General features: G+C 43.6%; 15 protein-coding genes and 2 long non-coding RNA genes across 25 annotated transcripts; 8 read left to right on the top strand and 9 right to left on the bottom strand.

Moving 5' to 3' along the window:
- Positions 1–2,095: 2,095 nt before the first annotated feature.
- Positions 2,096–10,031, top strand: LOC140992367 (uncharacterized). 2 transcript variants are annotated; one of them, XM_073462682.1, is made up of 3 exons: positions 2,096–2,216; positions 7,034–7,813; positions 8,669–10,031. In XM_073462682.1, exons 2-3 carry the CDS (start codon positions 7,042–7,044, stop codon positions 9,076–9,078), a joined length of 1,182 nt encoding a protein of 393 aa, XP_073318783.1. In that variant the 5' UTR covers positions 2,096–2,216; positions 7,034–7,041; the 3' UTR covers positions 9,079–10,031. The 2 variants fall into 2 exon arrangements, with proteins under 2 accessions (XP_073318783.1, XP_073318782.1); XM_073462681.1 differs by lacking the exon at positions 2,096–2,216 and having other exon boundaries at positions 6,859–7,813.
- A 378-nt stretch (positions 10,032–10,409) lies between these two features.
- fbxo3 (F-box protein 3) lies at positions 10,410–16,232 on the bottom strand. Of its 3 annotated transcripts, none has more exons than XM_073462678.1 (12): positions 15,657–16,232; positions 14,530–14,619; positions 14,064–14,227; positions 13,866–13,980; positions 13,576–13,780; positions 13,251–13,296; positions 12,860–12,944; positions 12,648–12,770; positions 12,410–12,525; positions 12,207–12,314; positions 12,002–12,084; positions 10,410–11,830 (listed from the first exon to the last, which is right to left on the bottom strand). In XM_073462678.1, exons 1-12 carry the CDS (start codon positions 15,746–15,748, stop codon positions 11,684–11,686), a joined length of 1,374 nt encoding a protein of 457 aa, XP_073318779.1. In that variant the 5' UTR covers positions 15,749–16,232; the 3' UTR covers positions 10,410–11,683. The 3 variants fall into 3 exon arrangements, with proteins under 3 accessions (XP_073318779.1, XP_073318780.1, XP_073318781.1); XM_073462679.1 differs by having other exon boundaries at positions 10,410–11,827; positions 15,657–15,825; XM_073462680.1 differs by having other exon boundaries at positions 15,495–15,767.
- Positions 16,233–16,705: 473 nt separating this feature from the next.
- Positions 16,706–25,314, top strand: f2 (coagulation factor II (thrombin)). The gene is made up of 16 exons (XM_073462677.1): positions 16,706–16,726; positions 18,012–18,164; positions 19,267–19,347; positions 19,872–19,951; positions 20,093–20,117; positions 20,311–20,376; positions 20,526–20,634; positions 21,608–21,744; positions 21,841–22,134; positions 23,417–23,530; positions 23,616–23,742; positions 23,856–24,023; positions 24,108–24,281; positions 24,380–24,558; positions 24,694–24,764; positions 25,095–25,314. Exons 2-16 carry the CDS (start codon positions 18,092–18,094, stop codon positions 25,251–25,253), a joined length of 1,857 nt encoding a protein of 618 aa, XP_073318778.1. The 5' UTR covers positions 16,706–16,726; positions 18,012–18,091; the 3' UTR covers positions 25,254–25,314.
- Positions 22,062–22,404, bottom strand: LOC140992368 (uncharacterized). The gene is made up of 3 exons (XR_012178031.1): positions 22,346–22,404; positions 22,190–22,290; positions 22,062–22,158 (listed from the first exon to the last, which is right to left on the bottom strand). It is a non-coding gene; the product is annotated as an uncharacterized lncRNA (long non-coding RNA).
- On the bottom strand, positions 22,675–23,119 carry LOC140992369 (uncharacterized). Of its 2 annotated transcripts, XR_012178033.1 has the most exons (4): positions 23,030–23,119; positions 22,895–22,998; positions 22,800–22,830; positions 22,675–22,702 (listed from the first exon to the last, which is right to left on the bottom strand). It is a non-coding gene; the product is annotated as an uncharacterized lncRNA (long non-coding RNA). The 2 variants fall into 2 exon arrangements; XR_012178032.1 differs by lacking the exon at positions 22,675–22,702 and having other exon boundaries at positions 22,758–22,830.
- A 553-nt stretch (positions 25,315–25,867) lies between the features above and the next one.
- LOC140992370 (uncharacterized) lies at positions 25,868–32,811 on the bottom strand. Of its 2 annotated transcripts, none has more exons than XM_073462684.1 (12): positions 32,722–32,811; positions 31,416–31,618; positions 31,265–31,339; positions 30,492–30,584; positions 30,315–30,413; positions 29,640–29,763; positions 29,231–29,546; positions 29,103–29,149; positions 28,901–29,025; positions 28,114–28,636; positions 26,933–27,388; positions 25,868–26,457 (listed from the first exon to the last, which is right to left on the bottom strand). In XM_073462684.1, exons 1-12 carry the CDS (start codon positions 32,726–32,728, stop codon positions 26,240–26,242), a joined length of 2,286 nt encoding a protein of 761 aa, XP_073318785.1. In that variant the 5' UTR covers positions 32,729–32,811; the 3' UTR covers positions 25,868–26,239. The 2 variants fall into 2 exon arrangements, with proteins under 2 accessions (XP_073318785.1, XP_073318784.1); XM_073462683.1 differs by having other exon boundaries at positions 26,138–26,457; positions 30,492–30,587.
- A 2,985-nt stretch (positions 32,812–35,796) lies between these two features.
- LOC141020383 (uncharacterized) lies at positions 35,797–37,434 on the top strand. The gene is made up of 4 exons (XM_073495438.1): positions 35,797–35,868; positions 36,691–36,915; positions 37,066–37,164; positions 37,238–37,434. The coding sequence occupies exons 1-4, from the start codon at positions 35,833–35,835 to the stop codon at positions 37,343–37,345; spliced, it is 468 nt and encodes a 155-aa protein (XP_073351539.1). The 5' UTR covers positions 35,797–35,832; the 3' UTR covers positions 37,346–37,434.
- Positions 37,435–39,197: 1,763 nt separating this feature from the next.
- LOC140992279 (vesicle transport protein SFT2B-like) lies at positions 39,198–46,603 on the top strand. The gene is made up of 8 exons (XM_073462581.1): positions 39,198–39,392; positions 43,651–43,740; positions 43,839–43,924; positions 44,231–44,312; positions 44,388–44,423; positions 44,579–44,637; positions 44,743–44,772; positions 44,923–46,603. Exons 1-8 carry the CDS (start codon positions 39,324–39,326, stop codon positions 44,957–44,959), a joined length of 489 nt encoding a protein of 162 aa, XP_073318682.1. The 5' UTR covers positions 39,198–39,323; the 3' UTR covers positions 44,960–46,603.
- Positions 46,604–51,257: 4,654 nt separating this feature from the next.
- On the top strand, positions 51,258–62,465 carry tbx19 (T-box transcription factor 19). The gene is made up of 8 exons (XM_073462529.1): positions 51,258–51,546; positions 55,458–55,734; positions 58,139–58,273; positions 58,415–58,476; positions 59,253–59,311; positions 60,067–60,225; positions 61,150–61,306; positions 61,395–62,465. Exons 1-8 carry the CDS (start codon positions 51,266–51,268, stop codon positions 61,558–61,560), a joined length of 1,296 nt encoding a protein of 431 aa, XP_073318630.1. The 5' UTR covers positions 51,258–51,265; the 3' UTR covers positions 61,561–62,465.
- Positions 62,466–62,917: 452 nt separating this feature from the next.
- On the top strand, positions 62,918–67,388 carry pcid2 (PCI domain containing 2). 2 transcript variants are annotated; one of them, XM_073495491.1, is made up of 15 exons: positions 62,918–62,999; positions 63,919–63,984; positions 64,089–64,178; positions 64,281–64,354; positions 64,457–64,522; positions 64,707–64,748; positions 65,019–65,073; positions 65,193–65,296; positions 65,410–65,485; positions 65,573–65,714; positions 66,370–66,470; positions 66,568–66,641; positions 66,726–66,851; positions 66,962–67,085; positions 67,173–67,388. In XM_073495491.1, the coding sequence occupies exons 2-15, from the start codon at positions 63,949–63,951 to the stop codon at positions 67,260–67,262; spliced, it is 1,200 nt and encodes a 399-aa protein (XP_073351592.1). In that variant the 5' UTR covers positions 62,918–62,999; positions 63,919–63,948; the 3' UTR covers positions 67,263–67,388. The 2 variants fall into 2 exon arrangements, with proteins under 2 accessions (XP_073351592.1, XP_073351593.1); XM_073495492.1 differs by having other exon boundaries at positions 62,925–62,999; positions 63,934–63,984.
- A 650-nt stretch (positions 67,389–68,038) lies between these two features.
- Positions 68,039–72,063, bottom strand: prozb (protein Z, vitamin K-dependent plasma glycoprotein b). The gene is made up of 8 exons (XM_073495490.1): positions 71,955–72,063; positions 70,267–70,427; positions 70,107–70,131; positions 69,749–69,922; positions 69,458–69,580; positions 69,294–69,373; positions 68,973–69,111; positions 68,039–68,886 (listed from the first exon to the last, which is right to left on the bottom strand). Exons 1-8 carry the CDS (start codon positions 72,046–72,048, stop codon positions 68,123–68,125), a joined length of 1,560 nt encoding a protein of 519 aa, XP_073351591.1. The 5' UTR covers positions 72,049–72,063; the 3' UTR covers positions 68,039–68,122.
- Positions 72,064–73,606: 1,543 nt separating this feature from the next.
- On the bottom strand, positions 73,607–85,136 carry LOC141020462 (uncharacterized). Its single transcript, XM_073495549.1, has 18 exons — positions 85,037–85,136; positions 84,675–84,838; positions 84,197–84,221; positions 83,306–83,416; positions 82,182–82,319; positions 81,576–81,688; positions 81,239–81,362; positions 80,532–81,119; positions 79,285–79,433; positions 78,846–79,107; positions 78,039–78,199; positions 77,644–77,668; positions 77,022–77,135; positions 76,424–76,555; positions 76,061–76,335; positions 75,691–75,808; positions 75,135–75,322; positions 73,607–74,695 (listed from the first exon to the last, which is right to left on the bottom strand). The coding sequence occupies exons 1-18, from the start codon at positions 85,095–85,097 to the stop codon at positions 74,276–74,278; spliced, it is 3,168 nt and encodes a 1,055-aa protein (XP_073351650.1). The 5' UTR covers positions 85,098–85,136; the 3' UTR covers positions 73,607–74,275.
- Positions 85,137–85,675: 539 nt separating this feature from the next.
- Positions 85,676–90,781, bottom strand: f7 (coagulation factor VII). Its single transcript, XM_073495384.1, has 8 exons — positions 90,628–90,781; positions 89,393–89,556; positions 89,282–89,306; positions 88,553–88,666; positions 87,869–88,015; positions 87,298–87,416; positions 86,843–86,963; positions 85,676–86,623 (listed from the first exon to the last, which is right to left on the bottom strand). Exons 1-8 carry the CDS (start codon positions 90,764–90,766, stop codon positions 86,031–86,033), a joined length of 1,422 nt encoding a protein of 473 aa, XP_073351485.1. The 5' UTR covers positions 90,767–90,781; the 3' UTR covers positions 85,676–86,030.
- Positions 90,782–91,623: 842 nt separating this feature from the next.
- Positions 91,624–95,905, bottom strand: f7l (coagulation factor VII, like). The gene is made up of 8 exons (XM_073495385.1): positions 95,800–95,905; positions 94,624–94,787; positions 94,516–94,540; positions 94,264–94,377; positions 94,024–94,164; positions 93,778–93,866; positions 93,577–93,694; positions 91,624–92,837 (listed from the first exon to the last, which is right to left on the bottom strand). The coding sequence occupies exons 1-8, from the start codon at positions 95,885–95,887 to the stop codon at positions 92,290–92,292; spliced, it is 1,287 nt and encodes a 428-aa protein (XP_073351486.1). The 5' UTR covers positions 95,888–95,905; the 3' UTR covers positions 91,624–92,289.
- A 109-nt stretch (positions 95,906–96,014) lies between these two features.
- LOC141020344 (uncharacterized) lies at positions 96,015–99,672 on the bottom strand. 3 transcript variants are annotated; one of them, XM_073495387.1, is made up of 9 exons: positions 99,555–99,672; positions 98,510–98,701; positions 98,294–98,413; positions 97,691–97,923; positions 97,474–97,611; positions 97,180–97,367; positions 96,977–97,056; positions 96,801–96,884; positions 96,015–96,504 (listed from the first exon to the last, which is right to left on the bottom strand). In XM_073495387.1, exons 1-9 carry the CDS (start codon positions 99,616–99,618, stop codon positions 96,359–96,361), a joined length of 1,245 nt encoding a protein of 414 aa, XP_073351488.1. In that variant the 5' UTR covers positions 99,619–99,672; the 3' UTR covers positions 96,015–96,358. The 3 variants fall into 3 exon arrangements, with proteins under 3 accessions (XP_073351488.1, XP_073351487.1, XP_073351489.1); XM_073495386.1 differs by having other exon boundaries at positions 98,294–98,416; XM_073495388.1 differs by lacking the exon at positions 99,555–99,672 and adding an exon at positions 99,283–99,547 and having other exon boundaries at positions 98,294–98,416.
- A 239-nt stretch (positions 99,673–99,911) lies between these two features.
- On the top strand, positions 99,912–104,676 carry setdb2 (SET domain bifurcated histone lysine methyltransferase 2). The gene is made up of 11 exons (XM_073495383.1): positions 99,912–100,108; positions 100,477–100,590; positions 100,681–100,776; positions 100,902–101,050; positions 101,145–101,414; positions 101,537–101,865; positions 101,945–102,114; positions 102,195–102,427; positions 103,037–103,273; positions 104,201–104,289; positions 104,375–104,676. The coding sequence occupies exons 1-11, from the start codon at positions 100,066–100,068 to the stop codon at positions 104,532–104,534; spliced, it is 1,890 nt and encodes a 629-aa protein (XP_073351484.1). The 5' UTR covers positions 99,912–100,065; the 3' UTR covers positions 104,535–104,676.
- Positions 104,677–105,243: 567 nt separating this feature from the next.
- On the top strand, positions 105,244–110,182 carry creg1 (cellular repressor of E1A-stimulated genes 1). Its single transcript, XM_073462395.1, has 4 exons — positions 105,244–105,598; positions 107,862–107,981; positions 108,115–108,228; positions 108,493–110,182. The coding sequence occupies exons 1-4, from the start codon at positions 105,317–105,319 to the stop codon at positions 108,577–108,579; spliced, it is 603 nt and encodes a 200-aa protein (XP_073318496.1). The 5' UTR covers positions 105,244–105,316; the 3' UTR covers positions 108,580–110,182.
- The last annotated feature ends 5,098 nt before the right edge of the window (positions 110,183–115,280 follow it).

A 115,280-nucleotide genomic window follows, 5' to 3' on the forward strand; every position in this document is an offset into this window, starting at 1 on the left:
TGTGTGTGTCCTGATACTGTGAGTGTTCACCCAACAGACAGAAGGACAGGAGGACGTTTGACATCGAGTCGGAGGAGCAGGACTGATGTTCCTCCTACGACATGGAGCACATCTACACGTCCTGACACTGGGCAGCACAGAGGAGGCACTGAACAGAACCTGCCTCAGAAAACTCACATTTCTAAGTCTCCTTCAGTCGCACAGTGATGCAGTGACACACGTCTGTGCATCCATGAGCTCGCTGCTAACAGGATGTGCTAACAGCTGATCCAGCTGACTTTATAATACTTTCCACCAGCTCCTCTGTGAACTCCTCCTTTAATTAACGGGGACATTAAAGGTGCAGTCCGTGTGTTTCTTCTGCCGACGTCGGCGACTTTAAAGCTGCAGGTCGACATTCAGCGTGTGTGTGTGTGTGTTCTAGAGAAAAACAGCTGTGTTTTGGAAGCTGAATGGGATGTTTCAGCCTGCCCCGACAGGCCGGCAGTGATCACACACACACACACACACACACACACACAGTTGCACGTGTCAAACCTCAGCGTGCCTCCTGACCCAAAACTTCCACTTTTGCCACAAAGACTCAGCTTCAGCCCGGAGTGTCTGCGGAGCGCCGCCTCCAGTACTACAAGTAGAAGTACTAGTACACGCAGTAACCATGGCAACGGGAAGAAAGGAAGGAAGGAGGCCACTTTAATCTGAAAAATACTCAATCTGGTCAACACCTCTGTTAATCTCTCTCTCTCTCTCTGTGCTCAAAGTAAAGCTCGCTCGACCATCTTTCTTTAGACACACACACACACACACACACACACACACACACACACAGAAGAAAAGGTTAGGGAGATAACAGCGTGTGTGTGTGTGTGTGTGTGTGTGTGTGTTAACAGAGTCCTGACAGCTAGCGGACAATATGACCTACATCTGAGCGCACACACACACACACACACACACACACAAACACACGCACACACGCACACACACACACACACACAAACACACACACACACACACACACACTTTTCTCTGCAGCATTTCTACATTTTAAAACTTCTCCATTCATCCTCGTCCTCCCTCTCTCTCGACCACTCTCTCTCTCACTCGCTCACCTTTAGCGCAGAGCATGTCGTCCTCGCTCGCCCGATGTCGCTCGACGTGTCTGTGTGTGTGTGTGTGAAAGTGAATCTCAGCAGCAAAGACTGAAAGTTCACACACAGATCTCTCTCTCTCTCCCTCTGCCTCGCTCTACCACAATAAAAGCCCCCTCCCTCCTCTCTCTCTCTCCTATCAAACCAAAGCTCGCTCGACCCTGACTCCCTCTCCCTTCAGTGGAAGAAGTAATCGAATACTTCAGTAAAAGTAGCAAAACTACACTCACTGCAAGTATTCTCACTAGTAACTAAAGTAATCAAATAAATGTAGTGGAGTAGAAGTGTAAAGTAACATAAAATGGAAGTACTCGAGTAAGGCACCTTGAATTTGTACTGTTACAGTACTTGATTAAAAGTACTTAGTTACTTTACAGATTACATGCTGCCTGAGAGCCAAAGCAACATAGTTTTAAATGAATTCATGGTCATCTCCCCCAGCAGCCAATTAGAGGGCTGCATGATTAAAGTCAAACACACCTGGACGATGATGTCACGCCGAAATGGCTGATGGGGGATGTAGTCATCTCTTCCCTCCACAGCAGGTGTGTGCTTCAGACAGAAATAGCTTCATTAATCACCTTAGAGTGGCCTGGATACACACACACACACACACACACACACACACACACACACACACACACACACACAGTTTAACCCAGTTACTCAGCAGCACATGATTCATCTATAAAACAAACTACAGATTTCATTTGTAGTTCTTCAGGTATCTGGTTCAGAAACAAACCAACAGCAGCTTTAAAATCTCTAAATGTTGTATTAATTTTACATATGAGTCATAACATAAACTGTGTGTGACGTGTATTAGTCACATCGGGTCATTTATTGTATTAATACTGACGCTGTAGATGAATTTATCTCCATTTAATCTGAGAAATCACTGAATTTGTTGCAGAGCTAAGATCTCGCGGTAGTTGAGATTGGGACGAGAGCTTGGTTAGCGGAATTGTTGTGATTGGTCAGGCGCCAGGCGGCTGAAGCGAGCGGGTTGGCTGTGCCGGAGGTAAACAGGAAGTGAGCGTCGGTGGCCGAGCGGGCCGGAGCTGGTCGGTGAGTTCCGTTCAAACGCGATGATTTAATAAAGTTTAAATTCATCTGCGGAGTTTTTGACCCGCCTGTTCAGGCTGAGGAGCCTTAAAACACATAAACACCCCCGGCTGCGGAGGCAGGTTCGCTGACTTTACACCATTTAATTGTGTTTTAAGCGCGTTAGCCTGTGAGTTAGCGTGTTAGCTTCGATCCGCTCGTCCCTTGTTTCAAAGCGCGGGTCGCAGCCGGGCGTCTGAACTGGTATTACATTACTGCGATAGCAGAACAATCAGTTATACGGTGGACTTTATGTAGAGATGAGTCTCCGCTCTGAACGAGTCCTAAAGTCTTCACTATTTAATTGTGTTCGTTAAAATTGCGGAAATATAAATGGAGTCTGGTGTAACGTTTTTTCTTGGATTAACAGAAGCTGAAAATAAAGCTTACGTAAGAAATAAAGTTCAGGTAACAGTCTCAATATCCAAAGAAGGGCTGTTACTAACAAAGACTATCATTATATTTTATTTTTCAAACAACCACTTAGTCTATAAAATATCTGAAAGTAGAGATAAATGCTCGCACCACTCTTCATGGCCAGAAATACTGTTTTAGTGATACTGTATTTTCTTGAATAAACTCAAAGATTCAAGGATCTTTATTTGTCACATGAACAGAATTACACAGTTAATGTGCAGGAGTAAATATTAAGAATAAAAACAAAACATAGATAAGATGGAACAAACTAAAGCACCAGTCTCCAGAATCCACCAGTATTTAAAAGTGACCTTGTGCAGTTTATTCCCAGAGTGTCTGAGTTTAATGTACATTTCCACACAATGTACAATTGACTAAATGTTGTTTTCCACTGTGTTGTTCTGGGTTTCTCATCCAAAGTGTTATTGTCCTTTTTCAGTCACGGCGGCTGCCACGACATAGCGATAGCCACATTTGAAGCAGCATACGCGAGCGTGCAAGTCTCTGAATTTTCCTGCTCACAGTTGAAGGTGAACTCGAGGATCATGGCACCCAGGCGGAAATTTGATTTTGAGTTCAAAGAGAGAGTTTTGCAGTACGCGGAGCAAAACTCCGGAGAGAAAACAGCGAGGCACTTTAACATCGACTCCAAAAGAATCCGATACTGGAGGAAACAGAAGGAGGAGCTGCTGCTGGCGGACAGAGGGAGAGCGAGGCTCACCGGAGGAGGGAGGAAGAAAGTCAGCGTGGAGCTGGAGAGGAAGCTCTCGGAGTGGATCAACTCAATGCGGCAAAAACAGAACAGAGTGTCACGAAACATGATCAAGAAGAAAGCGCTGGAGCTCTACCCTTCAGTGAGCGACGGGGGCAAGACGTTTGTGGCGAGCACCGGCTGGCTACAAAGATTCCTCCAGCGTAACCCGCTCACTCAGAGAGATCCCGCCCCCTCGACCCAGAAACAGCCCGATCAGCTCACAAACAAACTCGTTAACTTTGTTGCCGACGTCGGGAAGACCATCAGTGCCAAAAGGATCCGAGAGAAAAACATCATCGCGATGGACGAGACTGCAGTTTGGTTCGACATCGTGACGCCAGGTGACACGGCAGGTGAGAAAAGTGACGCTCCGAAGGGGGAGGGACCCAAGCAGAGCCACTTCACCGCCGTCCTCGCCGCCAAGGCCGACGGCACCAAACTGGAGCCCTTCATCGTCTTCAGAGGAGCAGCTGATGAGGTGAAGACGCTGCAGCAGCGGACGTCCGACGCCGTCATCGTCTCATCTGTGAACGGTTTGATGAACGATGTTCTCACCGGTGATTGGCTGCAGTACGTGGTGGGAAAAACAAAGTCACCGCAGCTCCTGGTGTGGGACTTGTACCGCAGCCACATCAGCGACGCCACCAAAGCTGAACTGAAACGTGGCTACAACATCACAGCAGCGCTGATCCCAGGGGGCTGCCCCAGATACATCCAGGCTGCTGACGTGATGTGGAACCAGCCTTTCAAGCAGAGCCTGCAGGACGCCTACGATCAGTGGGTGGCGGGGGACGCCGATAAGGAATACACAGCCAGAGGATACTTAAAGGTCCCCGCCCACCGCCTGCTGGTGGACTGGGTGGTCGCGGCCTGGGACAAACTGGATGTGGAACTAATCAGAAAATCTTTTAAAGTCTGTGGACTGTCGGTGAAACCTGACGGCAGCGAAGACGACCTCATCGGCTGCTTCAGGGAGGGACAACCCTGCGCCGCCGGGCGGAAGGCGCTCGCCAAACTCCGAGAGGAGTCAGGACGACAGAGACGAAGCAGCCAAAGAGGAGGAAGACGATTAAGACAATAAACTTGTTCTTGATGATGAGGAGGAGGCTGAATCAGGAACAGTTCACCATCATCTCCTCCTGACTTTATATCATCAGGAGGAGACGATGACTGAGCCTGACTTTATATCATCAGGAGGAGATGATGGCTGAGCCTGACTTTATATCATCAGGAGGAGATGATGGCTGAGCCTGACTTTATATCATCAGGAGGAGATGATGGCTGAGCCTGACTTTATATCATCAGGAGGAGATGATGGCTGAGCCTGACTTTATATCATCAGGAGGAGATGATGGCTGAGCCTGACTTTATATCATCAGGAGGAGATGATGACTGAGCCTGACTTTATATCATCAGGAGGAGATGATGACTGAGCCTGATGATGAGTGGAGAACCAGACGACTTCCTGGTTTAAACATTTAAGATTAACTGTAATTATCTGTGTTTATTATGTTCATTATGTCAAAGTCGTCTGTTAGCATGCTAACCAGTTAGCTCTGGCCTGTGCTGTCTTGTAACACCACTCTAAGCTCCCAGTCTGGATTGCTAACTGCACAGCTAACTAGCTAATGGCAGCTGCAGTTAGCGGTTACTCTGCTGCGTCCTCTGGACAGTCCCTGCATGTTGCACTTTGAACACCAGAGATGAGGCCTCGAGTCGACTGCAGTCACCGTGTTGAAGACTTGAGACTCGTATGTTTATTTTTGTAGTCTGTCGATGTTTCACTGAGGAGGAAATGAATTTTACTCAGAAGAAATTAAGAAATAAATCAGCTTTTATAAAGTTATTTCTTTTTTGTTTGATGGCTTTTCACAGAATATCAATATTGAAAACACAATTCATGGTCAAACTTTTTAAACAGGCTAGAAAAATCAGCCAATGACATCGTTAGACAGCTACTGATGTCTCGTCTCTGCTCAGGACTTGAAGAAGACGAAATGAGTTTGGACTTTTGTCAGACTTGGATCAGATGACTTGAGTCACGTTTCTGCTCAACACTAATAAACCTGATTGTATTTGTGGATTTAGTTTAAAATGATACGATATCCACAGTCGATAGTGTCGAAACAACAGATGTTGAATCATGTTTTTAACGTCACAGATGTTTATTTATCACATCTTCAGTTTTCTGTACCAACACAAATAAAAAGAGAAAGCGTTTGACTTTCTCTCTTTGCTGTGTTATCAAAAGAAGAACAGACTTTTTCTTTATCACCATCAGAAGATCCAAGTCAGTCGCTGGTTCTGTTTTCTCGCTGTAATGATGTTTTATGACAATCTGCTTCAATAAATGTATTTTCACAGACAAACGGACTCATTAGTGATGTTTAAACTTCATTCTGAAACTCATTTCTACTGCAAATGTTTCACAGTAAAAGAATCGAATAATAATAATAATAATAGCAACAAATAAATAAAAGTATGAAGCTTGTATTGATGCTTCAAATGTCCGTCATTGTATATTTATGGATAAATAGAGAATCAAGTGTATTCAGATACATTAGATGATCTGGTATCTGAAAAAACTTCAGAAACAGTCAGTCAGCGTCACGTTCGCACGAGGCATCGACACGTTTGTCCTTTCATAAAGGTTGTTGCCCACATCTGTGAGCTCCGTCATCATTTCCTGGAACAACTTTGTCATAATAGCGACTGACACTTGTTGTTATTGTGGTTATATAAACATTTACAAAGTGTTTGAGAGGCTGAACACGAGTTTATTGATATGCTGACGTCAACATATCGGCCGATGAACACATTCTTCTTTAATGATCCATCAAATGTTTTCATCAAACAGTAATAACAAAGATAATTAGTAAACTTCACTGAGAACGTAATAATTATAAATTACTAATACAATGTTTTCATATTGTTGCATATCAGGCGACATAGACGTCGTTACGGGTCTGTGATGGACCAACGTCAGGCGGAAATATCGTCCAGCAGGTTTGTTGGTCGTCTCCTTTAAAATGCCAACAAAAGCAGATTGTTTCATCAGATAAACTCAGGCTGTGAATTTGGGAAACGATTACATTGTTTTTTTATATGTATATAAAATTTGACCACACTGATCTTCCTCGAGTTACTGGCCGTGTTTAGATCGGACTGGAATGAGCAGACATGCCGTTGTGAATCGAGCTTCAAGTCCAAAATTAAATATGTAATGATGCATTTTTAAGGCCATAAAGATGCAGCACGTGTTAATAATCAAACGGTTGTACAAAGACATCCAGTAGTTGTCTCAGAGCCGTCTCTCTCACCCCAGCCGGTCGAGGCAGACGCCACTGAGTCCGGTTCTGCTCCAGGTTTCTTCCTGTTAATGGCAGTTTTTTCTCTCCACTGTCACCAGGCGCTGCTCACGTTGGGTCTCTGTAAGTTAATGAATCAAGCAGTTTGTTTCAGACCTGCTCGGTCTGTAAAGTGTCCTGAGACGACTCGTGTTGTGAATTGGCGCTGTACAAATAAAGATCGATGTACAGGCGTATGAAAACAGATGTTTGTTGTTTTTTGAATGCGTTTAACTTTCTCCGTCTCTGTCCCGCCTCTGCAGAAGCAGCCATGTCCGTCCTCATCCAGACTCGTGGTGAAGCGGGTGGTGGCGTGGCGGCTCACCTTCAGTGCCCTCTCTGCGGCCATTACTCCAAGAGTCACGCCCACCAGCTGTCCCACATGGCGGCCTCTCACCCTACCTGCCTGGACGCCGTGGCGGTCGGTCGCCTCGGCAACATCGTGATGTACCAGAGCACGGCCCGGCTGTTCCACTGCTCCGACTGCTTCTACACCAGCCGAGACTTCACCAAACTGTACAAACACATCATCTCCAGACACTGCACCGACGAGAGGGAGGGCGGGGGAGGAGCCGACGACGGCAGCGAGAAGGGGGAGGAGGAGGAGGAGGAGAAAGACGCTCGGAAAAGAAAGAGGAGCAGCGAGGCCGAGGAGGAGGAGGAAGCGGAGGTACACGAGGAAGACGGCGCCCCCCAGAGGCCGGAGTCAGTCAAAGGAGACGTCGAAGGCGATGAGAGCGTGCTGATGTTCGATGGCGCCGGGTACCACTGTCTGATCTGCGGCTGGAAGAACAAGCTGAAAGGTCTGGGCATCAACCACGTGGTGCGGAAACACGACATCCCCAAAGCGTACGCCGCACAGGCCATCAAACGGGACGCCGCCGCCGCCAAGCAGACGGCGAGCAGCGGGGCGGAGGAGGAGGAGGTGGCCGGGCTGAGCGCCGAGCTGCTGAAGGAGGAAATGGAGGCCACGGCCAAGGTGGTCCGCTTCATCTCCAACCGCTTCGTTTGTCTGATCTGTGGCTGGAAGACCAAACTCAAAGGTACCGAGTCACTAAGTTTCACTGGCGATGAACCGATGAGTTGTTTGGTTCAGAAAATGATGACGAATGTCTTGTTGGTTGTTTGTTTACAACCTAATTACAAACCTGTTCTTGTGTGTTACTATTGATATTAAGTTTAAACTCTTTTTGTCGGTTTAACAAACTATAAAGTTGCCAACAACCCAAAATACAAAATACTATATATATAGTATATATATATTTATACACATATATACACACACATATATAAATAAATCCCTCGTAATGTAAGCCAGCAGGTTGTTTTGTTGGTTGGTTGTTTTGTTGGTTGTTTGTTTTGTTGGTTGTTTTGTTGGTTGTTTTATTGGTTGTTTGTCTTGTTGGTTGTTTTGTTGGTTGTTTTGTTGGTTGTTTGTCTTGTTGGTTGTTTTGTTGGTTGGTTGTTTTGTTGGTTGTTTTGTTGTTTGAACACAGTTCTGTTTTTCAGGCCTGGAAATGTTGCATTAATAAATAACTCGTCACACATTGTAATGGGGCTTTAAGTAAATACGAAACAAGAAGCAGATCTTCATATTTTTAAAGTTACAACCTAATTACAAACCTGTTCTTGTGTGTTACTATTGATATTAAGTTTAAACTTTTTTTGTCAGTTTAACAAAGTATAAAGTTGCCAACAACCCAAAATACAAAATACTATATATTTAGTATATATATATTTATACACATATATACACACATGTACATATATAAATAAATCCCTCGTGCTGTAAGCCAGCAGGTTTATCTACATGCTTCTGTCCGACTCGTCTTCCTGCTGCCTATAAGTCACTGGAGTTGTACCTGTGGGTTAACGCCTCCCTGTGTGCGTCCTTGCAGGTTTTGCCATCAGTCACGTGGTGCGTTGCCACGACGTGGAGCGTCCGTACAGCTGTAAGGACTGCAAACGCTCCTTCTTCCTCCCCAGCCGGCTGCAGCAGCACGTCAGCGCCGCCCACCGGCCCGGACGCTACGCCTGCCCCTTCTGCTGCTTCAGGTCGCACTTCCTGGGAGGCTTCAGGAGGCACTGCAGCCGCTGCAACGCCCGGGAGGAGGAGGAGGGGGGAGAGGGAGGAGCACGAGGAGCAGGAGGTGGAGGAGGAGGAGGTGGTGGTGGTGGTGGAGGAGGAGTAGGGGAGGGAGAGGAGGAGGAGGAGAACGAGGAGGAGGGAGAGGAGAGGAGAGTGGGGAGGAAGAGGAGGAGAGCATCGGTGGTGATAAAGGAGGAGGATGAAGAGGATGATGACTGACGAAGACTCCGTCTGTTTCCACGTTACTGTGATTTATGATGAAAACCAGTTTACAGTTAAAATGTTACAGTTGTTGAACAGCAGCGACTCGACAGTGAATAAAGCTCTTTTTTAATACTCTGAATGTTTGATTGTTTCGAAGATGCTTTTATTGTGTTAAATGTCTTGAGAACTTCCTCCCGTGACTGACGCTTCCTCTCAAACTCTTCACACGTTACAAACACAGGACTTCTCATCCCTGAACTTTACGAGCGATTGCTGCTTTCTGTAGTCGTACGTATGTTGCAGGTTATTAAAGTTTTCAGGTGTTTTTAAAATATTGAGCGTGTTCATTTCTTCAGGTGATCACTGGAGACACCTGCAGGCCAGAAGGTTTTCAGGCAGAAAAGTCAAATACAACAGAACAACTGTAGGAGAACAAATGTTATGAAACATGCAAAAGTTTTAAAAGGCAGAAAACATTGATTATTACTGATCAACTTGTTTTAACGAGTGTCCACTGAGAAGTGACGCTCACGAGGAGAAAGTCTCGTTCCTTTTTTAATCTGCTTCCATGAGAGAGTATTTTTATCTCTTAACTCGTCTGCCTTAAAGTTTGGGATCGAGTTTGCTGCACATGCCGAGGAGGAGAAGAAGGAGGAGGAGGAGAAGGAGGAGGATCAGGATCATCTGTCGCTGTGAACACAATGTGATGAGGGAGAAAACCCCAGAAGAAGCAGCAGCGTCCAGTGAGGATCCACGACCACGTCTGCTCACACTTTTCATAACAAAATCTAAAAAGACGACAGTTGGATGATGAAGTTCTGACTTCATCCAGAGTCCAGTTGCCTTCGATACAGAACTTGTAATAAACCAGCTAATGTTAACGTTTGATGTCAGGACAATGAGACGAACTTATCTTGTAGCTGGTGTTCTGTTGGGCCTCAGTTAACCAACATAATGTTTACAGTACAAGCAGGTTATGTTGTTTGTTGTTTGTTTGTTTGTTGGTCTGTAGGATCACACAAACACCACTGAACAGTTAAATAATGTCGTTCTAACTAAAAATGGAGTTTTTATTAAACAGGTTCTGGTTTTATTTGTATTGGTTTTTCAAATGGGTCATTTCTTATCTGAGTTCTTGTATCTGCACTTTGTTTACTGTTGTGAAATGAACAGAACAGGACGACTGCACACATTAGTGCCAACTCACTCTGAAGTGCAGATAAAACAACATCACACACACTTCACATCAGTAAAGAGTGTGTGTGTGTGTGTGTGTGTGTGTGTGTGTACCTGCCTCCTGCAGTGAAGATGACATCATCAGCCCGATCACGTGACAGTAAACAGTCTCTGTGTTTGTTGTTTATTTAGCCAAAACATACAAAACAAACCCACCAGTCACATCAGAGAGCGACACAAGTTTCAGAAAACAAAGTGAAGCACGACACACTCTCCCGCTTCCTCCCGCCAAAATAAAAGCCCAGTTTGTTCTAGACAAATCACACTCTGCCTGCCGTTCAACAAAAAGCTCTGCGCGATTAAAGACTTGACATGATTTATAAATCAGAAGAAAACTCAGCTGTTCAACTCTTTTCCACTGCAGGAAGTTAAAGTAACGACGCGTCTCTGAAGCTGCTGTCACCAACATGACAATCACAAACACTATCCCAGTCTGACATCTTCATTTAACATGCTGGCATGCTAACTGCTAATTAGCTGTCAGAGTCATCAGTTTTGCAGGAACTCTGTCATAAACACAAGAATTGGACAGATCAACACTTTGACCTGATGATGGCGCTACATGAAAGATTCATGAACGTCTTCACACAATTTGATCTGAAATATTTTGAAACTTGTTGAAATGTTTCCGTCCACGTTAGCCGCTCTCACGTTAGCCGCTCTCACGTTAGCCATTAGCACGACTAAACACCTGGATCACATGATTGTGTTTAATTTAAAGTACTCTGAGCAGCGAGCGTCTGCTGTCGTCTCAGGCTGCAGATGGCCAACACAAGCTTGACTGCCTGTAGTCTGCAGGAGAAGACTCAACATGGAGGACGACACCAGCAAACAGCCTGTAAGTTCTGCAGAGTTCAGGCTGCGTGAGGCTTGTTTGGTTCCTGCAGTAGAAAAGATATATAAGATCGTTTAAAGAACCCAGAACCTTCTGACGGAGAGACCCGGCTCTGAGAGACCCACTGCAAGTCTTAACCTCTACCAGAAAATACCCATGTTTTCATGAGGACCGCTCCCGATTGGCCCACGAGTCGACTCAACTCGGCTTTCTCTACATCTACACTGAAAGTCGCAGCAACGCAGTATCGATAATCCTTTCAGCCGAGGAGACGACGTCGCCGTCGCTGTCCGAGCTCATCCAACAGTTTCATATCGTAACAAGAGAAGTTTAAACAAACAAAAAATATTTTCTATAAAACTTCGTTCACATTTTTCTTTCGTTTGACTGACGGCTGGAAGTCGACGCGATTCTGTCCCGTGTGGCTCCGGTTGGTACTACCTGCCCCAGAACCCCCACGCTGTCCGTCAATCATCGATCAGACCTGGATAACTGACAGTCCGTCTGGTTTCCTTGACGACGCTGCAGTGGGGGTGTCGGGGTCGGAGGTCAGATGTGTCGAGGGCACCACGCTCCCTCCAAGGCAGCCATGTTGATTCCTCTCAGGTCGCCGAAGTCGTCGCCGTCTCCGTCGCAGTACTCGCCGTCATCGTCGTGGTCGTCAAAGCGAGTGGTGTAACTGGTCGATGCCTTCTGCTGTAGAGACACCAGACATCGTTTCATCACCTCTCTTCATGCAGGAACAGAAATACACAATCTGGTTTTCATTGTTCGATGAAAGGACCGATTCATTTAGGAAACAACATCTGCAGAAGTTAAACACATGAAGCAGCAACAGTCGTGTCGTAGTGTAACTGTGGTCTTTACCGTCCGGACCACCGGCTCTCTGAAGGGAGGACACACCATGTGGAAGCGAGGGATCGCCACGTGGAAAACTTCCTCTTTATTGGCTACAAGAGACACGACGACATGAGACTGAGCGTCACCGAGCTGAACCTCTGCACAGCTTTTATTAAAGACTCATCGTGACTGTACATATTAATCTGAACATTACATCATCAAGGCTGCTCACCCAGTCTGTGGAAGGTGTAGTGGCCCTCCATGTACTCTGACGGGGTGGAGAAGGTGGTGCAGCTGGCGTACTCGTGCACTTTTCCAGGCGTCATGACCGGAAACTCTCCTGCACACACACACACACACAGATTGAGCAGGTGGTATCAGCCGACCTCAGTGGATCTGTTCAGGTGGTCATGTGATGCGATGCGAGCAGCGTACCGACCACGCCCGGACCCTGAACTTCCTCCACGTTGCCGTCGGAGGTGGTGATTTTCCAGTAGCGGCTGTCGAGCTGACAGGCAGCTTCAGGCGAGGCGCCGCTCGACATCTCTATCCTGAAAACACACGAGGAGCCTCACTGTGAGACGCATATAAAGATGGACGACGGGTCCCAACTTCCTCCCGCGGAACAAAAATGAGGTGGATGTTATTTGAAGAGCGCGTCGCCCGGCCGTACCTGATGCGGTAGGTGAAGAAGAAGTGCGGTGGATGGACGGAGGACAGCTCTGGCAGGAAGGAGGTAGAAACGGAGACGGTGATGTCACCGGTGGTCGCCACGCAACCTTTATCGTGCACATACCTGCAGACAGTCATGAACATGTCGGCCGTTAGACGATCGTTTACAAGGCACAGACTAAAGAGCTGGTACCTGTTCACATGCATTTCTACCTGAAGATCTGGTCTCTGATGATGGGATACTCTCCTGTGACGACGTTGTGGACGTACGTCGTGAACCACTCTAAGAAACAGGAACCTGAACGCACACAGGAAACTTATTATCCTTCACCGTCCTTCTGTCTGACGGATGTAAACAGGAAGTGTGATGTTGTTGTGGAGTCACGCAGCTACAACTTGAGATGGTTTTTAGTCAGAATTTGTTCACATGTTGTCAGATAGCCAAATCAGCTGTTAGCAGTGAGCTCGTGGGTGTACAGACAACTATCACTGGATCACTGTGAGACTGAAGGAAACTTCAGGTCTGCTCTCATATTTATGGAAGTTTAATCTTCAGGAAGTTAAAATCTAAATCTAAAAACATCTGAATGATGACTGAACGGACCTGTGATGAACATGTCGATAGCTGAAGGATCCTGAGCCGTCTGATCCTGAAACACAAAGACAGTCATATGTTTTAATGCACTCCACTTATATTTATTATATTTATTTCATATTCTGCCACAAAACTTCTTTGTCGTTTGAGTCTCTTGTTGTTAAACCATTTGTCCACTGAGCTGCTGCAGAGACGTTGTTCGACTGAAACCTTTCTTTTTTACTTCTTCTCTGAGGGAAATTCATCACTAATTAGTTGGTCTAAATTTTTCAACATGTTTTTCTCTCAGCACTCTTTGTGAGGTTTATTTTGAAAGAACAGGAAGTTTACGTACGGGGCAGGGGTAGAAGCTCTCGAACATCCGGCGCCCCTCCGCCGGCTCCAGAGCCATGTACTGGCTGAGCCCGGTGTGGAAGCAGAAGGTGAGCGGGAGGCAGCGTCTCATCCCCTTCCTCTGCTGGAAACCTCCAGCCGCCGTCTCCACGTCCAGCAGCACCTCCGACCGGTAGTGGTTCGACAGGGACATGCTGCCCATCAGCCTGCCGACAGACAGACAGACAGACAGACAGTTAGACCGAGAGACAGACAGACAGACTGGAGGAGACTCATCGGACTGGTACCGACCCGGGGATCACCAGTTTCTGTCCGTTGTGGATGCGGTACGAGCAGCGGTAGTCGTCTGGAAGTCTGCAGCCGATCTGAGCCTCGATGTCATTCAGCTCCACCTCTGTGGCGCCCTCTGATGAGGAACACAAACATTACAGTGAAGACGCAGGACTCAACAGCTGGAGGACGTCTGTGGTCACTGCCGAGTGACGTCACCTTTGAGCGAGGCGATCATGCGAGGACACCTCTGCTGCAGGAAGCTCTTCAGCTGCTCCCAGGCTCTCTTCAGCACCGGGTAGTACTGCATGTAGCGGCCCAGGTCTCTGTAGTACTGTTTGAACAGACAGTACCAGGACACACCGCTCTGCAGCCGGTCCGCACTGAACACACACACACACACACACACACACACACACACACACACAGGTAAAGCTAATTCACCGGTCACACAACAAGATGACTTTGTCATTCAAAGGTCAAACGATGGAAACGTGATGAAATCAGACATTTTGTAGTCGTCTTGTGTCTCTTTATAGTCTTGTTGATCAAACAGCCTTCAGTCTTCATGCTAAGCTAAGCTAAATTCATCCTGACTCCAGCTCGGAGAGTTTCAAAGAGAAGAAGTGTGTTCTTCACAATGTTGAACTGTCCCTTTAGTCAAAGCACAGTGAACAGTACTCACTCTGTGAGCAGCCAGTGTTTGGAGCAGAGTGTTTTCCACAGCGGGTTGTGTTTGGACAACTCGTTCAACCTCCGGCTCACAAAACTACAACTGGAGAGAGACGGACGTTAATCAGCACATGTGACGACAGACGCACTGACACATCACAAACATCCTCAGCCTGTTTCTGATCCGAACAAACTCAAGACTTTGGACGAAACAGTCCTCGTTCACTAAACCTGACAGATAAACATGAAACTCGACTGATTAGCTGATCAACAGGAAAGTGATCAGCAGATATTTTGATTATTAAATAATCATTCAAAGCCAAACATTTATATTTTATACATTATATATGTATATAAATAATATTGTGCTTTCCTCTGTTCCACATCATTGTAAAACAATAATAATCATATGATGTAATAATGATAATAATAATAATAATAATCTGGTATGTTCTCTTTTATCACTAAAACTATTAATCAGTACATTTACTCAAGTACTTCTATATAACTGCATGTTTGTAGTACTTCAGTACTTGTTTTACTTCACATGATGTGAAAACTTCCTCATCAGTGATTAAAGTCCAGTCTGATGTAACGTTACTTGATGAAATGTAACGATGTTCATGTCCACCGCGCGCTAACAAACGTAAACAAACAGTTAGCAGCTGTTAGCATGATGCTAACTGCACTGCAGCTGTGTGTGACCTCCGTGTTAGCTCGATGCTACATGACAGCTGCTGTGTGTTTGAGCCTGTTCCTGTCCGGAAACATCACCAGCGTCTCTTTCTGCCTCTCTGGTCGGAACTGGCACTAAACAGACAGCTAGCTGAGATGCTAGGCTAACGAGCTGCTAGCTTGTGACGGAGTGAACGTCCCGTTAGCCGACAGACGCTAGCGTGCCAACACTACACTGACAGTAACTTCATCACGTCCCGGATCATTACCGGGACCGGTCCCTGCTGCCTGTCTGTCGCTCACTTTCACTGCTGCCGTTTGTTCGTGTTGTTGTTAGCCGCCTGTTAGCTTAGCAGCAGCCGCTAGCCCGCTGCAGCGTGTTTACTCCCGCTCTTTAACAAACAGACGCTGTTTCCTGTCGGTGTGAGCTCGGTGCTGAGGGCGGACCGGCTCTCAGATACATACTGGATCAGGTCCCTGAAGCCCAGGAAGGATAAGACGTGCAGCAGCGGGTCTGAGGGGAGCTGGTCCATCCGCAACTCCGTGGCAGCTGCCATTGTTAGCGCCGCGTCTTCTTCTGCGGCTTTTAATGGCGTCTGCTAAACAACGCGAGAGCGGAGCAGCGCCCCCTGCGGTGCGCGGGGCGGCGAGCAGCAGCAACACACTGACAAATACACTCTCAGCACCAGGCTCACTGCGCCCTCTGCAGGCTGCCAGGGGACCAGACTGCACAACTACAAGGTCAACATCTCAGACGTGACAGGATGTGCAATTCAAAATAAATATTATATTTATATATTTGTGTCTCTGTGGTTGTTTTGTGAAGATTTCAAAGACCCGTCTCACTGTACGACTGCAGCGTTTTATAAAATTCCCGACACAAACACCATTTTGTTTTGTTTCGGCGGCTCTTGAGCGTCTCGGCCTGTCAGCTGTGAGGTAACGTCTTGTTCCAGGCCGAACCTGAGCGCGAAGAAACCTTTGTGTTCTCATCAGGGAGTCGAACCCTCTCACTGTGAGAGGTCGGCTCACTTCTGTCTTCATGTAAAACTTCTTCCACTACAGGCAGCGTGTTTGTGTCTCGTACCTGATCGAACCCTGCCGACAGACTTTCACCTCCGTATCTGAGAGCAAATATTTGCTCTGCGCTGTGCTGAGTCAGACAGAATCAGTGGAGACTCAAAGGGACTTCAGCGGGTGTTTAACTGCAGTTTACCTTTTACTTTATTTGATTCACTTCATGTTGTTTGAACAGTTTTCCAGGTGTGGGCGGAGGAGAGGGGACAAGATCTGAACCCTGATGTTAACCCGACCTTTGACCCCAGCAGCTGGTCGTTTACACAGCTGACGTCTTTACAAACAGCTGAAGAACAAAAGTTCATACGGTCACTGCCGATCAGTCACAGAGATGCTCTGACTGTCACATTTCTTCAGTGTTATTGTGAGGCCACAAAACAGGAAACAGACCCATTGTCATTCCCTCTGGCGCCACCATCAGGTACAACCAGGAAGGAGCAGAGTATCAACATCTAAAGGCAGATATTAGATATTATAGGCAGCTTAGGCACTTCTCTGTCTATATATGTAGAGATGTGTTGTTGACTTTATTGTGCATTTATTATATTATTGTCTTTTGTATAAGTGTATTCACCTTGTTTGTTTTTATCAGTGAAGACAACTACTAATACAATATCATTAATAAAACACTGAAAAGTACCAAGCAGCCAAAGGCCTAAGGGACAGCTAGATTATCAATACGTTGATCGGAGCTGGGTACAAGCCCCAATCCCAAGATGTATCGCTGATTTAGAGGAACGTGACAAAGAGCAAGAACATCCAGGGGACATGCCGGACCAAGTCTGAACAATAGAGGTCCCCCTGTGTCTGGAGTTGGCTCTGACCCATCGAGGTACGAACTCACGTCTTGTGAGATGGAGCCAAAGACCAGAGGTGCCAAGGCATCAACCTGGGCTTTGAATTCCCCAATCCCAATCAAGCAAGCGTCCATGGGTGATCCAGATCCGATCCATGGAGGTTCACCATGGATCAGACTGGCCTCTGGCTGTCCTGTGGTGTCTGGCATCAGGGCGTTGCCCGTGGATCCTTGAGTCCCATGGGTTGCAATATCTGGCCTCCGTGGACTGGATTTGTTCCAGCTCGTCGTACAGATGCTTGATCACATCGGGATCTGGGGAATTCAGAGGCCAGATCAACACTTTGGCCTCACCTCGGACACCTCCAGATGTCCTGTTTCCATGCCTCGACAGGCCAGAGCCAAGTCCGATCCATGATGGGGACTCCCATGATGCTTGATCAGATTAGGATCTGGGGAAATCAGAGACCAGGTCTTTGTCTTTGGCCCATCTTGCAACCCACAAATCGATCCAGTGGTGCCAGTCACAACAGGACATCTCTAGAGGTCCTATACCATACCCCGACAGATCAGAGCTAAGATCAATCCACACTGGGGCCTCCGTGGATTGGACTTGTTCTGGTGAGTCCCACTGATGCTTGATTGGAGAAATTTGGAGGTCAGGTTTTGCGGTTTGGCAGGGAGCGTTGTTCTGCTGGGGGCACTACTGTCGTCAGGTAATGCCATTGCCATGAGGGAGCGTACTTGGACTGTACTGGTGTTTCGGTGGGCTGGTGTTTCAGAGTACACAATAGCAGTACATGTTGTGTACGTGTACTTGTCCTACATCAGAGAGCTGCAGGCTGTTGGCTGAGTCAAAGTAAACATGTGGAGGATTCACATTAAACATGTCCGACTCATCAGGCCGACTCATACTTTGACCCTTTGGTCAATAATCCCCTGCACAGACAAAGAGAGACAGACTGAGGCAGACTGAAGAGAGGCTCTGCTAGATCTGGTTCTGAGGATCTGCTTGGAGGTCTGGATCATGGTGGAACCATTATTTAAACCAGCCGCTGTTCTACTGCTGTTTCTGCTGCACGGCTGCCTGGCACAACATGGTACCTCCACCTTACTACATGCTTCTTTTTACTGGTGTCGTCGAAGTAGAAGTAGTCTAAAGTACTTCCTACCAGGAGGGAGTTGGACGATAGTTTTGATTGGTCGTATAAAGTGTTAATAATGTACTTAAAAATGATATACATTGTGTACAAATATATGCAGCTCAAAGTATTTTACAGCCACCGTACACAGAATCAAATTAAATCAGTCAAAAGAAGTTTAAGATGTAGAAATATATAAAAGTATTTGTTGGTAAATGTGTAGTACTTTGTGCATCAGTGTTACTGCAGCTTCGTCTCTTTTCTTAAAACATCAGAAAAAACCTTAAAACCACTGATGGAATGTAACTAAGTACATTTACTCAAGTAAAACTTAGAGGTACTTGTACTTGAGTATTAACATTTTCTGCTACTTTATACTTCCAGGGATGGATCAGTTACTTTACTGATACTTTTGATACTTGAGTACATTTAACATCAGATACGTTAAGACTTTTACTTGAGTATGACTTCTGGGTACTTTTTACAACACTGTCAGTTCATCACAAACATTCAACATCAACACATCTGGATATACGTTGTTTTCACTGGACAGGAAGGTAATCTGAAAAGTAACTAGTAACTAAAGCTGTCAGACAAATGTAGTGGAGTAAAATAATCAGCTAATAATAATCAGCTGACTCACAGTATACAGTATATGTACGTTACTTTACTGATACTTTTAATACTTGAGTACATTTAACATCAGATACTTTAAGACTTTTACTCGAGTACTGTTCATATGGATGACTTCACTTTTACCAAAGTAACATTTAACAACATTTTGCTGATGATGCTGTACTTTTTCTATGCAGGACTTTTACTTGTACAGTAATAGAGTATTTTTAAATAGCAATATTACTGCTGTTACTGACAGGTAACTTCATTGTTCCTTCATGACGGTTTTAATGTTCCGTTCTTGTTTAAAATAATCAGAGAGGTGATTGTAATATTTAGCCGGCCCTCGCTGACTTGAACAGAATAATAGAAACGCGCTGTTAAAAGACCGTAAAACGTCTTTGAAACCTGCAGGAAACGGTGATCTAGATGTTTCTGTCTGTAGTTTTCCTCAACAGCCACGTGGCCTCGCAGGTGCTGGTCAGGAACCGTCGAGCCAATCAGCTGTTTGAGGAGGTGAAACCAGGTGACTTATCTCTGACGCTCTTCTTTACTCAGCGTTGTGTTATTTGTACTTTGTGTTACTTTTTCGGCTTCTGGCCTCTAAAATGAAGCAATTTTTGACAAAAAGTTTGACAAAACAATGATTATTTGAGTCTTTGAAGTCCCCTTCAATATATCATGTGACACTGACAGTTGTCGACACTCTTTTATTAAAATCCTTCACTTTTAAGTACAATTTTGAGGTTCTTGTACTTTACTTTGGTATTTCATATGTTTCAGGGGTAAAGATTGTGTTTTTTATTTTGCTAAATTTCTTTTAAAGCTTCAGTTACTTTGTAGATTTTCATTATTAATACAAAATTAATTAAAAATGTATGTAACTTATAAATGATGCATAATTACATCTAGCTAGTTGTATGTAAAGTAATAAGTGATGAGTACTGAAGAGTAATTCCTCCCTCTAAGTCAAATATAAGTGTGTTTAATTCATGTGATTAATGATTGTGTATTATTATCATGATTATTAATATTATTATTAATGTGCAGGGAACCTGGAGCGAGAGTGTGTGGAAGAAATCTGTGACCATGAAGAAGCCAGAGAGGTGTTTGAACAGACGGACAAAACAGTACGACTCAGTTCTGATTTCATTCACTCTACTGTCCAATAATCTGAGTACAAGTACTGCAGTAGTAGAAGTACAAGTTACTGCAGTAGTAGAAGTAGAAGTACTGCAATCTAACCAGGAAACTCTCTCTCCTCTCTACAGGAGACCTTCTGGAACAAATACCTGGGTGAGTACGACTGCAGAGAAGATCAGGTTCATCCTCCCTGTTTTCTGTGAAGTCAAGTTTGATCAGATGTTTGCTGCAAACATGGACAAAGTCCACACACACACACACACACACACACACACACACACACACACACACACACAATCCTGAGTACACAAACATCTATTGACCCGTCTGTCTGTCTGTCTCTCAGACTGTAAAGGAACTCAGATGACTAGAACTCAAGATAACATCGCCATCATCAGACAGTGTTTAGAAGGTAAACATGAACAGAACAATGTGAAAAAGTTCATCTTATAAGAAACACATGTCCACTGACACAGTGTGAGTGTGTGTGTGTGTGTGTGTGTGAGTGTGTGTGTGTGTGTGTGTGTGTGTGTGTGTGTGTGCGTGTGTGTGTGTGTGCAGGTCAGTGTATTGCTGGTACAGGAGTAAACTATGCAGGAAACGTCAACATCACAGAATCAGGCATCCAGTGTCAATACTGGAGCAGCAGCTTCCCACATCCCATAATAAGGTAACTACCCAACTAACTGTATTCACTAACTAACATCTTAACTAGCTAACTATGTTAACTATACTAACTCTGCTCACCTGTCTGCTCACCTGTCTGTCTGCTCACCTGTCTCTGCTCACCTGTCTGTCTGTTCACCTGTCTCTGCTCACCTGTCTGTCTGTTCACCTGTCTGTCTGCACACCTGTCTGTCTGTTCACCTGTCTGTCTGCTCACCTGTCTGTCTTCACACCTGTCTGTGTGCTCACCTGTCTGTCTTCTCACCTGTCTGTCTGCACACCTGTCTGTGTGCTCACCTGCCTGTCTGTTCACCTGTCTGTCTGCTCACCTGTCTGTCTGCACACCTGTCTGCTCACCTGTCTGCTCACCTGTCTGCTCACCTGTCTGTCTGCACACCTGTCTGCTCACCTGTCTGTCTGCTCACCTGTCTGTCTGCACACCTGTCTGCTCACCTGTCTGTCTGCTCACCTGTCTGTCTGCTCACCTGTCTGCTCACCTGTCTGTCTGCTCACCTGTCTCTGCTCACCTGTCTGTCTGCTCACCTGTCTGTCTTCTCACCTGTCTGTCTGCTCACCTGTCTCTGCTCACCTGTCTCTGCTCACCTGTCTGTCTGTTCACCTGTCTGTCTTCTCACCTGTCTGTCTGTTCACCTGTCTGTCTTCTCACCTGTCTGTCTGCTCACCTGTCTGTCTGCTCACCTGTCTGTCTGTTCACCTGTCTGACTGCACACCTGTCTGCTCACCTGTCTGTCTGCTCACCTGTCTCTGCTCACCTGTCTCTGCTCACCTGTCTGTCTGCTCACCTGTCTGTCTGCACACCTGTCTGCTCACCTGTCTGTCTGCTCACCTGTCTGCTCACCTGTCTGCTCACCTGTCTGTCTGCACACCTGTCTGCTCACCTGTCTGTCTGCTCACCTGTCTGCTCACCTGTCTGTCTGCTCACCTGTCTGTCTGCCCACCTGTCTGTCTGTCTGCAGGGAGTTTAACGCGTCAGAACCGAACAGCATCCTGCACGAGAACTTCTGTCGTAACCCTGACAACCATGCGGACGGACCCTGGTGTTACACCAAAAACCCGGTGATTGCGAAGCAGAAATGCAGCGTCCCCAAATGTGGTGAGTATCTGCGAGTACTACTAACGTCATACTGAAGTACTACAACTACACGACATATTGTAAATATACACGTACAAAACCCGCCCACTTTCTCAGGTGAGCCTTTCGTCCCGACCACCGTGGCCCCCGAACCAGTCAGAACCGGCGAGTGTTTACCAAACTACGGTATAGACTACGTCGGCGACCTGGCCGTGACCCTGGGAGGTCACACCTGTCTGCTGTGGTCATCACCGGCGGCAACGGCCCTCAGTCGAGGCAAAGAGTTCATCCCCGAGGTCAGCCTGCCCGGCAACAAGTGCCGTAACCCTGACAACGACCCCGAAGGCCCCTGGTGCTACGTGGAGGTTAACGGAAACGTGACCGTCGACTACTGTGACCTCCAGCTGTGTGGTGAATATACCTGTCTGTCTGCACCTGTCTGTCTGCACCTGTGTGGTGAATATACCTGTCTGTCTGCACCTGTCTGTCTGCAGCTGTCTGTCTGCACCTGTCTGTCTGCAGCTGTGTGGTGAATATACCTGTCTGTCTGCACCTGTCTGTCTGCACCTGTGTGGTGGATATACAGAACACCTGTCTGTCTGCACCTGTGTGGTGACTATACCTGTCTGTCTGCACCTGTCTGTCTGCACCTGTGTGGTGAATATACCTGTCTGTCTGCACCTGTCTGTCTGCACCTGTGTGGTGAATATACCTGTCTGTCTGCACCTGTCTGTCTGCACCTGTCTGTCTGCAGCTGTGTGGTGAATATACCTGTCTGTCTGCACCTGTCTGTCTGCACCTGTGTGGTGAATATACCTGTCTGTCTGCACCTGTCTGTCTGCACCTGTCTGTCTGCAGCTGTGTGGTGAATATACCTGTCTGTCTGCACCTGTCTGTCTGCACCTGTGTGGTGAATATACCTGTCTGTCTGCACCTGTCTGTCTGCACCTGTCTGTCTGCAGCTGTGTGGTGAATATACCTGTCTGTCTGCACCTGTCTGTCTGCACCTGTGTGGTGAATTTACCTGTCTGTCTGCACCTGTCTGTCTGCACCTGTGTGGTGAATATACAGAACACCTGTCTGTCTGCACCTGTGTGGTGAATATACCTGTCTCTCTCCACCTGTCTGTCTGAACCTGTCTGTCTCTCTCCACCTGTCTCTCTCTCTCCACCTGTCTGTCTGCACCTGTCTGTCTGCACCTGTGTGGTGAATATACCTGTCTGTCTACACCTGTCTGTCTGCACCTGTGTGGTGAATATACCTGTCTGTCTACACCTGTCTGTCTGCACCTGTGTGGTGAATATACCTGTCTGTCTGCACCTGTCTGTCTCTGCATCTGTCCGTCTCTCTCCACCTGTCTCTCTTTCTCTACCTGTCTGTCTGAACCTGTCTCTCTCTCTCCACCTGTCCATCTCTCTCCACCTGTCTGTCTGAACCTGTCCATCTCTCTACACCTGTCTGTCTGCACCTGTGTGGTGAATATACCTGTCTGTCTACACCTGTCTGTCTGCACCTGTGTGGTGAATATACCTGTCTGTCTGCACCTGTCTGTCTCTGCATCTGTCCGTCTCTCTCCACCTGTCTCTCTTTCTCTACCTGTCTGTCTGAACCTGTCTCTCTCTCTCCACCTGTCCATCTCTCTCCACCTGTCTGTGTGAACCTGTCCATCTCTCTCCACCTGTCTGTCCCTCAGAGGACTCGTTGGTTGATGACATGACCACAGAGACTGAAGGCAGGGAGCGCTCCGTCTTGGGGCCGACCAAGAAAATATTTTTCAATCCTCGCACATTTGGACAGGGAGAGGCGGGTGAGTAGTCCTTCAGCAGGTGATCCAGCGCCGACCGGTGCATCGACCCGTTTATCGACTCATTAACTGGCTGCTTGTGTCGCAGAGTGTGGACAGCGGCCCTTGTTTGAAAAGCTGAGCAAAACGGACAGGAAGGAGGAGGAGCTGCTGGAGTCGTATAGAGAAGGTCGTATCGTTGGGGGCGACGACGCCGAGGTGGCCTCTGCACCATGGTAACCACAAAGAAAACAATAACCTGTAACCATGGTAACCATATTATACAAACAAGAGCATCAGTAGAATGATAGAAAGTTGCTGTATGAAGTGAAGATGTTTGTGTTTGCAGGCAGGTGATGCTCTACAAGCGCTCCCCTCAGGAGCTGCTGTGTGGAGCCAGTCTGATCAGTGATCAATGGATCCTCACTGCAGCTCACTGCATCCTCTACCCGCCCTGGAACAAGAACTTCACCACCAGCGACATCCTGGTCCGTCTGGGAAAACACGACAGGGCCCAGTAAGATTTCCTGAATGCATGTGTGAACAGACTAAAGTCGTTTCTTAGAACAGGACTGATGAGAATATTGACGACACTGTCCAGGTTTGAGCGTGGCATCGAGAAGATCGTCGCAATCGATGAAATCATCGTCCACCCAAAGTACAACTGGAAGGAAAATCTGAACCGTGACATCGCTCTGCTGCACATGAGACGGCCGGTCACATTCACAAATGAGATCTTTCCCGTCTGCCTGCCCAGCAAGAAGATCGCCAGGACGTAAGACGAACACAAACATCTTCTGAGTCAGCTGTTGATAAACCTTGTAGTTCCTGAATGTGCTCTGTGAGTGGTCTGAAGGAGGTTTTCTCCCACAGCATGCTGACTGAAGGCTTTAAGGGTCGAGTGACCGGCTGGGGGAACCTGAAGGAAACCTGGAACCCAGCAGCAAGAAATTTACCCAAAGTCCTCCAGCAAATCCATCTACCAATCGTGGATGAGCAAATCTGCCGCAGCTCCACAGCAGTCAGGATCACAGACAACATGTTCTGCGCTGGTAACATTTTCATTTCTATTTACTTAAGAGAAAACAAGTAAACCAGACGGCTTTGTGGTTGTTCTGAGTTGTAATTTCATGGTCAGCATGACGGTAAACTCTTGTTAATGAGTCTCCAAACTGTGTTCGTCACAGGTTATAAACCAGAAGATGCCAAACGTGGCGACGCCTGCGAAGGAGACAGCGGCGGACCATTTGTGATGAAGGTCAGAATCACTGATCACAGTCAGTGAACAAACGTGTAATAACTGGTGATGTCGCTGTTTAATTAAACTGTTCATTAATGTATTTGTTAACGAGTTCAACTCCTCATGTGGGCAAACATAAGCAGAGGCTCCTCTTCTGCTTGTCCGGGGTCAGGTCATGGTGGGAGCAGGCTAAGCAGGGTCAGACCTGTCTCCCCAGCAAGAAGTGAGTTCTGGGTCAACCCGGGTTCTCCTCCCAGCTGGTTGTGCCCAGAAACCCTCCAAACGGAGGCTGTGAAGTCTGACAGAAGAACTTCTTCATAATGTGTGTTGTAAATGTTGTCTGTGCAGTACCCAGCAGAGAATCGCTGGTATCAGCTGGGGATCGTGTCGTGGGGTGAAGGCTGCGACCGGGATGGAAAGTACGGCTTCTACACTCACGTGTTCAGGATGAGCAGGTGGATGAGGAAAGTTATCGCAAACGCAGGAAAAGACGATGGCGACGACTAAACACACTTCCTGTTCTGCCTGTCAAGCAAGATGTTGCTAATAAAGTTTGTTCACGTCCTAACAGGCTGTTTTGTTGTGTGTGACAAATAAACCCAGTTGTGATCATTGACTATAAACAAAACCCGTGCAGAAGTTCCTTTAACCTGCATTCCATCTGAAGCAAACCAAGTGCTGGTTCTGGGCCGGTGCCAGTGCTGGTTCAGAGTTGGTTCAACTTGTGAACCTTTAAAACCTGTTTAGTTGGTCCTTCGTCATGATAACCCCGGCCCAGCCACTGACATAAGCGGTTCTTTGTTCTAGACCAGCAAAGTGTCGGCGGAGAGATACAAACTGGTTCCAGATTAGGCACTGGCTCTGAACCAGCACCTGAACCATAAGGTTGAACCAACTCTGTGCCAGCACTTGGTTTGCATTGATCAAAAAAAGGGGAAATTTAGGGTGTCCTGTCCAGCTCCACCCTCGAGTCCAAATATGGTCACGTCTGGTTCAAAACAACAACATGGCGTCAGCTGTAACGCCGAACTTGAGGGTTCAACAATCCACCAGCCACTGGGCGACGCCACAGAGGCTTTACACTTGATTGTGATAAGTAAAGTATAAATCGAGTCAGAATATTAAACACAACAGTTTTTATATATGCAAAGCACAGATACAAAATCTCCATGGCAACACAAACACAAGTTTCCATTAGACGCTCAGGTAGTAATCAGTTTACCGCTCGTAGTGGAGCTGATTTCATCGACAAACACAAGAAAATAGCAGTTATTCTTTACGTTTGTTTGTTTATGAAGCAGTAAATACATGCAGAATGACACATACATGACATCATCGATGACATCATTAAATCACAGCTCATTCCTGCCACGTGAGCAGAATCACCAGTTTTTGAAATGTAAATAGTGTTAAGAGTTGAAAACCAAACAAATATCTACGCCGATCCAACAGAATCAAACTCCTGTCGTCACAGTCATCGTATCTCTGTTGGGTCAGTCTGTGGCGTCGGCGGCGGACTCCACCACCACCTCGCTGTCAGCAGTCCTGTGTGTCAGCAGGTGTCTGTTCAGGTGAGTTTTGCGGGTGTAGCTCTTGGGACAGTAAACGCAGGCGTACGGACGAACGCTGCTGTGAGACAACATGTGTTTCTTCAGATCGAACTTCCTCCTCAAACATTTACCGCATTCTGGACACGAGAAGGGCTTCTCTCCTGCACAGACAGACGACATCATCACATTATTTTACTGAGTGAAGATCCCGAAACTACAAATAATCCCAGAAAACGACAGAAAGGTTTTAACTAACAAACAAACAATCTGTTGGGTCACAAAATGTGTTTATTGCTCCGGACGATGATCAGATCCAATGTATTCAATAATCACTTTTTTCGGGGATTGTGGGTAAAACAAACAAACAAACAAACAAAAAGCAGCATGTAATCTGTAACTAGTAACTAAAGTAATCCCATAAATGTAGTGGAGTGGAAGTATAAAGTTACAGAAAATGTAAATAGTCAAGTAAAGTACAAGTACCTCAGTATAGTACTTGAGTAAATATACTTAGTTACATTCCATCAGTGAAACAGTTCTTTGTGTAACTGAGATGATTACAAACACTTCTCCAGCTCTCCTGTATAGTATGACATCATCACACCTGTACCTGAGGCGCCCCCTGCTGGCTCTCACCTGTGTGTATCCTCCGGTGCTCGGTCAGGTGACAGGAGATGGAGAAGGCCTTCCCGCAGTCCTGACAGACGTACGGCCGTTCACCTGTGTGAGTCCTCATGTGTTTCTGCAGGTCTCCTCCAGACGGCCAGCCCTTCCCGCACACCGTGCACACGTACGGGCGCTCCCCGGTGTGCCGCCGCACATGCACGTTGAGGCCGGCGAGCGCGGTGAAGTCTTTGGGGCAGTATGGGCAGCGGTAGGGCCGCTCGCCGGTGTGCGTCCTCAGGTGGCCCTCCAGGCCGTCGCGTGTCTTGAAGCGCTTGCCGCACTGCGGACACAGGAAGCGGCTCTCGGTGGTGTGGCTCGCCCGGTGCGAGTGGAGGCCGGTCAGAGAGCCGTACGTCTTGTTGCACTGGTCACACTGGTACGAGCGGAAGGTGTGTGTGCGCTGGTGGATACGAAGCTGGGTCACTCCTGAAGAACACGGGTAAATACCACAATTTATTCATGAGGGTTGGTGAGACACAAAAAACATCTCAAGATCTCAGGAGCTTTCAGCTGTATCGCAAAGACGTTATTAAGGCCCTGTGCTCCCACTCCAGACGGGGTGCACGCTAACGCTTTTATCTCAGCAGCTACAGTGAAAATTTGATCTTAAAAAGGGTGTAAAGAACATCTTTTCAGGTCAGCTTTGGATCTCAGGGCTGCTGTAGACTTGGATTACACTGGACGGATATGGATTTGAAAAGAAGAAGTTTTTTACACCCACAGTCAAGTGCAGAGTCATACCTGGAGGAATAAACACCCGGAGTCACGTAGGAATCTACTGGATGAGCTGTATGGAGCAGTTTTCAGTTTTTTAAAGAGATGTAAACACTGACAACACTCAGCAGAATCTGATGTGACTCCGGGTGTTTACTCCTCCAGGTCTGGCTCTGCACCTGACTCCGGGTATAAATACCGTCTTTTCAAATCCGCTTGGGATCTCGGCTACTGGAGACTTTACCAGACAAGCTGTAAGGATTTGAAAAGGTGTTTTTTACACCCACAGTCAAGGGCAGAGCCAAACCTGGAGGAATAAACACCTGGAGACACATGTCAGGTGAGATTTCAGAAAGTTGAAAATGAACTCAGCACGGTGAGTCAGGACTGAATGATTGCCGTCAGATTCAGTGTTATTTCCACCTGTCGGCCGTTACCTGAAAAGGTCTGGTCACAGAAGCGGCAGTTGTAGCAGGGCTCCGCCCCCTCCACTGAGTGCGACTGCAGGTGTCGCAGCAGCTGCGTCTGAGAGCTGAACGTCTGATCGCACACTGTGCATGTGAGGTCCGGCAGCCGGTGCTGCAGCCGGTGGGCGTCTCTCTCCTTGGCCGACTCGAACACCTTATCACACCTGCTGCAGGTGAAACCTCCTTTGTCCATGTGGGTCTGCTTGTGATTGGACAGACTGGACAGGTGGCGGAACTCCTTGTCGCACTGGCCGCACTGGTAGACGGGGCGGGCGCGGTGGCTGCGCTGGTGCGACAGCAGCTCGGCTTTGGTTCTGAAGGTGGCGTTGCACTGGAAACAGGTGTGGGTCTTGAAGGGGCGGGGCCCTGGGGGGCGGGGCTCCGGGGGGCGGGGCTCTTCCTCAGGGTCACCTGGTAGAATCTGCAGGTTGATAGCTCCAGTCGCTGTTAAGGCCGAGCCACAGGACTTGTTGGTACGCAGGTGACGGATCACCTGAGGACAGCAGCGGTGGAACAAGTACTCATGAAAATACTCTGTTATAAGTTACAAGTACTCAGACTCTTACATTAGGCTCATTCCAGACCATTTAAAACAAGTTTCTACATGATGTTCAGGACAACAAGGAAGTAAAAGTACAACAGTGATATTAGATGATAATCATTGATGTTTTCATGTGTTCGTATCATAGTTGAGTAGAATATAAAACTACAGTACAAGTACCTGAGTAAATGTACTTAGTTACTTCCCAGCACTGACCTGAGAGCGGTAGATGAAACATTTGCCACACTGAGGACACTTGTGAGCCACCCGCTGAGAATTGTGGGAAATGCTGTACAGTGCGTTGGCTGTGACCTCAGAGCAGGACTGATCTGATTGGTCGACTGTGAAGAGAGGCGGAGTCAGAAAAGACGTTCGGCCTTTGGTTCACTTGATCAGTGTGTGTTTGTGTGTGTGTTACCTGTGTCTTCTGATTGGTTGACAAAGTTTCCAGGTGAGTCCTTCAACCTGACAGGAGAGAAGGTGATTGGTGGACTGATCAAAGGAGGCGGGACACAGCTGAAATCTGAGCCAATCAGGAGGACTCACCTGTCCACCTCCAGAATCACAGGCGGTGTGGCACATTCGTCTCCACCCTCCACTGAGCTCTGATTGGACGCCTCCTGCTCCTCCGGTGACATGGTCTCACCAATCACAGTCTCCTCCACCTCCTCCTGCTCGTCCTCCGCCATCACCACCACCTCCACCTTCACCAGCTCCACGTCGAGCTGGATGGGACCGTCCATGGCAGAGAGAGGGTCTGACTGGACCTCTGTGTCGACGGGAGGAGGGTCAGGATTGGTCGGTTTGGTGAAGAGGGGGTGGGACCAGGCTGAGAGGAGGATCTTCTCTGTGTCGTGACTCACTGAGAAAAAATACGAGAGAGGTAATCGATAAACAACAACAACAACAACAGAAATTGTGTTTATATTTGACGAAGCTTTTTGTAATTTCGTACCCATGGTGGTCGTTTGTCCCAGCAGACAGCTCTGATTGGTCAGCAGCTCCCTCAGATCCTCCCTGTCCGCTTCCTGCAGACAGTCCTCCACACCACCAGGGGCAGCATCGAGCCAGGAAGACACCTGACAGACACGCCACATTAAGTTCAGTTGACTTATGTGCAGAGCTCCACTGAGAAACATCATGTTTTTGAGTTTTCTTCAGTATCAAAGTAATCCAGTGATAGTTGTCTGCACATGAGTACACTGCTAACAGGACGTGCTAACAGCTGACTCAGCATATTTTTAAAAGGTAACATCATACTTCCTGTTTACACCCTCCAAAGCGTAGCTCAGTGTCGCACTTTGACAACTCTTTATACTTTATACACTTTATAATTCACATGTGGGGTATTAACTGACATATTTTATGTCGTAGCATAAAACATGTTAATCTCTTGAGCTTGTGTTAATCACAGACCCTATTTCAAACATCTAACCAAACTCCATTCAAAAAACATTGACTTAAAGAGGAGGGAACTAATGACATTCACATCAGCCTCTGCTGTGCTTTGAGGGTGCTGCTAGTAAGATACTGTTAGCACGCTAAACTGAGATAGTCCACACACTACACCAGACATCCTACAGCTGAAACACGTTGACGTTGTGTGTGTGGAGGACGAGTCACTGAGGACCTGTTTGAAGTCGGGCACGGGGAACAGCTGCTCGATCCTGGACAGGAAGTCAGATACGAGAGACTGGAGGGCGGAGTCGAAACTCTGGTTGAAAACCTCCTGAAACAAACATGAACAGGACTGTTGGCACCGAACAGAGACCTCTGTGCTGCTGTATCATGCAGAGGCAGCACCGACCTGCAGGAGGCGCTGTCTGTCAGCTGGACTCTCCGTCAGCGTATCAGTCAGAGTCACCAGAGCAGAACAACATTCATCGAGCTCTTCATCAGCCTGCTGACAAACACACAAACAGTCGACACTGAGCGGAACAGAAAATAAAACATTCACCTTCAAAGTAAAATCGACAGTTTTTTACATGGAGTTTGGAAACTTATCAGCGTAATTATTTTAATTTCTGTCCGGCCGATTTGCAAACTTTTGGGGCTTTTATGTAACTAAGTTATTTTACTTTTTAGTTTTTTTAAAATCAAATTTTCTGATGTACAACAATAATGGCAGGATTTTCTATTATACATATTTACCTTCACGAAGTCAGAGAATATTAAAATCGACAGTTTTTTGCATGGAGTTTGGAGCGTTTCAGTTAAACTATTTTTGTTTTTATGGAAATTTCTTTATCTGGTAGAATTGCAAACTTTATGTAGCTGCATGTTATTCTACATTTTTGTTATTTTAAGTTGTATCACACTTTCTGAGCTAAAACAAATATTTTTAAATGGCTTTTTAAAACCCAAATTGTGGGACTGGTCTTCAGTATTTCTCCTTGTTGATGTTTTCCTTTTCTTTGTTTTGTTCTGACTCGCTGTAAACGAAGGTCACCCGTCAATGATCTCTGGAGCATAAATAAAGGTTGATTGATTGACTGACAGGATAATAATAATTTAATGTGTTTGTCCATAATAAAAGAAAATAGTGAGAGGAGGAGGTCAGAGACGCAGCCGGAGTCTCACCGCTGCCTCGGAGACGGAGTGGATTTTGTCCAGGCAGGTGTGGACGGCTTCAGGGTCCGGCTCACAGAGGGTCACCTGAAGCAAGAGTACTTGAGTAAGTGTACTTAGTTACATTACATCATCGTCTGGGTCGTGAGTCATCGTCAGTCACCTTGGCTCTGAGCGCCAGCAGCAGCAGACTCCTCTGTCTGTCCGTCAGCAGCTGTGGGACGGCCTCGGTTACCAGGGAAACGAAGTCCTCCAACATCCCATAATGCTTCACGCTCTGCTGGCGTGCGACCTGCCACATGGCTGCCGTCAGCAGGCGGAGAGGAGGGACGAGGAGGCGCAGGGAGGACAGGGGGGGAGTGGAGGCTGCGGAGGCAGAGGAGGACATGACAACATGAAAGATGGCGGCTGATGTCTCTGAGTCCTGGTGCTGCTCAGGCTCAGATATCACACAGGTGAAACTGTTACTTCTGATCCGGTCCCAGAAGTAATAATGAGCAGACTTCAGCAGGGACTTTGGTTTGCTCCCGCTCAAAGCCAAACTCCATTAAAAAATGTAATAACTCTTCATTAAAACTTTATTAGACTGGATTTCACACAGTGAACAGAGGTGTTACTTCAGTCATGGCTCATGTAGTGTGTCAGTGCCACCACACCTGAAGACAGGTAAACACGGATACTAATGTACCATCAGTGAAGTGTTTCTGTCAGCTCAGCTGTGACTTCTGCTGATCTGACCACAGGAGTCAGAAGTGTCAGACTTCAGCAGGGACTTTGACTTGCTTCCATTCCCAACAAAACTCCATTAAAAAAACAATAGATTTAAGGATTTGTTGATTAGCGACATAGTAAAACTCACATAAACGGGATTTATTCACGTTGCCTAAATAAAGACAACATTCTCCACAATTCGTCGTTAAAGTCTAACACAGGAGATGGATCTCTTTTCTTTTTTGACGCTTTTTACAGTGTCAGCAGTTGCCACAGCAACATGTAGTGCGTGTGTTATAGTTCATTATTTGAGGATGTGGATGATGATGAATGAGGACATGTGATAAATAAATATGTAACACAAAGACGGTGTGTGGTTTTACAGGAGGCACACAGAGAGGCTAGCCCCGGAAGGCTAGCTAGTTGGCTAAAACGATAATACATTTTATCCGTCTTAAAACGCTTTTCTTCACTAAAATATTCGCTATTTTATGTGTTGCACACATGCCGAATTAAACTACAACTACAGACGAGTCGTAATGGCAATTGTGAGATTTTCTTTTACATTTATTACCTTTCCATGGGTCAAACAATGTTAAAATCGTCAGTTTTTTGCACGGAGTTTGGAGCGTATCCGTCCAACTATCAACAACACAACTTTGGCTAGCTGGCTAACGTTTGCTCCTTCATTAGGCCGAAGAATGAGACACTTGTGATGAAACACAGTAAACTGGTTATCAAACGTCATCAACACTCACCCATCATACTTCTACTGTCGCACACCTCCTGTTCACGTTACAACACTGCACTGAAACCAGGTTAGCACGGCGAGCTAACAGCTAACCAGTGTTTACAGTCCAGCTAACTGCAGCCCCGCCCCTCACACCGGAAACACACCGATCACTTCCGGTTGTGAGTGAGGTCATTGTGGCCTCTGCAGGTAGATGATGATGATGTTATTGTATTGTTAAAGGACTGTGACCACGCTGAGCAGGACCTTTTATACTGTAAACATAACTGAAGTATCACAGATAGTTTGGCATCTCTGTTCTGCCATTTCATTTTAATTATTGCCCAAACATGTGAGTTTATTCATAAAAACTGAGCTAATATCAGATAAAACTGATATCTGACAGACTGTAGCTGATGAGAACAACAGCAGACACATATAAGTGAAGGAAATTAACATATTAATGGATCAAGTTTATTTTATTTATTCAAATAAGTGAAAACGTATCAAAAAACAACACAAGAGTAGTTTTATAATGTTTACAACCTAAAGTATGGAGGACTAAACCGAAAATAAATAAGTATTCATTCATTTATAACATTTGACATGAATAGATATCTCTGCTCTAATCAGCCTCTGAATGTATCCACCTTTGTATAAATTCAAATATTTATTTATTTATTATTTAATTTATTTAATTTACTTCTGTCTTTATCTCCATTTGCATGTGAAGACGGCAGCGATGAACAATTATTTTCTCTTTTGATGAATCTGTTCAGTCTTTAATGAATCTGAAATAACTTTAAAAGGATCTTAATTAAAGTGAAGTTCATTTTATCACCACATGACACCGACACTAAATATCAGTCATTTAAAATAAAAAGTGAGCAACATAACCGTCATTGTGAGATTTATCGGATCAATGAAACCATTAATCAGTTACTCACCAGTGAAACGACAGTGATTGGCTCCTCTCTCACCTCTCACCTGACACATAATCCAGGTGTAATCCCTCCGTCCCCCTGTGCTTCAGTAACTGGATTAACAGACTTCAGTTGACAGCAGCCCAGAAAGCAAACGAGACAAACCGCAAGAAAGACACGAGAAAAACCACCAACACGGAGGAGAGAGGCAGCGGGACCGGGCCTGTGGAAGAACCGGCGGCCATTTTGTTGGATGGCTGTTGTTTTTTGTATGCGTCTGGATCAGAGCGGAGCAGATCGGAATCAACAGTCAGGACTGGATCTGTGGATCTGATGCTTCGTCATCCTCTCCTTCCTCCTGTGCTCCTCTCAAACGGTCTACCGGCCAACTGCTAACTGCACTTAGCTTCAACTAGCCGCTGATACAATTAAATTCAGTGTTAACTCCTTTAGCTTCTATATTTCAGCCTGTGACTCCAGCTGCCTTTGCATTAGCTGTAAATTTAGCCTGATTGTTACTTAACCCAGCAGGTTTTCATTTAACGTAGCTGTTAGCCTGGTTGTAATTAACCTAACTAGCTTGACTGTAATTTAGTTTTGTTAAAATTTAGCCTTGTTGTTCGATAGCCTGGCTGCAATTTAACCTAAATTTAGCCAAGCTTGAATAAAGCCTGCCTGTAAAATGTTAGCGTTTTTTTGTTTTAGCTAGGTATTAATCAGACCCAGTATCTTTGGTTGTAGTTATTTTAGCCTAGCTAACAAAACGTGGCTGTTAATTACTTGAACTGTACACTAAGCTGAACTGGTGCTAATTTAGCCACTTTGTAAATTAACCCTGCTGCAGTTTAACCTATGTTTAATCTAGCTGGCTATAATTTAGCCTAGCTTCAAAATCCAGCTTTGCCTAGCTTTCAAGTTAGCATGGCAGTAACAAAGCCATAGTGTAATTTAGCCCTAAAAACCCTTAGCCTTTTTGTAATTTAGCGAGGTCATACTGGGCCACCGTATCTGTTTATAAATAGCGCCTAGCTAACAAAGCCTGGCTATTAATTACTTTAGCTTATTCAGCTTCGTTTTAAGTTAGCCCGGCTGCAATTTAACCAAAGTCAGGTTTAATTGAGCCCGACTGTATCTGACGTCAGGTTTAGTTGAGCCCGACTGTATCTGACGTCAGGTTTAATTGAGCCCGACTGTATCTGAAGTCAGGTTTAATTTAGCCCGACTGTATCTGAAGTCAGGTTTAATTGAGCCCGACTGTATCTGAAGTCAGGTTTAATTTAGCCCGACTGTATCTGAAGTCAGGTTTAATTGAGCCCGACTGTATCTGAAGTCAGGTTTAATTTAGCCCGACTGTATCTGAAGTCAGGTTTAATTGAGCCCGACTGTATCTGAAGTCAGGTTTAATTTAGCCCGACTGTATCTGAAGTCAGGTTTAGTTGAGCCCGACTGTATCTGACGTCAGGTTTAATTTAGCCCGACTGTATCTGAAGTCAGGTTTAATTGAGCCCGACTGTATCTGAAGTCAGGTTTAGTTGAGCCCGACTGTATCTGACGTCAGGTTTAATTTAGCCCGACTGTATCTGAAGTCAGGTTTAGTTGAGCCCGACTGTATCTGACGTCAGGTTTAATTTAGCCCGACTGTATCTGAAGTCAGGTTTAATTGAGCCCGACTGTATCTGAAGTCAGGTTTAGTTGAGCCCGACTGTATCTGAAGTCAGGTTTAGTTGAGCCCGACTGTATCTGAAGTCAGGTTTAGTTGAGTCCGACTGTATCTGAAGTCAGGTTTAGTTTAGCCCGACTGTATCTGAAGTCAGGTTTAGCTGAGCCCGACTGTATCTGACGTCACGTTTAGTTGAGCCCGACTGTATCTGAAGTCAGTTTGTTTGTTACTAAAGCATAGTTAGCTGTATCTGTTAGCGCCAACACATAAACGAATCCTTGCGATGAATCCAGACAGAGAAGAAGCTGACGTGTTCTCGGACACAGAAGAGCCGGAGCCTCTGAGAGCAGGAGAGGAGGAGGAAGAGGAGGAGGGGGGGGAGGAGGAAGAGGAGGGGGAGGAGGAGGATGAGGAGGAAGATGCGAGGATCTTCAATGCCTGGATGCATCGGTACAGAGGAGGCGAACGGCAGGAGAAAATCGGAGAAGAGGAGGGTGAAGAGGCGCCAGAGGGGGGAAGACCTGAGAGCAGATGCAGCATCGAGCCACCGGTCCGGATGAGGGCCGACCGCCGGGCCTCGCTGCCGTGCCCGGTAAGAGAACCAGCAACTCTTCTGCACAGCTCAAAGCCTCTGGTGAGGCTAAAATAAACCTTCATAACTGGAGGACTTTGTCCAGGTTTAGTCCAGTTTTGTCTTTGACTTGAGTGGTTGTAGATCTAAATTAAATCTAGATGCAGCAGATGTTAATGTGTTTTACTTGATGTTGGATTGGGCTTGTTTGAGTTGAAGGGGACTGTCGGGCCCTGGCGGAGGTATGCACTCTTGTGATTGGCGTTCTAGTTGTCAATGTAAAAACCCGGACATGATCGTCTCAGCAGTCATCTTGAGGCGTCAGGTGAATGCTGGCTTCTTGTCAACATGGGACCTTCGTCATCACGTCCATGTTTGTGTGCTCGCCTGCAGCAGTTAACTCAGGTGACTCACCTGGAGGTACATTTACTGCAAGCTCCTTATTGTCAGGAGTAAGTGAGCAGCCGGACCAGTCGGATCACTTCATCCCAGTTTATTTAATCAGCTCAGAGAAACCCTGAGGCTGGAGAACATCAGCGAGGTGCAACTGGTCCAGGAGGTCTCGTTAGCTGTTCACCTCAGAGCCTCTCAGGATCCATTTTTAGCTGCATTAGCATGAGCGTTCTGCTGTAACGAGGGCGGCTCAGTGGACTCTGAGCTCTTTGGTCCAGTTGGGTGTTAAAGAGAAGCCACTAATCAGGCTTTTGGACTCGTGGTCTTGTTTATTTTTGCTTGTTTAAGTGGATCAGTGAGTCAGAAGAAGATAAAGATAAAATGTTGTGACTGGTGTTGAATCTGGGGGACCAGTTAAACCAGATAACGTCTCTGTCTCTGTCTGTCCAGGCTACTCTGTCGTCCATGCAGCTGTCTCGGCTGCACTCGTCCACTCAGGCTCCGGTGACGGCGAGGGTCCTCCTGCGCCGCTCCTCCTCCCGCCGCCTCCTGCCGTCGCCGCAGGAAGCGATAGCGCCCACCCCCGAGCGAAGACCCTCCCTCATTCCTCCTATCCCAGAGGCCACAGTGCCCGAGAAGAGGGGCACGTTCAGGAGACGCAACGTCATGTCGCTGGTGGGTAGACGGACGAGAAGAGATTCATGTTGCAAGATTTAAACTTTATTATGGTGATTGCAACAGATTGATGTACAAGTACCTCGGGCGTGTACTTCAGTCAGTATTACGAGGTGTTCTGAGGATGTTTGTGACGTGTTTGTGCTGCAGAGCGACGCCTACAGTGTGTGTCTCATCTGTCACAACGACCTGAGCCAGGGCAGCGGCGGCACCAGAGAGCTGCAGTGCACACACACCTTCCACAAAGAGGTAACACACACACACACACACACACACACACAGGTTGTGAAACGGTCTCAGCTCTGGTCTCCTGTCTGTTCAGTGTATAGAGGAGTGGCTGTGGAGGAAACAGTCCTGTCCCACCTGTCACGTCCAGGTGTCCGTCCCACAGCCCGTCTACTGGAACTCCACCAGGGTCAAAGTCCCCTAACTCCACCAGGAGGAGACAGTGACATCATCAGCCTTCGCCAAAACCTGAGGAGGGGACTGTGACATCACCAGAGTCCTTTAAAACGTTTAGCAGTCGACAATGACATCGTCAAAGTCTCCTAATATTCCAGTAGTGGACTGTGACATCATCAGAGTGTTTTAGTGTTGGATGGTGACGTCACTTAAGTCCTCGGGAACGTCCACCAGTCAACTGTGACATCATCACAGTGCCCCAAAACGTTTAGCAGATAACTATGACATCATTCATTCAAGAGGACAGTGACGTCAGAGTCCTGGAAAACATCATTAGGAGAGGATGATGACATCATCAAGGTAGTCTCAAATCATAAGCAGTGGACTCTTACGTCACTGAATCACACGAGACGTCCAGTGGTTAACTGTGACATCATCAGGGCCCCATAAAACGTCCATTCATAGGGTGTGACATCATCACAGTCTTTAGGATCTAAAATGGTGGACTGTGACATCGTCATAGTCCCCCTATCAGAGGACTGTGACGTCATGACATCATCCAAACACATGACAACATGGAGCTAGACGACGATGTCACCATAAACATGCAGTGATGACCTCATGACAGAGTTTAGCAGGTAGAGTGAACTGAATGAATGAAACCACAGTGACCTCACTCTGTGTGTGTGCACGTGTGTGTGTGCGTGTGCGTGTGCGTGTGTGTGTGTGTGTGCGTGTGTGTGTCTGTGTGTGTGTGTGTGTGTGTGTGTGTGTGTGCGTGTGTGTGTGTGTGTCTGTGTGTGTGTGCGTGTGTGCGTGTGTGTGCGTGTGTGCGTGTGTGTGTGTGTGTCTGTGTGTGTGTGCGTGTGTGTGTGTGTGTGCGTGTGTGTCTGTGTGTGTGTGTGTGTGTGTGTGTGTGCGTGTGTGTGTGTGTGTGTGTGTGCGTGTGTGTGCGTGTGTGTGTGTGTGTGCGTGTGTGTGTGTGTGTCTGTGTGTGTGTGCGTGTGTGTGTGTGTGTGCGTGTGTGTGTGTGTCTGTGTGTGTGTGTGTGTGTGTGTGTGCGTGTGTGTGTGTGTGTGTGTGTGTGCGTGTGTGTTAGTGATATTTTTACATTTGTAGCTGCGTCGTTCAGATTTTTGAATAAAGTTTGATTGAACGAAGACGTGTTGTGTGTCCTGATGTTTGTAAGATAAAGTGTCAGGTACCAGTACAAAGTAAAAGTACTCATACCTCACAGTGGAAATACTCCACTACAAGTACAAGTACTGCATTCAAAACCTTAAAAGTACTGTCAGCAAAATGAACTACAAGTGTTTACTATTAAATCTGACTGATCTAAATCTAAACTGTAATCTGAAAAGTAACTAGTAACTAAAGCTGTCAGATGTAGTGAGTACAAGTGTAAAGGTGTATAAAATGGGAATACTCGAGTAAATCACCTCGACTTTGTTCTGTTACAGTACTTGAGTAAAAGTACTTAGTTACTTTCCAGGTTACACACGCTGATAAATGATAATGTAGTGAAGTGTTTTGTAATCATCTCAGTTACACAAAGAACTGTTTCCACTGATGGGATGTAACTAAGTACTTTTACTCAAGTACTGGACTTAAATACATCTTTGAGGTACTTCCACTCCACTACATGTTGTGGTGTCGACCTGTAGTATAAAGTATATACATGTAAATATATGTATCATTCAGTTGTACTTGTACTTTTCATACTTAAGTACATTTAACATCAGATACTTTAAGACTTTTACTCGAGTACTGTCCACACGGGGACGTCCCTGTTCAGATGGAGGAAACAGCGCCCCCTCTGCTCCGCTGCGGTCTCGCGGTGGCCGGAGGCGGTACTGCAGGCGGAAGTGCTGCACCTGTTGCAGCGGTGACGCCTCTCGTCAGTAACTTCTCCACCCAGCGACCTGCTGCACCTGAAGCCCATCACCTGCGGAGCTCGTGGACAGGGCCGCAGTGTTTTGCCGCCGTGAGGAGCAGAGCAGGACTTCATGGACAAACTGAAGAAGGTGCTGAGCGGCCAGGATGACGCGAGCGCGGACGGAGGAGGGATACTGGAGGTAACGCAGCTAACTGTTGTTAGCATGTTAGCTTCTGTCTGTCGCTGCTTCATGAGCTCAGCTGTTTAAAACAACAACCGGCACAAACTGTGACTTCACACGTCGTGTTGTTCAGTTACTGCAGGAAAAGTACTCACACAGCACTTTAAGTACTCCGTTACAAGTAAATATCCTGCAGACTACTTCTCAGTGAGAGTACTGTTACACCTGGGCTGACTGCAGCCTCACTTTATATCACTACTGTAACATGGAGCTCACTGTTGTTTCATGTCAGTCAGTCATCAGTTCACTGCTGTCACATCCTGGAGTCTGAGCGAAACCTGGCAGGTCAATATTTCTTTTAGCCTGAAGCATCCGGCTGCTCAGCCGCTCACAGCGATGGGACGCTTGCATTAGTTATTATTATTAAATTATGAGACAAGAAGTCAAGTTATGAGACAAGAAGTCAAGTTATGAGACAAAAAGTCAAAATTATGAGACAAAAAGTCAGAATTATGGGACAAAAAGTCAAATTATGAGACAAAAAGTCAAGTTATGGGACAAAAAGTCAAGTTATGAGACAAAAAGTCAAGTTATGGGACAAAAAGTCAAATTATGAGACAAAAAGTCAAAATTATGAGACAAAAAGTCAAGTTATGGGACAAAAAGTCAAGTTATGAGACAAAAAGTCAAGTTATGGGACAAAAAGTCAAATTATGAGACAAAAAGTCAAAATTATGAGACAAAAAGTCAAGTTATGGGACAAAAAGTCAGAATTATGAGACAAAAAGTCAAATTATGAGACAAAAAGTCAAGTTATGGGACAAAAAGTCAAGTTATGAGACAAAAAGTCAAGTTATGGGACAAAAAGTCAAATTATGAGACAAAAAGTCAAAATTATGAGACAAAAAGTCAAGTTATGGGACAAAAAGTCAGAATTATGAGACAAAAAGTCAAAGTTATGAGACAAGAAGTCAAGTTATGAGACAAAAAGTCAAGTTATGAGACAAAAAGTCAAAGTTATGAGACAAAAAGTCAAGTTATGAGACAAAAAGTCAGAATTATGAGACAAAAAGTCAAGTTATGGGACAAAAAGTCAAGTTATGAGACAAAAAGTCAAGTTATGGGACAAAAAGTCAAATTATGAGACAAAAAGTCAAGTTATGAGACAAAAAGTCAAATTATGAGACAAAAAGTCAGAATTATGAGACAAAAAGTCAAGTTATGGGACAAAAAGTCAAGTTATGAGACAAAAAGTCAAGTTATGGGACAAAAAGTCAAATTATGAGACAAAAAGTCAAAATTATGAGACAAAAAGTCAAGTTATGGGACAAAAAGTCAGAATTATGAGACAAAAAGTCAGAATTATGAGACAAAAAGTCAAGTTATGGGACAAAAAGTCAAATTATGAGACAAAAAGTAAAAATTATGAGACAAAAAGTCAAGTTATGGGACAAAAAGTCAAGTTATGAGACAAAAAGTCAAGTTATGGGACAAAAAGTCAAATTATGAGACAAAAAGTCAGAATTATGAGACAAAAAGTCAAGTTATGGGACAAAAAGTCAGAATTATGAGACAAAAAGTCAAGTTATGGGACAAAAAGTCAAATTATGAGACAAAAAGTAAAAATTATGAGACAAAAAGTCAAGTTATGGGACAAAAAGTCAAGTTATGAGACAAAAAGTCAAGTTATGGGACAAAAAGTCAAAGTTATGAGACAAAAAGTCAAATTATGAGACAAAAAGTCAGAATTATGAGACAAAAAGTCAAGTTATGAGACAAAAAGTCAAAGTTATGAGACAAAAAGTCAAATTATGAGACAAAAAGTCAAGTTATGAGACAAAAAGTCAAAGTTATGAGACAAAAAGTCAAATTATGAGACAAAAAGTCAGAATTATGAGACAAAAAGTCAAGTTATGGGACAAAAAGTCAAGTTATGAGACAAAAAGTCAAGTTATGGGACAAAAAGTCAAATTATGAGACAAAAAGTCAAAATTATGAGACAAAAAGTCAGAATTATGAGACAAAAAGTCAGAATTATGAGACAAAAAGTCAAGTTATGGGACAAAAAGTCAGAATTATGAGACAAAAAGTCAAGTTATGGGACAAAAAGTCAAATTATGAGACAAAAAGTCAAAATTATGAGACAAAAAGTCAAGTTATGAGACAAAAAGTCAAAGTTATGAGACAAAAAGTCAAATTATGAGACAAAAAGTCAGAATTATGAGACAAAAAGTCAAGTTATGGGACAAAAAGTCAAGTTATGAGACAAAAAGTCAAGTTATGGGACAAAAAGTCAAATTATGAGACAAAAAGTCAAAATTATGAGACAAAAAGTCAGAATTATGAGACAAAAAGTCAGAATTATGAGACAAAAAGTCAAGTTATGGGACAAAAAGTCAGAATTATGAGACAAAAAGTCAAGTTATGGGACAAAAAGTCAAATTATGAGACAAAAAGTCAAAATTATGAGACAAAAAGTCAAGTTATGAGACAAAAAGTCAAAGTTATGAGACAAAAAGTCAAATTATGAGACAAAAAGTCAAAGTTATGAGACAAAAAGTCAAATTATGAGACAAAAAGTCAAAATTATGAGACAAAAAGTCAAATTATGAGACAAAAAGTCAAGTTATGAGACAAAAAGTCAAAGTTATGAGACAAAAAGTCAAGTTATGAGACAAAAAGTCAAAGTTATGAGACAAAAAGTCAAATTATGAGACAAAAAGTCAGAATTATGAGACAAAAAGTCAAGTTATGGGACAAAAAGTCAAGTTATGAGACAAAAAGTCAAGTTATGGGACAAAAAGTCAAATTATGAGACAAAAAGTCAAAATTATGAGACAAAAAGTCAGAATTATGAGACAAAAAGTCAAGTTATGGGACAAAAAGTCAGAATTATGAGACAAAAAGTCAAGTTATGGGACAAAAAGTCAAATTATGAGACAAAAAGTCAAAATTATGAGACAAAAAGTCAAGTTATGAGACAAAAAGTCAAAGTTATGAGACAAAAAGTCAAATTATGAGACAAAAAGTCAAAATTATGAGACAAAAAGTCAAGTTATGAGACAAAAAGTCAGAATTATGAGACAAAAAGTCAAAGTTATGAGACAAAAAGTCAAAGTTATGAGACAAAAAGTCAAAGTTATGAGACAAAAAGTCAGAATTATGAGACAAAAAGTCAAGTTATGAGACAAAAAGTAAAAATTATGAGACAAAAAGTCAAAGTTATGAGACAAAAAGTCAAAGTTATGAGACAAAAAGTCAGAATTATGAGACAAAAAGTCAAGTTATGAGACAAAAAGTCAAAGTTATGAGACAAAAAGTCAAGTTATGAGACAAAAAGTCAAGTTATGAGACAAAAAGTCAAGTTATGAGACAAAAAGTCAGAATTATGAGACAAAAAGTCAAGTTATGAGACAAAAAGTCAGAATTATGAGACAAAAAGTCAAGTTATGAGACAAAAAGTCAAAGTTATGAGACAAAAAGTCAAGTTATGAGACAAAAAGTCAAAGTTATGAGACAAAAAGTCAGAATTATGAGACAAAAAGTCAAAGTTATGAGACAAAAAGTCAAAGTTATGAGACAAAAAGTCAAAGTTATGAGACAAAAAGTCAGAATTATGAGACAAAAAGTCAAGTTATGAGACAAAAAGTCAAAGTTATGAGACAAAAAGTCAAGTTATGAGACAAAAAGTCAAGTTATGAGACAAAAAGTCAAGTTATGAGACAAAAAGTAAAAATTATGAGACAAAAAGTCAAAGTTATGAGACAAAAAGTCAAGTTATGAGACAAAAAGTAAAAATTATGAGACAAAAAGTCAAAGTTATGAGACAAAAAGTCAGAATTATGAGACAAAAAGTCAAGTTATGAGACAAAAAGTCAAAGTTATGAGACAAAAAGTCAAGTTATGAGACAAAAATTAAAATTATGAGACAAAAAGTCAAATTATGAGACAAAAAGTCAAGTTATGAGACAAGAAGTCAAGTTATGAGACAAAAATTAAAATTATGAGACAAAAAGTCAAATTATGAGACAAAAAGTCAAGTTATGAGACAAGAAGTCAAGTTATGGGACAAAAAGTCAAATTATGAGACAAAAAGTCAAATTATGAGACAAAAAGTCAAGTTATGAGACAAGAAGTCAAGTTATGGGACAAAAAGTCAAGTTATGAGACAAAAAGTCAGAATTATGAGACAAAAAGTCAAGTTATGAGACAAAAAGTCAAATTATTATCATCAGTCTTTAAAGTGAACATGAACTTGATGATGTCGTCGCTGCAGAGAGCCAATCAGGCGTCGACACTGGCCTGGGGGACGAGGATGAAGGGCTTCGTCATCTGCTTCGTTCTGGGCGTCGTCTGCTCCATCCTGGTGAGTTCCCATGGTAACAGCCTGTCTGTCTGACTGTTTGTATGGTAACAGCCTGTCTGTCTGTCTGTCTCCATGGTAACCACCTGTCTCCGTGTCAGGGTACCTGTATGCTGTGGATTCCAGGTGTCGGTCTCGCTGTGTTCGCTGTCCTCTACAGTGTGGGAAACATCTGCGCTCTGGCCAGGTAACAACCAGAACCAAACCAGAACCAAACCAGAACCAAGCCAGGTGTGAACTGGTCCAATGAGTTCCAAACCACGCAGACACAGACGGAGCTGAACCCGGTCGAACGGGGTCATTAGAAACCTCCTAATACTGGTCCTCCTTGAGTTAAGTGAGGGACTACATTACCCATCATCCCTCGGGGCCTGTGTTCAGCTCTGTGTGGACTGCTTGGTGGCCCTCTAGTGGTGGCAGTGATGATCACACTCTGCAGTAACTGATGATTCTCAGCTCACCTTCAGCCTCGTTAACGTCTGAATGATTTCAGCACCATGTTCCTGATCGGTCCGTGTCGGCAGCTGAAGACCATGTGTGCTAAAGAGCGAGCGTTCGCCACCGCCATCATGCTGGTGAGCGCCAACGCCTGTAACAGATTACATCTCACCGCTCTGATACTGTCTGACACTGTCTGTGTGTGTCTGCAGGTGTGTCTGGTGTTGACGCTGTGTGCAGCCTTCTGGGTGAGACACACGCACACACACACACACACACACACACACACTCACACACACACACACACACACACACTCACGCACACACACACACACACACACACACACGTTTTAAAGGCCATTTTGTGAGTTTTTGGTTTTAACGTCTTTGTTTGTCTCTGCAGTGGAAGAATAACGGTCTCGCTCTGCTGTTCTGTGTCCTTCAGTTTCTGGCGTTCACCTGGTATAATACACACACACACACACACACACACATACACACAAACACACGCACACACACACACACACACATATTGAATATCTGTCTGATTGTTGTTGTTCATCACAGGTACGGCCTGTCATACATCCCCTTTGCCAGGTAACACACACACACACACGCACACACACATAGAGCTAATCATTTAGCACCGAATGCTAACTGTTTAGCACCGAATGCTAACTGTTTAGCACCGTAAACCGTCAACCTAAGATGTCTGACAGTTTTTAATCCCCCCTCTTGGTCTTTCAGGGACGCCGTCATGAAATTATTCTCAATGTGCGTCTAAACATCTCTGTCCGACCAATCAGGACGCAGCGAGGTGTGTATCCAACGTCCAATCAGCAGCGAGCAGCTTCTCCTGGGGAACTCTTGAACTGATCGAGGCCTTAAACATTTCTGCTGGTTTCCATGGAGACCAGTTAACACTACCTGTACAGTCCTTGTTGTCGTAGTCGTAGCCACTGTTAGCTGTTAGCTGTTAGCTGTTAGCTGTTAACTGTTAGCATGTCTGTCCTTCCAATGCCGAATCTTAATTTTTATATTTTAAAGCAGCTGCAGGGTCGTATTCTGAGTTAAGAACAAACGACAGCCTTTCTTTAACGATTTGAACCAAAATAATCTGAAGATGAAATGAAAATGCCTTTTTTACCCGTTTACATCACACGTTGGTATTTTTATATCAGAATCCAGTCGTGTTTTCTTCCTGAGCTCAGACTTCAGGTCAGAAAGACGCCACAGCAGCAGGTGTCATGTTTTAATCGCTCACCTCTCCGTGACACATCAACTCTTATTTTCAGGTGATTAAACACTAATAACAACACACTTATGAATATTATCTTCCGTTTCTGCCACGTCTGTTCTGCCGGGCGTCAGTACCTTTCACACACTGGACCTTTAAAGTCCGGCAGAGCTTCAGGAGTGCAGCGGTGAATCAGCGATACGCTGAGAGACGTCACGCTCACAGAGCAACGTTACAGGACAGAGATCAGATGTTCACACACGTCACCAGGATCAGAACCACTGAGGTCGTGTCCTCGCTGCGTTTTCTGGGTCTTTGATGTCTTCATATATTTATTTAGTAACACTTTATAATATCTGTCGTATCGTTAAAATAAACAATTATATGTGATAATGACATTTCTTTATAAACTGTTTATTAGCAGCTGTTCATAACACTTTGTAACTGTTAACTTAACGTTTTAACCTTCACAGCTGATTAATGAACCATCTCATTGTTTAACGGTGAAATCACCGAAGTAAATCTAATTAACTGTCATTAATCTTTGATGGTTATTATAAAGTGTTACTCACGTCAGTACGTTCTTTTAACGAAGAAATAAGTTTAATACATTTCAGTCAAAATTGGCCAAATTTGTTACTTTTCTTCTGTCAGAGTCCAAACGATCATCAGTCCCGTCAGGATGCACAGATTTAACTTCTACTTCCTGATTTTTAAAGTGAAAAATGGATCATTTCAAAATAATCAGTTGGACTCATCTTCAGCTGTGAATTAAAATAGGAGTGAACGTCTGTGACCACAAAGAACGACCAGACTCAACATGTGCAGCAGATTATTCACGAGATCAACATTAGATTAATTTATATGACGCTTAAAAACTGCTTTTGTTGTCTCTAAATGTTTTGTTACAACTTTACATTACATTTTCTGTGCCGGACGGAGACGGACCGACTGGCCGGTTTTGACTCCACAGAACCAGCTGCAGCGTCTCCAGTGTCCTTAAAGATATCCAGCTGTGTGACTCGGACTGTCGGCTGTTTGTTTTATTCACATGATGTTATAATACGGTTATAATGAACACAATATCAATATTTAATTTGTTTATATGAGGCTTAAAAGGCCTTTTAATGTCTGTAACGTTCACGCTGCTTCTAGTGAGAATCAATCACCAGAATAAATGTTTTGTTTCAACGTTACGTTTTCTGTCTTAAAATAGCTGTGTCGGTATAAAGGAGCCGGTTCTGACTCCACAGAACCAGCTGCAGCGTCTCCAGGTGTCCTTAGAAATATCCTCCTGATGACGTGACGTCTGCTGGATCAGAACTAATCCATCATGACTCTTTGATTTGTAACATATTGATATCTGAGCATATTGTGATTGATGGTGCAGCCCGGGTGTATTCATAAAAATATAACGAGGGACCGAGCTCGTCCTCGTTCTCACCGTCCGGTCCAAACGATGTCAGCAGAACCATTTCGCTGAGCTGAACTCAGAGTTAAACATTTCCTGTGTTGTATCATGAATCTGTGATCTGTTCTCGTTGTGTCGACACTGTTTTAATAAATCTGTTGGTCTGTTTAAGAAGCGACCTGTTTCCTCCGCCTGTCTGGACGCATGTTGATGTCTTCTCTTTAATCTGTAATGTGTCTCGTCCGTCTGTGTGTGTTTTCTGATGTTTACCTTCCTCCCTCGTCTTCTTCACACCTGTTAAGTCTGTAAATCTCTGTAATCTCCGCCCGCCGCTGCCTGCTGATTAAAACACACACACACAATCAAACACACACTTAAGCACACAGTCCGGGTGTCGTGTGTCGGAGCTCTCAGACGTTCTCCGTTTGGATCTGACCTATTCTCCATTACATGCTGATCTGAACAGCTGATGGTGTTTTTCTTCAGCAGCGTCACATGACATTTAAACCTCCAGCAGGACCACTCATACTTGTTCTACCCTGGTGTGGTTCAGACAGGTTGAACGGTGGCACAATGTTTTTTACTGCCACATATCCTCCAACCAGGCGACGTTATCGTCTCGTGTCCCCGTCCACACAAATGTTTTCTCTTTGGAGACAAACTTTCAGATACATCTCCTCCACATTATTTTCAAAGTGTCTGAAAACGACCGTGTGTCGGTGAACAAACATCAGAGCTCAAATCGTTCATCCATCTTCTTCACACCAACTGACGGTGACTCAAATATCCAGCGTCCTCGTCCACAACGAAACATGAAGCGTTTGGGAGGAAGACATTTTCATTTATATCCAGTCTGGAGATTAAAACCTGAGTGAAGTTAAAATCTTTGTGTTTCTAAATTAAAACGCGACATTGTCCAGATTTCCCCTCCTGAACAGCCTCAGGTGTTCTTCACATTAAACTGAACAAACAGCTTTTTTCCCCAATTTTTTCTTATTCAAAGTTCAGTTTTTCTTTTCTAAAAGAACGTTTGATTAATTCTTAGTGTTTTGCAAGTTTCTCTCTGTGGAGACGTCTTTTAAAAAACTACAGTTTTGTTTTTTTGCACCAAAATGTGATTTCAGTGTTTGTATTTATCTGCTCTGGTGTTTCTAAAAATTGATCCAAAGAAAATAATTTACATGTTTCGTTTAATGAATCATTGACTCGTTAATCAGAGTGCTGATATTTTCCTTGTGTTGTGATCGTCATCACGGGCCGATGAAGCCTCAGAGAAATTAAATCTGAGTGGTCGAGCGAGGTAGTGTGTGTGTGTGTGTGTGTGTGTGTGTGTGTGTGATGGAGAGAGAGAGTGGTCGAGCGAGCTACAGTCAGACTGATATCCTCTGATTGTTTGTGATGTGTTCAGTTGGAGGCTGAGCAGCTTCACATTACAAACCTGAAGTCAGTCCACTCTTTAATTAAGTCATTAATATTATTATTATTAATATTATTATTAACAGTTGTTTTGATTAACACGTGTTTTGTTTCTGGATTATTTCACCTCGTCAGCTCAGAGTCGTGTGTCACAGGTAAGTCCAGGAGCTTTACTCCTTTTAAAATGAAGGTGATCAAATGTTAAAAGTTAAATGTGATGTTTGAAACATGTTTTTATTGAATATTGTTTTTAATTTTATTGTATTTTATTAATCACCTGATCGCGTCTCCTCACGTCAGTTCAGCGTTTCCTTTTAACTCATCCACAGAGATTAAAATCCTCCGCTCCTCCAGCCGATCATCATTAAGTCATTATTTAATTAAAATAGACGCAGTATGTTCATTTATTTATAGTTAGAAAAACACCAAAATAAAAGTTATAATTTAGGCCTCAGATTTATTTAATTCTGAATGATAATAAAGGTTTTAATGATTTAAAGTTCTTTGATGTTTAAACCTGAAATGTTCTGGAGCAACACGTACATCCTGTCGTTCCTCCACATTAATATTATACATGATTTTCTATTTAAATACAATATTGATCAAATAAAAAAAAAAAAGATTTAAATAATGTTTTTGTATAAATTATAGGACTCTTGTTAAGTGGTTGTATTTACTCATCCATAATATAAATGTATAAATGATGTCATATTATTGTTTCTATTAAGTTTTAATAATTTATCATATTGATTGTAGGACATACAAATAGAGCACAAAACGGGCTAAAAAAGGTCAAAATGTACATTTAATTAGTTTTTTCAGTGCAGAAAACAAAAAATAATGAATCCTAATAAATAAATAAATAAATGTCTTCTTATAATGAAACTGTATTAAATGTAGCTTTGGACATGAAGGGAGAGTCGAGATGTAAGTGCTGGAATGAAACTGGAGCCGGTGAAACACAAATAAACAGATGGACTGAATCTAACAGCCTGTCTGGTGAGTTCAGGGTCCAAAATGTTTTCTGTATTTTCTGTGAAATGGTTTCAACTGAAGGTGACAGATCTGAGAGTTCAGCTTCTCTTCTGGAGTCACAGGCTCAGATTGTTTTGGCCGAGTTTACATCAAACTCAGAAATATGATTTAAATTTAGGTGGAATCAATTTTACAAAGACTGAAAGAAGCATTTTGAGGAAATGACGCACAAGATAAAATATATAAATGCAGAGGTATACAGTCTGACATCGTGGTGAAAATAATGTATATTTAGTCGAAATAAGAGGAAAAAGTTTAACACATTTAAGGTACGTACGGTCAGATGAGTCCTCAGGGTCTGTTACATGTTGAACAACTCAACACATCCGTGATGAATGAATTCAGTCAGTCAGAGACGTCGGTGGAACAATGAGTGAACATTAAATTAAAGTTGTCAAATGTATCAATATATTGTAGTTTATCAATCACTATCAATCTATCACTTGTTTTTTATACTGGTCATGTTTTCTGTTTCATGATTGATTGATTTTATTTATGGATATAAGAGAGAACATGAAGAGTTTCCAACATGTCATTAAACAGACACACATAACATTTATTATACAGACAGTAACATAATGGGCAATATTATTTATAGACAATAACATTTATAGATAATAACATTATAGGCAATATTATTTATAGACAATATTTATAGACAGTAACAACAGTTATAGACAATAAAATAACATTATAGACAATAACATTTATAGACAGTAAAATAACATTTATAGATAATAACATTTATAGACTAATATAACATTTATAGACAATAACATTTATAGACAGTAAAATAACATTTATAGATAATAACATTTATAGACTAATATAACATTTATAGACAATAACATTTATAGACAATAAAATGACATTTATAGACTATAACATTTATAGACTAATATAACATTTATAGACAATAACATTTATAGACAATAACATTTATAGACAATAAAATAACATTTATAGACTAATATAACATTTATAGACAATAAAATAACATTTATAGACTAATATAACATTTATAGACAATGACATTTATAGACAATAAAATAACATTTATAGACTATAACATTTATAGACTAATATAACATTTATAGACAATAACATTTATAGACTAATATAACATTTATAGACAATAACATTATAGACAATAAAATAACATTTATAGACAATAAAATGACATTTATAGACTATAACATTTATAGACTAATATAACATTTATAGACAATAACATTTATAGACAATAAAATAACATTTATAGACTATAACATTTATAGACTAATATAACATTTATAGACAATAACATTTATAGACTATAACAACATTTGTGACTAAAAGTTAACATATTAGGACAGGGACTGAAGTTTCATGCTTATAGATAAATCAATAAGCATGAAACTTCAGTCCCCGTCCTAATATGTTAACTTTTAGTCACAATCATTACATCATTAAAGCATTTCACATATAAAAACATGATAAAAAAGTATGATATACTCTCATGACCTGCCTGTTGTTATCTAGTCCAGAACATGGCCTCTAAACCCCCTCAGGATTCTGATGCTGAATGGAAGGCTAAAGTTTCCTGGTATTGGTGGCTTCAGGTAGCTCACAGTTCACTTATTAATACAGAAAACATAAAACCAAACGTTTCCTTCGAAGGCTTCAAGAAATGCTGTTGAGAAATTCAGCCTTCTTTCATGCAAAAATGAAGGTAGTGGATGAGTATCCAACAGTGGTCCTTTTTATTTCAGTGTATTTAAGTGTCTGTGACCTGTGCTCTGGCTCTGCACCAGACTCTGGGTGTTTATTCCTCCAGGTCTGGCTCTGCACCAGACTCTGGGTGTTTATTCCTCCAGGTCTGGCTCTGCACCAGACTCGGGGTGTTTATTCCTCCAGGTCTGGCTCTGCACCAGACTCGGGGTGTTTATTCCTCCAGGTCTGGCTCTGCACCAGACTCTGGGGTAAATAACAATAACAATATCTGTGTCCAGATGAAGGTGGAGGGGTTACAGGAGGACGCGGAGTCTGCTTCTCTGTCCTCAGTGGACCGGACTGCCACAGTGGTTCGTACCAGCGGGGCGGCGGTGTGCAGCCCTGGCTCGGCTGAGCGATGCATGTCCCGGCTGCTGAGCGCGGTGGAGAGCGAGTTGCAGGCCGGCCGCGAGAAGGGCGACCCGACGGAGAAGGAGCTGAGGGTGACACTGGAGGACGCCGAGCTGTGGAGGAAGTTCGAGCACATCACCAACGAGATGATCGTCACCAAGAACGGACGGTAACCATGTAGTATCAATCAAAACATCCACCTCTGAACATATTTCTCAAAATGTGAGACTGTTCCTTTAAGGTCAGAGAATCCTCTTACGTCAGCGTTCATGTTGTGCCGTTCGCGAACAAACTTTTTGGGGTGATGACTTGAACTGAATCACCTCCTGAAAGTAGCACGTTGGTTAAATTGGACTTTTCATTGAACCATTAAATAATAAAGATTTTACTTGGGTCGATGGTCACCGTGTCAGATCAGGTGGTTATAGAGTCGTACATTCTTGACGTGACTCGTCTGAAAGACATGTCCGACTACAGGCTGCCATCTTTTGGAAACTTTAGACTCTGTCAAGAGTTTAGATGTTGACGGTGTGTGTTCGGTCCAGGTTGAAGTGGTTGAAGGATTTTGTTTTCTCCACCTGACAAAGCTTTGAAACAACAGTTGGACCATCATGAACATAAACACAGAAAATATAAATGAATAGTTGAATAATTAAAGATTATCTTTTAAATTTGGACAGAGTTTTGTTGGGAGCTCGTTCATGACTCCAGAGCTTCCTCTCAGTGAAGTGAATCATACTTTATATGATGATGATAAAAACATCATGTCCTCTGAATCTTCATCTCCCGTCGAGTCTTTTACACGAACGTCTTTTCAGCCTATTGAATATTTTCTCTCAGAAATCCCCCGAGTGTTCGTCTCTGTGACTCTGTGTCTGTGTTTGGAGCTGACTCCAGATCAGCGCTCCTGTTAACCGGGGTTATTCATTAGTCTCGATAGCAGCCGTCAGTGTCGCCCGTGTGTGTTTTTTTCCCGAGCCGAGGCGTGTTGACCAGTCGCGCCCTGCGGTGGGAAAACACTCCATTTACACCTGCAGAACGCCACTTCAACTGCTATTACTGCTGGAGAGCCGCCTGTTTGTCTGAACGTGGCGTTAGACGCATGAAAACTTCCAGAGGATGGAACTAGAATATTTTAACCAAAGATACTTGTACTTTACTTGAATATTTCGATTTTCTGATACTTTCTACTTCTACTGCACCAAACCTCAGAGGGAAATAATGGACTTTTAACTTTGCACATCAAGATTATACATGAAAAACTTTTGAAATATGAAACATTATAAAAGAAAGAAAAGAGTTTAAATGATTTCTAAATACTCAGTAAATGAAAACACATCAGAAAACATCCCCCAAGATGAGAATGTCTATCATCACATAGTTTAAAGTTTATAAATATAAGTTTGTGATGTTATTTTTCAGCCTTTTTGGGTGATTGTTGTTGCGAAAGATGGCCTTGTTAAATAAAGTTGTACTAAATTGAATGGACTCAGAGGTGGACATATGACACACGTGAATATAAGTCCTGATTTCTAGCTTCAGTTTTAAGTCTAACAAAACAAATGTTTCCAGTCAGTAATCAATACAGTGAAGAGAGATTTCTCTGTAGAGATCATCTGCAGGAAGAACTCAAACATGTCTGTTTAATAAAGAATGAGTCATTTGGATCAAACCCATCAGGATATTTGTAATTTAAAGATATATTATAAAAAGGAATTCTTCATTAAAATGTGTGAAAACGACTCGACCTGTTCAACATGTTGTTGAGTTGTGTTCTCACATCATCACAAATGTTTCTGACAAAGTTCAGACAGAGAATCCACAAGTTTCCTCAAAGTTTCATCTGGTCGTCTGTCACTGTAACTCTGTAAGAGAAGAAGGAAGTCTGAGAACGAGACCAAACATAACGAGAAGAAAACTTTAAAACTTCACTTTGGTCAGCCTCTGACTGAGCTCAGCACTCAGCAGAGACTCTGGTTCTGGTTCTGGTTCTGGTTCTCTCTCTCCTCTCTGTAATGTTACGTTCATGAAGTAAAGTCCATTTCCCCTCCAGCTCCAGTCAGCAGGCAACAGTACAGAACAGAACCACCCGACAATGGAGGTCACCTCCAGATCACTGCTGCAGTCAGGTTGATCAACAGGAGTGAGGATAAATCCACTTTTTAATCCCACAAGTTACAAAGTAATCTCTGAGCTCTCCTCCCATCGGTAAACGACTCCGGATCAGAATCTGATGAGACTCCAGGTGTTCATTCCTCCAGCAGGTCTGGATCTGTAAACGTCTGATAGAGCGCCACCAAGCATCAGAAAGTATATATTGTGTGTTTAAATCCAAAAATTCCACTTCTCTGATGGTTTCTGATGTATTTTTTTGTTTGTAGTTGTTTTTATTGATGTTTTTTAGTTTTACTTGTAAAGTTTTAGATCCTTAAATATAAAAACGTGCTTGAGTTCAAAATGTAGACTGTGAAGGACGAACACCTTTATAGTTGCAATCTTTATTCACCTGCAGTCTTTTCTTCATTTTATGACTTTTTACAAAAATAACGTTTAAAATTAGGTGAAGAAGTGGAGGCAGTTTGTTGAGTTTGAAACAACAAAACAGATTTAAATTTTAATAAAGATTAAAATACTAAAACCTAAACAAAAAGAGTCTAGGTGCTGTATCAAAGTCAACTGGACTTGTTTCAGTTTGTTGAAGACGTTTCACGTCTCATCCAAGAGGCTTCTTCACTTCTAACTAACTGGAGGAGCTGCAGAGTTTTAACTCTGTGTGGGAGTGTCCTTATAGGGCGTGGGAGTGTCATTACATAGTGTGGGAGTGTCCTTACGGGGTATGGGAGTGTCCTTACAGGGCGTGGGAGTGTCATTACATAGTGTGGGAGTGTCCTTACGGGGTATGGGAGTGTCCTTACAGGGCGTGGGAGTGTCATTACATAGTATGGGAGTGTCATTACATAGTGTGGGAGTGTCCTTACAGGGCGTGGGAGTGTCATTACATAGTGTGGGAGTGTCATTACATAGTGTGGGAGTGTCCTTACGGGGTATGGGAGTGTCCTTACAGGGCGTGGGAGTGTCATTACATAGTGTGGGAGTGTCCTTACATCATATGGGAGTGTCTTTACATGATGTGGGCGTATCCTTACGGGGTGTGGGAGTGTCCTTGTAGAGTGTGGGAATGTCCTTACAGAGTGTGGGAATGTCCTTACAGAGTGTGGGAGTGTCCTTGCAGAGTTGTTAAGGACACGTGTGTGTGTCCATGTGGGTTGCTAGCACCAGGTGAGCCCAGGTGTGAATGGTTGTCTGGGCAGAGAACTCAGTACAGTAGGTGGGTGATCAGTGATGTCTTAGGCCTCCTCCTCCGTTCAGAGACGGTCGTTCCACTTTGACATAGATGGATTCTTTCACTCCTCTTTCAAACCATCTGTCTTCTCTGGACAAGATGTTTGTCTCCTTCAGATGTAAGTGGACAGCAGAGTCTGGACCTGAGGATTAAAAGATCATCACTAATTAAATTACTAATTAAAAGATATAAGTATTGTTTTTGCACACGACACTCTGCAAACATCTTTTGTGTTGTTGAAAGTAGGATTTAGAGACCGTGAGATGTAGAAAATACATGTACATTTAATATCACAATATTGATATTTACTTTAATATACTGGAGATTGATTTGATTTATAAATGTTAAGCAGATAAAATAACCAGATAAGAAGAGAGTCTGTTTCAGGCCGATCACGTGAATGAACTCGAGTTTCTCCAGCAGGTTGTTGTGACCAGAGACACAAACAGGTGTAAATGTTAAAAGGTTTTAAAAGTTTGAGAATATTTGTAACATTTTCTGAAATTAAATAGGTTTTCATACATGAATGATGTTTTTCATGTACTTGTATCGTCATCAGTCACTACTGATGTAGAAGCTTCTTACATCACAACGTGAAACAGTTAAAAATCAGAGAGGAAAAGGAGCAAAACAGAAACCAAACAATGAGTTTCATCTGCTGTCAGAAAACATTTGCCACAGTTTGAAAAGTGCAGTGAAATGAATATGAATCATGTTTATGTTTGATGTTCCTGCAGCCGAATGTTCCCGGTCCTGAAGGTCAGCGTGTCGGGTCTGGACCCCAGCTCCATGTACTCCTTCCTGCTGGACTTCGTTCCGGCCGACGGCTGCCGATGGAAGTTCGTGAACGGGGAGTGGGTGGCGGCCGGCCGGGCGGAGGGCCGCGGCGAGGGGCGGGGCCACGGCGGCATCTACATCCACCCTGACTCTCCGAACTTCGGAGCTCACTGGATGAAGGCGGCGGTGACGTTCAACAAAGTCAAACTCACCAACAAGGTGAACGGAGGAGGACAGGTGAGGCTCAACTTTAATCTCTTCTCGTGTTTCTCTTCTTTCTTTACTTTTCTTCTTCTTCTGTCCATTATCAGCCTCTCCATGTCAAGAGCGTCTCTCTCTCTCTCCTCCCCGTATTGTATTGGAGTGGGCGAGAGACTACCGCCTCTAATTAGCCACTTCAGCCCCTCTCCTCGCTCACTTCACCTGCTCGCCCCCTCGTAACCACGGGAACGGGATAAACAGCTCTTAATTGGCCGGCGGCAGTTTAATGCACTTCCTGTCGAGAGCCGTTCACCACTCAGAGAGGCCTTCACACACACACACACACACACACACACACACACACACACACACACACACACACACACACACACACACACACGTCCAGCACTACAAAATTGGCAATAATGTTGTTTATATTTACCCCATTATCCCTGTCCAAACACACACACACACACACACACACACACACACACACACACACACACACACACACACACACACACACACACACACACACACACACACACACACACTGCGGCGGGCAGTAATGCAGAGTTGGAACAGAGAGCTCGGCCATAATGAAATAATTGCTCAGCTTATTTGTACATTATGGTAATTATGTTTTTTACTGGGAAATTAATTTACCCATCATGCTTCAGATGGACGAGCGAGAGAGAGAGGTAAACTATATTCAAACACACACACTCCAGCTAATGTGGGCACTGCCAGGGTAAACACACACACACACACACACACACACACACACAGCGTGTCGGGGTCAGATGTGAAGCCAGCCTCTCAATCTGAATAGAAAACAGTTTGTTTTTGTGTGTCCGCCTGGAGAGCTCGGATTGGTTAATTGGGCCTCGTTAGTGAGGGGGAAGAGGAGGAGGAGGTGGAGGAGGTGGAGGAGGTGGAGGGGTTGATGGAGAGATGGACGGCAGATGGATAAAAGAGTGTTTGGGCCAAAAGACAAAGATGGCTCCACTCCATAAACTCTCCTGACTGACGGACAAAACCTACACCTGGACCTGCTGTTTGTTTTTCATTCATCAGAAGGACAAACCACTTGTCAAACTTTTACTTTCCAGTCCGGATCTCTTCAGACCGGACCGCTCCACATAGTCCTGATGGATACGAGGAGGTTCTGTTGACGTACTTTACTTGAGTATTAAGAGGCAGTTACAGATAAATACATTTTATCAAAAACTTCACAAACCAGCTTCCACCCTGAGCGACTGGGTCCAAACCTCCGGTACCAGGGACACACATCAGGTTCTATCAGGACGCGAGGGAACGCTGTGATTGGACAAAAAAACTAAATGTTAAAAGATACTTGTTTTAATTACCTTCAACAGCAGTCTGTTAATTTAGGTATGGATCAGTGAGACTGGTTTAAACAGGTGTGAACAGGTGTATAAACAGGTATGAACAGGTGTATAAACAGGTGTGAACAGGTGTATAAACAGGTATGAACAGGTGTGAACAGGTGTGAACGTGTATGAACAGGTGTGAACAGGTGTATAAACAGGTATGAACAGGTGTATAAACAGGTGTGAACAGGTGTATAAACAGGTGTGAACAGGTGTATAAACAGGTATGAACAGGTGTGAACAGGTGTGAACGTGTATGAACAGGTGTGAACAGGTGTATAAACAGGTATGAACAGGTGTGAACATGTTTATGAACAGGTGTGAACGTGTATGAACAGGTATGAACAGGTGTGAACAGGTGTATAAACAGATGTGAACAGGTGTATTAACAGGTGTGTGAACAGGTGTGTGAACATGTGTATAAACAGGTGTGAACAGGTGTATGAACATGTGTATAAACAGGTGTGAACAGGTGTATGAACAGGTATGAACAGGTGTGAACAGGTGTATTAACAGGTGTATTAACAGGTGTATAAACAGGTGTATGAACAGGTGTGAACAGGTGTATTAACAGGTGTGTGAACATGTGTATAAACAGGTGTGAACAGGTGTATGAACAGGTGTATGAACAGGTATGAACAGGTGTGAACATGTGTATGAACAGGTGTATGAACAGGTATGAACAGGTGTGAACAGGTGTATTAACAGGTGTATTAACAGGTGTATAAACAGGTGTATGAACAGGTGTGAACAGGTGTATTAACAGGTGTGTGAACATGTGTATAAACAGGTGTGAACAGGTGTATAAACAGGTGTGTGAACATGTGTATAAACAGGTGTGAACAGGTGTGTGAACAGGTGTATAAACAGGTGTATTAACAGGTGTGAACAGGTGTATAAACAGGTGTGTGAACAGGTGTATGAACAGGTGTGAACAGGTGTGAACAGGTGTGAACATGTGTATAAACAGGTGTGAACAGGTGTATGAACAGGTGTGAACAGGTGTATGAACAGGTGTGTGAACGTGTTTCTCTGTGTGTCCTCAGATCATGTTGAACTCTCTCCATAAGTACGAGCCTCAGCTCCACATCATGTGCGTCGGCTCTCGTCATCGTCTGGTTTCAAACGTCTCCTTCAAAGAGACTCAGTTCATCGCCGTCACGGCCTATCAGAACGAAGAGGTGCGCACACACACACACACACACACTCACACACACACACGCACACACACACACACACACACACACACTCACACACACACACAATATAAACGTGTAACGCTGGACTCTGTGCTGAAACAGTTTGTGATGTTCTGTGTGCAGATCACGGCTCTGAAGATCAAGTACAACCCGTTTGCTAAAGCCTTCCTGGACGCTAAAGAGAGGTTTGATCTCACGTCAGAGGATTTAAACTCTGTGCTTCTGTTCTTCTCTCACTGTCAACAGAGCTCAGGTTCAGCCGGTCCGTCTCTCAATACTGTCTGACTTCCTGTCTGTGGCTCTGAGCTCCTTTGGTTCCTACTGAAGACGTGAATCTTTAAAAACACCTCACAGATATTTAGTCACAGGCTGCTTTAATATCCTGACAGGGTAGATTACATTTGTGGAAAGTAACTAAGTTAGTTACATTCCGTCAGTGGAAACAGTTCTTTGTGTAATTGATGAGGAAAACACTTCACTACATTACCATCATGTATCAGCGTTTGTAACCTGGAAAGTAACTAGTAACTAAAGTAATCACATAAATGTAGTAGAGTGGAAGTATAAAGTAACAGAAAATGGAAATACTCAAGTAAAGTACAAGTATCTCGAGTACAGGACTCGAGTAAATCTACTTAGTTACATTCCATCACTGCCAGTTAAGGATCTGAGTTCTTCCTGTAGTTGTATCAGTCTTTGAGTGAACGAGAGCGATGTGTTGAGCAGTCAGGTGTCACTTAGCACCTAGCATTTCTCACCAGGACACCAGAGGAAGTTAGCATTAGCAGGTGATTAGAGAGTTATTATCAGCTGTCAGAGCTTCAGCGCCTCGCTCGCTTGGAGCGATGGTGTCAAGTGAGAGAGATACAGAAACCACACACACACACACACACACACACACACACACACACACACACACACACAGGTCTTGTCCTAATGGTGTTTGATTTATCCTCCTCAGGAACCCGGGCGGACGGAGCTTACCGGAGTCACTGGAGAGTCGAGCCGGGATTCAACCCTGTGAGTGAAGACGCTTCATCAGCTTCGATTCAACACGGAACTGAAACACATTTGATTTCATGTTTCATGTGCAGAAAACATCCACGTTTCAAATTCATGACAGGTTTATATGTAACGTTTAGATTGTGTAACATAAAATTATAAGTCTGTTGAAATATCAAAATATTCCTGCATTTTAACTTAGTTTAGTGTTTATAAACATTATTTTTATGTGTATGTGTGTTCTTTAAAGTGTTTTTATATATTCTGTATTTACTGTATGTTGAAGGAAAACCTTCAAAATGATTTAATTACAGTATTTAAATACAACAAAATGCTAAATTAGTTTTCATAATTATTTTTATGTTCTTGTCAGATTTCACATGTTTTAAGATGAAACTTCTTTGTCTATGTTAGAATCACAGGTTGTGTAGTTTAACATGTATAAAACATAAATAGATTGTATAGCAGCTGTTTCATGATTTAATATTGTAAACGTGTTTATTTTAACAGTTTGATTTGAAAAACTTTAGATGTTAAAATATTAACAGAACATGTGATCAGTGACACCTGGTGTCTCTCACAGCCTCAGTCAAACACAAAGTTCTGTGTTGACCAGAAGAAAAAATATAACTTTCTAAATTGTTTTTGTGTGTCAGTGCTGAATGATCCACATAATCAATGAGATCAATATTAGATCAATAGATGTAATGTTCCAACTGTGTGTGTGTGTGTGTGTGTGTGTGTGTGTGTGTGTGTGTGTGTGTGTGTGTCAGGTTGGTCGCTGTGCTCGGCCGGAGGAGGCGGAGCTTTTCCTTACGGCGGCAGCCTCCCACTGACATCACATCATCACCACGGTTACAAACACCACGGTTACCCGGGGCGACACACACCTTATCCCACCGCCTACCTGCCGCACCGCTCACACTCCTCAGGTGACTCTGTGTGTGTGTGTGTGTGTGTGTGTGTGTGTGTGTGTGTTACTTGCATATAATTTAGTATAAAAGTTTATATAATACTATAAATATATACTTCTGTGTTTCTGATATAATAGAAATATAAAGAATGAGGAAGTTTTTCTATAAAGTATTACAACAAAAAAGAAAATACATGTACTGGTACAAACACACACACACACACACAGATATATATATATATATAAATACATATATAATGAACATACATTTACAAACTATATCTACCTTCATGTATATAATACAAACATTAAACAAACATTTACTAACATTAATGTACAAATAAATATTTATGTACATTTATTTGCTTTTATTTAACCACATTCTCGTATGTTGATATACATTTATTTATTATTATTTATTACATACATACATATACAAACATTTAAGTACAAGTATAAACAAACCCTTTGGTACCATCAGTCACAGATATACGTAAGTGACAATATATCCAAACACCACAGTGTGTGTATGCACATTTACAAAAAACATTTCTATACACTTTATATACAAACATTAAAAAACATTTTATATGCTTTTATTTACAGTATGATGTACATTTATATATGTATATATATATATATATAAATATATATATATATACATATATATATATATATTTATATATAAATATATATACATATATATATATATTTATATATATACACACATATATACATTTACTGTATTTATACAAACATAAAAAACTATATGGAAAATGTATATACTATTTATATATATATATACATATTTCAATTAAAAAAAAAATATATATAAGTGTGCATGTGTGTTGTGTGTGTGTGTGTTGTGTGTGTTGTGTGTGTGTGTGTTGTGTGTGTGTGTTGTGTGTGGTGTGTGTGTGTGTGTGTGTGTGTGTGGTGTCAGTGTGTCTGTCTGAAGGAGTGCAGGTGCTGTCAGACGGATGGAGCAGCTCCTCTCCTCGTCCCGCCTCCTCCTCCTCTTCCTCGCTGTCCTCCTCCACCTCCCTCCCCCTGGCGAGCGGCGCTCCTTCCTCACAGCCTCCTCCTCCTCACAACTCCAGGTGAGGCCCCGCCCACAGCCTTATATGGTCACCCTCAGCCCCTATGAAACACACAGTATGTAAATGTGATGTGTGTGTGTGTGTTCAGTCAGTATCCCTGTCTGTGGACGGTTGGATGCAGCGAGCTAAGCCCCTCCCACTCACCATGCACCGCTCTCCACGGACCAATCAGCAGCGAGAGCCTCATGCAGCCGCCCAGTAATGGCCGAGTGGGCGGAGCTGGGTGGCCTCCTGGCCCCACCCACTCCTTCTGAGGAGGCATGTGATTGGTTGTTGTAAGTTTTCCCAGCTGGAACCTGCTGGTGATTGGTGGAAGCGTCCAGCGGCTCCTGTTGGCTCGTTAAGATGAACTTTAAACAATTATCATGATTTAATTTCCAGATTTGAACTGTGACCAACATTTTTCTTCTCTGATGATGTCATCACTCTGTAAAGACTCACTGCTGTACACGCTGGTTGTTGTTGTTGTTGTTGTGATGGCGCCCTCTGCTGTTTACTCATCCTGCTGATGTTCACGTGTACTCCAACATGTATATATCTGTACAGTCCATCAGCACAGAGAATCATATTTGATCGATAATGATAAAAAGACATCCTCGTCGATTATTTCAGCTGCATGTCGCTTCTGTGTCGTTGTTGTTTCTGGACTTCTGATTGTTGCTGAACAGCAGAAACAAAATGTTTAACAAAAGTAAAAAACTACACAATGAACTGAATTCTTCAGTTTCACATCTCTGGATCTGACTGAGGAGGACTGAAGTCTTCTTCTGCGCTTTGTTGTTGGGTGAGACAGAAAGAGAGACAGGTTACTGTCATTCTGCTCTGTGTCAATAAAGGTTTGAGTGGAAGTTTACTTGTAATGTTTTACTTTTTTATTTATTTATTTGATTTTAACACCTAAAGGTGCACTTTCAATTAAACATATTCTTCTCCCAAGTGTTGCGATACAGCAGGAAATGTCACCAAACGAAAAGTGATTCATGAAAAAATGTGAAAACGTCTGAATTTGCCTTTTTTAGGTCAAAACAATGATAAACAAATCTTTTAATGAGAAATAAATGTCATGTTGTGTATGTAAACTGTGTATTGTTGTGAATATCTGTATATGTGTCCGTATGTATGAATAAAGACAACAGTTAATAAATGAGGGAACTTTTAATTTCAGACATGATTTTGATATAAAAAGTCATGTTTGTTGTTTTATTTGAACTTTAACTTCTGTATCGTAGTTTAAGTTGAATCATTTCAGTTATATCTTATAACAGTTGGGTTTAACTTTTTTGATATTTAGTATATTTATTATAAAATAGATGTATCATATGTTCCCTGTTTTAGAGCTTTTTCACATCTAATCTTCATAATGTGCTTTTATGTTTATTTATTTATTTGTATTTCCAGTCTGCATTAACAAAATACTCATTTTATTGACTTCATAGTCGGACAAGAAATAGTTAAATGTAAATATATTATGTCTAATTAATTATGGAAACATTAATTATTTATGTTGTCTTGTAAAACTCGCTGGTTTGTAATCCAGACTTTTATTTTGATATCTGTAAGCTCTTATTCTGAATCAGCACCGGAAGCCGACCTTGCCAACCCGGATGTGGTGCATCACCGCTAACAGTCCGGGTTAACATTGAATGAGCTGCCTCCGGACGGTCTTATTCTGGATTAAAGATTATTTTTACAGGTTCGTTGTTGTTTGTTTGAGTTTGAGACTTTTTGTTTTTCGGGTTGAAGCCTGAAAACAGCGATTTAACTTCCGGTTGTGACTCAAAGATGAAGAAGTACCGCTCAGTTAGCATGTTAGCATTAGCTGTCGGTGGGTTAAGTTTGAGTGACGGAAGTTTAAACGTGAATTAAATGTTTTTAATTAAAAACCGTCTCATCAGCAGCAGTTTCTATAATCGGGTGACCTTTAAAAATAGTTTAAAATACAGAATATCGTCGTGCTTCATGTGTAATGTGACGAGCTCCTGATGTTTGATCTGCTCAACTGTGTCAGCCTGGTTATTAATTATATAATAATTAATATCATTTAAATAATATCATAAATGACAGAAACGTGTTTATTTTGCATTTAAACTGTTTCCTATTTACTATTTCCCACATACACACAGTGAAGCTGCGCTCGTCCTGTGTTTCTAATTAACTTCCGGCTGAACGAGACTTAAAATAACAAGAACAAACGGATCAGACGTGTTTTTAATAACTGACACAAAATGGCGCCATGGGGTCTGTTTTTCATGCTCCAGGACGTCCACAGCTTGTAATGAGCCAAACTTTAAAACTCACGACTTAAAGTTAGGTTTCATGAATTTAAATAAGTTTTAACGTGTTTTATTTATTTATTTAGCAAAAATCCACAACATGACCAGAAAAGTTCTGAATTCTGGGTGATTTTGTATAAAACGACCCATAAAAGTAAGATATGTGCAAATAAATATTCTGAAAATGAACTGTAAAGAGAAACAAATGGAAAGATGATCCCTGATGTGAAGCAGGAGCAGTTGTGAACTGTGGGTGAGGAGGCGTGAAGCGACCCGCACCACATGTAGGAGGGATAAGAACCGGACAGGAAGTTTAAATAAATCTGGTTCTGTTCTCAGGTCGAAGTTCTGCAGCAGCAGCAGGACGTCATGGCCCACATCACCATCAACCAGTACCTGCAGCAGGTAACTGTGACTCACTGCTCCGTGTTGGTGTTGTTCCACCATGTGACCTGCAGGGGCTCCACGTGTCGCGCTGACTCTTCTTCGTTGGTGTTTTCCTCCCGCAGGTTTACGAGGCCATCGATAACCACGAGGGTTCGTTCTGCGCCGAGCTGCTCTCCTTCAAACACCCGCACGTCGCCAACCCCCGGCTCCAGGTGAGGCCCCGCCCACTCAGGTAGATACTCGCAGTGTTGCTAGGATACGGCCTCTGAGTGTGTGTGTGTGTGTGTGTGTGTGTGTGTGTGTGTGTGTTTCAGTTGGCCAGTCCAGAAGAAAAATGTCAGCAGCTTCTGGAGCCGCCGTACGATGAGATGGTCGCAGCTCACCTCAGGTAGGACCGACAGATCAGTTATTGATTAGTGATTTATTGGTGCACTGTTCCTTTAAACTGCAGGTAACCATAGCAACAACCCCGTGTGTATGTGTGTTACAGGTGTACGTACGCAGTGGCCAATCACGACTTTGTTGAAGCCTACAAGTTCCAGACACTCGTCGTCCAATATCCTTCATGACACACACACACACACACACACACACACACACTGTACAACACACACACACACACACACACACACACACACAGTACAACACACACACACACACACACACACACACTGTACAACACACGATGCAGCTTAAATCAATAATCAATCATCGATCGGTGTCTTTCTTTGACCTCTCACGTCCTTCCTGAGAGCCTTCCAGTCCCACAAAGAGGAGAACTGGTGAGTGCACACACACACACACACACACACACACACACACACTTGTATTAGCGTAGCTTAGCACAAACACTGGAAGCGGGGGGAAACTGTTAGCTGCAGTGAACACTACATGCGTCAGCTCGGCCTCACAGAGCTGTTTTTGCAACCTCACACCACACACTCGTTCTCGTACTCGAGTCATTGTGCTGTCACGTCTAACGGAGGTGCTGTGAACACGCCGCCTGTGAACGCAGCGTCAGTAATCTGTGTGTGTGTGTGTGTGTGTTTCAGGGCTCTGCCTGTGATGTTCGCTGTCACTCTGGATCTCAGGATATTTGCCAACAATGTAAGAAATGAACAGGAGAGACTGATCAGCTGCTGCTGCTCCATGATGATGATGATGATGATGATGACGATGACGAGCACTCTCTGTGTGTGTGTGTGTGTGTGTGTGTGTGCGCGCAGGCGGAGCAGCAGTTGCAGAAGAAGAGTAAAGGTCAGCCGGGCGAGATGTTGGAGAAAGCAGCAGAGCAGCTGATGAGCTGCTTCAGAGTGTGTGCCAGCGACAAGTCAGTGCACACACACACACACACACACACACACACACACTTTCCCATGATTCCTTGTGTGTTCGGGGCACAAAGCCAAATGTTTAAATCTCATCTCGGTGTTTCCTCGTCAGTCGCGCAGGGATCGAGGACTCAAAGAAGTGGGGGATGATGTTTCTGAGCAACCAGCTCTTCAAGATCTACTTCAAGGTCTGACACACTGAGCGAAGAGTCTGAGCGACGCTCGACATCGCTGCAGTCATCCGTTATTGATTATTTTCTTTTGTGTTGTATCAGATCAATAAGCTGCACCTGTGTAAGCCTCTGATCAGAGCCATCGACAGCTCCAACCTGAAGAACGACTACAGTCCGGCTCAGAAAGTCACCTACAAATACTACGTGGGCCGCAAAGCCATGTTCGACAGCGACTTCAAACCAGGTAACACTCACCTGTCCTGACGCTGCGGCAACACCACAGCTCGGCTAACTTTAAGTCACGGAGACATGGTGTAAATAACCCTTGAAATGACTGTGACCACACGGTTTAGAGTCTTTATCTCATAGAGACGACTGTTGAACGTAACTCGACCTGTTGAAAAGTTAGCTGACACATCACAGTCAGAGGCCTCACAGGACAGAACGATGTCGTCTGATACAACAAAAGGTTTTAAAATGTCAGATGATTTTTAAAAACGTGCTCAAAACAAACTTTTTGGTAAATGTGGTGAAATTAAGCTAAAAAACTCACAATAAAGTGGATCCAGTGCTCAGAAAAACACTTTTTGCTGTTTATTTCTTCAAAACTCCTGCTGTTTTTGGTTATTTGTATGTGTTTCGGCACTTTTACGTAGGCCTGTACGTAGAGAACCGTGTCAGTCGAGGGGTGGAGGGTCAAGTGATATAGAAATAATTAAAGTAGCTCCAAGTCAAACAGTTTAGTTAACTTTTATCAAATATCCTGATTTAAATCCGAAAGCTTTTCAAACTTTAAACTTTATTAAAGAAACATATTCAGATTTGACTTCTCTGGACATCCTGGCGAGTGTTTTACAGACACACAAAACCAAACGTCGTCTCTGATTGTGTCTCTGCAGCCGAGGAGTTTCTGTCGTACGCCTTCCACCACTGTCATCGCTCCAGTCAGAAGAACAAGAGGATGATTCTCATTTACCTGCTGCCCGTCAAGATGCTGCTGGTGACAAACTCATCACGTTTAGACCGGTTGGTTCAGACCAGTGTGGCTCCCAGTGCTCCCAGTGTGACGCAGGTTGTTGTTGTTGTTGGTGTTTCAGGGCCACATGCCGACTCACCAGCTCCTGAGGAAGTACGACCTCATGCAGTTTGCCGACGTCACTAAAGCTGTGAGGTGAGCGGAGGGGTGGAGGCGGTAACTCAGGAAGTGACATCATGCTGCCAGGTGTTCTCACAGGTGTGTGTGTGTGTGTGTCAGTGAAGGGAACCTGCTGCTGCTGAACGAGGCCTTGTCCAAACACGAGACCTTCTTCATCCGCTGTGGCATCTTCCTCATCCTGGAGAAGCTCAAGATCATCACCTACAGGAACCTCTTCAAGAAAGTGTAAGTTCGGCTGCACCTGTAGTTTCAGCGTCGACATGTTTGTAGATCTTTATCGACACTCCTGTAGTCACGGCGACGGCGTGATGACCTCAGCTGCCTCGTCTCCGCAGGTATCTGCTGCTGAGGACGCACCAGCTGCCTCTGGACGCCTTCCTGGTGGCTCTGAGGATGATGCAGCTGGAGGATGTCGACATCGACGAGGTGCAGTGTATCCTCGCCAACCTCATCTACATGGTGAGCTCACACACACACACACACACACACACACACGGAGACACACCTGTTTGTACGCAGACCAACACTGAGCTCTTCTTCTCTCAGGGTCACATCAAAGGTTACATCTCCCACCAGCACCAGAAGCTCGTGGTCAGTAAACAGAACCCGTTCCCTCCTCTCTCCGCCATCTCCTAGACTACGTTACCCACAATCCCCTCTGGCTGTGACGCTCCACAGGAAACCTTTTCTTTTTCATTCAATTCATATTTTTTTATTTTGTACTGTAAAAATGTTGTTGAATAAAACAGATGCTGGTTTGTACAGAGTGTATCGCGTTGATTATTGAACCAGTCTGTGTTCCCTGGATACTTGGCACGGTGCATTGTGGGTATTGGAGTCTGTTTTCACATGAGTTTAAATACAAACCGCTGACAGTGAACATGAGCGATGGATGTTTGTGCATCTGGATCAAAAGTACAAGATTCAAACGACACTTCAGTTCTGCGTTCACGTCAACAAACTGTAAAACATGTCGTTGTGTCGCAATAACACATAAAATAGTTTCCTGCCTCATGACATCACATTTTATGAGGGATCGACTGATTAGTTTTTGACGTCTTCTCTGAAATGTCTTGTTTTTTTTAAATCTAGTTGTGTTTCCTGAAATGATGTTGTGCTTTTAGAAATGTCATGTTTTCTGTGTTTTCTGAAATATTGACCCCTCAGAGCCACCGTACATTTTACTTGAGTGTTTCCTGTTTTTCTACGCTTCCTCTCCACCACATTTATTTGATGCATTTAGTTACTAGTTTCTTTGCTCATTGAGATTATTCAGTGTGGACTGTGCACATGACGGCACAAACAACAGACTCATCTGTCTGAGGTGAGTCGGCTCTGAACTGAAGAGAAACGTCAGTCAGGATTTGGAAAATGTTTTCTAGTTGAGGAGCTAAAACACATGAAACCACCAGTTTGGTCCATTGAAGAGATTTTTATAGTTAACAGGAAGTTTAATGACAAAAACAGTTTCAAAGATGGCGACGTTGGGCGCAGCGTTAGCGATTCTCAGGATACTGAACGACTTGAGTGGTCATTTGATTCTCGGCGGCCTCCAGCCTCGGTTTGATCCAGTTCAAGTAGCGGGAAAGTTTGATGAACACCAGGCCGCCACCATCACAGTCTGCGGTTGATGACATCAGCAGCCCAGTCAGAAACGCTGTCCCTTGTTCCACTGAGGCAACGGGCGTCCCCGGCAACAGACTGCCACATTTCCCACTGCTGACCTCTGACCTCGCACCGACATGACTCTTTGAACTTGTACTGTTTTCTGCTCCATTTTGTCTTTTTTGGCTTTGGTTCTGGTTCACTGTTTGTTCATTCAGCTTCTCCTGGGCTCCATTTTGATTCTCTAAAGTTTGATTTAGGCTCCCCTGGGTGCCATTTTGGTTCCCTAAAGGTCCATTCGGGCTCCTCTTGACTCTATTTTGGTTCCCTAAAACTCCATTCTGCCTCTTCATGCAGAACATTTTGTTGCTGAGAGGATGTGAGACGTTCAGCTGACTGCGACACTCGTCCAGCGTCATGTAGACCAGTTCCTGGGTACGACTGACCCCCCGTCTCTCTGAGATACCCTCTCTCCCAGAATGCATCAGGATGTTTTCGCTGAAGTCTTTGGTGGGCAGGCAGAGGTGGATGAGGGTGGGGCTAAAGTGCAAGGGGCGGGCTAGCTTGAGGAGGGCAAGGTTGTTGTCATGGTGATCAGGACGGAAACGATGGTGGACATACAGGGCCTGGACAGGGACGGGCATCGACTTGTCACCTGGGAGACGAGAGACAAGACGTCAAAACAAAATTCGGTTCGCTTTAAATGTTTAAAAACGACAGCTGATCATAATTGTTCAATACCAGCGACCACATAGAAGTTGGAGTGTCGGAGATCAGATCTTGAGTCCGGGAAGAGGCAGCGGGCAGCCGTCAGGACAGAGAATCGACCCAGCACCACGCCGCCACACAGCTCCACCCCCCTGCTGTTCAGCAGGGACACCTGGAGACAGAAAACAAACCCACAGCAGGAGCTAAGCTGCATTTTTCCTGTTAATATTTATAAAACATCCTGTTTTCATCCATAAACTTATTGAACACATTTGTCACTGTTCGGACATTTTACAAAATAATTCACCGAGAAAATGGTCGACAGATTAACAAATAATGAAAACTCCGTCTCACCTGCCAGGGACAGTTTCCATGGTGACACAGTGACGCAGGCGTGTTGAAGTTGTCAGGAAGTCTTCCGCAGGGAAAGTCCACTGAGGACACAAAGACTGTTTGTTAAACCAGTTTGAACTTGTTTGGTGAACTTTTGGTAGTTTTATTTTGGGCGAGGTTCAGACCTTCAGGCACACAGCTCCGTCCGTCAGTCTGTAGTTTGAATCCTGACATGCAGGAGCAGGTGAAGGTGTAGTAGGAGACCGTGCACAGCTGGTGACAAGCTGTCGGACCTTCAGTCGGACACTCTTGAGTATGAAGACACAAAATAATGAGAAGGAAGTAAGTGACAAAATTACTTCAATCATTCACTAAACTAGTTACATAACAGAAAGGAAAATCTCATTGGACTGAGTGATGCTTTACCACGCCCCTGCATGGAGGTGGGGCCAACTTAGCAGTGGGTGTGGTCTAACCTGGGCTGATTTGTGCCACAGACAGTGGCCGTTCTTTGTTTCTCTTCTCTACCAGTGCACCTAGTTCACAGACTGGTCCATAGTAGGGGGTGGAGCAGGAGCACTGGAACCCGCCCACTTTGTCTGTGCAGTTTCCTCCATTGAGGCAGGGGTTCGGCTCACACTGGTCCCCATCTGATCAGAGACAGAGAGCTGATCAGTTACAGTGATTAGACAAGGAACAAATGAAGTAACTGAAGTAAGAGAAGCAGTGTTTTAACATGACAGAATATTCATGTTGTTTCAGCTGTGAAAACCAAAGACATTTAGAATAATGTAAGCACACAACTCTTTGCAGTTGCTGTGAAAGAAAACTCACCGAAGTAAAGCGTCCAGAAGGCCATCTGTAAAGAAACAAATATAACTTTTTAATTTTGAGTTTGAAGGTAAACTGAGAGGAAGTCAGTCTGTACCCAAACAAATGTTATCATTTCTCATATCGATATATTCTCATATATTGTTACTGGTGGGAGTCTGACCGTCTTGGCGGTGTCCTCGAAGTACTCGCGCGCCTCCTCGTAGTTGCATAGCTCCTCGTAACACTCCCGCTCCAGGTTCCCCTGCAGGATCTCTTCAAATAGGAACTGGTTGGCCCGTTTGGACCTCAGGAACACATTGTGAGTCTGTGGAGCCCGGAACACTGAGGGTACAAAAGAAGCACTGTAGTTACAAAGGAAACACTGCGAGGACATGGGGAACACTGCCAGGACATGGGAAACACTGCGAGGACATGGGAAACACTGCCAGGACAAGGGAAACACTGCCAGGACACGGGAAACACTGCCAGGACACGGGAAACACTGCCAGGACAAGGGAAACACTGCCAGGACATGGGAAACACTGCCAGGACAAGGGGAACACTGCCAGGACATGGGAAACACTGCCAGGACATGGGAAACACTGCCAGGACAAGGGAAACACTGCAAGGACATGGGAAACACTGCAAGGACAAGGGAAACACTGCCAGGACATGGGAAACACTGCCAGGACAAGGGAAACACTGCCAGGACATGGGAAACACTGCCAGGACATGGGAAACACTGCAAGGACATGGGAAACACTGCCAGGACAAGGGAAACACTGCCAGGACATGGGAAACACTGCAAGGACATGGGAAACACTGCCAGGACATGGGAAACACTGCAAGGACATGGGAAACACTGCAAGGACATGGGAAACACTGCCAGGACGTGGAGAACACTGCCAGGACAAGGGAAACACTGCAAGGACAAGGGAAACACTACGAGGACATGGGAAACACTGCGAGGACATGGAGAACACTGCGAGGACAAGGGAAACACTGCCAGGACAGATGTAAAGTCGTACCATGATTATACTACATCTGCAATCCAATTCTTTACTATGTCAGATTTAGTTATAATATAAATCACCGTTATGACAAATAAATAAGAAATAGGAAACTGACAACAGTTGTACTTAAACATTTACTCACTTGATATTCAGACAGTCATTATTGTAATTAACTGCATAATTATTTGTGACATATTGTCATAATTATCACAATTTTCCCTTAAAATGTACTAATTGTTTTTTTACAAAGTGGTAACTGCTGCCGTCTGCCAAGAGAGATACAGAAGTATCCGCTGCCGTAACACAGGACTAAAGATCAGCTTCATTCCTCAACTCCTCCCCCACACTCCATTTTTATGTTTTATTGTTTATCATACGTTTCTAATACGTAATACAATAGTATAGTAGTATAGTACAATAGTAATACAAAGAGACTATAACTACAATTTCACTGAATAAGCCGGGTTGTATGATCACAAGTTAAACTGAATCATAAATCTTATAACTATATCGATGTAAAATTCTTATCTTAGATCAAACCAGGTCATACTGCAAACTTATTTAATGTTTATTGGAATAAAGTCCTAATTACAACATACTGTGTGTAATATCATCAGGCGTCTGCAACGGAAAGACATATTCTTTTTGGCACAAATAGACCACGATACATTTCCAGTTGAATTTAAACATCTAAAGGTTTAACTTCTAATATCAGCTGTTTGTTTTCTCTAACTCTTTTCTGCCTCATTTGTCAGTGAAGATCTGCTCAAAATAAGATTTCATCAATGAAATCTGACGATAAATAAACTGTAACTGAGCCGAAACACTGCTGAGGGTCAGAGGTCAGAGGTCTTACCTTGTCCTTGGATGAGGCCCTGAAGGAAGCAGCCAAGAAGGAAAAGAGGCAGAACAGACGCTCGACTACAAGCCGACATGATGCTGACCGCCATGACACTGACTCCACTCTGAACACACACACACACACACACACACACACACACACACACACACACACACACTGATGAGTCACGGCTGATTCATTAAACCACAAACATGACGTTTATTTGAGTGCTGAGTCTTTTTACAGGAACTATAAAAATCTAATTTAATCAAACATCAAAGTGAGATGTCAGTTAGCTTACAGGCTAACTTGTGCTACGATTATACTTGTTTTACAAAACATTATCTTCTGAAACTCTTCAGTGTTTCCACAGATGTCTGATTTTCACCTGCACAGGTCACTTCTGATCCTATAAAGAGTTAAAAGTGTGGAGCTGTCGGTAAACGTTGTGTTCCTGCAGTGGACTCTGGCCTGTCCTCAACCCACACAAACAAGCAGCAGCTGCGACCTCTGAAACTTCAGTATCCAGTAGGTTTGTTTATTTGAGGTAAATAAAGAGTTTCATCATAACTCAAACTGATTCAGGGATGTTTCCTGATCCTCATCAGATCATAGACAGAACATTGAGAAAGTTAAAGATGGATGTCGTCCCGGTGGCTGCTTTTTTAAGGTTTAATTAATCAAAGGTTTCAAATAAAGTTTTATTTTCTGCTCCCACAATCCCATAATTAATCGTGGGGGCAGTAATTTAGTAGTTCCTAAGGGGCTAATAGTCTGCAGCTATGCTAGCAGCTCTGTAATGCTGAGCTAAATGCTAACATCGATATGCTAACATGCATCCTTAAGTTTAGCAGGTATAATGTTTACCAGTTTCACCATCTTAGTTTAGCGTGTTAGCATGCCAACATTAGCAAATAAGCAGTAAACACAGTCAATCTGATGCTGAGGTAATCCATCACAGACTGACAAATCTACAGCCACGCTACTAGCATGGCTAGCATGGTACTGGGAAAGCTCCTAAGAAGTTGTATCCATAAACAGAAAACACCAAGTCTCCTGGACTTCAGTAGTGAACGTAGTCCAATCAGAGGACGTCCTCATAGGTCTTGTTTTGTAGTTGACAACTTTAATTTATTGTAACTTCCTAATAAATTGAACAATAATATAATCTTCAGGAGCTCAATGTGACGTCTTCAACGTACTTTTTGTGGTCCGACCAAAACCCAAAGATATTCAGTGTTCAGCTGGAATATGTGATTAAAAAATGACCCTCGACTAATCAATAACTGATTATTTCAGCTCTGATTTACTTGGACTTTTAAGACTTAACCTCATAAATGAAAAGTTACAGAATTAGGTATACAACTAAATTTAAATTGTTAACATTCAAAAACTACATTTCCTTCTACATTTATTAACCTCTAATAAAAATCTCTTCAGTTGTGATGAAGGAATAAAATCTCATCAGTTTTGAGTACTTACCTTTTAAATTGTAAAAATGCAACAACAATTTGATAAATTGGATTCAAAGTGACACCTCAGATACACACTTCACATGCATAATGTAGAATATTTTAATCGCACAATAAACAAATGCATCAGACTTGTTTTATTTGCGTCAAATTCTGCTCACAAAGCTAAAAACAAAAAATGAACAAGAAAACAGATTCATGTTTTTCCACTTCCTCCTCCAGACGTTTGAATCATACTGAAAAGCAAATTGTTAAATCAAGCTTACATTTCTTACGTCATTTTACATTTACATCGCAGGTTAGCGACAGTTTTGCACTTTACATTTGAGACTTTTGCATTGAAAGATCAGCGGAAAGACAAGCGTGAGAGCAGCGAGCAGCTAAAGAGACAGACGTTTCCCTCAGGAGTCGTTCGAGACCAAAACAGAGCTTAAAGACTTTTATCAGTTCCACACAAACACGTCTCAAATGGGATGATCATGTCGCGCTGCAGGATGTGGTAGCAGGTTGCCGTTTGCTAACATGTTAGCCACAACTACTTTAGAAGCTGAGTACATGTCAGAAGTTGTGTCTTTAGTTTGTTCTGTTGCCCCCAAGTGGACCAAAAACGTAATTACTGCAGTTTTAACCAAACAGAAAATATTCAGGACCAAGAATTGAACCCTGAGGAACCCCACAGGTCACTTTCTACTTTAGCTGGTTCTGCTGCTCCCAAGTGGACCAACAATGAATTAATGCAGCTTTAAGATTTTTTATATTGTCTTTTTAACAAAAGTGGTAATTGTTGTGAAGTGTGCCTGTTCAGGAGTCATAAACATTATTTAGATTTTGATTACATGAGAGGCACAAAGTGTGGCTGAACGATTACAGAACCAGTCTCTCGATCGGGCCGTGGTGCCTCTTCTTCCTGCCGCTCTTCTCTTTGGGCATCAGCTTCTTGATGCCTTCACGGATCCACTGGATGTACTTGGACACCTGGGTGTAGACGCCGTATTTGCCTTTGCGTGCGCAGCCTTCACCCCAGCTCACAATGCCGGTGACAAAATAGGTGTCTCGGTAGCGCGTGACGTGCGGTCCACCGCTGTCGCCTTGGCAGGCGTCCTGGGCTATTTCGTCGTAGCCGGCACAGAACATGCGCTGAGTGATGAGCAATTGGGTGGATTCCATGCAGGTTCCCCGATCCACAAAGGGGATGCTGAGGCGCTGCAAGATGGTGGACGGCTGCCGACCCTCGCCAAGACGGCCGAAACCGCTGACCATGCCGTCTGGCTGTCGCATCAGAACCTGCAAGAGGACGTCACAAATTTCCCCAGTAGAGTGTTGACTGTTTTCATCACAGTCAGATGAGAAGATTGATTCAACTCTCATGTTTGTATGTAAATATGAGAAGCCTGAAACGTTAGCCAAGCATGATAACTGGAAAACTAGCAAACAGCTCGCCTGTGTCTGTCCACAGGGAACATAATCATCCACCAGCACCTCTAAACTTCACTTCTTTAAGGTCCAGTCTGGAGGATTGAGAAGGCTCTATTGGCAGAAATTTGAGATAAGATTCTGGCTAACTGTTTCCCATGTTTCTATTCTTTATGCTACGCTAGGCTAACTAGCTGTGGCTTAATGTTTATGGTACAGACATGAGAGTAGAATCCAAAATGTTAAACAGTTTCTTTGAGTTTATGAAAACGTGTCTGAAGCTGTAAAAGTGACGAGTTTAAAGCTTCACCTTTTCAGCGAAGTCATGCTCAGGTATGCAGGCCGGCAGAATGAACCTGCTGAACTTGATGGGCGTGGCCAACTTGATGAGTGCGATGTCATTGTGGTAGGTTTGAGGCCTGTATTTATTGTGGGTGATAATAGTTTCCACATTGTGAGTGGCTTCATTACCGTGATCCACCAACACGTCGAACTCACCTGGAGGCACAGAAACAAGAGTCGAAGTGTAAAAAAATATGAATTCTAAAAATGTAATGAATAATAAGAGATCACAAACATTTCAGTGAATTTTTTAACACGTTAATTTGGAAAATTAATTGCAGTTCAAAAGTTGACAAAAACTGGAAAAAAACTGAATCTTGTGAAAAACTATAATAATTTGAACTATAAAACTAATAAAAATAATAATTTGTCTCATAATTACAAAAATCTTACATAATCTAATAATCTCAAGTAAACACTACTCAAGCAGATCCACATTTTATCATCATGAAAACTCTCATTAGATATAATAATGTTAATCTGTTGAGTGACTCAGCTGATGCTGATTGGTTGGTGGGACGTACCGAGCTTGATGTAGATGTAGCGTGATTGGTTCATGCAGTGGGCGGCGGTCAGGATGATGTATTCGTTGAGGATGGTTCCTCCGCAGAACCCTCGGTCCTCCTCGTTCAGGAGGAGAGCCTGAAGACGACGGGAAGAGACGGGGAAGGAAAATATTACACAATTACACAGGCGTCCACAAGAAGACAAATACTGACTTCTGGACAGTAACTGATTCATCGGTGTCCACATAGAGACAATAACAGACACCCGGATGATAACAGAATCCAGTTTGTCCACAGAGACGCAGGAATGGACCTCAAAGGGTCTTCATCCGGTTGTTTCTTTTCTCTGTAGTTTTGTACTTTATTCTGAAAAACAAAGCGTCTCTACCTGCCATGGACATTCCCCCGGTGGACAGTCCTCTCCGTTGACGATGCGGGTCATGCTGGCCATTTGAGAGTTGATTATTTGCTCAATGATCAGGTTCTCTGGTAAGATTCTGATGGTGTCGCTGCTGTTGTCCGTTACGTAATCCTGATCGGTGGAGTTGATGTTGTGGTCCATCTCGTTCGAATCCATATTGTTCGCCACCATCGTGTTGTTCCGCTCGTACCTGAAAACAGTCCGGGTGTTTCCGGTGACGATGGAGCCACATTTGAAGGTTGCTGCAAGAGTTCATGTGAGGTTCAGTGGTCAGATAATCAGAAGAATCAGCCTGAGACTGAAACATGTGGACTCCTGAGTCTCACTCACCGTTGGAGTTGCAGGATTTGTCATCTGACGCCAGGAAATATCCGTCAGCGCAGGAGCACTTGACGTTTCCCTGCACCACTTTGCAGAAGTGTTCACATCCACCGTTTTTGTTCTCACAAAGCTCGGGAATAACTGCAAAGACACAGGAGGCACCGTGAAGGCAGGCGGACAAGAACAACGAGATTCTGCAAACCCTGGAGTACATTACGACAATGTTTTTAAAATTCAAGATGTTATTTGTTTCAAATTGAGTTTTTTTTACAGTCAAAAGCATGAAAAAACCTCCAGGAGCAGCAACTCCTCCATGAAAGTGCAACATTTAACTTGAAAACATTCAAAAATGAACTAAAATGATCAACTTAATGTTTTGACGTTGTGACATCTATGATAGCATGCTAACCAGCTAGCCACAGCCCATCCAGCTCCAAAGATCTTGTGCCAGCGGTTTAAACACCACCTCTACCCTGATCTCTGAGCCCCCAGTCTGGACCGCTAGCTGCACGGCTAGCAAACAAACCAACTAATGGCAGCTCCAGTTAGCAGCCGTTAGTGGTGACTCTATTACAAAAAAAAGTGGCTGATCTTTGCGGTTCTGTACCGATTTCACAGTTGTAGCCCTGGTACCCGGCCCCGCAGTAGCAGTCGTAGCTACCAATTCCGTCTTTGCAGAGTCCTCCGTGTGCGCAGGGCAGCGACAGGCATGCGTCGCCATCTACAGGATTCAAGAAGAGGAGTCTGATGAGGCAGCACTCAGCAGTGTGACGTCACTGAAAATCAACACTTAACATTAACATGTCAATGAAATCACTTGTTGGCTGTTGCGGGCCACATGGCGGGCATAGAAGCTAACTAGACTAATGAGGTGTCAATCAATAGTTTGAAGGTCAGAGGTCATCTTAGGTGAATCTGTGGTGACGTTTGATGGTGTTTGCTTTCAAATGGTGGAGTTTTTGACAGTTAAAAGCATGAAAAACAACCAGGGTTGTAGTTTCTAATGATGAACGCTGTGTTTCAGACTAAATATGTTACTGAAATGGATCCATTGGACATTTTGGAATAAGGGAAGACAGTATTTGTTGGCAAAACTTGTTTGTTTGTTTGTTTGTTGTTGGTGCTTCAGATTAATTCCTGATTTTGTTACAGTGCCCGATATCACACCGAATTATCTACATTTACTTGAAGCGCATTTCATTTCAAACACCAGAAAACAGTTGTCTTACCGATGTATATGGCCCAGAATTCATTCTGCGGGAAAAAAACAAAACAGAGTGAAATCGTTCAAAAGAGTTCAAATGTGGTCAGTAAATGTCAGTGAAGACGGGTTGGACCAGTGTTTGGATCTGAAACCTGAACCTGGATATTTAAAAGCAAAGTAGCGTCATCTTGTTTGCTAGCAGGTCAAAAAGAAGAAATAGCTCCGATGCTAACTGTTCTTAAAATATCTTGTTTTCACATTTCTATCTAAATGTAGATCAGTCAATGCTGGACTTGTTGGAGGGGGGATTTTTAGATGGAGCTAAGCTAGCACCCTGTCTGTGCTACACCAGCTTAAGTTAGGCTAAGCTAACTTGGATTGTGTTCAGTTTTTCTGTGTGTAGCAGCAGGAGGTTCGTACAGTTTTCTCTTTGTTTTCAAAGATCTCTCGGGCCTCCTCCCAGTCGCAGCGCTCCTCCACACACTCCCTCTCCATGTTGCCTTGTTTCATCTCCTCCCAAAAGCTGTTAGCTCGTCTCCGTCGGGTCAGAACCTGACTGGCTGCCCTGCCGTCCAGGAAGACTGAGAGGGAACAGGAAGTGTTGGACAATCATTAAGACGTTCAAAATCACTGAGAAGATCACTCTGGTTAAAGTGAGAGTCAAATGCTAACATGCTAAACTAAGATGATGAAAATGGTAAACATTATACCCTGTTAACGTTAGCATGTTAGCATGCTGATGTTAGCATTTAGCTCATAGAAACGCTGTGTTCACGTGATGTTGGATAATTGGAAAAATGAGTTTTCGACTGGGATAGCTCATACGAGGAGATGCTAACACTTTTAGCTTAGCATTTTACGGTGAAGTTTTTTCAAATCGATCTGTGATCTGGGAGCTTCTGGGGACCAAACAGAACATAAAAAGGGCCGAGAGTAGAACCCTGAGGAACCCCACGATCCAACATCATTAGCATATTCTGACGGGTAATTTAAAAGGACCAATCCCAGCGCAGCAGGTGGTCTGTTTGTCCAATGAGGCGCAGAATGTGAAGGAGAGAGCCGACAGTCAGACAACACGCCAAACACACACAACCAGACGAGGTCAAGGGTCAATCAACACACACACACACACACACACACACACACACACACACACACACACACACACACACACACTCTCTCTCTTCCCTCCATGTTCCTCCTCAAAGTTCATGTTAGTGAACGTACCTGCGTGAACGGCGGCCAGGTGGAGCAGCAGGAGGCCGAGGGACAGGCAGTGAAGCCACGACATGACCCCGGGTGGCCGATGATGATGATGACGGTGGTGATGAAGGTGAAGGTGATGAAGGTGGTGGCGAGCTCGGTGGAGGAACCTCAGAGTGCTGAGAGATGTAATGGAGTCCGAGTGTGCAGAGAGAGAGGAGGGGTGGTCAGAGGCCAATGACCTGTATGAAGAGAGAGAGAGAGAGAGGGAGGGCGGGGCACTGATCTGAGGGGGCGGGGCTTAAGATTCACACTTCCTGTTGACCTGAACAAATAAAGACTGTCACCACGGCAACGACACCAGTCAACTACAAGTCCCAGAGTGCACTACATCCAATCAGAGAGGAGAAGGGGGGGGGGGAGGCGTTTACAGGAAATGAGGATTTCCAAACACTGACTCAACATCGAGGTCGACGAGGTCGCCTCCTGTTGTACACCACTTCCTGTTCTGCAGCCAATCAGCTGAGGGGGCCTGGTGGAGGATCCAAGCTGATCGATATTTACTCTGCAGGCTTCCACCGATCAGCTGATCAGCCTCAAACTGCACCTCCACTGGTGGAGGAGGTGTTCAGACATTTTACTTCACTAGAGTAGGAATACCACAACTTAAAGGTACTCTGTTACAAGTAAAAGTACTGCATTGGAAATGACTTAAGTATTATCACCGGAGCTATCCTTAACTCTGGGCTAACAGCTAACCCTATGCTAACGTAGCCCCTTTTCACACACAGAATTTTTACCCAGGGTTAACCTTAGCCTGGAGCTAACAGCTCCTTTAGCCTGAAGCTAACAGCTCCTTTAGCCTGAAGCTAACAGCTCCTTTAGCCTGAAGCTAACAGCTCCTTTAACCTGAAGCTAACAGCTCCTTTAGCCTGAAGCTAACAGCTCCTTTAGCCTGAAGCTAACAGCTCCTTTAACCTGAAGCTAACAGCTCCTTTAGCCTGAAGCTAACAGCTCCTTTAGCCTGAAGCTAACAGCTCCTTTAGCCTGAAGCTAACGGCTCCTCATCATCTTATGAGGACTTTTTACTGATCACCTAACACTCATCACAAGGACCTTGATATAAATCGTTACATAGACGTAGAGACACATGAAATTAAAATACTTAAGTATCTCTGAGTCGTACTAAAGTAAGTACTTGAGTAAATGTAGTTAGTTACTTTCCACGGCTGGAGTTAAAAAAACATGAACACAATCTCAGCTGGATGTCCCACAATGCAACAGAAATTGAAGTTAAGCAGATAAATATGAAAAACACATACAACTACATGAACTTTCATCATTTCCAAGTTTATTGCTTTAAAAACTGATATGATGTAATGTATTACTGGATCTGAAATCTCATTGGCTGTTGTCGGCTCTAGGGCGGGCATATAAGCACATATCTGCTCAAATGAGCTGTCAATCTCAGTTTTTTTATGCCAAAGAGAAAACTGTACATTTGTATTATGCGACCTGATCGATCAAAGAAAGAGCCAACTCTCATCAGTCAGGAACATTTATCAACAGGACAAACCCGACAGGGAACCTGGAAACTTACAGCGCTCAGACGTCTCGTCGTGATGATGTTTGTTTGTTGATGACAGAATTAAATCTTTACAACAGAAATAACTTCGGCTGAAGTCAGTTTTCTGAAACGGATCGTTCATTAAACTGGTTCCTGTTCTGACGTCAGTACTGATGCCTCCACCCACTCCACAAAGTTAGCCATGTTGGCGAACACCCCATAATACCCGGGCTGCGGACAGCCCCGCCCCCAGCCCACCACGCCCGTCAGGAAGTGGGTGGAGCCATAAAGCGTGACCAGCGGGCTCCCGTCATCTCCACGGCAACTCTGCTGACTACCCCCCAGGTACCCTGCACACAGCATGTTGCTGGTGAAGTTGAACTGGGTTCTCTGGGAGCACCGGGAGTTCTGGAGGATGGGGATGGAGAATTTTCGAAGGACGGGGGACACCGGGACAGTGTGCACGGCGCCACGCTCCTTGTTGCCCCCGATGGTCCTCTTGCCCCAGCCGGACACGGTGTGGTAGCGGACCAGCAGGAGCTCCTTCTCCGCAAATTCTTTGGTCGGCAGGCAAACGGGGACGACGTGGCGGTTCAAGGTGACGGGTCGGTCCAGCTTCAGCAAGGCCACGTCGCTGTCACCCGTCTCTGGGTCATAGTGCTCATGGTTTATCACTGCTGAAACATCCATCCTCTGTTCTGTGCCCTCATCCACGTCCAGGTTGTGTTCACCTGGTGGCAGAACAGAAACTCTCACAGTTACGCAGCTCGTTTAACTTCAAACATCTTCAGACGAGACGAACTTCAGAACAGTGATGTAGAAAGTACCAACTGAAGCGTCGACTGGTTACCTGCCACCACGGTGAACCTCGAGATGCTCCCAGTGGGATGGACACAGTGGGCGGCGGTGACGACCCAGTCCGGTCTGATTAAAACACCTCCACAGTGACTGCGTCCGGCTAACTGAACCAGAACCTGATCAACAGACAGTCAATAAAACACATTTTGGTCCAGATCAACAACTTTGTGCTTCACCTTCAGACGTCTACATTAATCTGACCAGAGATATAAAAACCGCAGAGAAGAAGATATTAATGGACCCATAAGCACCACTAACTCAAACCTCCTGCTCCCCAGAGGATGAACTCTCCACATGTGAATGGCCCCAGTGCTGCAGCAGTGTTTTACCTGCCAAGGACACTCTCCTTTGGTGCAGTGGTTAGCTCCCACCAGCCGGGTCTGACCCACAACACTCTGGTTCGTGGTTTCCTGTGGAGGCAGCCGCCCACACGGATAATCCACTGCGACACGGAAAACACAAGTTACAGCAAAACATCAACGTATAGATGCATCAGTGTCCAGAACATTCATAAGAAGAAGGAAAAAAAGGCAGAAACCTCGAGCAGAACCGGACTCAATGGTGGGGAGACATCTGCCTCGGACCGGCTAACGAACGGTTCGTAAAGCATTTAATTGTTTGTTTACAGTTTAAAACAACGATAAACTGAAGATTAACTAACTTTATATTTACTATTTATAATGTTACAGTTTTTCAGGAAGTGTTTCTGGTTTTAAATTAAGATCCTGGAACTGAACAGGCCGTTTGTGTTTGTCTCAATGTTTACGAAATGTTTTAATGTCTGAAATAAGCTTCAAAGATTCTCAGGATGTGTCAGTAAATACGTGTGAAGCATGAGGACGCTCAGACGTAGAGGACAAACACAAACACTTAATATAATCATGAAGGCAGGTACATCAGGGCTGTAGAGACGTAGTGTCATGTAGTGTTTGTACCCTGAGCGATGCACCGTCGTCCGTCCGGACCCAGCTTGTATCCGTCAGCACAGGAACATTTCACACGTTGTCCTGAGCCGTCACAGAAATGTTCACAGTGTCCGTTCTGGTAAAGACACTTCAGCAGGTCTTCTACCACTGAGGACAGTTAAGGTAACGTTACTTTAAATATAACATTCACAACTATATTTACACTTTGTCGTCATCTGTAGCTGTTAGTTAACAGTGATATGATAAAAACATCATTCAATTGTTTCCTATCATTACAAATAGTTCAAAAGAAAATGAAAAGTTTTCTAAACTGTCGAAAACAATAAAAACACTAAAAGGACAAAATGTACCAACACAATGCTGTTAGCTCGCTGTTAGCTCTGTTAACTGTAAGCTGTTAGCTCTGTTAACTGTAATATACCTGCTTTAGCTGTAAACTCTTACTTTGTTAGCTGCAAACTATCAGCTCCATTAACTAGAAGCTGTTAGCTGTTAGCTGTTAGCTGTTAGCTCTGTTCACTGTAAGTTGTTCAGTTAGCTGTTAGCTGTTAGCTCTGTTCACTGTAAGTTGTTCAGTTAGCTGTTAGCTGTTAGCTCTGTTCACTGTAAGTTGTTCAGTTAGCTGTTAGCTGTTAGCTCTGTTCACTGTAAGTTGTTCAGTTAGCTGTTAGCTGTTAGCTCTGTTCACTGTAAGTTGTTCAGTTAGCTGTTAGCTGTTAGCTCTGCATTAGTAGTCATTAAAATAATAAAAGAACAAAAGATAAAGATAAAAATCTAAATAAAATATTTGTATGAAATACTACACACGAGATTGATTAAAACTTTAAATAAAATATAATAGTAATACTGATAAACAGCAACATGTTGAGACACTGGTATGTTTATGGACCACTGATCAAACTATTTAGATCAAATATCAGCGACAACAATCATCTTAATTATGATTAAAATAACATAACTTGTTGTTAAAAGTATTTAGTATGTTCCAGATGTCCGTTATGTTAAAGTTTGTCTTTTTATAACTTTTGAGTTTGTACATTTCGTAAATAAATCCAACCAGCTGCTGTCCTGCAGAACATGCAGACTTTGTAATTCTGGTTCCTGGTTTTGTTTTTCTTGATGATTTTTCTCACCCGTCTCACAGAAGTCTCCACCGAAACCCTCCGGACAGACACAATAGTCTGAGGTCCCGTTGTTGACACAAGTGCCGTTGTTCTGACAGTCGGCCACGCAGACGTCAACACCTGATTACAAGAAGAGACGATCACAACGTTTTATCTCTTTTTATCTCAGATTTGGTTCTCGACGACAGAAGAATGAGGATCAATATGACTTGACTGTGCAAATCAATACGCTGGTTACAGGTCGAGTCAACAGTACTGAGAAATATTCAATAAGTTTAAAATCCTTCATTCCATTTAACGTTTATCCTCCGACTATATAAAAATATATTTTCTGCTTCAGTAATTTTAATTTGGTTTAAATTAAATTATTTTACAAAATGTAAATGTAAAAATGATTTAAACTCTCGACCACATCAAACTGTTAGCATTTAGCTCCAGCACCACTTGACTGGAGCCTGCTAATTAGCTAATGGTAGCATGTTAACACGTTAAACTAAGAGGGTGAACATGGTTAACATACCTGCAGACTATTATATGTAGCATTAGCGTCCTTTAGCATCAGTTTATAGGTTAGCATGCTAAGACGTTAAAAACTTAGACAGGGAACATGGTAAACAACAACAACAAACACCACCATGACTAAGTAGCATTGATTTTTAGTTTTGTTAGCATGATATCTACATTCATCAAGAACATGCTAACAATAGTCTGTTATATCAGTCTTCAGCTGTAGCATTAGCATGCTTATTAGCTAATGTTAGCACGCTGACAAGCTAAACTAATAGAGTGAAGATGCTAAACATCGGTGACAGAATAACTCTGCTGTGATTCTTCAGCGTGCACAAGGTCAAACTACCGTCGTAATATTCCTCATACGACATTAAAATAAGTTTCACTCACTTGTATATTTCCGCCAGAATGTTTCCTGCAAAGAACAAACAAGTAAACAGTTATTTTATTATATGTGTCTGTCTCATTACTTAATTATAATCAGGTTTCATCTCTTCTCTCTCCTCAGTCTCTCCAATAGTTTAATCGACTCATTATTATCCATGAGTGTGCTATCCTGCTCATAACATGGCTGACAGTTAACAATCCAAATTTAAATCTATTGTTTATTGTTAAGGATCAAATTTTTATTCACTCTAAAATAAAAAGACCCTCAAAATATTGTAAGCTAACCGTAACATTAGCTGATCTGTTATGCTAACAAGGAAATAAAGACAGAGAAAGTGTAACTTTTAGCAGAATGTACGTAATTTGATAAAAGCAATCAACAATCCGATTTTGTCCGACAACAGTAGAAGTTCTCCCACCGAGTCGTTCTTCTTTCTTTGTGTAACGTTAACATTTTGGTGGAGCCGATGAACAAACTGACCGTCAGGGCGTCGTCTTCGAAAACTTCTCGAGCCTCTTCGTAGCTGCAGATCTCTTCGATGCACTCCCTCTCCAGGTTTCCTTGTTGCATCTCCTCCAGGAAGCCGCTGTTTGCTCGCCGCCATCTCTGCAGCACCGTGTTCGCCTCGTGCTTCTCCACAAACACTGAAACAAACGATGCAACTTCTTAACTTATTCTCCAGAGCAAAGCGAGGAAACGTGGTGGCAAGAAGAAGCTGGGTTCTGGATGTTGTTGCACATCTGCTCTTGAAACTTTTCTTTAGTTTCTTTAAACTTTGTTTAACTTTGACATATAGAATTTAGCAACATGCTAACGTAGCTTTTTATTAAACATGCACAGACCTGCAGCAGCAGCGATGCCTGACAGCAGAATCCAGACGGTGCAGCAGCTCCTCAGCAACATGTTGTGAGTGTCGGAGGTTCTCAGTGAAACCAGGACCAAGAGAGGTTTTCAGAGGGGTCGGGTGCTTTTAGGCCACGCCCACCGAGCCTCGGACCCTTGGAGTCAGTTTGTAACCAGGTCAGTAAACACGTCTCCACTCTGTCCTGCATGTTGGGTCCTATTGACCTGCAGATTATCTGCAGCTCAGCTCGAGGCAGAACAGCTCCAGTACCACCAAACTACTGCAATACAAGTACACAAGTACTGTCAGCTTCATGTAGTAGAAGTGTCCTCCATCACTGATGTCATTTTACTTTCTTATACTGACCAAGTTTGCATTTTTATAGTTAATGTACAATCTTTAAGTAGTAGAAGTATAAAGTAATATAAAATGTAAATTGTTACGTACGGAGACATTTACACAACACGAGTACAACGTTTATGTACCACAACACCACATAATTCATTTTCTATGAAACGCCAGAAAAAGTGGAAAATGCAGGTTAATGATGAAAACAACACGTCAGCATCACATAAACTGATCACAGGAACTGACGGACAGTTTGAAACACAAAGCCTGAAAAACTGGATAGAAAACATCTGTTGTAGCTGTTTTATTGACACAACTTACAGTTTAAGACCAAACATGACGATGACAACAGTAATCAAGCAAAGTAATCCATTACATTACGTTATGCTGTCGAGTTGTAATCATGAAACTTTTCCCAAATCTCAGATATTTCGAGCCACAGAGACGTTTACAGATCGAAGACATAACTGTTCAGTCCAGCGTCCTCCGATGTCTCGCAGCTTGTTGAAGATACGTTCTTACACTCAAATCATTTGACAAAAAGTAAAACTACTAAAATAAAAGTGTTTCCTGTTATGAGTCCACAAAATGGACGCCGTTCTGAACCTAAACCCGACAGAATCTGTTGACGCGTGTTGTCCCGTTCAGGTTGTCAGGTTGTGTAACGAAGCTTCCGTGTTGTTCGTCTGCTGACCCGGCGTCGCTGTTCGGTTGTGGATCCACTCCAGGTAGTTGGACACTCGGGTGTAGATGCCGTAGTTGCCCGGTCGGGCGCAGCCCTTCCCCCAGCTGACGATCCCCAGCAGGAACACCGTCTGCTTGTACTTGGTCACAAGAGGTCCGCCGCTGTCGCCTTTGCACGAGTCCTGCCGGCCCTCGATGTATCCGGCGCAGAACATGTTCTCCGTGAGCACCACGCCGCTCTCCTCCACACACTGCTGCGTCCGGATCCGAGGGACCTGCAGCCGCCGCAGGATGTGTGAGGTGGGTCCGTTCTCACCCCTCCTCCCCCAGCCGCTCACCGTGTGCAGGTTGACGGACCAGAGGTCGCGGTCCGCCAGGTTTCGCGTCGGCAGGCAGGCCGGGACGGCGTACTGCGTGTAGACGATGGGCGACGCCAGGCGAAGGAGGGCGATGTCGTTGTCGGCGGTGAGTTTCATGTAGTTCTGGTGCATGATGATCTCAGCGACCTGGATGACCTGCTCCGTGCCCTCCTTCACCTCCGTGTTGTGCTCACCTGGCAGACAAAGAGCGAATCAACAGGCAGAAGAGTTTCTCACTGAGCTTTAGAAGCTGTCAACACAAAGACAAACACACAGCAGCACACATCTGGAGACTTCATCTACGTCTTTATTCAGACTAAATTCTAAGGCGCTTTAATTAACGATGACATTTAAAATCCAGCAGCAGGTTCAAGACAGACGGTTTGTTTTGCTGTGAACGGAGGGATTCGTACCTGCAACCACCTTCAGGTGCTGAGCTTCATAGTCCTCCAGACAGTGAGATGCTGTGAGGATCCATGTGGGTTTATAAATCATTCCTCCACAGAAACCTTTGCCTTTGTGCACCAGCAAAACCTCGAGAGAGCAAACCAAACATTTGTGTTTAAAAAACTTCAGTTTTTCTTTTCTAGACTGATGGAGAAACAAAACAACTAAAGAACATGTTGGTTTCGTTATAAATCTGACTAACAGCTTCATAACCAAACATTTCCTGTAAAACTTTCATCCAAGTAAAACATAGTTGTTATCTTTGTAAAGTTTGGGATTTCACTAGAATCTGCTGTCAGAGGTTAAAGTCCAGTCAAGTAACTTCAGGACTTTAACCTCTGATCGTCCTGACAACCAAACGTCATGAGTGAAAACAACCAGTAGAGTAAATGTGTGAACTGTCCCTTTAATGTGAGCGTACCTGCCAGGGGCATTCACCTTTGGGGCACTCTGTTCCCCCGACGATTCGACCTCGAGGGTCCAGCTGATTGTTTTTGTTTTCTCCCTGCAGGACGGGAACCATTCCACACGCTAACGACTCTGAAACACACAAACACTTTGTGTCATTAATAATATCTGTGATATTATAATTAAAAGTTTCAAGTTTCATCTTCAACTGAACCAGCTGAAGATGTGTTTCTCATATTTGTTGTTTTTATCTAAGCTGAGCTGTGTTGTTTTAATTTACCATCTGAAAAACAACGTTTTTGACTATTAGGGTAAAAAAATTACCTTAGAAATTAAAAAATTAATAAAGTGTGGAGATAAGTCAAACATTTGAGAGGCAGAGAAAAACTTCTGACTGCAAATGATCAGATATGTCGTTGTTTAGAGAAACTAAGATAAGTCAGATTTATAAATCCAGAAGATGTTTAACATTTCATATATTTATGTGGCAAAAATTGGCTTTTAATCAGTTTCAAGTCAAAAATAAGTGACAGACAGATCAATGTGCAGGTTTGTGATTCACAATCATTAAATTCTCCACCCACCTTTTGCTACGCAGCTCCGCCCATCAACATCCAGGAAGTAGCCGTCTGCACACGAGCAGTTGAGTCCTTGTCGTCCATCTTCTTCATCACAGTAATGATCACATCCTCCGTTCTCCAGCAGGCAGGTGTCGGGGACGGTCAGCGTCTCTGAAGCCGACAACACGCTCACGTTTTACATATTTTGTTTATTTCACTACCAAGAAAACATGATAGTTAACTTGTTACATTCAATATTGATGCTGAAGCTGAATTTCCAGTAATTTCCGTATCAAGTTTTGATACTTTTTCTTTTAAATCTAATGTATTATAGAATAAAATATCATCTGAAGTCATAAACATGTAGATCACAGAATAATGAACTTTGACTTTTGACATTTTTAAGGATCATTTTTAGGTTACACTAAGTAAAAATGTACAGAAGAGGATTAGGGCCACGTAAAATATTTTTTGGGGGATAAATGTCAGAATTCTGCAAAGAAAATGTACAAGTACAGTTGTGTGTCATCTGCATAAAAGTGTACGTACATATTTAACAGCAGCAAAACTGAAAAATGACACTTTTAAACATCTCCACAGCTGTTAAGAAGGACTCATTGTGTTACTGTCTGTGTAACAGGTCTTCTCATCTATGGATCAAACCTCCTGAGCCGTCAGGTTTCAGTAAAATGTGTGTATGTTGCTCACCGAGCTCACAGTCGAGTCCATTGAACTGAGGCAGGCAGAGGCAGGCGTAGGACGAACCCTGGGTGGAGCAGCTGCCACCGTTCAAGCAGGGGTTGGACTTACAGCTGTCCGGGACTACAGAACGACAGTGCAGTCATTATGTCATGTTTGAGTAGAACAGATCACAGAATACAGATATCTGCAGCTGTTTGAGGACCTCCAACCATGAATCATAGAGCTGGATCACCATGTCCAGTAACCAGGACGTTAAAGTCAGAATGTGGCTCATAAATAAAATCTGTGATAAGAAGAAAGTTGGAAACACAAACTCAGGGTGGAGGGCAAAGTTTAAAACAACTTTAAGGGTTTGTATTTTATTGTTGAATCTTAATTCCCCTCGTGGGATCAATAAATATTCAAAAATAACGGATTATCTTGGAACACGTGATTCAAATTTTATAATCCAGATTATTCACATCCTGGACTTTATTGCCTTTAATCTGTTTGTTCAACCTTTATTTACACAGGCTGATCCAATGAGAGCAGGTCAGTCAAGGGTCAGGTCAAAGTTTTGCATTTTTGGTAATTTTTCAACCTTTAAAAAGTCGCCAACATTCCCGCCGATGATGCTGCATTTCCCCATACGTGCAGATTTTATGAGCCACTGAGCAACATGTCTGGATCAGGGTTGGAACAATCGCTAGCTTTGGTTAGCAGCTAGCGTGGCTGATTTTTCCACTGTATACTTACCGTTGTATGTTTTCCAGAATTCATCCTGAAGAAACAGAAAAGTCAGAGTGACTTTATTATTCATCCCAAGAATATTATTTGTGTTACAGTCAAAGAGGAAACCAGTCTGACCGTGAGCTCTGTGTGTTCGAACACCTCCCGGGCTTCTTCATAGGAGCATTTCTCCTCCAGACACTCCCGCTTCAGATCTCCCATCTGGAGCTCCTCGAACCAGCCCGAGTTATACCTCCGAGTCCGGACCAGTACGCCATGGGCTTTATCTGGATCCAGAAAGACTACCAAAAACAGAAGGAGGGAAGAGTTCAACAGAACTGTGTTAGCACACAGCCTCTGAGCCTGTTGTCCAGCAGCTAACTAGTAGCATAGCCCCTGAGCAGACTAACGTTAGCACAAAGCACACACTGTGGCGCCGGGTAGCCGTTTCAGACTGACGCAAGTTTGTCTTCAGCTTCTCCAACTTTTTTTCTCTGACTTTAATTTTGAGAAAAATGTCTAAATTCTGAGATTAAAGTAAAAGGCTGGACAGGAAACCTGCACAGCTAAAGCTATTAGAAAGCTAGTCGCACAAGAAAGGCACAGAAAGTGCAGCCAAAGTTTCCTGATGCTAACGTGTTAGCTTGACGTTGGTGAGTGCCAACACTAGCCATGCCCCTTGTTAATGCTCAATATGATAGGTGTTTTCTTGAATATGGTAAATTAGCATATTTAGCCTCTGAACCTGTCGTTCAGCAGCTAGTTAATGCAGCAGCACAGCCCCCAGCACTTTTTACACTGAAGTACATTCGTAATGGCTATTATGTTTGTGTTTGTACGATTGTGTCAATTATCAAAGTTGTTTATTTACGTCTTTATAAGACTACAAAATTAAAAACAGCTTATTGAATATAGCAAACTAACCGCTAACACATTTACCAGCAGGTCAGAGAGAGTTGCGATAGCTCGCCGGTTTAAAAAAGCTCGGACACGATGTAAAAAACCACGTAGCAAACGTGTTAATCAGGCATTTCTGTTAGTTTACAGTCCCGTCATAGCTCCACAAACATCTGATGCTTTCAGTGCATCACTGGACGTGATGACTCACATGAGTCACGGACAGGAAACACTTTGAGATATTTTGACCTTTATCTTCTTTTGAGTTTTCTGAATTTCATGTTAAACATTACGCCTGCCAACATGCGTGTTAGCACGCTAACGTTAGCATTCCTTTCACCATTGTCTTAGCCTCTCAGAGCTGCTAGCATGACCGTAGACTCTTTATTTCGTCTTATTCCTTCGTGACTAAAGTGGGAAAGATAAACAATTTGTAGCTTTCGTCTTCTGCAGTCGGACATTTTGTCTTTCCTCACCTGACGCCGTCCGGCAGCTGGAGAAGCTGAAGACGAAGGTGACGAAGACTGTCAGCCACATTTCAGCTGACAGTTGGCTGCTGTGCTGCTTCTTTGTGGACCCAAAGGTACAAAGTCTGATCCTCCTCCCCTCCACCATCGATCACATGTTCCCAACAGAAATACTGACAAATGTGACCTGGACACACTGACAGCTGCTGATTCAGGCTACAGACTAACGTTAGCTAACGTGACTAATCGGTTACAGCTAACGAAAGACTTCTCATGACAGTGTTGCTGTTTTAAGCACCTCTTCAGTAGCGACACCGCTAATTTAAATGATCTGCCGGCGTCAGAATCGTTCATGGTGTGACAGAAACATTTATTATTAGTTTTCCTGATCCAGGTTCAACTATAAATAATGTTTAATGACGTTCTGGCTTTTTTAGCGCTTTGCTTTCCATCACGGATGTAACGCAAGTGGCTAAAACCGCAGCTATGTTTAGCTTAGCTTAATTCTCTTTTTAAAACAGAAAACTACACCTTCTGCAATGTTACTTTTAGTTTCCAGTCACAGTTACAGTCCAACATTAACACCTTAGAAGCGTTGCACCCTGAACCAGAATTGGGCGGGCTGGACCAGAAGTTGATCATGTACGCCTCATATTGATATGGATCGACCAGATTTGACTATAGTTATTATTTATTCAAAAACTATTTACAGAACAGCCTCAGAATTGAGCTTCAGATCATGTTTTTGAACTTCAAACCCAGTGAGGCTTTTCCATCATCACGAGTACGGATATTGACTCACGTTAACGTCCAAGTTGTGATTACGTCTGGGAAGCTTTTTTTTCTGAAAGCTTTCTTATTAGAGATTGGCGAGTACACCATTATCTCCTCTGTTCAACCAACTAAAATATGTGTATTTGTTTACAGAATGGTGGCAGCTTAACCCGGAATTGGGCGGGCTGGACCAGAAGTTGTTGGTTAAAGCCTCATATTGATATGGATTGATCAGATTTTACTATATTTATTGTTCATTCAAACACACTTTACAGAACAGTCTCAGAATTTAGCTTTTTTCAAGTTTATAGTAAACTTGAGTGAATAAACTTCAGCATCAAGACACCAGATATTGACACAGTTTACTCGGACGATGCTACTTGATGCCTCGTGTCCACAATCATACGTTCTTCAACCAAAATGAAACGGTGCTATATTTGGTCAAAACAGCTGTTCAGGTTGTTATAAGTAAACTTACAGAAATAACAGATTTCTTCCATAAATCTAGACAACATTAAATTAGCTTACCTGCTTATGTTTTAAATGACATTTACATTAGCATAAAGACTATAGCATAAAGTATCAGAACATTTGACTTTGTCTTTTATTTTATTTTTGTTTGACAGGAATGAATTAGAGAATCAACATCTCACAGATTGAAATCGTCCCTGTAGATCTTGAATGATGAGCCACAAATCTGGAGATTTTACAAACCAGAGAATATAAATTACAAAATCACCAGAATTTGAACACTGTTGCTAGACGATAGTGATTAACAACTCTGTTATGTTTCTAATATTGTTTCATGCTCTACACTATGTTTTTATCCTACTCTAACTTAATAACATGATCTTCATTGCGGTCTGAAACCGTCACATCCCCGTTGTGACCTTGGATTCAGCCAGTGGACATGATATCATTGATCCAGCCCAGGAAGTTGCTGACTCTGGTGTAGACGCCGTACAGGTTTTCGTTGGCGCACCCTTTTCCCCAGCTCACCACACCCGTCAGGAACCAGGTTTTCTTGTAGCGTGTCACCAGAGGTCCACCGCTGTCACCCTGGCAGGCGTCCTTGCCGCCGGTCTTAAAACCAGCGCAGAGCATGTTCCTGGTGATGTTGAGACTGGTGTGGAGGCGACACTCCTGCAGCGGGACCCTCGGCAGCACCAGCCGCTGGAGGACTCTGGATGAAACACCGTGTCGCGACAGGCGGCCCCAGCCGGACACGGTGGATTGACGGATGGTCGCCAGAGTTCGGCTGAAGGTGCTGTTCTGGGCGGGAAGGCAGATGGGAACCACAAAGAGACCTAGTTTGATGGGGCGGTGGAGCCTCAGCATGGCCAGGTCGGTGTCGGAGCTGGACTGGTTGTAGTTGCGGTGGATCACCATTTTGACCACACGTCGCTTCTGCTCAGTCTTCTCATCCACCATAAGGTCATGTTCACCTTCACAGGGACAACATTTTATATCAGATTAATAACAAAATGAGAAATACTTTAAGAAGAGGAGGATTTCTGTTTATCATCCCCTCAAAATACATTTGTTTTTACCTCCTTCCTTGTTATTAATGTGAAAGTTGAGGGTAGCAGGTGAACAGTTTTAGGTTGCTTGGAATTAGAATCACTGAGAACGTTTGTTGGTCGTCACAGATCAGACACCCTGGTTTAAAAATGGCTTTACTTCCTACGGAAAGTGGCATCAGGGCTCAGGACAGAAGTCTACAGGGGTTGATTAAAACAGAACATCACCTGCTGCCATGTGGCAGGAGATCCAGACTACAGAGCATCAGTGACATTAGTGAAGTGAGATGTCATTGCTCATTGACGCTCTACGTTAGACACGTAAATGGATACGGACCAGCGGAGCAGTACCTCCGGTACTCGTGGGGGGCAGTGTAGCCAATAGGACAAGAGGAAGAAGATTTAAACATTTGTATGATTTTACTTGAGTTGGACGGTGGTGAAGGAAAAGTGTAGGTCCGTGCGAGACCCTCCACACCCTGCTGCCACGCGGCAGGAGATCCAGACCACGACACTACAGAGCAGCTTCTTTCCTCAGACTGTGAGACTCCTGAACTCGTCCTTTACCTCCACTTAAATACGGCATGATTCAAATATGAAAGACTGACGAGACAGACAACATAAAACACAAGAAGTGTAAAGTTGGACCGTGTAGTAAACGTACCCACGACGACTTGGAGGTCGGCAGCAGGTTTTCTCCAAACGCAGTGAGCTGCAGTTAAAATCCACTGATCTGACAGGACGATCCCTCCACATGAGTGATTAGTGGAGGTCAGCAGAGCCTGAGCAGGGAGGCAGTGTTATCATCACACTGTTATATACTGTTACATCCTATAATTAGTCTAAAGTACGTCCAAAAACATGCCTGCCATGGACAGTGTCCTTTGGGGCAGGTCTGCCCGTTAACAACCCTGGGGGCAAAGAACATCAGAGGTCTTCCACAGGCCACCCTATCTGGACCGGAGAGACGATCAGAAGGAACATATGTTACACAAGAAGTCAAAAAACCACAGGATTTTGAGTAAGTTTATCCCAGGACAATCTGAGCAACAACCTTCTCGTCGTCTATGCCGTCTGAAATGTCCTCTGTGTTTATTTAAACTTGTCTGACCTTGAGGCAGGCAGGTGCTGTTGTCCTGATCCAGACGGTAACCGGGAGAGCAGAAACAGACGCGAGAGCGATCCGGCAAATCTCTGCAGAAATGTTCACATCCTCCGTTTCTGAAGCGACAGCTGTGGGACGTCGCACGTGCTGCGAAGAGACGCAAGAAACCCACCATTTTTAATTTTAAACTCAGAACAGAAACTTTTTCATCAACCGTTCATAGAAACGTTTCAGTTGCTGACGTACCTTTGTCACAGTTGTATCCATGGAAACCAGGTGAACACTTGCAGACGTAGGTGTCGTCGAGGCGAGTGCAGGTGGCTCCGTTCTTACAGGGAGACGACTGGCAGTGATCCACCGCTGCAAACAGGAAGACGCAGAAAAACTTAACAAAGCATTTTGTTACATTTTTATAAGTAACGCTTTCAGTATTTTTACAGGTTGGTGTCCACACTCAAGTCAACGATCTGAATACTTCCCAAGTTGAATCCCAGGTACCTGTGTACATCCTCCAGAAGGCTTCCTGAGTAGAAGAAGAAACACAATTAAAAGACAAAAACATTGACGACCTTAATCCACGTTTGGATCGTCGACTCTGGAACCGACCAGCTGCTGCGGCAGGGCGAAGATCTCTTTGGCCTCCTCGTACGAACATTTCTCCTCCAGACACTCCCGCTCCAGGTTTCCTCTCTTCAGCTCCTCCAACAGGAAGTTTGCCCGACGAGTACGATGCAGGAAGACGTTGGCCTCTGGTCTGCTCACAAACACTCCTTCATATTAAAATACAGGTCAAGAATACAAATTGTGATAACTCAGGTTCGTTCAGGGTAAAAGTTCTGTTTGTCCAATGTGTTGTCAAATCCTTCATCATTTTCTGAAAGTAATCAGCAAATTATTCAATAATGAAAATAAGTGTAACTTATTAAGCTTAAGCTAACATCAATCAATAAATAAATAAATAAACAAATGCCATGCCAATATCAGTGCTTATGCTAGGACATGCAGTTTAATATTTAGCTGCAAGTCATCAAAAATGGTTTAAATCGTTTTTTAAAGAATGGGCGCAGTTTACAAGGTTTACTAACGTTATGGTATACGGTTTAATAAATGGTTTGAATAGTTAGCTAACAGTTTAAACAGTTAGCTAACGTCATGATAAATGGTTTAATAAAGTTTAAAGAGTTCCCTAAAGTAATTAATATACAGTTTAAATAAATCGGTAAGAATCATCAATAAATAGTCACTGATACACAATACATTGTCGCCATTTTTCATGGAGCTAGCTAGGGATGAACCTCAGTCAACCTCAGTCTGGGGCGTTAGCATGCTAACATGAAGTAATTATTATGATTACAGTGTTCGGTTTCGGATGTGCTCCTAGCGTCGTCCCACATGTGGCCTGAAACGTGTCACGTCTATCCAAAAAATACATTGATATTAAGATTTAAATCATAAAAATGGAAGTGTGGGCGGCGACTCAGAAGTCTGGAGGGCGGCTTCTTCATCATTCTCAGCCGTACTTACGCTAAGCTAACAATATTGGTAATGCTAGGACACACAACTCCAATGAAAACGATTAAAAACCTTTTTTTATCAAAAAGATTCACGAAATCCCTCTGATGTGTTAGCATGCTAATGTAGCTTTAGCAATTCGTCATCAGAGGAGAACACAGCAGATTGCAACAGGGATCATCACAGAGCAGAGACGTGACCAACTGTCGGTCTAATTTTCCAGCAGAAGAAGAAAAAGACGAGTATAAGAAGAAAAAACCGGGGACTGACCTCCAGGAAACCCAGTGCATGCTGGGATAGACGCAATGAGGAGTCGTAGGAAGAAGAGACACTTCGTTTCTCCGTTGATCGACGCCATTTGTTTTTCTGGACTGATCAAAGGTCAGAAACAGCCAAAAAACACACAAACCCCTCCGTCACAAACACACATGAACACAAAGACACAGCACAGCTCACAGGCTGATTATCCACAGACACACAAACACTCCTGGTTTCACACAGACTTTATTCAATGTGAGCACAAAGTGAACATGTTGACTTGTTCATTGGATTTAAGACAAAAGTACAAATTAAATAAATGTCAGAGAGTTGATCAGTTTTTAAACACATCAGTTTAATATGTTGTTAATTTATTCACATTTTACAACCACAAGTAAAAAATATGTAAACAAAACTTGATTAAGTGATAAAGAGTTTTGCATGAAATTAAATACTAATAAAAAAATGAGTACATCTTCATTGTTGTGCGTTTAGACAGGAAGTCAAACAGATTTATTTGAACGTTTAAAGCTGCAGTTCCCCTCCAGTCCTCCGGGGGGCGACGCTGCTCTCACTGCAGCTCCTTCAGGATGTCGGGGATGAGCTCCTGGCCGTCCCTCAGTTCGTCCTTCCACTCCTGCGGGATGACGGCGCCGCTGTACGCCGCCGCTGCCCCCAGCAAGGCTCCCAGCGCCGCGCCGCGGTTACAGTTCTCACCTGGAACACAAACACGACGTCAACAACAACAAACAACAACAGACAACAAGGTCAACCAAAACTCATCAGACTGAATTTTCTGACGTGATGTTCATGTTACTTTATTTTTCTTTTGGAAAAAAAAACAGATATTTCAGCCTACGGTCATGCTAGCAGGGCTAATGCTAGTAGCTCTGTGAGGTCCGTGATTTGAGCTAAATGCTAACGTTAGCATGCTAGCATTACAGCTTGCAGAGAAAAATCACAATGTTTTTAATGAAGTGAATCTTTCCCTGTCGACTAACTTGTGTACGAACCTCCACAGTTGGTGTTGGCCAGGATTCCTCCTCTGGGGTCGTCGTGGAACTCGTGAGCCAGATAAAAGAGGCTGGACAGAGCTCCTGTGGATCAACAGACAGGTGACGGTGTGATTAAAGGATTTATTCTCCGTCACTAAAGATCTTTATGTTTCGTGATGCAGAGCGATGTGAACCTTTAGTGTAGCAGGCCAGGCCGAGGTAGTTCACCGCGCTCTGATGCACCTTCAGCCGCTCCTGCGACGCCGCCACAAACCTCAAACACACACAGTGAAAGTTCCCTTTATTCTTTCATGAACTGTTCCTGATCCTGTTCCTCAATGCTGAAACATTCGGTCAATAAATAAAGGGACATATTCACATCAGGTGTGACTCGTACCTGGCGGCCTTGCGGCTGTAGCTCTGGCAGGTGTCCCAGGCGTCCAGCCTCCTCAGAGCGTGCTCCGCCTGCTGCCGAACGCTGGCTCCGCCCAGCACGGCGTGCAGCGCCCGGCTGTATATCGACACGTACTCGGGCACCTTCGGGTGGGGGTGGGTGAGCTTCACAAACTCCACTGCTGCCGAGAGCTGAGAGACACAGGCAACTGAGTACATCTACTCGAGTACTGCAAGATTTAAGGTACTTGAACAGCCGTCAGAGTGAAAAGTAAGACAGTCAATGCAGTTCACTCACTGCTCGCTCCTCATTGGCCGAGGCAGACAGCAGGATGAAGGGGAGGGTCATGGGAAGGCAGCCGATGGCGTCCAGCTGGCCGTCAGCGAACGAGGAGCTCAACATCCGTCTGGAGCGTTTTTCTGCAAACTTCAGAACCTGAAAAGACGGCGAGGAAAAACCAGTCAGAACAGAAACACGATGAGGCGTCGGCTCCACCGGGCTGCATTTGTTTTACCTGACTAGGTGACGTCGGCCTGGTGTCCTGCCAGTCTGCGAAGAACGAGCGGTGGAAGGACTCTGCGTAGGTGTCCTGGTGCGAGCCGGGCGTGGTCAGGAAGTGGACGTAGTCTGACAGCACGGCGGCTCGAGCGTCCGGCTGAGAGACGTCCGTGAAACGCCCGGAGACGAGTGAGCGAGCCGCTCGGAGAGAACAGAGGACGTTCAGGGTGTTTTCACCGGACTGAAGACCTGAAACACAAACGCACCTCTGAGTGTCTCCAACTCAACAACTCACTAAACTGACACATTTGTTAAGGGAGTCTGGGGACAAAGAAGTCGCCTATACTGGTTACTGTTTAGTGTATCTGTAAAATGTGACATGTTTAGATCAATAAAATGTCTGAGTGTAAATTTGTCACTTTGGGCTCTGAACATTTTATTCTTCATAATTTTTGGGGCATTTTACAAACGAAGTCCAAACGAAGCTGAACCAGACGATGTTTCATGTGTTTGAAAAACGATAAATTGATTATTGAAGCAGTTGACTCGACTAACTGATCAATCGTCTAATGGCAACGAAGCTCAAACTCGTGCCGGGACACATTTGTCAGTTCAGTACCTTGATGATAGTGGACCGATCCGTTGGAGGCCGTCCACAGGTTCAGTTTATCGTGGAGGATCACGTTACCGACCACGTCAGGCCGCTTGGCGCCGGACGACCAGGCGGTCCGACCGCTGCCTGCTGCAACGCACAAACAGGAAGATCAGAACAAACGTGACCTGAACCTGGGCTCATTTCCAGAACTTGCCAGGACTCCATGAAAGAGTTTCCTACTGGTGTTGGAGAGGTTGAGGATACTGGACGGGTGTCTGCTTCTGGGCGAGTTGAAGCTGGAGATCCAGCCGCCAAAGTCCCTCCTGATGACGTCGATGTCGTAGTACCAGTGGACCGGCATCGACATGGAGTCGGCCGCACACATCGCCCACAACGCCTCGCCGACGGACCGCCGCACCTGAGCCATCTCACCTGAGGAGGAGTGTCCAAACGCTGACGTCAGAGAAACAAGAGGTGTCCACCTGGAGTTCATACCTTACAAGAAACATCACCAGAGGCATTGCTAGCTGCTGCTAACTGTAGCTGCCATTAACTAGTTAGCTCAGTTAGCCATGCAGCTAGCGGTGCAGACTGGATAATTTCAGGGTTTTTTTTTTTTTTTAGTTATAAATTAAGATTCTCACATATTAAACCTTTAAATGACCACCCTCGACTTTACATTGAGCACAAGCTCTCAGGTCTGTCTGACGTTGGAAGCTACGCTAGCAGTTTCCCCCCGCTTACAGTCTTTGTGCTAAGCTAGGCTAAAAACACCCGGACCCGTCAGAAACAGGTTCATGGGCAGTGAGACTGTCCTGGTGCTGTGATGAGTCTGTCCTTCACAATAAATCAAGATGTCTCCTGATGACTGAACGTGTTCTCTGTCACAGAACACACACCTGTTTGGACCTGCCCGGTGCCGAAACAAACCCACATTACGTCATGTTATTAACGCTTACAGTCCTGTAACACCTTTAGTTCATGTCCTCTAGATGAGTTTGGTCTCCGCTCACCTGTCATGAAGCCCGTGGACCCGCAGCAGCTCCTAATGACTTTAACTTACATAAGTTCATTATCACAGTTACAAAACTGCACAGGGAGGGGCTAGCCTCAGCTAGCACCGCCATGCTAACACCAACAGCTGCTCGCGACGCTCCGCTCTCGTCGCATCAGGCCGTTAATATGTTTCCGTTCACATGAAGGTGTATTAAGTTAAGATGTAGCTAATATAACGTTTTGACTGAAGTTATATTAAAGTGAGTTTGTTTGTAAGTGCACTTCGTACCCGGCGCAGCAGTACGGTGGTCCGTGTGGGTCAACTCGAGGAAACGAAGCCGGTAGAGGGTCATGTTAAACCCTGCGCTGAGGCTTCCAGGCAGACGGCGGTTAGAATAAGCAAACTAATACCGGTTAATAATGATTAACAACTCAGTTCACGTACAAACAAGAAAGGAAAACGTCGTTTCTCGTTGTCTCGATGAGCACACGTTAACGTTTAAAGACAAAAACTGCCTTGAAAACAGAAATCAGGGCGAAAGATTAAACCAGATTTCTACGGCGGCCGTTGTGCATCAATAATGACGAGAACGTAAACGCGCTTAAACGCGAATATGAGGAGAAGCAGACAGCGGTGTTGAATTAACCATAACTTTTATTAAACTAACTGTTCACAACTTTAATCGCGTAGCGGCACGTTTAGCATCGTTAGCTCCTCGGGAAGCTAACAGCTAACGGGCCGTTTTGTATCAGTCCGGCTGAGCGAGCTAGCTGAGTGCTAGCAGGCTAACGTGCGTGTGATGGAGGAGGAGGAGGAGGATTCAGTGGATCCTCAGGATGTTGGTAAGAAGAAGGGATCTCTTGTTATTTGCTGACTGACATCTTCATGTAAGCAGCTCACAGTCTGTCACAGTGTGTGAAAGCGGCGGACACACGTGTGATACAAGTTTGATGTCGACCAGGTCAAGTTCTGCAAACAATAACAACAAAAGAAACCCGTGAACTACTCCTTTACTTCACTCACCACACACACAGTAGTGATGTCACACGTCTGTCAAGTGTTTTAATGAGTTTCTGAAGTCTTTGAGTTTGAACAGTCTTTGAAATGACCCTTTTTTTCTGTCTGCACCTTCAAAATAAAGGTTCTACAACTGGTTTTTAAGCTGGACCAGGTCTGATGTGGTTTGTTTGTTTGTTTGTGTGTTTTTCAGAACGGGCCAAAACCTTCTGGGCCGGCGAGGACGTGGATCAGGTCTTCACTGACGTCTTTGACTACCTGGATCACCTGAAGAGAGTCCTGCAGAAGAACACGGCGACAGATAAAGGTCTTTTAATTGATCTCTTCTTTGATTGCAATAAACAGGAAGTGACCTCACGCTTCCTGTTGTGTTGACTTCCTGTTGTGTGTCGATCAGAATATGTTCAGGGCCTGAAGCTGCTCGAGGTTCTGGACTTCTCTCGTCCGGCCTCGGCTCAGGACTCCTCCGTGGTTCAGGTGGTCATCGGCTCAGGTAAACACAGACTTTTATTCTGAAAAACCGCGACAGTAGGTAGAAGAGTAAAAGTAATTGTGCTTTGAATCGAACTCTGTCAGTGTGTGCATGGAGTCTTATTTTGGTGGTGTGTTCCTGTCCAGGTGGGGTGCTGCCGGCTGACTTCTCCCCCCACAGCTCCTCCCCCTCCTCCCCCCTGCCTCCCTCTAACGGGCCTCCTGCAGCCCGGGAGGAGCTGCTGCCTCCTCTGACCCCGGTCCAGCTGCAGTACTCACTGCACACCTGCTGCCAGGTCGCACACGCACGCACACACACACACACACACACATGCACTGTATAAACACTGTGTGTGTGTGTGTGTATTTTAACATCCCGTCTCCCTGCAGGCCTGCCTGTCCAGTGTTCCCAGCATGCCTCAGTCCACGCCTCTGTTCTGGGGTCAGAACCCTCTGAAGGTGCCGCTGCTCTGTGGCTTTAAGAGGCTGACCGCGGTGCCGCTGATGTCATCAGGAGGGGGCAGGGCCTCTGACGGCGAGGGGCCCGAGGACATGGAGGAGTGGGACGTCCTTTACAAAGCGCCGTGCGGACGGAGCCTCCGTAACAATGAAGACGTGATGCGTTTCCTGTTGGCCACAGACAGCTACGACCTCCTGCAGGTACAACGATCCGAGTGCAGAAGTAATCAGTACTGCAGGAAAACAAAATGGCTGCTGTGATGACGTCATGGTGTCGTGCAGGTGTGTAGGAAGATTTGAATCCGTCTCTTTGTGTCCTTCAGGTGGACTTCTTCACCTTCAACCCCTCTGTTCGTCTGGACGTCCCCCCCCCGGCGGGCCCCCGGCGGCCAGAGCAGGACCTGAGTCGTGGCGTGGAGCCCACGCCGGTGGAGCTGTGCGTCGGGGACAGTGGCGCCCGGCCGCCCGACTTCCGCTACAGGAAGGAGCGCTGGCCACACGGCTGCTTCCTGAGTCGCGGACCAACGCTGTTCAACGTCTGCTGCGACTGCACCGACGGCTGCAGCGACGCACAGCGCTGCGCCTGCGTCGCCACGACCAGAGGAGGGCGCCATTACAGTCATCACAGGCTGGACGAGCCCGTTCCGTCAGGGTGAGACAGAGGAAGAGTCGAAAATAAAACGGCTGATACAAATGACTGACCGTGATAAACTGTGTGTGTGTGTGTGCAGGGTGTTTGAGTGTGGGCCGTGGTGCGGTTGTGACCGGGCTCGCTGTCTGAACCGGCTGGTCCAGAGAGGGATCAGAGTCCGCCTCCAGGTCTTTCAGACTGACGACCGCGGCTGGGGTGTGCGTTGCCGTGACGACCTGGACTGCGGCACATTCGTGTGCATATACGCAGGTGAGACGGCGTCGACGTGGAGGAGCGAGTCCGAGGATCAGTCCTTGATCATGTGATCGATTTGAAACAAATGTCTGCAGGTGTGATCCTGCGGAGGGCCCAGAGTCCCACCAAGCCCCCCTCCCCCAAGCTGCCGAGGGCGGAGCTCCCCTCAGACGACGAGGTGGAGGTCGTCACCGAGTGGCTGGCCCCGCCGGTGGTGGAGGGGCGGAGCAACCTACTGGAACTCACCTCGCCGCCCCTTCACGTCCCCGTGATCCAGAGACCTGCTGACACCGACGCTACGACCAGCACGGCACAGGACAGGGAGCAGGTCTGCTAATGAGCTAATGTTAGCATGCTAACAGGCTGAACTAAGAGGGGGAACATGCTAAACATTGTAACTGCTAAACATCAGTTTGTTAGCATTTAGCTCAACATGCTAAACATTAAAACTGCGACAAATCAGCATGCTAGCATTTAGCTCAAGTACCACTGTGGCTCAGTAGTATTGACTCCTCGTGCTGTTAGCATAATTTCTACATGCTACTAGTGATCTGTTATATCAGTCTTCAGCTGTAGCATTAACATGCTAATTAGCTGATGTTAGCATGCTGACATGCTAAATGAAGAAGGTGAACATGATAGATATGTTAGCATTTAGCTTTAGCACCACTGTGACTCAGTAGCATTGAGTCTTAGTGATGTTAGCATGATATCTCCATGCCTCTAAGACACGCTAATAGTGATCTGTCAGTTTGTAGCATTAGCATCAATAGCATTAGCAGCAGCTAGCTTATTTAATTTTTTTGAATTGAATCTTTATTAAATGTTTTTGTTTGTTAGTCTGTTAATTAATTTGATTAATTACTTATTTTGTTATTTTTACTTTTTCTGACCAGAAGACAAAAACTGAGCAGTTTTCCTGTTTTCTGTCCTTCAGACGGTGTTGGTGGGAGGTCCAGCACCTCCGTCTCCTTCAGCTGGTGGGTCAGGTGACCAGTCTCCAGCTCAGGAGAAGACTGTGGCCATGACAACAACCAATCCTGAGGCGGCGGCGGTCCACGGCGTGAACGGTACCGAGACGAAGAGCCAGAAGAGTTTAAAGCGAGCGATGAAGGTGGAGGACGTGAACTTCCTGGACGCCAGCAAGGAGGGAAACGTGGGCCGCTTCATTAATGTAAGAGGATTTCAAGAATAAAACCGGGATCATTGGAGAAAAAGCCTTAATTAATAAAAACTGTTCAAAACTCCATTGAAAAAACAGTGAATTTAGTGAGGCTGCCGTTATATTACCTCTCATGGTTTCGATAGAATATTAACACAAAAGCTTACAGTGTTCAAAACATTTAAATTATATGAATGAATTATTTATACAGCAACAGGCTCCGTCAGCCTGTATACAAAACCAGATTGAAAAATGATGGAATTTAATAAAACCTGTTGCGGCTGTCATGAAATGACCAGTTGTTAATGTTCAGAACTACATTTGAAGTATCATAGATTTAAGTAAAATGTAATACATAAGCCACCAGTGTCTCTAGAAAGTATTGCAGACACAAAAACTACAACAAAAATTTCAACCTATGAATTATCTACATCCCATCAGGGCCCGTCAGGCAGCAGTGAACAAAACTACAGTGAAGAAACGTTAAATTTAGTAACAACAACCATCAAGTGACATCATCATGTTCAGAACTACATTTGAACTTTGTAGATTTTACTAAAAACTGTTGAAGGCTTCCATTATTTTATTTATTGTGTCCTGTGATGTGTTTAGTATTTGTTTTTATCATCAGTTTAGATTTACTGAAATCCCTAAAGAAGAAACAAGAAACATTGTGATTTAAAAAAAAAACTTTTGTCTTAAATAAAACAACAATACTAAAATGATTGTGTCCAAATTGTACCTGGAATTTGTGAAATGATCAATATTTAGCCTCTTAACTTTGATTTAACGTGACTTCCTTTATCTTACGTGAAGACCAAAAAGAAAAGAGCCAGCTGGGGTCAGAGAGATTTATTAAAGGGAACGTTGTGTGTTTTCTGGAGGAAGTGATGGAGCGTAAACTTACAGACATCTCTGACACATCTCTGCGCCCTACAGCACAGCTGCCAGCCGAACCTGTTCATCCAGAACGTCTTCACCGACTCCCACGACGCCGCCTTCCCCGTCATCGCCTTCTTCACCAACAGGTGAGAAAGAGGACGCAGAAGAAGACACTGGTGGTTACTTATCGTAGCTTCCTGATGATAACTGCTGTGATGGTCTCTCTGTCAGGGTCGTGAAGGCCGGCACCGAGCTCACCTGGAATTACTCCGCCGACACGCGGGGCAAACAGGAAGTGGCCTGTCTCTGCGGCAGCAGCGGCTGCCGGGGACAGTTCAGCGTTGAGGACAGCCTGTGTGACGTGTGCGAGCTGGAAGGTGAAACGCAGTGACCATCAGCAGGTCCACACACTCACACTGGACATGACCCCCCAGAAATATCTATTTTTCTACTGATGGAATAAAACGGTTTGAAAACGCAGCTTCTGTACATGTTACTGTTTTTATAATAAATGAGCTCAATTTCACAAATCATTTTATTTTGAAAGATTGTCCCAATGTGTGTTTGTGGCTGGTTTTAGTTTAAACAGGACTTTTATCTTGAAAACCGCTCAGGAAAAATGACTGTCAGTGAAACTTTTATTTTGAAATTTCAATGCAAATAAATCATTATGTGATTTTATCATTTAAAGGCTTAATTAACTGAATAAGTACTCAGATGAATTTAACGTTATATTTAATGTGTGGTTTAATACATAATTAATTATATGATCTAAAGCTTAATCGTCACCATTAATTTAAGCATTATTTATGTATTTATTAAGCATTAGTTTATATAACTATTCATTGAAACTATAAATTATATATTAAGCAATGAGTATTATTTTATTTATTTAAGCATTTCGTTACTCGTTATATTTTAGCGTTTTGTTTTATTGTGTATTTACTCATTATGTTATTTATTAATGTATATTTGTATTTATTATTTCGTTTCGTCTCGGAATCGTCACCCAGCTTTTATTTTGAAATTAGAAATAGTCGTTGCGAGAGGGCTTCCTGTTACATCCGTCTCCGCAGCTTTTATTTTGAAACTCCACACCGGATCCCCGCGTGTTGTTTATACGTCGTCCTCCGGTCCGTCTCACCGACTCTCCTGCAAGCGTCGAGCCCGACCATGAGCGCTCTTCTCCGGGCTGCGTGTGTGCTCCTCCCCGGCCTCCTCTGGGCCTCCTGCTGCCGGTTCCGGATCCCGCCTCACGACCAGGTGGCCCGGGTCGCGCGCTTCGTCGCCCACCAGTGCGACTGGGCCTCCATGGCCACCATCTCCACCCACAAGCCGGCGGCCGGACAGCCCTTCTCCAACGCCTTCTCCGTCAGCGACGGGCCCGACGGCTCCGGCTCCGGGGTCCCCTACATGTACCTGACCCGCATGGAGATCTCCGTGCAGGACCTGGAGGTACCGTCCGCGTTACTGTTGGAGCCCGCGTTACTGTTGGAGCCCGCGTTACTGTTGCAGCCCGCGTTACTGTTGCAGCCCGCGTTACTGTCGGAGCCCGCGTTACTGTTGCAGCCCGCGTTACTGTTGGAGCCCGCGTTACTGTTGGAGCCCGCGTTACTGTTGGAGCCCGCGTTACTGTTGTAGTGTTTAAAATGTGAGAAACTTCCTGTAAACTCAGTTTCAGCTGTTTGTGTCATGGCACTGCAGCTCAGGCCGTAGTGTTCAGAACTGCATTGGAAAAACAGTGAATTTAGTGAAGCTTCTATTAAACGTCCTGTTATTGTGTCTGTTCAACACAAAGTATCATCAGAAAAACTATTTATTGTCCAATCAGGTGAGTCAGCAATGCACAAAACAAGGTAGAAAAATGATGGATGTCAGTTTTGAATATATAAAGTTGAAGTTGCCAAATGTTCATTCTGGAGCTTGTAACGAGTGCAGTGTTCAGAACTCCATTTAAAAATTACTGAATTTAGTGAGGTTGACGTTAACTTTACATACCGGACTGTAGTTTACTGTAATATTTAAACAAGTCTGTAGTTTTCACCGTAGTTCAAGTATTTTGAACTTTGAACCTGCCACAAAGAAAGTTGTCAAGTTTAAACGTCTCAATCATTTATATTCTGCTCCAGTCAGCAGTGAATAAAACCACGTTTAAAGATCAGGGACTTTGGTAGAGACGCTGAGTGCAGTGTTCAGAACTGCATTTGAAATATCATTGATTTTTAGTAAAAACAATCAAAACTTCTTGTGTCCTGTGACCATAAATTCTGCTGCTACTTAATCACCTTTTAAGGTATTTTTATAATATTTCTGTTGAATCTTTCACGTCTCTGCATCGTGTAAAACTGCCAGTACGTCTCAAATGTTTCCTGTATAATGAATCTAATGTTGTCTTTGAAGTGTCACAGGAGTTACTGGAAACTATTATATTAAGACTTTGTGCAAACTTGAAATCATCTCCTATGATATTTCCACAATGTTGCTATGGGAATTATTACCATTCAATAGTTCCATAGGGATTTGTAGTGTTTTAAGAAACATGCATTTTACAGAGAACTAAAGAGTTAAAAAACAAGTATTTTATGATGTTATTTCATAATATAGAGGCAAAACTTTATACTGAATACATTAAAAATATCTCCAATGGTAGTATTTGAATTTTACAAAACTCACAAACTTGCCATGTTTGCGATAATACAGCTCTAATATTAGTATATTTGGGTTTGTTGTGTGTCTGTGATACGCCTCTGGATCAAACAGTTTTAGTTTAAAACATTTGTTTCCTGCAATATTCAAATAGTGTTTTTTCTTCTTTAAATGTTGTCAAGACATCTAATTTATAACCTCACTAATTAAATCAGTTTTACTCTTTTTCATTCTGTATAAACTTGCTGCAACAGAAGTCACGATTAGTAAAAGTTATGAAAACACGCAGCTCAGGATTTATGCAACAGTCCGTGACTCAGCAGTTCCTCCACAGAGTGACTCAGCAGTTAAAGTCACATGTCAGAGCTGAAGTCATGTGACAGACACCAGTGAGTGATGGACGCAGGAGAAGTTTGTATCAGTCTGTTAATGTCAAACTAACGAGGACGTTTATCTGCGTCTGTACTTTTAAACTGTCTTCAGTCAAACTGACGTATGTCAGAGAAGAGGGTTCAGGAAGAGTGACTTTAAAATCCAGTCTCAACCTTTCAAACAGTGTTACATCATGAAATGTGCTTAAGTTGTCCATATTTCAAATTTCAGCCGTGTACAGAACTACATAAGAAAAACATGGAATTTAGTAAAAAAAAACTCATTGAGGCTCCTGTTACATGACACGTCTGTAATGTTCCATCTGGAGATTATCAGTCTCCAGTGTTCAGAACTCCCTTTGAAAAAGCATGGATTTTAGTACGGCTGACATTAACTTTATATATTAAGTGTTGTTAGTGTTCAAAATGGTCGACTTTAAAAGCTTTATACTTCTGAACTTAACAGCTTAACAAAAACACTACCTTTAAAAACTACCTTAAAGAGTAAAGTCAGAACTTTATCATTGTTTATACACCAATAGGGTCCTATAAGCAGTCAGCAGTGTACAAAGCTGCATTTAAAAAACATGGGATTCAGTAAAAACCATTTAATGACACGAGCAATGTTCAGAACTACACAAGAAAAACAACCAATTTAGTAAAAACATGGAGGCTGAACTGTAACGTCTGTGTCCCTGCAGGTGAACCCGCAGGCGTCTCTGTCCATGTCTCTGGCTCAGACTGATTACTGCAGACAGCAGGGCTTCGACCCCCAGAGTCCTCTCTGTGCTCACATCATCCTGTCTGGATCTGTGATGGAGGTACACACACACACACACACACACACACACACACACACACACACACACACACACACACACACACACTCAGCTGTGTATCCAGGTGGTAAAGAACAGTCACATGACCTTCACTCACCTGCCTCCTCTGCTCCAGGTGAACGGGACAGAGGCCGACTTTGCAAAGAGAGCTCTGTTCAGTCGACATCCAGAGATGATCGACTGGCCGTCTGATCACAACTGGTTCTTCGCCAAGTTCAACATCACACAGGTACACACCAGTACTACTACAGTACTACTACTACTACAGTACTTCTTCTAATACTATGGCTGCTACTGTAAATACTCCTGTTGTTAATTGTACTGCTTCCACTACCATAGTACTACTAACAGCAGTACTCTGTGAACTACTGCAGTCAAACAAACATGAAATCTCTGACAAACCAAACTCCATTCATTTTCTGGAACATTTAACCAGATGTTGGTTTGCTGACGGTGTATCAGTCGTCAACCTGCGTGTTCCTCCGTGTTTCAGGTGTGGGTGTTGGATTATTTTGGCGGGGTGAAGACGGTCACTCCAGAGGAATACTTCCAGGCAGAGCCACACAGGAAGCACCACTGATGGTCAGAGCTGCTGGGGTTTGTAGTTCTGTTTGTTCATGTGGACTACAACTACAACATCACAAGATACGACACCGAGTCGTTCTGCCAAAGAGATCAAATGTGTAAAACCTTCATCAGAACATAAAAAAAGAAAAAGAAGATGAAATATGCAAAATGTAAAAAATTAGGAAGTAGAAAGTTAAAACTTACTGCGTCATAATTTTGTTTTTTTGATTTTTGAAGTTCTTTTTTTTTTTTACTTTCTTCTGACGCTGCAAGAAAATGTAATATCTGCAAACACAAGCTTCTTGTTCAGACGTTGTGTTCACTGGTGTTCAGGAGGTCGACGGTGTGAAGCTCGGGGATCGAACCTGTGACCTGGTTGCTGGTTTGAATCCCGTCGGCTTTCTATGAGACACACGATCAGCTCCTCCTCACAAAACGTGAACACCTCCTCAGGAGCTGCTTTTCTTAATGTTTAGTGTCAAAATCTGCAACAAGGACGAACAAAACATGAAAAACTGATTTTTGTTAAACATCGCGTTCTCGTCCTCATTAAAATATTTTAGTTTGCTCCAAAAATCTCAGTTTTGTGTTAAAATATCTTTAATAAGCGTCTTTGTTCAAGAAAATAAGACTTCAGTAGAAAGTTATAAGAAATGTTATGGAATAATTTAAAATGACAACAGGAGATAAAAGTATTCAAAACCTTTCAATCCACACTAACAATCCTCATCATGGTATTTATCCGAATAATCAACAACCAGCTGATCAATATTCAGGTTTCAGTTTGGAGGATAAAATGAACAGCGAGCTTCTGTTCCTGTCAGAAGTCAGTCGGCCACACGAGGGAGCTGCTGAGTTTGAAATGAAACACAATGACACTATTGTCATAACAGAATAATTCATATCTTTAATTTCTCTCCTTAACATTTAAATAAAAAGTGCCTTTTTCTATTTTCTTGCCTTTTTGTGGCTCAGCACACCAAACTCCATTCACTAAAACTACGATTTAAGGTGTGTGATCTTGAAACTAACAACAAACTGCACTTTATAACTTTATGAGATGAGCACAGTAAACAAGAGTAAAGATTCAGATGTTACAGGAGCAGGTTGACCTGCACACGACAAAACTAATTAAACTAGTTTTTATTATTTATACTGAAACAGATTCTTAATAAAGAAAAACACCACAGGATCACAATCAGTTCATCTTTTAACTACATCTCCCATGAGTCCTAGCTGCTGGCAGGCTGTCAAACAGTCATGGGAGCTGTAGTTCATTGAGTTAAATCTAGATCAAACCTCAAATGTGGACAAAAACTGAAAAGTGTTTGAAATGGTACAGAAATCACACGCCAGAGGGGCGGGGCTTGTGCATGTGTGGGCGGGGCTTTGTCGTGGAGGGGCGGGGCATTCTCTTTTTCTTGTCAGCGTGATATAAAATCAATAACTGATCATTTGTGACGCCTCAGACGTCGGTTCACTCTCAGCTTTCTGCTCCTGAACGCTGCAGGGAAACGAACGCTGTCGTGATATTCTGACTTTGCTGTGAAGATTTATTTTTGGAGAAAATATTCATGAATGATTTGTATAAATAAAGTTTGTGTGAACGAACAAAACGGCTCCACCTCTTCTGTTTGTGTCTTATTGTGACGACCCGTTGACTCTGATTCGGCGCTGACACGTCTTCCTGTCCTGGATGAATGAGACGCACCTCTTTTTATCTGATTTTAGTGTTTCTTCCTCTTTTTATTAGTAAATAGTAAAAGATATTTCACCAGTGATACAATAGAAACATGAACAGACAGCAGTGAGCAGCATCAAACACCAGGGGGAGCTCCTCCGTCCCCACAGCAGCGTGATGGGAACAGTCCTCTCCTCACACAACATAAATATCAGACTGTCCAACATGTTTTGTACCTTCAGATGTGTTGTTGTGAATATCAGTCACCTTTTCATGTCACGTTCAGTTTTCCTCCACATATGAAGCAGGACGACTCTGATGTGCAGAACAGTTCTTGCTGTGATGTCAGAGGTGGCTCCGCCCGCAGAGCTCAGGATCGATCACACCGATTGATTATCGATCTGAGCTGCCGGCCAGTAGAGGCTCAGCCGAGTGTTACATAAGCAGCTGTTTGTGTCTGTCAGAGGGGAACAGCTGTAAGAGAGCAGCGCTGGAGTCGAGCAGGTAGGAGCTCTATACAAGTACTCTCACCACACTGTGCAGGTACTTGTACTGTACTGTAGTATTTGCATCCTGAGCTACTTTAAACACATTTTAAAGGCAAATATTTTGCAGATCTAAAACACAAAACTTTTGCCTTTAAAAATGAATCTGATGCATTTGTAAACATGAAATATAAGCTGGATATAGAAAATGACTTAACTCTTAGGTTTCATTTTAGTTTAGTTTAGTTTGTCTGTATTTCTGCTTCTACTTCAAATATTTATATATGTCCTTCAAAACACTTCAACAGAAATCAAGTTATGGTCATTTTAACTCATTAATGTAAACTCAGTCATCATCTCCTCCTGATGATATAAAGTCAGGCTCAGTCATCATCTCCTCCTGATGATATAAAGTCAGGCTCAGCCATCATCTCCTCCTGATGATATAAAGTCAGGCTCAGCCATCATCTCCTCCTGATGATATAAAGTCAGGCTCAGCCATCATCTCCTCCTGATGATATAAAGTCAGGCTCAGTCATCATCTCCTCCTGATGATATAAAGTCAGGCTCAGCCATCATCTCCTCCTGATGATATAAAGTCAGGCTCAGTCATCATCTCCTCCTGATGATATAAAGTCAGGCTCAGCCATCATCTCCTCCTGATGATATAAAGTCAGGCTCAGCCATCATCTCCTCCTGATGATATAAAGTCAGGCTCAGCCATCATCTCCTCCTGATGATATAAAGTCAGGCTCAGTCATCATCTCCTCCTGATGATATAAAGTCAGGCTCAGCCATCATCTCCTCCTGATGATATAAAGTCAGGCTCAGTCATCATCTCCTCCTGATGATATAAAGTCAGGCTCAGCCATCATCTCCTCCTGATGATATAAAGTCAGGCTCAGCCATCATCTCCTCCTGATGATATAAAGTCAGGCTCAGCCATCATCTCCTCCTGATGATATAAAGTCAGGCTCAGTCATCATCTCCTCCTGATGATATAAAGTCAGGCTCAGCCATCATCTCCTCCTGATGATATAAAGTCAGGCTCAGTCATCATCTCCTCCTGATGATATAAAGTCAGGCTCAGCCATCATCTCCTCCTGATGATATAAAGTCAGGCTCAGTCATCATCTCCTCCTGATGATATAAAGTCAGGCTCAGCCATCGTCTCCTCCTGATGATATAAAGTCAGGCTCAGCCATCGTCTCCTCCTGATGATATAAAGTCAGGTGAAGTCTCGTCGTCCACAGAACATTTCTGGAGCTTCACAGTAAAACAGAGTTGCAGCGTTCTGCTTGATTTAAAACGGAAGAACAACCAAAAAAACATCAGATGGATCTTCTGTGTAATCCGAGTGTCCAGAAGCCCCGAGATCTCAAACTGATTTTTAAAAAATGTTATTTTCGTCCGGAGTCATGTGCAGAGCCAGAGGAGAAAGCTGCAACTCTGTTTTACTGTGAAGCTCCAGAAATGTTTTGTGGACTACGAGACTAATGACTGAATTTTTATATTTGGGTGAACTTCTCCTTTAACACGAGTTAACGATGACTTTTTTCACTGCTTGTTTGAGTTTCAGTTTGGGATAATAAACCGATGTCTTTTTTTTGCCTCTCTGTGTTTTTACTGTGTATTTACAGTCTCTATTTGAATAAACTTTATTGACGTGTTGAGTGGAGGACGAGTTGAGCTGAAGGGGTTAAGACTCAGAGGAATGTGTGGAGGCAGGAGGAGGAGGGAGGAGGGAAAAGGTTTTTCACTTCAATCCTGCTTTACATATTTTCATTCACCTCCTCTGACGGTCTCCACCTTTACTCCTCCTCAGAGTTCCTCCTTCATCCCACCGCTCCATCCTCCTCTTCCTCAGGGCGACTCCATCAGCCGGGTCACCGCCGAGATGCCGGGGACTCTTCCCAGGTTTCCCACCATGCCTGCCGTGCTCAGCTCCCTGCCCAGAGGCATCAACCCTCCCAGTTTACCCAGAGGCATCACGATGCCCAGTCTGCCCACTTTGCCCAGTTTACCCAGCATGCCCCGAGGTATGAACATACCCAGCCTGCCCCGAGGTATGAACATACCCAGCCTGCCCCGAGGTATGAACATACCCAGCCTGCCCAGGGGGATGTCGCTGCCGAGGCCCGTCGACATGTCCACCGTGTCCCAGGCTCCTCGGAGGCTGCTGCAGGACTGCTGCTCTGTGCTGGACCATCAGACACCTGGAGGTACTTCAGATACTTCAGATACTTCAGATACTTCAGATACTTCAGTTACTTCAGATACTTCAGATACTACAGATACTTCAGATACTGCTGATACTACTGAAACTACTGAAACTTGTACGATCACGATTATAGTTATTGATAATTCGACTATAGTTTGGGGAAACGTCCTGTTTTCACAGTTTCACGATGATGTATTTTGTCCCCAAAACATTTCTCAGCTGGATTTTTTCTGCCTTTTGAAAAACATAAATAAAACAGTCCAAAAATAATAAACAAGAAGTTTATAAAGTGCAGTTTTAGTAGAAAAAGAAAGAGATATATTGAGATCATCTCTCATGCAGGTGTTCGGCCGTTGAGGGGATCACAGAACATTTTGGTGAACGTGAACTTATAAACAGTAAAAAAGTCTCTTTTGACATTAGTTAACATTTCACTGACATCGCTGATCTCAGGGTTCAGGACAATTGTAATTTTCCAAATTGTAGTTTAAAAAAATAAAAATCTTGTCGTGATACCTATTGAGCAAGAAAAACCGGCTCAACAGGTATCACACAAAGACAGAAGACCTTGAAGTCAACACAGTAGAAACATCTGCCTATGAAAGAAAACCACTGAATGTGATATTACAGCCAAAGTTTCCATTTGTACTTTATTACTTATTAATTTTTTACTTTATTATTTCTACATTACTGTTTTATTTTATTTCCTGTTTAAATGTATTTTCAGAATATTTGCATGTATATATATAAAAACTTCTCTGAAATCCACGGGACCTTCTTGTTAAGTATTTTACGTGCTGTAGATTTTTTCCCAAAAATGATTATTTTCTTGTTTTTCTGTTCTTTTCACTGGCTGTTATATTTGATTAAGTAGGTAGATATTTGTTCTGTGTTGACTTCAAGGTCTGTGTGATACCTATTGAGCCTGTTTTTCATTGGGTGATCTAAAATGCAACAAACTGAGCTGTTACAAGCTGTAACTTCCAAATTTCCTGAAGCCAAAAATCCATGAAATGAACCGGGAAAAGTTCTGAATTCTGGGTGAGTTGCCGTGGATTGACCCATACTTGACCTACATATATATATATGTATATATATATATATATATATACATATATATGTGTATATATATATATGTATATATATATGTATATATATACATATATATATATGTATATATATATGTATATATATAGATACTGACTGGTCAGAAAACCAGTCAGTATCTGGTGTGACCACCATTTGCCTCACACAGTGCAACACATCTCCTTCACACAGAGTTGATCAGGTTGTTGATTGTGGCCTGTGGAGTGTTGGTCCACTCCTCTTCAGTGGCTGTGTGAAGTTGCTGGATATTGGCAGGAACTGGAACACGCTGTCGTATACGTATCGTATACGTGTCGTATCCAGAGACAATAAAAGGCCACTCTGAAATGTTCAGTTTCATCACACAGCACACTGCCACAGATGTCACAGGTTTTGAGGGAGCGTGCAGTCGACATGCTGATGCAGGAATGTCCACCAGAGCTGTTTCCCGTGAATTGAATGTTCATTTCTCGACCATAAGCCGTCTCCAATAAAGCAAAACTGCACATTTCAGAGTGGCCTTTTATTGTGGCCAGCCTCAGGCACACCTGTGCAGTATTCATGCTGTCTAATCAGCATCTTGATATGCACCTGTGAGGTGGGTGGATTGTCTCGGCAGAGGAGAAGTGCTCACTAACACAGATTCAGACAGATTTGTGAACAATATTTGAGGGAAATGGATCTTTTGTGTAAATAGAAAATGTTTTAGATCTTTGAGTTCAGCTCATGAAAAATGGGAGCAAAAACAAAAGTGTGTTTATATTTTTGTTCAGTGTATATATATATATATTAAACAGCAAACATGGTAAAGTACTGTATGTCGATTAAATGATCATTTGGATCATTGGTGCAACTCGTTGTTGTTTCCATTAATGGTTTGAACTATAAAAAGTCAAAAGATAATGAAAAAGAAGACTCTAGAGTCGAACGTGAAGACTTCAAATGATTTATTTCATTTTCAAAACCACAACATTTTCAGTTTAAGATCACAGAAGACAAAGAAAACCAGCAAGTATTCAGTTTTGGGAGGCTTTATTGATTATCATAATAGCTGCTTAATCATTTCTGTCTATAATCGATCGATCAGCTTCTTGTTTCAGTTCTAATTTGGACAATACAAAGTTATTGGATCCATACTCATGAAGCGAACAACGTAACATGTACAGCAGAAATGCAGGTAATGCTAACAGGCTAACGTGACCTCCACAACTTTAACCCTTAATCCAGCAGCTGTTCACTGA

This window comes from Pagrus major, chromosome 24 (genome assembly GCF_040436345.1).
Source record: "Pagrus major chromosome 24, Pma_NU_1.0".
Taxonomy (NCBI): Eukaryota; Metazoa; Chordata; class Actinopteri; order Spariformes; family Sparidae; genus Pagrus; species Pagrus major.

Coding starts and splice junctions, on each gene's coding strand:
- LOC140992279 (XM_073462581.1), top strand. CDS start 39,324: ATGGACAAACTGAAGAAGGTGCTGAGCGGCCAGGATGACGCGAGCGCG. Junction 39,393..43,650: donor ACGGAGGAGGGATACTGGAG/GTAACGCAGCTA, acceptor TCGTCGCTGCAG/AGAGCCAATCAGGCGTCGAC. Junction 44,313..44,387: donor TCGCCACCGCCATCATGCTG/GTGAGCGCCAAC, acceptor GTGTGTCTGCAG/GTGTGTCTGGTGTTGACGCT.
- LOC141020462 (XM_073495549.1), bottom strand. CDS start 85,097: ATGTTGCTGAGGAGCTGCTGCACCGTCTGGATTCTGCTGTCAGGCATC. Junction 79,108..79,284: donor GCGACCTCGTCGACCTCGAT/GTTGAGTCAGTG, acceptor CCGCCCCCTCAG/ATCAGTGCCCCGCCCTCCCT. Junction 74,696..75,134: donor AGCATGACTTCGCTGAAAAG/GTGAAGCTTTAA, acceptor GTCCTCTTGCAG/GTTCTGATGCGACAGCCAGA.
- fbxo3 (XM_073462678.1), bottom strand. CDS start 15,748: ATGGCAGCTGCCACGGAGTTGCGGATGGACCAGCTCCCCTCAGACCCG. Junction 14,620..15,656: donor GGCTTCAGGGACCTGATCCA/GTATGTATCTGA, acceptor GTCTCTCTCCAG/TTGTAGTTTTGTGAGCCGGA. Junction 13,297..13,575: donor AGAGCTTCTACCCCTGCCCC/GTACGTAAACTT, acceptor TTTGTGTTTCAG/GATCAGACGGCTCAGGATCC.
- prozb (XM_073495490.1), bottom strand. CDS start 72,048: ATGGCGGTCAGCATCATGTCGGCTTGTAGTCGAGCGTCTGTTCTGCCT. Junction 70,428..71,954: donor GGGCCTCATCCAAGGACAAG/GTAAGACCTCTG, acceptor TTGTACCCTCAG/TGTTCCGGGCTCCACAGACT. Junction 70,132..70,266: donor TCGAGGACACCGCCAAGACG/GTCAGACTCCCA, acceptor GTTTCTTTACAG/ATGGCCTTCTGGACGCTTTA.
- f7 (XM_073495384.1), bottom strand. CDS start 90,766: ATGGTGGAGGGGAGGAGGATCAGACTTTGTACCTTTGGGTCCACAAAG. Junction 89,557..90,627: donor CAGCTGCCGGACGGCGTCAG/GTGAGGAAAGAC, acceptor TGTTTTTGGTAG/TCTTTCTGGATCCAGATAAA. Junction 89,307..89,392: donor TCGAACACACAGAGCTCACG/GTCAGACTGGTT, acceptor CTGTTTCTTCAG/GATGAATTCTGGAAAACATA.
- f2 (XM_073462677.1), top strand. CDS start 18,092: ATGGTGGAACCATTATTTAAACCAGCCGCTGTTCTACTGCTGTTTCTG. Junction 18,165..19,266: donor CGGCTGCCTGGCACAACATG/GTACCTCCACCT, acceptor TTCTGTCTGTAG/TTTTCCTCAACAGCCACGTG. Junction 19,348..19,871: donor GTTTGAGGAGGTGAAACCAG/GTGACTTATCTC, acceptor ATTAATGTGCAG/GGAACCTGGAGCGAGAGTGT.
- LOC141020344 (XM_073495386.1), bottom strand. CDS start 99,618: ATGACCCTCTACCGGCTTCGTTTCCTCGAGTTGACCCACACGGACCAC. Junction 98,702..99,554: donor CCACCGTACTGCTGCGCCGG/GTACGAAGTGCA, acceptor ACTCCTCCTCAG/GTGAGATGGCTCAGGTGCGG. Junction 96,885..96,976: donor CCTGGCCTGCTACACTAAAG/GTTCACATCGCT, acceptor GTTGATCCACAG/GAGCTCTGTCCAGCCTCTTT.
- LOC141020383 (XM_073495438.1), top strand. CDS start 35,833: ATGAGGGCCGACCGCCGGGCCTCGCTGCCGTGCCCG. Junction 35,869..36,690: donor GGGCCTCGCTGCCGTGCCCG/GTAAGAGAACCA, acceptor CTGTCTGTCCAG/GCTACTCTGTCGTCCATGCA. Junction 36,916..37,065: donor GACGCAACGTCATGTCGCTG/GTGGGTAGACGG, acceptor TTTGTGCTGCAG/AGCGACGCCTACAGTGTGTG.
- tbx19 (XM_073462529.1), top strand. CDS start 51,266: ATGAAGGTGGAGGGGTTACAGGAGGACGCGGAGTCTGCTTCTCTGTCC. Junction 58,477..59,252: donor TTCCTGGACGCTAAAGAGAG/GTTTGATCTCAC, acceptor TATCCTCCTCAG/GAACCCGGGCGGACGGAGCT. Junction 60,226..61,149: donor GCACCGCTCACACTCCTCAG/GTGACTCTGTGT, acceptor GTGTGGTGTCAG/TGTGTCTGTCTGAAGGAGTG.
- setdb2 (XM_073495383.1), top strand. CDS start 100,066: ATGGAGGAGGAGGAGGAGGATTCAGTGGATCCTCAGGATGTTG. Junction 100,109..100,476: donor AGTGGATCCTCAGGATGTTG/GTAAGAAGAAGG, acceptor TGTGTTTTTCAG/AACGGGCCAAAACCTTCTGG. Junction 102,428..103,036: donor CGGCACAGGACAGGGAGCAG/GTCTGCTAATGA, acceptor TCTGTCCTTCAG/ACGGTGTTGGTGGGAGGTCC.
- LOC140992370 (XM_073462683.1), bottom strand. Junction 29,026..29,102: donor CAACCAATCAGAAGACACAG/GTAACACACACA, acceptor CTCTCTTCACAG/TCGACCAATCAGATCAGTCC. Junction 27,389..28,113: donor CTGTGACCAGACCTTTTCAG/GTAACGGCCGAC, acceptor CGTGTTCTTCAG/GAGTGACCCAGCTTCGTATC.
- pcid2 (XM_073495491.1), top strand. CDS start 63,949: ATGGCCCACATCACCATCAACCAGTACCTGCAGCAG. Junction 64,179..64,280: donor TCGCCAACCCCCGGCTCCAG/GTGAGGCCCCGC, acceptor TGTGTGTTTCAG/TTGGCCAGTCCAGAAGAAAA. Junction 64,523..64,706: donor TTCCAGACACTCGTCGTCCA/ATATCCTTCATG, acceptor TTGACCTCTCAC/GTCCTTCCTGAGAGCCTTCC.
- f7l (XM_073495385.1), bottom strand. CDS start 95,887: ATGGCGTCGATCAACGGAGAAACGAAGTGTCTCTTCTTCCTACGACTC. Junction 94,788..95,799: donor ATGCACTGGGTTTCCTGGAG/GTCAGTCCCCGG, acceptor TTTAATATGAAG/GAGTGTTTGTGAGCAGACCA. Junction 94,378..94,515: donor CTTCTGGAGGATGTACACAG/GTACCTGGGATT, acceptor TCCTGTTTGCAG/CGGTGGATCACTGCCAGTCG.
- LOC140992367 (XM_073462681.1), top strand. CDS start 6,955: ATGTACAGGCGTATGAAAACAGATGTTTGTTGTTTTTTGAATGCGTTT. Junction 7,814..8,668: donor CTGGAAGACCAAACTCAAAG/GTACCGAGTCAC, acceptor GCGTCCTTGCAG/GTTTTGCCATCAGTCACGTG.
- creg1 (XM_073462395.1), top strand. CDS start 105,317: ATGAGCGCTCTTCTCCGGGCTGCGTGTGTGCTCCTCCCCGGCCTCCTC. Junction 107,982..108,114: donor TGTCTGGATCTGTGATGGAG/GTACACACACAC, acceptor CCTCTGCTCCAG/GTGAACGGGACAGAGGCCGA. Junction 108,229..108,492: donor CCAAGTTCAACATCACACAG/GTACACACCAGT, acceptor TCCGTGTTTCAG/GTGTGGGTGTTGGATTATTT.